The following is a 144,179-nucleotide window of genomic DNA, read 5'->3' as shown; positions in this document are numbered from 1 at the left end:
GCGCCCATGACCCACCAGAGCTCTCTTTTGTATATCTGCCAAATGAGTGAAGGGGTACCAGCCAGGGGTGATTGAGAGAGGGAGCTCATTAGGAAACCCTGTTTTCAAGCACCTCCGTTAGACTGAGGTTCAGCATCTGCGGATTTAGAGTCTCCACCCAGTTGTATCGCGGACTGTCCTGGAGAACTTTCAAATTGCTGCTGCCCAGGGTCCAGGCCACGGATCACTCCGCTTTCTGGACCTAACAATCTAGGGCCTAACGCTATACATCGATATCTCTGGATCGCCGCCACTCCCTCAGGATCACCCCAAAAACAATGACTTGGTGTTATGCCGGGAAACATGTGTTTGGTGGTCGGATTGTGGCACCAGGCTGTCTGGACAGGGTATTGTTTAGTTAATGTGATTAAGCTCCTTATCTGATAAGAGTGGTGTATATAAGGCTACTTATTCCTTCAATAAAGTCTTGTTTTACACCTTAACATTGGTTTTGTCTGATGATTGGGGTGGGCTGCTATGCTTTTCAGGACAATATAAGCTAGCCACAGCGCCAGCACAACTCCATTATATTGCTGTCCTGCTTCGTCTTGCTGGCGCTGGTCTCGTCTAGCTCTGAAGGGGTTAAAAGCTGAAGTCTCGGACCGAGGGAAGCACGTCTTGACAGACGGGACCGACATCAATGGGGGCAGTCTTGGTCGTGTCCCTTAAGGGTAGGCTCCAGATAGCTGGAGCCCACAAGTTCTCAGGTATGTAGTTTAGGATCCACCATACGGAAGCTCAATCTCTGTTATATGTCTAAAGGTCTCTTGCTCCTCATTCCTCTGGAGTTCAGGATGCCTAGCTTCAGGTGCTAAGAGCTTCAGTCTCTGTAGCCGGCTCAGCATATATGGTAAGTTCCTCAACCTTCTTCTGATCTCTGTTTTCTATTTCATTAGAATCTATTGGAGTACTTCTCTGATGGGAGCCTTTTCGGGGGGCTCTTATGATCATCTTCCTCTTCCTTTTGTCAGCAATGCTTTCTCATTTTGACGGTTCCCTTAAATTTCTGCTCAAGCAGGATGCCTGTAGCACATGGAAGAGGGGTCTTGGGAGTGGGGGGCTACAGTGGGAGAAGGAGAGCTTGGTGTCACTACAAAGGTTGAGGGGAGTTGGGGAGGGAGGAGAGTAGAGAAAAAGGGGGTTAGAGACAGCAGGAAGGAGGAGGGTTGCTGTCTTTTCCAGGGTGTTAAAAAGAGGGGCCTTGGCTTCCAAGTGAGCCAGTGTAGTCTTGGCAACATGGGTGGGGGCTGCTGCTGAGATCCCCTGCTTGGCTTATATTGCTGGGACAACAACACTTTTCTTTTGTAGGACTGGGGTTCTTGCTGCTGCTTGTGCATATGTCCTTGTTCCTTACGATCCTGCTGTTTACCTTCTTCAGCTTTAGATTTACTTACCGCATTCAGCTATAGATGCATTCCACTCTCAGACACACACATCCACCTCTCTCAGCCACATAAACACACACCACTTTCAGCCACATACATACACATTTTATATATATATATATATATATATATATATATATATATATATATATATATATATACACTAAGACTCACAATGTCTTGATCAATTTATCTGAGCACTTCTACCATTTAGAGGCAGCAAAGTCATATAACGTCATTGAACACCAGCTTCCTGGATACCGATAGGAGAGTGATCCAACACCACAGATCACTTTCCTTCATTAATCTATGCAGTACTAGCAGCTGGATCTGGCATTTTATGGATGTTGTGCTTGCCTTTATTCTATGGGAAGTATTAGAACCATAACTGCAATATTCTCACAACTATGACTACAATTTCAGGCCCTGACACTCATGCTCACCAGGATCTGCTTATTGTTGCCTTGGTCATGGAGCATTGACTGCCACGGTCTTGCGTGCTGTCATTCTATTAGTGCAGGGTTACATTAGGCGGGTCATCTGGCATTGTGTCACATGGTTTTGTGTTACCTGTGCCCACTGAGCTGCCACCTCCTGGAAATTGACAGCAGAGAGATCAGAACCTGTGGACCACTTTTCTATCGGGACTATTACTGAGTGAGGCAACGTTTAGATTTTCTATTTTGCTGCTGCAAATCAGGACATTAAAAGTGCCCCTATCACAGTAATGAGGGTCAAATTCCTTAAATTAAGCACTTTCCTATAAAAATTGCGACATCATGAAACATCCTTCTCTGTTATGTGTAGGTTTCATGATTTACGTTCTGAACATATAATGTCCAAGCTATGCCCATCTCATATGTACCGGTACTTAATTTAGGAATTAGTCAAAAGAGGCAGCATTTGGGACCTAAGTCCTACTTTTCCATGACTGTCATGATGAACTTGAGACTGTTGGCAACTATTCCCCCAACTGCTCTTACTGCAGTATGCAGATTCTACCCATACCTCCTCCTATAACATTTTCCATAACTCTGTTTTTTTCATTTGCACTGGTATTTAAGAACAATGGCTCCTTAGTTAATGAATTCTTCCTGCTTCTTTACACCACGGATGAAGCATCCTTAAAATGTTCTGGAGTACGCAGTACAGGCAGTCAGATGGTTAACATGCTTTCCATTTTGTAGGTGCATCCAGTTTAATAATCGCTCCGCTTTGGCTTCATATTGTAATGTAGGTCACTGTGCTTGGCTTATGCAACAGAAAACTCCACTCCATAAAAGAGCAGAATCAGAAGGATTCAATTCTATCTCAGGAGGAAATAAGATTTCTTTAGTACGCATTTTCCTGTGCGACTGAGCAGCTGTAATGCTGATATATTTAGCATTTGCAAAGCTTGTGGTAAGCGGGGTGTTGCCTAAATACAATTAGCCGGTCAGATGACTGGATCTCTGCTTCTGTGGCTCGGAACTGATCCTGCATTTAATAAAACTTCGACTGCAGACCTGTTAACCAAATAGGCAGCGACTGCAACTGGATACAGGGTCATGTTGTAACTCCTGACTCAAGAGGACATTTCCTATACAGAAGACAATGTTTATCTTATAGATTTTTTTCTCGCAGGATGCAATGCCACAATATCTATTCCTCCCACGACAGCCTCGGATTGGTCTTGTCAACAGCATCAGTATCTGCCAGAATTCTGTTGTATAAGATTTTTTGACCACAGAGCTATATCTTTTGTGAATTTGTGTTTTAAGCCAAGGATTTTTTTTTTGTTTTTCATATTCTGCCTCTCTTCCAACCCGGGTTAATTCCAGGTTATGGGAGCCTTGCACGTCACTTTCGCCGTAAATTCCATACTGCGTATAAGGTGAGCTTGCTGTGCTCTTCGTCCCCTGTAAATCATGCTACAGGATGTATCTCCTGCAACCGTGAAATGGCAGGAAAGATTAATGCCCTCGCCTCTGAATGCCGAGCTCTGAATCCATTATATGCTGCTGACTGTTCTTACTGTCAGTATGTAAATACTGTGTCTGACAAAACACGCTACACCTCCTCCTGCCTCGCAGTTCCATGTCTAAACATTACATCATCATTTTATAGACTGCACTTTCATCGTCATCTTAGGCAAAAGAGAGCTCAAAAAAATTACAAGAAAAAGCAGAGGCTCCAAATAAAAAACAGATGGTATTAATCTTGCAGTTAATCCTGCCTTGTGTTTACCCAGCTAAATAATGTATGCTGTATTGTTAATTAATGTGAATATCAAATTAAAGCACTTGGAAACTAATATTCTTTCCATGCAGGTAGGAGGGACTGAAAACAAATCTATTTTTAACTCTTGCGTAGCTCTGTAGTCTCTTGTGTATGCGGAAGTGGGGGAAAAGGTTGGACTTTCTGGGGATATGAGAAGTGGCCCTTTGCGGTGTTCAATTTTCCTACCATTCTACGCTGCTACAGATCTATGGAATACCAGCATGAAGAAAACCAGGAAGTGGATTACAGTTCCTTCCACAATCCGTTCCCTGATGGCAAATCCATTTCTCATGAATACCATCCGTCCGATGTGCTTTTCAGCTGATCCTACCGACAGCTCCTCAGAACCATGAAGCGAAGATCGAATTAAAAGGTTTATTTTTGTCCATGACTGCGCAATACGCAGGAAGATCGAATGTATGTTTTTTCTTAACGCGTCCTTAAATGGTTCATACAGGTAGGTTAAAAGTGCATGCTATTGTCATTGACGTTTGTATGTAGCGCCAACAACATACCGTAAGGTCTACACCAAAAGGCTAACGTATATAGCACAAGGGCATTCTTTGGCAATACAGAAATAACTATAACTGGTGCTCTAAAGATTATAAAAAAAGGCAACATTTTAATTGACTGCATGATTCACCTGTACTGGGTACAGACCTAATGAGATGCGCGTTGCCCTTTCTGTATATCGGAAACAAAAAATCTATACGTATATTCTGATTACATGAACAAAACCTAGTATCTGTTGCTTTAGTGCACAAGACTCATTTCGGTATGTAAGGTGTACTGCACAGTATGGCGGACAGCATATAGCACAATTTAACTGTTCAGTCTGGTTATTCAAGAAAAGGCGAGTATTATTTATCATTATATGTTATTTTCACTAAAATATATCATTTTACTTAAATACTAATGAAGGAAAAGCTACTTGTAATATTCCAGCATGTGAGACCAACGCAGATCTTAATTCCTGCAATGTGCAAATAAAAAAAAATAAAAAAATAAGCAAGGCCTTTTCCTGACAGTAACCCCTTCGTATCCATGTTGCTATTGTTACTGAGGGGTCTTATCCACTAATATTCGCTAAGCAACAAGCTTTACCGCCAATGGCATAACCGGATCCCAGACTGTTAATCTGTCATAAAGGGGGACCCCATTTTATGTCTTGTTTTAATTAACAGCAGCTGGAATTGCCCGTGTGAAGTATTTTCATAAACGGAAAATGCCATTTAAAAATGTCCTGAAGATGTCATTGTGTAGAGGCCTGTATACGCCACGCCAGCATAAGAGGGGTTAAATATCTAACATGACGCATCATGTTTTTATACAAGTTAAGTAATCCAGTCCGAACAGGGTGGGTTTTTTTGGGGGGATTTTTCTAAATATTCACTGTCTCGCTGGATGTCTGCATCTTAGCTGCTTTAAGATTGCGATTCTGCGTCTATGATGATCTCTCTAGGCTGGGCCCTTGCCTTGTTTCTGTGGCAACGGAATTTTTTTTTTGCTAGATGGTTTTAACACCGTGAGGAAAAAAAAAATTTCTAAAAAAAATTCCATCAGGCAAATAGCAGGCACATTTCCAAAACATGCAGTTTTTTTTATTATTTTGTTTTCCTCAAGGGGTTAGAGATGATTTAGCACATGCTGCATGTACTGTATTCTAAGCTCTCTGGAATAGTATTCAATGTACAGCTACATCTATGTATGTTTTCAGAAGGCAGAACAATCAATGGATATTAACCCATTGGGCTCCAGATAACAATTACACTGGAGAAATGCCGCCGTCAAAGTAGTTGCACGACACACAACTTAAATATTATTGCGTGTCGATAACATTCGGAATCCCTGTAAGTAGATGGGTGGTGTCCATTTACTGCGTCACGTTCACAGATGATCAGTTTTTTTAGTAAGATTTCTGTTTGGTTTCTCCAAGACAGCAGGCGACAGAGATGAACAGATATTTGTAGCAGTAAAGGCTCATTCACAGTATTTTACATATCCCTGACATTCATTCTTTTGTCGTACATGCTGAGCTAGGGGCGAGGCAATGATCTGCAGTGGCCATTTTGATTTCTCTACACTGCAAAATGGTTTCCTGAATCTTGAACGGAATGACGTAGCACTTTCTGTGCTTTGGATGGATTGAGCATCATTAGTACGGAGCTCTGAATCACTAGAAATAACAAAGATTTAGATGTTAAACTGTATTTCTACATTTTGTCAAGGGCCTTAAATTAACTCTTAAGTTCTGTTACTAATTTTTAGTTGGCGTTTTATGGTGCTTTTTAAAATACTTTTTTGACAACAGTAGAAATCTAAAAATACATATTACATGTTTTCTACAAATTACTTGCTCATTAGATAGATGTAAGAGGACATTATTTTAACGATTTAATACCGTATTATGGCATATAGACCAGAAGTGTTTCGGCCTCCGTGTTCTCGATCAGCTAAACCAGAATGTATATTTTGTATGTGAATAACCTGACGCAGCTTTATATTTTTCATGATTCATGAAGCAAAATACATAATGTATTATAAAGCTTTGTGATTTCCTGGATGGGAAAACACATTTCAGGATGTATTTATTTTTACCTAATCACAGATGCTATTCTAAAACAATCTCTTTTCTAGAACTGAAGATTTCTGAATTTTTTATGTCATAGTGGACCACGCATATTCTTACATATTACTAAGCTTGACACATGCATATCCTCCCAGGTTGGATCTATATCCAGTGCATACTATTTGCTGCCCCTTTGCAGTGGCGCTAATATAGATAGAACTTTCTTTGTGCCAAACTGACAACTCTTATCTATTTAAGCACAATTATTCTGTTGTAGTAACTTGTTATGGTAATAAAATGGCTCACAAGGACATTCTGAAGTGGATCACCTGTATAGAGGAAGAGATTTAAACTACAGAATGTCAGTAACCAAAGCACCAACTCGGATGCTACATACAGGTCTGTCAACGTTGCAGGGCTGGCTTTGGGGCCTTTTTCATGTATACACAGTAGCCGGCAGTTCCTGCTAATCATAAATCTGGGGGTAGTGTATTATTATTGCCGCTCTGTCCTAAGGTTTTAAAGTCATTCTTATCACTTCTTTTTAGTTAACTACATTTCTAAATGGAAGTATTGCATTCCCCTATTGATCTATGTATCCTGGAATACAGATATTTGCACTTTGAAAATGCCAATAAGCCAGAAGGCTGGTTCTAGAATCTTCTAAAGGCATAAATTTATAAAGCACTTCAAAGAGCCATCATGCTCCTTTTTCCCTGTGGGAGCCTTGGGGTGTTCTTCTACCTGGAAAAATTATTCAGTTGATGTTTCCATTACATTTGAAACCCCCTATCACTCAGCTTTTTTCCTTTCTGCAAAGAACCCTTGTTAATGAGTCAAAGGCCCAAAATCAGAATGTGATATTATGTAGTTGGAATTTACCAAACTTAGTTCCAAAAAGGAAATTAAAAATCCAAGACGATTAACAGTCTAAAAATATTGTGGCAGGAAGCAGACAGGAGAATTTAAGCCAAGAGATCCGAGGGAGACATGATGAGTTTAACTGGAACCTGTGTATTTATTTATATATATATAGACTGAACATCCTTTAAAGCACAAGGAGTTTGTCAGAGATCTTTAAGAACCACTTGTTTTCTAGGGTAAAATGAAAGCCAATTCCAGATCTAGTTAAAATGGAATTTTCCTCAAAACAGCAGCAAAACCAATATACGATATAAACAAAATAACTCATTGTTCCTCTGAGCACAGGGTTTTTTTCTCTTTAGGTTGGGATGGCTTCCCACTTCCCAACAAAACACTGCAACCAAACAAAATAATACCAGCAAGTTTTTTTGCTCAGCAGCTTTCTTGGCTGGAATTAGAAGGAGAGTGAATTGCACCAAGCTTGTCTTTTTAAACCCTCCTAATTAGACCAGGTGAGCTGTAGTTAGTCACCTTTAAATCCTGGTCTGGATTTTATAAGGCTGTTGGAGCACCAGCCCACCCAGCTCTTCTGGATACTCCACCCCAGGGACCCATCACACAATTTATAAGTCTCACGCTTATATTTATTTATTGTGCTTACCTTTACCTGGGGCTTCAATTTTACTTGTAAGGTAAAACAGAAGTAGCCAAAGTATATACAGCCCAGCCACTACTGTACCATGCTTTCTGTAACAAGATATATATATATATATATATATATATATATATATATATATATAGTTTCTGGTCAGAAAAACGGAGGTTTCATGTCATTATTTATAGAAGTCCATGGAGTGCCGGTAACTATCATTGGATTGTATATGATTGATTGCTACAGTTATTTGGCACCGGGCAGATAAGCAGTGGTTGGTGTGCAATTGTAACTCTTGGACTATATATATTAGGGCTGCAACTAACGATTATTTTAATAATCGATTAGTTGGCCGATTTATTTTTTCGATTAATCGGATAAAAAAAAAACAATATGCAAATTTTTCGTTTATTTAAAATAATTTAATGAACTGGATGTTAAAAAACAACTTAAAAATTTACATTCACATTCTTATTTTGTTATGATGTAATAAAAAACAATATTTTCAAAGTACAAGAACCCAAACACAATATTTATGAAACAAAATAACCCCAAACATTCTGAAAAGAGGTGGACTATTACTGTTCAAGAAACTTTGCCCCAGCCCTGGCACTTTGCACCCAGCACTTTGCCCCTGCACCCAGTCTCCAACTCTGCCCTGCCCCCACACTCTGCCCTGCACCCACACTCACACCCTGCCCTGCATCCCCACCCCCACTCTGCCCTGCACCCAGTCTCCCACTCTGCCCTGCACCCACACTCTGCATCCCCACCCCCACTCTGCCCTGCACCCAGTCTCCTGCCCTGCCCCCCCACCCCCACTCTGCCCTGCACCCACTCACACCCTGCCCTGCATCCCCACCCCCACTCTGCCCTGCACTCAATCTCCTACCCTGGCCTGCCCCCCCACCCCCACTCTGCCCTGCACCCACACTCACACCCTGCCCTGCATCCCATGAAACCCCACCCCCACCCCGCCGTGGACCCCCACCCCCGCGAATCGCTCTGTGCGAATGGAGCCACTCGCACAGAGCGAATCGCACAGAGCCACTCGCACAGAGCGAATCGCACATAGACATGAAGAATACTTACCTCCGGAACGCGTCACATCCGTCACGTAGCTGAAAGAAGGCGGAGACTGCAGAGCGTGTAGCAGAAGCGGGGAACGCTCGCGGAGGTAAGTAAAAGGAGCGAAGTGCTCCAACAACAAATCGATCACTCGATTAATCGATAACAGAAATCGTTGACAACGATTTCCGTTATCGATTATTATCGATTTTATCGATTCGTTGTTTCAGCCCTAATATATATATATATATATATATATATATATATATGAATACGCACCACTCTCAGCAGCAAAATAACAGCTTTCCCATTAAGAATCACCATCAGTGCGTCAGATGTCCTACCCTGAACCTCCCTGGTACTGTCAGTGGTTTTGTGAGGTCAGTGGTTTAGCAGTTGAGGTCTAGGTCTCAGTAAATCACTAACTGACACCCTAGGTATCTGACACCACAAGAGAGATGTGGGCCAACAGTGATGTAATATCTGTACCTATGGCAGAAGAGTATACTAACCTGGTTCTACGTGTGGTTGCTTTTCAAGTACTGACATACTACAGTGATAGGAACTATAACGCAAAAAAAAAACTACCACTTCTTACTGTCTAACTATTGCAGTTGTGCTCAACCTTACCACCTTAGACTCTAAAGATCATATGCTAAGCATATTATCTCCATGCAAATAAGTAACAATAGGCATTAAATTCTGCTGGACTGGTAACATGTTTTATCTACTGTAAGGAGGCTAGGGATACATGCCAAGCATTTTAGTAATAGTTACAAAACTGCTTTTCATTTCAACTGCACCATCCATCCAAGTTTCGAAAGGACTATGCTAATTTGCTTCCCTCTTAGCATCCAAAAAAAGTATGTGATGCCGTTAGGCCAATGTTCCTTCGAGTAAAATAGTCATATAAGGTTTGGAGAAATGTAGCACTGCATAACAGTCCATACCTGGGAGGTACCATGATGTAATGCTGGATGTTTTTCTCTTAATTTCAAGGTTCCATGGTGACTCCCACTAGGCAACCTAATTACTACTATTCTATGGGTTAAATACATATATAAACACAAGTGACACAAATAAGCATATCTTCATTTTCTAATAAAGCTCTAGAGCTTATCCAAAGGGTAATAACAGGCCTCAGAATCAGTGGACAAAGTATGTGCATTTATAAATTGGGACTTCCTTTATTACGAGCTTTACCTTACCTAAGCTTTTAGTACTGATTCAACCAACCAGAATACATCGTATAGATACACAGTATGGTAGTTACTGGATTCTTTAACTTAGATTGTTCACAATATTTTTTTAATATAAACCCCCATAATGTTATATTGCTGCACTTATCAACCACAGTAAAAACATACCGCACTGTTCTGAGAAATGTTGTGCAGGAAGCGGGCCTGCGGGATTCTGCAGAGACGATGCAAATATTTTGAACTGAAGCCAAGTCACTCGTCTCATCTAAAGCAAGCAGATAACTCATAATGGATTAAGTACAATATATTAAACAAATGAAATTTACAGTATTATCGGGCAATTATTTCAATAAAAATAGGAACCTGTGAGTTGAACCAAGAGAAAAATTGTAACTTCAATATGAAATGCACCCTTGCATACAGGCTTTAAAGGAACCACCGTCTGATTTATTTTGGGATGAGGATAGCCAAAGCTGCTCTTTTACTTTCTAAGCAGCTAACTATGCTTGTCAGTCTGGTAGCGTGTTTGGGCACCATATCCATTATTCTCTAACGGCTGGACCCAGAAGTGAAGTCGGGTATTATTAGGCAGTGCCTCTGGCACCTTAGCGTGTTTCCCAAATGCTCTGCAGCGCAGATACCCTGAGGAGTCAAAAATCATACACCTATTGCTTTAGTTTGTACATTATAATCTATATTTTACATATGATATTTGATAAAAACATAGATGTATTAGCCCATCAGAAAATTAGCCTTTAGTTAAAGTTGATGCTGTTTATCGAGCTTATACATAAATAGATGTAGCATTACATAAGTCCATTTCTCATCCAAGAAGCCACAAAAGCCCTAGTTCATTCCCTTATTATCTACCGTCTAGACCAGACCTGGGCAAAGCACGGCCCGCGGGCCACACCCGGCCCGCTGAATAGCTCGGACCGGCCCGCAAAGAGTGTCCTGGTGACTCACCAATGAGTCCGGTGTCCCCCCCCGCCCCGGTCACTTACCTTAAACTCCTGTGTTGGAAGCGTTTGTCTCGGGTGCCGGCGCTTTACGCTGGGCGCCGGCATATGACGTCAGACGCCGGCGATCAGCAGTGAAGCGCCGGCACCCGAGACAAACGCCTCACGCTTCCAACACAGGAGTTTAAGGTAAGTGACCGGGGCGGGGGGGGAGATCCTGAGAAGGGGGGGTTAGGGAGTTAGAGGGGAGATACTGAGAAGGGGGGGTTAGGGAGTTAGAGGGGAGATACTGAGAAGGGGGGTTAGGGAGGGAGGTCTTACTGTGTGTGTGTGTCTTACTGTGTTTGTGTGTGTGTGTCTTACTGTGTGTGTGTATCTTACTGTGTCTGTGTGTGTCTTACTGTGTCTGTGTGTGTCTTACTGTGTCTGTGTGTGTCTCACTGTGTCTGTGTGTGTCTTACTGTGTCTGTGTGTGTCTCACTGTGTCTGTGTGTGTCTTACTGTGTCTGTGTGTGTCTTACTGTGTCTGTGTGTGTCTCACTGTGTCTGTGTGTGTCTTTCTGTGTCTGTGTGTGTCTCACTGTGTCTGTGTGTGTCTTACTGTGTCTGTGTGTGTCTCACTGTGTCTGTCTCACTGCGTCTGTGTGTGTCTTACTGTGTCTGTGTGTGTCTCACTGTGTCTGTGTGTGTCTTACTGTGTCTGTGTGTGTCTTACTGCGTGTGTCTTACTGTGTTCATAGCTTATTCAGTTATTGTAATAAATATTTTAGCCCATTTTTTAGCTCAAAATATTTTTTCCTTTTTTTTCTCCTCTAAAATCTAGGTGCGTCTTATCAGCAGGTGCGTCTTATAGAGCGAAAAATACGGTATGCACTCCGAAGCCTTGTTCATTTTGTTCACTTCTGTGCTGTGCTAATAGTTATTCAGGCCTTACTTATTCAAGCACCTCTACCAATGACGTAGGCTTGAATAACTTTATTAAACAGCACATAAGTTAACAAAATGGACAAGGCTTCGGAGTTTGTAGTTTGTAGAGGTCTGGCCCTCTAAAACCATTCCAATTTCTCATGTGGCCCCATGGGAAAATTAATTGCCCACCCCTGGTCTAGACTATTGCAACGCTCTAACGGTTGGCATTCCTCTGTCTCGACTCTCTCCTCTGCAATGTATCCAAAATGCTGCTGCTAGCCTTCCTTACACTCTTCTTCTCCCTCCTCCGTGAAGCCCTACACGGTCTATTACCTCAAGAATTACATTTAAAATCAATCTCCTAACATAAAAAAGCATATATAACATATAATGCCCGCCATAATAATGCTCCCCCATAACAAAATACTCCCCAACTTGATCTTCATTTTCTTCAGTGGGATAAAGCTTTCCTTCTTATCACCTCTTCCTTTTCCTGCCTACAAAACTCATGAGCCTCACTCATGCTGCCCCATACCTCTGAAACTAAGTTCCACTTAACCTCCATCTTTCACTCTTTCAAACCTCAATGCCCACCTCTTCAGAGAAGAGTTACAATATTTTTAGCTAGTACTTATGTGTCACTAATGTAACCCCATTAGGGCCCTCTCTTTACCTAATGTGTTGGTTTGTAGTAGTCTGTCAAATCTAGTTTTGTCATAGGCCTTGGATATGTGTAAGCAGCAGTGCATAAATTATTGGTACTCTATAAATAAAATATTATAATAATAATTAGATTTTGGGACCTGAGGTCACCACTTCATTAGTGGTGTATTCACCCCAATAAATACTCATTTAGCATTTGCTCTGACAGCAGTTGGACGGAATTGATTTGAAATGACGTATTTTCAAATTGCAAACACTAGTGTGCACATAAACGTATATATGTATAGATATATATACACGTCATTGCGTTTCTCATGTCTTCTTATATTAAAATGTTTTTTGTTACAAAGGCAATATATTCGGTTCAATACCGTAAATTATTAAAACAATCGCGAATAGACCATTCCCGTCACAGAGCTAGCGCCTCCAGATTCCCAGAATTCCCCTCAGTCGGTGATATTAGGACATAATGAATCGGGGAGTGGTCAGTGCCTGCAGCTCCGTTAATTCTTCAATTACTTGAGCGCCACCTAGTGGGAATGGAAGAGGCTTCATGCCTGTATTCTCGTAAACACATGTTTCTGCACGGAGGTAAGATTTATATTTTTAATTAATTTTGCAAAAACGCAGTATTAGGAGCAAGAGGTTTTTTTTTTCGTAAATCACAAATTCCTGTTTCGGTTTTGTTATTTTTTAATAATGATGCAAAAGCAGAATAATTGGCTTATGGAGGTTCTGGGATAAAAATATATATATCATTTTGTATCTGTAAACAACATTATTACTAAGCATGTGCCTGTCTACCGTGTTAATGTGACGTGGGCTATTAGTCCCCTGCTTACAGCAGTGAGGAATCTCCAACAAATGGTTTGGTGAGGGTGGTTATCTTGTTCCTTATGTCACAATGCAGTGTCCATATGCTGTAAGATGTGCTACCTCAAGTTCTATCTGGGATCATCAATAAGGTTAATGTATACAAATTAACCCCTTCCTGACAGGTTTACCCCCTCCCCAGGTGTTCAATTTTACCATGTTTAATGCACCCACACAAATTATATGTTGTTAAAAAATATATACTGTTAAAAAAAAAAAATCAAAACCCCCAACATAATTATCAAAGTTTTACCTAGGTACATTTCCACTAAAATAGTTACGTTGACAAAGTGTATTTTTATAAGTATCTTGATTTTGAAAATAGCTCATGTGCATACAATGTTCACATACTTCTGGTAATTACAGGGTTAATATTAGTGAGTGTACGTTTTGTTTTGCACCTGTAGTATGCTGGGATTGTAATAATTAATAATGAGTATCTGTAACGTCCACGGAAATTAATAATTTTTGTTTGCAGACAACCCGGGATATTTCACTCAGAGCATTCGGACACGTGTTATGCAACCATTTTGCCACCAATTTCTGCCCAAATTTGACATAATATTAATTTTCTGCACTTTTTTTCACAAATGCTTGTGTGTTCCGTAGAATTTCTTGCAAAGAAATTCACCAAAACTTGGTCACCTGTGTCTCTAGGTTACGGAAGTACCCCATATGCATTTTTATGTATTATTTGGACTATACAGGCCACACATCACAGCATGCCCGTTAGAGTCTCTTAATTTGACATTTTTAGGGTTTTTTGTCGTTGTGCCTATGGCCTGTGGCTTTGCAGCCAACCACCTCAAATGTATATATTTATTGAAAGCAGACTGCCCAGGTTATGTTTACTTGCATCTCCAGATTACAGAAATACCCTGTATGCATAGTTTTTGTGGTAGTTAGACATTACATGGCACAAATCAAAACTTGCCATATATTTGTTTAGGATTTTTGCACAGCTTGTGCAAAATCCTGGCAGAGAGGGGCAGGAAGGGCAGTAGTAACTAGATTTGAGCGCTAGCGGAAAATTCATGTTCGAGAGGAAAATTTTCTTCGTATTCATCAAAATTTGTATGTCTTCATATTCGACTGCAATATTTTAGTTTTTTTGGAAATCCCATTCATTCGTCCGGTTGTCATGGAAACAAGAAATGGATGGGGAAAAGGGGCAAAATTAGCTTAGCGTTATAGGGTTAAGGATAGCAGTGGTCTGGTTAAATGATCCTAATTAATAATTACATTAAATTATCTTAATTAAAACAAAACTTTAGACACTGTGAGAAATTGCAGGCTGAGGCTCACATAGAAGAATCTCACTTTGTAAAATGGTCAGATGCAGCCCCAGCAGTGTCACATAAAGCAGCCACAGGAAAATGAACGGATCCCCTGCCTGCTCTGCTCTTATCTAGGCTCTCTTTATTACAAGTCTGCTTTTTTTTCCCTTTAAAAGATGCAGCACAGCCATTGGACAAGCCCTTAGCATGATGTGACAGGAGTGAGCTGATTGGACAAACGAAGATCAGCACACTCAATGTCCCCCCTATTAGTGCAGGCAAAATGATGATTTTCGTATTGTGGACATTCATTTTTTGTTTCATCGGCCCAATGTTACATAGTAACGTAGTTCATAAGGTTGAAAAAAGACCAAAGTCCATCAAGTTCAACCTATATACCTATTGTGTCCCTACTGTGTTGATCCAGAGGAAGGCAAAAAACCCTTATGAAGCAGATGCCAATTGCCCCATACCAGGGGGAAAATTCCTTCCCGACTCCAAATATGGCAATCAGAATAAATCCCTGGATCAACGTTCTGTCCCTATTAATCTAATATCCATAACTTGTAATATTATTGCTTTCAAGAAACACGTCCAGGCTCCTTTTGAACTCTTTTATTGAGTTTACCATCACCACTTCCTCTGGCAGAGATTTCCATAATCTCACCGCTCTTACTGTAAAGAACCCCGTCTGTGCTGGTGTAGAAAACTTCTTTCCTCCAGCCGTAGAGGATGTCCCCTTGTTATAGATACAGTCCTGGATATAAATAGGTCCTGGGAGTGATCTCTGTACTGCCCCCTTATATATTTATACATAGTTATTAAGTCCCCCCTAAACCGTCTTTTTTCCAAACTAAATAACCCTAATTCTGATAATCTTTCTGGGTACTGTAGTCCTCCCATTCCCCTTATTACTCTGGTTGCCCGTCTTTGAACCCTCTCCAGCTCCACTATATCTTTCTTGTACACTGCTGCCCAGTACTGTACACAGTATTCCATGTTGCATTTGTTCGTTCGTTGTTTGGACGAAAACTTTTCCGTGTGCCTAGTACAGCTGCCAAATTTACTCTCCCATATATTTGTTGTATTTGAGGATGCAGTGTGGTTTGCTGACTGCATCCCCTCCGTTTCTGGAAGCCACTGCCACTTTTTTTGTTGTGTATAGTGGACAGGACATACCCATCCTTTCTGTCTCTTTAATGTAGAGCTAGCGGTTCCTCATTACACAAAGCTGTAACTCCGCCATGCTTTTTTGGGGGGAAAGTAGCTTCTGGGGTAAGCCCTTTCTGTTTTTATGTAGGTTGCCAAAGGCCAAGGTCTCAAATAGGTAGAGAATGAGATTACTAAATAACTCAATGCTGGTAAAATAGTTATTATTATTGTTACACTTTATTTATAAAGCGCCGTCAGATTCCACAGAGCTGTACAGAGATGAAAATGTTACAGATAAAGACGAATACAATACAGCAATTGACATACAGATACAAGAGGAACGACGGGCCCTGTTCCCGTAGGAACTTACAATCTAGGTGGATAAGGGGTGAGAAACAGGAGGTGAGGACTGCGTGGTAGTGAATGATGTTAATGTAGGGTGGGTTAAGGGCTGTAAGTGGGTGAGAGAGAAGTTTTGATGTTTGTTTCAGGGAAGCCTACCACTGAAGAGAAAAGTTTTTAGGGAGCGTTTGAAGGAGGGTAGAGTTGGTGAGAGTCGGACAGAACGGGGAAGAGAGTTCCTGAGGGTTGGTGCTGCGCGAGAGAAGTCCTGTAGGCGGGCATGGGAAGAGGTGAAAAGTGAAGATGCGAGGAGCAGGTCATTGTTGGATCTTAGAGGGCAGGCTGGAGTATATTTGCTGATGAGGGAGGATAGCTAGAGGGGAGCGGCGTTAGTGAGAGCTTTGTAGCATAGAGTTAGTATTTTGAATTTAATTCTGCTATGGATGGGGAGCCAGTGGAGGGACTCGCAGAGAGGTGCGGCAGATGCAGAGCGTCGGGGGAGAGGGAGGCCGGTAAGTAAGTTGTTGCAGTAAAATAAAACAAAGTGATAGGTGCGCACAGTGTATAAAATGAAATTAAGTTACTAAATTGTTGAGCTGCAAGTCAACCAAAGAAACAAAACCCCACAATTGTTCCAATAAACATAAAAACATACAATTAACACCAGGTGACTGCGCTTAATTAAATCCAATCAGTGAAAAAAATATTTTTTAAATAAATGAATACTACCTAATAGGTGTGTTGAACGATGTGTGAGTCTCACATGAAAAATATAAAAACCGAAACAAAAAATAGTGCAATATATAATTATTCCAAAATAATTATTTAAAAGATCAGTGGACTCTTACATTTGATGGGGCTTCCAGAATCAAGGTGCTGCCTTTCATCCAGACTTTATCTCATCAAAATCAAGAGATAATAATGAAGGTTGGTGGCCTTAAACAAGATGTTGTGGTTCAGTTTCTTTGTAAATACAATCCGCAATGTGAGAGTCTTGTTTAAGACCACCAACCTTCATTATTATCTCTTGATTTTGATGAGATAAAGTCCGGATGAAAGGCAGCACCTTGATTCCGGAATAGGCCCATTATATTCATCTGACTTCCCTCCTGGCTTCTGTTACCTGGTATCCGTACCCTAACTTCACTGATCTACGTAGTCCTGACCCTGGCTCGTCTGATTACCCGCTTTGGTTACTGACTCCGCTTGTTTTTTGGATTAGTCTTTTGGATCACAATTTTATTACATTGCTTTTGCTTAATAAAGGGATTTTATATATTACATTTTCTGTGTCTGTCTGGTTCCTGGTCCCTTACAAATGGGCTCCAATGTGGCTCCTCCTGATTCTAACCTATACACAAATAGACTCGAGGTTGAGCACATTTACACTTTAGACTCAACAACCACCTTGGAGACCAGTATGATATGTGGTGAATTTAGAGAAATTGGTTATCTGATGACCTGTTGTCACAATACAGATATAATCAAATTGACATGAGATCATAGAGTAACAAAATCAAATAAAAAATTACACAATCCCACTTATTTTGAAATATTCTCACCTTTAAGCCTGAGAATAAGAAAGTCTTAAACTGATGTTGGAGGATTCTTCAAAGCTACTGCCACTTACCTTCCTCATTTCATTCCCCAAACTTTATTTCATACTGTGTCAGCCCCAACGATGAAATAGTTACTGTAGATGTAGGGTCTAAAAAGCCCTAAACTTGTTTCCTTTCCTCATCAAAGTTCCCACTTTACCTTGTTTTCACTGCCACACTTTCAATAATATTAGGGGTGGAGTCACAGGGATATGATATAAAATCACAGTTTCCCCTGTAATGCCATATTTTTTGGTGAAGTCATCCAATCAATGAAATCTAGGATTAGGAACATAAATATACAACCAGGGCAGTTAAATATTTAAGGTGGCTAGACATCAAGTTAATCAATAAAGATTGCAGGTTATAGACCATATACCTCCACTGGAGACAGGGAATGGTTGTTAAAGGAAAAAAACAGTTTTGATCTGTTTTAGAATATGAAGTTGGGACCCCTGGAGGACTTTAAGCAGAAGCACTTTTATTTAGACTTTCATCACATGGTTAAATTGGAGAGTTTTGCATTGTGACCCTGCTATTTAATGACAATGTCAGGACACGCCAGGCATATCACGTAAAAAAACAGTCAGTTAACGAATACCTTCTGAGCTCAAACGGTGTTGCTGAAATGCCTCCATATCGAGGCATTCAGCAACACTGAAAACCCACCTCTGGACACACTGTCAGCGCTTCGGATAGCGGCCACTAGTGCCATACCAAGAGATGTTGCCTGGCAAGATGGGCAACACTCATTAAAGAATAAACAAGTTCCCAAAAGGTTCTCTCCAGACCTTCCTCAGAACTCTGAGCCCCCCATGCATGTTGAATACAGGTTCTGCATCCAACCATAAAAGTCCAGTGAAATATATAAAAAACAAGACAAATAAAAAAAAAAAATGTGGTAACCTGTACAAACATTCTCCAATAATTTAACCCCTTCGTGACAAAGGCTGATTTTATTTTTTGTACCCTTCATGACAATGGCCGTTTTAACATCTCTGCGCTGCTCGTGTTTAGCTGTAATTTACTGAACCCACACAAGTTATATATTGTTTTTATCAGGACAAGAAGGGCTTTCTTGAGGTGACAATTGTTTTGATTGTATCATATTATTTACTATTAAAAAAAAGTATAAAATATGGTGAAAAATTTTAGTTGAAAAATCTTTTACTCATCTATAAAAGGTAATGAAAAAACCTGCTAAATAGATTCTACTATTCTTCCTGAGTTTACAACTACCCAATGTTTTTATGTTTTTGCTTTTTGCTGCACGTTATGGGGCAATTAGTACAAGTAGCGCTTTGCTATTTCAAAACCATTTTTTCCAAATCTGGTAATTCTTTCCCCCATGAGCCATCGGGTATATTTGAAGCCGGCCAATGCAATTTACCCCATCCACTCATACATTTTGGAAAACTAGACACCCCAGGGTATTTCAATTGCTAGTATTTTAACTCTTTCCATGCACTAATTCTACCACCAGTCTTTGTCAAATGGTAGTCATTTTTTTTCACACACATTTTAATTAAGGTATGAATTAACAAGTCCTGGTATATGTCACTATCATAAAACACCCCAATATGTGTTCACTAGAAGAGCCGGCCTTAATTGTTCTGGCGCCCAGTGCGGACTACTCTTCTGGCGCCCCCCCCATCCCAAAAAAAAGAAAGGAAAAAATCTCCCCCTTCTGCCCCTTATCACTATCTACCCCCCCTGCCCCTTATCACTATATCTACCCAGGGCCGGCCCGACAATGGAGCCAAGTGGGGCAACCGCTCCAGGCGGCACTTTTGAAGGGGCGGCACTTTGCTGCCCCAAGCCCTTTTTAAAAAAAAAAAAAAAGCGAAAGAGAGAAAGGGGCGCCCCTCTCTCTCTCCTCTGCGGCGAGTCTCCCTGTTCGGTCTCGGTGCCGGCTTGTAATGCTGAGTGCCGGAAGATTTCCGGCGCTCTGCATTACAAGCCGGCACCGAGACCGAACAGGGAGACTCGCCGCAGGACTGCTGAAAGGTAAGTACAAGGGGGGTGGGACGGAGGGAGAGGAAGGGTAGATAATGGGGGGGGGGCGGCAGGGACGGAGGGAGAGGAAGGGTAGATAAGGGGGGGGGCGGCATTTTAAAATTCGCCCCAGGCGGCATTTTGCCTTGGGCCGGCCCTGTATCTACCCCTATCCTTACTTACCTTGTTGCCGGAGTCCTGCGGTGGGAGCGGGAGGCGTCAGTCTTCCCGGTCTGCCGCGGTGCGCGCTTCACAGCTGAGTGCCAGAATAATTCTGGTGCTCAGCACGAAACGCCGTCACGGAGAGTGAGGGGGGCCGAGCGGTTGCTGAAAACTTCACGAGCAACCACTCGGTGCCCATGCCCGGGACTTAAATGAAAACACCGTTTGTTTTTTTTTGTTTAACTTTATTTAACATACTCCATGTTAAATAAAGTTAGAAAAAACTTTATTTAACATGGAGGATGTTAAATAAAGTTACAAAAAAAAACAAACGATGTAATAATTTAAGTCCCAGACGGCGCCCCTGTTGCCATGAAACCCCTAAGGCCGGCCCTGTTCACCAGCATCTCCTGAGTACAGTGATACCCCACATGAATGGTTTTGCCTGGCTGTTTGGGGGCAAAATGGCCACATTTGAGGCATGCGCATTTTTCAATGTTGAACTTTGGCATTTGGTGATCCACTGCCCATGCCCTATTTGGTACATCTTTGAGCCCGGCCATTTCAGTGTGCCCTATAAAACCATATATTTTTGAAAACTAGACACCCCAGGGTATTTCAAATGCTGGTATTTTAACTCTTTGCTTGCACACATTTTACCACCAGCATTTTTTCAAAGTTTGCAGTAGTATTTTTTGTGTGTATTTAAAACAGTGTATGGCGGACGTTGACACCCCGGGGAGTGGCCAGACACGGCCCCTAATGCCGATTGCGGTGTTGCTGAATGCCTCGACTTCTAGGCATTACAGCAAAATCGTTTGGGTGCAGAAAGCGAACGTAGATCGCTTTCTGCATCCATTTAAAGTCATGATGCTCCTGGTCAATTGTCGTTAACCCTTTGTTTTCAGGTGGCGTGCCCCCGGTCTATCCGTCTCCCCCCCTGCCTTTGTTCCTTCAAAAAATCCCTCTTCTTTAAGGATGCTTACAACATAGCACACTAACATCCTCCCATATTCCTTTAGCTCACCTTTCTTAGTCCCTCTCCTGCAATACTTTTACTAGTGTGGCTGGTCTATCCCTAACAACAGCACTTTTACCGTTTTCAGACTAAGACATACATACACTCTTCAACAGCATACACTAGCACACTCACTAACAAACAGGGGAGTACCTAGAGTAATTGGCACCTGGGGCGCATCCTATATTTGACCCCCCACTTAATATTAAAACATCCAGGCTATCACTCATACTCTCGCTCACTCTTATTCAAGCTCTCTCATTTTCTCATGCTCACTCTCAATGTCTCCCTTCCTTCTCCCCTGCTTCCATGTCCCTGTCTCCTTTCCCGCAGCTCCGCTTCTCCTCTTGCATCTTCCTCTGTCTTAGTACACTTCTCCCTGTGTCTTCTTTGTTCAATGGCTTCACCTCCTGACTCACTTCAGTAAAAGGGTGGAGCTGAAGACGGATTTGTGGAATAAGATTTATTCACCTTTCTTTCTCTGGGAATCTTTCTGGAATATTCTGCAATATTTGTGTACTTCCACAAAAGAGCAGAGCCACTGGGACAACCTCTACTCCATTCTCCAATTGTGTAGAGGATGTCCCTGGAGAGCAGAAGCACCCCAGGAGGCCAGGTTTATGGAGAAGCGGACGAAGACAGAAGAACATGAAAAGGCAAGAGAAGGAGCAGAGCTGCAGGAAAGGACACAGAGACACAGAAGAGGTTGACGGAGAAGGTAGAGAGACACAGAGGGAGGAAACCTCTGTGTGCCAGTATGGCACCCCCCTGATGAGTGGCTCCCTGGACTGACCCCCTCAAGTACGCCACACATGTTAACACCTAATACTAACACAAACTCTCAACAACACACACCTGCTAACGCTAAATACTATCACACACTCTGACCAACACATACATACAGTATCTCACAAAAGTGAGTACACCCCTCACATTTTTGTAAATATTTTATTATATTGTTGCATGTGACAAAACTGAAGAAATTACACCCTGCTACAATGTAAAGTAGTGTGTACAGCCTGTATAACAATGTAAATTGGCTGTCCCCTCAAAATAACTCAACACGCAGCAATTAATGTCTAAACCTTGGCAACAAAAGTGAGTACACCCCTAAGTGGAAATGTCTAAATTGGGCCCAAAGTGTCAATATTTTGTGTGACCACCGTTATTTTCCAGCACTGCCTTAACCCTCCTGGGCATGGAGTTCACCAGAGCTTCACAGGTTGCCACTGGAGTCCTCTTCCACTCCTCCATGACAACATCATGGAGCTTGTGCTCCCCCACCTTCCGTTTGAGGATGCCCCACAGATGCTCAATAGGGTTTAGGTCTGGAGACATGCTTGGCCAGTCCATCACCTTTACCCTCAGCTTTAGCAAGGTAGGAGTCGTCTTGGAGGTGTGTTTGGGGTCGTTATCATGTTGGAATACTGCCCTGCGGACCAGTCTCCGAAGGGAGGGGATCATGCTTTGTTTCAGTATGTCACAGTACATGTTGGCATTCATGGTTCCCTCAATGAACTGCTAGAACCATATACTCACACATGCTAATGCCATACACTAACACATGCACACTCTAATGCCATACAGTAACACACACTCATGCTAATTTCTTATGGTCATACACACATATGCTAATAATTTACATTCACACACACATACAATCTGCTGCAGTAACACACTCACTATAACACTGCATATGTATACATAAACGCATATTCAATCCCTCTCCTATCATCACTGCAGGTCCTACAGCTGAACCTCTCTCGCCCTCCTCCTTTATCGAAACCATTTCTTCACTGCACTTTGCACACTCTGTGCAAGTTTCCGTGCTGCTGCTAGCCTACTAACACAGGGTCACATAACACGTTAGTTGACCCTACTGGGCACCTCAGTTACTGCAGGCCCAGTTTTAGCTTGCCCCTGCTAATTACATCACTTAAATCAGCGGCTAATTCAGTGAGGGAATTTAAACTTGCATGGAATAGGCATAAGGCCATGCTGAAAATAACAAGTTTTGAAGTTACTGCTGTGAAAATGGGCTGACTAGATAAGTTGATGGGTTCTTGTGTGTTATCAATGTTTTCAGTGAGCTAAGCAATTTTGTTACTTCTTTGGAGAAATAACAGTTACAGATTCTAATGGTTTCAAAATAAGAAACAAAAAAAGATTTCTTTTTAGTATCTACAAGTAGCCTTGGCTGAGTGCATGTCTCATGTGATAATTCCTTGGATATTTTTTTTGGAAATTACTTAAAAAATATAGTTTCCTGGATGTAATGTGTCTGACCCGCACCTGGTAAAATGCTAAGTCACTGATCTGTGTTTTGCTATTGCTAAGTAGCTGAATTTGGCACTCCACCTGATTATCAGTGGTGCAATAGTAGTAATACCCTCTAGTTATTCTTTTTCCCATGAACTTAGGTTAAACTCACAAGAAAATGTATTCTGTTTAAAACGTAAAACTCTATGGCTTCATCCTTTCCACATTATGATTACATTTAAATAGTTTTCCAAACCTCACAATCTGCAGTGACAGCTATATTTATTTATTTTTGTGCAAACATTGAATCCCTCTTTCTTTTTTATCTGTTTTACCACAGGTATCTAGATCATGATGTGCAGCTCTGGAGACATAGTGGACTGTCTTCATGGGGAAGCCCTTCTTTGTAGTCTAAATGAACAGCGCATGCAAGGATCCTTGTGTGATGTCACTATTGTTGTTGAAGATACCAAGTTCAAGGCACACAGAAATATCCTTGCGGCTTCCAGTTTGTATTTCAGAAACCAGTTCCTGAGCCAGAGCATCTTAATCCAGGGACATGTGTTGGAACTTACTGATTTTAAAGCAGACACATTTACTGAAATACTAAATTACATATACAGTTCCAAGGTTGCAGTAAAGAGAAAAGAAGCGCTGAGCGATCTTGCAGATGCTGGGAAGAAACTAGGAATAACTTTTTTAGAGAATATCAAAACTTCCACCCAGAGTTGTAAGAGGTCTTCATCATCAGTTCACGCACAGTCCTCAGAAACTGAAGAAAATATGGCAGTCCCATTGTATAGAGGACAGAATACTCTAAAATCAGAAGGTGTAGAGAAGAAAGGAGATGACCCAGCTGTGGCTAGTGGGCCAAGGATCACTAATGCTTTTTCCATTCTCGAAACGGAAGTTAGTGTGTTTTCTCCACTTGATTTGAGAGCTAACTTCAAGAAATCCAGCGGGACAACAACAGATGTAAATTGTAGAGTTGACTGTGAGAATTCTGCATGTAATGATGGGGAGTCGGTGAACACCCTGGCTGAACACTCTTATGCAGTGTCTTCTGGAGATGCAGATTTAAAAAGGGATTCTGTATTTGACCATGGAAATAAAAATGATCATTCAAGGGCAGAAGAAAGCACAATATCTCATTCAGTTTCTACCATTCAAGAAACAAAGCCAGCCAGTAATCTTCCTCTTCTAGAGCCTCAATGTTTTACACCACAAACTATAATCCAGAGTGGTACCTTGGCAACAAATGTCAACAGTCCAGCAGTGGGTGAGCAGTTAGCTAAACCCACAGATTTCTGCAATAGTAGAGAAAATGAAGGCCACCTACCACAGCTTCCTCTGGGTAATTCACATGTGGCCCAGGCTTTCCCAGATCAAGCAATTTATGGTTATTCTAAAAAGCAACAAGATATTTACCATTGCAAAAACTGCAGCAAAGAATTTGCACACTTAAAAAGATTACAGCGGCATGAGCAAATCTGCTTTAAGGTGGTTCATACGGAGAAAGATATTAGGTTGTCAAGACGATTTTCTGGGGACATAACCGCAGACAATTTTTGTACGTCTTCGGACCAAAATAATCTTTCAAGTATCACCTCACCTGGAACTGATCATTTTGTAAAAATAATAGATGGCAAGATATTTTATGTGTGTATTGTTTGCAAGCGTAATTATGTAACACTGTCTAGTCTTCGGCGGCATTCAAATGTCCATTCATGGAGGAAATCATACCCTTGTCATTACTGCAACAAAGTGTTTGCCCTAGCAGAGTACCGTACTAAACATGAAATCTGGCACACAGGTGATAGGAGATATCAGTGTATATTCTGCCTAGAGACTTTTATGACTTACTACATCCTGAAAAACCATCAGAAATCATCTCATGGAATTGACCCAAGGCTGGGGGTAGGGAACAAAACTAATCGAGGGATAAAACCCAGCATTTATCCTTACAAGCTCTATAGACTTTTGCCTATGAAATGTAGAAGAGCACCACTAAGAAACTCTGCGAATGGTGCAACAGAAAACACAGGAACACATTTTCAAGGACCAGGCTCATTTAACACAACCTCTGTTGTTCAGAATACACTTAGTTGTCAGCCTTTTGCTTTGGAAACCAGGGACAGTTTTTCTTGTACACTGGATGCTCCTTCACAGAGTATTTCAAAGTCAACTACAAACCAGGATGTCTGGCCATTTGACATATTACACTCTGCTAATGACCTGCCTGCTGTGACACAAAATTTGGATATAGACTCTGCTCCTAAGGAGAATGATAATATAGTCAGCCCATCTTGCAACATGGAACAGAATATGCCTTCCATTATCAATTGTACCACCTCAGCACCTTCTGTGATCATGCACAGCAGTAGGGTCTCATCTGTGATCATGCATGGGAATTCCATCACAGGAACAACAACAAATGGTATAGGATGGTACAACGACAGAACCAATGTTTCTGTAGAAAAAGATAATACTTATCAAGATATAAACAAAGTGTTTATAGATTCACAACCTACAAGAGAGGAGGAGAAAATTGAGGAAGACAAAGCTAAAGAAACTCCTCAGGAAAAAAGGGGAGTTTCTGTTTCTTCTTCAAAGAAGAACAAAAGTGTCATCCAAAAAGGGAACAAAACAGAGACCTATATAGCCAAACCAGCATTACCTGGAACTCTAGTAAACAGTGGTATTGCTCCTCTATGCCAGATCACAGTAAAGATTGGAAGTGAAGCTCTGGTGAAAAGGCAAATCTCTGGATCATCATTGTTTTTCAGAAAAAGCGGAAGACCAAAACACTCAGAGGTCAAAGCGAAGAAAGCAACTGTGTTACATTCTGATGAGGAGAAGAAAGAAAGGAGCTCCGTTCGACTTCGGAGAACAGAAAGTCTCAAGATGGAAGAGATGTATGATGACACTAGCGATCACGATGTGTCTGACAAGCCATGGCGCCCATACTACAATTACAAGCCCAAGAAGAAGTCTAAGCACCTTAAGAAATTCAGGAAGCTAAAGAAAAGGAAAAAACACAACAGGTTACAAGCTGTTGAAGAGAAAATAAGCAAAGCAGACATTAAGTGCTCATCCAAGAATGCAGTTGAAGAAAATGAGAATAGTGTTGCAGAAAATATACAGACAGTAGACTTTAAATGTACGGAAACTACAATAGAAGAAGAAGAAATGGAAACTGCGGAGGATTGGCAACTAGCTACCAAGTCTTACTTTTGTGAATTGTGTCAAAAATCATTTCGGAATCCTTCAACCTTAAAAGTTCACATGCGCTGTCACACTGGAGAGAAACCTTATCCGTGTAAAACATGTGGAAAGTCCTTCTCCTTCCCTGGAAATTTAACCAAACATGAACGCATTCATCAGGCTGTGAGGAATTATACCTGTCAGTATTGCAGCAAGTCATTCATGTTAAATGAATCTCTTAAAAAGCATGAGAGGATACACACTGGTGAAAAAATGTACAATTGTCAATTCTGTCCTCAACAGTTCCTCTATCTCTGCACAAAAAAGAATCACGAACAAAGGCATCTAGCAGAGCGTAGTGTTAAAGGGTTTGTCTGTATCCATTGCTCCAAAGTTTGTAAGACTGCCGCAGCTCTGGGAATGCACCAAAAGAAACATTATCTCAGGAGCAAGAAGCAGAAGGAGCGGAAAGAGTTTCCAGTGATAGGAAACTGGGGTGTTTTCTCAAATCCAAACTGTAAAGATTTAGAAACTACTAAAGACAAGGAGACGAGAGAGATGTCAGAAAATTTCCCTTCTTCCTTCCATGACAATGATGCTCCGTTGTTAACATTTAACAGTAATGTTGCAGAAATAGTCCCCCAGAATGTAAGTGCCATAGGCATGGTGGAGAATGTAGACACAGGGGGGGAACTTGATCACAATTTTATGACTCCACCGCCACCCCCACTTCCTCCAGCTACACTGCATGAGAGTGTCTTGATTGAGTTCCCAAAAAGTTGGAAGCACTGGAAAACAAGGCAGTATAGTTTGGAGGAGAGTTTGAATTCTGACCATTCTTCTACAAGAGAGTGTACTAAGACTTTTACTGAATTAAAAACAATGACAAATTTTGATAATCCATTTGTTCCTTAGCGGTGAAACATTTTCAACCTGCTCATGTTTCTCAGTTTAAAGAGTATACAGTAATATATACCCATTTGCTGCCCCCTAAAGTTGCAAAGGGGTTGCGTAAAATGATTGAGAAGTCAAAATGTTCAAGCCCCCCAAGCAACACATCCATGCACTAGACTTAAACATATGTTAATGAGAGCAGTTGATGGAGCATCACCTCTGTGAAGTTCATAGTATAGACACATTTGTTACAGCAGCACTTGCCGTTTTCCTGAAAATGATGTTTTGTGAAGCTAGCCAATCCGGGTCTGTCCTGACTCAAGAAGTCTAAGTTTTTGATGGAGTGTAAACTGATCACACACACACGAGAACACTATATTGAGGCCACTTATAACAGCTTCCTATCTACCTGAATGAATTTTACATTGTTAACTATATTCTCTGTAGGAACATGCAATATTGTGTGTGTGCTGCTGCTTTAAATTGTAAACAACATTTAATATGGTCTGTATGGTATCTTATATATTGTATTTAGTGCATTATAGAAATGTCACCTTTCTGGGGCCACAGAATGATAATGATGTCATTGTTTAACAGAGGATGATCTCTCTTGATATAATGTCTTCTTTACAGGTATATAATGGGTTATGACATGTACTTCAAATAGTTTAGGAATCCAATATTAATAACATGATTAAAAAATGGCATATCTTTTAAGTCTATGCAAGCTGAGATTTTTTTATTTTATTTCTAGAATTGGGATTTGTGTTGAAGTTAAATCGGAAATTCTAAACACCGGGGGTCAACATAGCCAATGCAGAGTTATGTTTTTTTTATTTTAGAATAATTCTACCACGGGACCACTTCCCACTGTAGTATGCAATAAGAAAAGGAATAACCTAAAAAACATAATTGGTTTTGACCAATGAACAAGTAAGTCTGAAATTTGTTATAACCCACGTTAAAAAAAGTGTTAGACGTCCATCATGAAAAAGTGTGAGAGAGGCCAGTAGTATGCCGCAAATAAGTATATATTTATAAGTATAAAGCGGTTCACTTATTTGATTTCAGTATTTCTGTGTTTTTTTTATATTAAGCAAGAAAGAAACTGCCTGTAAAAACAATTGGATTCTCTAGGCAAGGTTTAAACACTAGCATCCATTGTTCTCTTTGTACTGTTAATGTTTCAACACAGTTGTTTTGAAATGTTTTGTATTGGGTCTTCATTGATGACCTTCGGTTCACCTGGTTGATACAAGATTATTTTAGAGGAGCTGTATGTTAAATGTGAAAGCTAATGCAAAAGTTGTTGTAATATTGAGAATGTTTCATAGTGAAATAGTTCCAGTCATAAACAAAATGTTCCAATCACAGGGATAATGTTTAGTAGTTACATCTTGTAATTTAATAATCATTGTGACTAATGAATGTTTCCTCTGTAGGAGTTAATTATATTTCTATATAAAATATAAAACCGGTATGTCAGACACTTTATTACATATAACAAGAGTTATAAGGTGGGTTATGGTACACAATGCATTCTATCTTGTTTTGAAGGTGTAAGGATGTTATATGGATGCCAGAATGACCGAAATGCTACTTTGTTAGGAAGAGTGGCGCAGAGGTTCAGACTTGTGACCCATAAACTCAAACAGGCCTAGTAAATATTCTGGTGTTGTATTTCATAAAGGCCACAAGTTAAAGCTAACACTTGGAGAGTTTGGTTTATAAAGTAATTTTATGAGTTTATGGTATTTGTTTTTCCTGATAAGGAAAGCTTTCTCCAGGAAAGGGTGCACTCCGGTGTCTCTTAAAGGAAAACTACAATTAGCTTTGCAGGCTCAGCAACAAAGAATGGAGATTAAAGTACTTTGTAAGCACCTCTGTGCTCCTGATTTAGGGGTCACTGATTGGCTGCTGGACGTGCTATAGCGGTCGGGAGCCGAGTACACCACAAGGCAGCAAGAGATGTGCCCAGCCAAACAGATCTCCTGCAAGGCAAGAAGCTAACAGATGAGGAAAGAGGGAAATACATAAGGAAGATTCTGCAGAATCTTTCCATACATTTGCAAGGGGGATCACATGAATATCGCTAGGGGCCACTCCGGTATCACATACATATCAGATACATATGATCCCTGGAGTGGCAGTATAGAAACAAATGTAGAATTCAATGGCACATTTGGCCCATGTAGTCTTCCTATTTTTCCTGATGTCAGACTCAGGTCTTAGTCCTTCAGCTATGTTAGATAGCCCTTTGCCTGTCCCATGCATGTTTATATTCCCTTATTGTATTAGCCTCTACCACTTCTGATGGGGTGCTGTTCCGTTTATCTACAATTTTCCCAGTAAAGGAAAACTACATCTAAACCTTTGACTCCCTAGTTTTAGACTATGACCTCCTTTCAAATAAACCTCCTGTACTTTGTTAAATCCCTTTAAGAATTAAAATGTTTCTATCACATCTCCCCTCTGACCTCGTTCCTTCAAGCTGTACATATTAAGCTCACTTAGTCTTTAATGATAATTTTTATATTGCAAACCATTTACCATTTTGGAGTATTAGGGGAGAACTTACACAGGATGAAAAAGAGTGAGGGAAACAAAGGGAGCTGGTAGCATTTAAAAGGGTCAGTTTGAATAGTTTAGGCCAGTTGTGACATAAGGGTTAAGAAAGTTCATGAGACTTAAACAATGGAGGCTAAAATGGAATGGTAGAAATGTGTTAATAGAAATGGCAAAATAGGTTTTTTTTCCAGTGGGGTACAAAAAGTAAAAAAGACGATCGCCAAAATAAAAACCAGTAACATGAGCATCACTTAAACTAGTGATTCCTTAAAAGTACGTTCAAATTAAAATTGTCTTATTCAATCACATATTCAATTTATACCTTGAGGAGTTTGGTTTGAATTTGCTTGCTTGCTGTTTGTATCTGTCATGTCTGTCATCAAAGCCTGTGTGCTTTTGTATGAACTGTTATTGTGCCACTCGGCAATTTAAATATACAGTGTTGTGTAGAAAAAGTAGCATAATAGGCAGGAACACTCCACTAGGTCAAAAACATTACTTAATTTCCCTTTATATTGTACATCTCAAAAAAAATCATGTTCAAGAAAGTGAATAAAACTTTTGTAAGACCCCTGTTAATACGCCAAGACATAGACATGCCCTTTTTCAGACTTATGAGATATTTCCCTAACCTGGGATATTTTCCTGGTCTTATTATATTAAAGTTTGCACTAAAGCAAATGTTGTTTTATTTAATGTCCAGCACCATGTAAAATAACATTTGTCTTTTATTTCTGTTTTAAAATAGCATTAGTGTTTCCAGTTGAGGCGCACATAAGCACTTTCGTGTAAATACTTTGGTGAACAGGCTTCCAGTCTTAGAGGAAATTCCAGATTTCTTTTACTAATATAGTTGTTAAGGTATTTTATCTGGTTCAGTGTCAGGGTTTTGAGGCAAGTATTGCTGACACTGAGTGAATGTGTGTTCTTTATCCTTGTCAATATATATATACACATGTTAACACCTATATTTAAAGGTGCTGTTCCACCTACTCTGCTAAACATAATACTTTTGTAACCTAATAATTACTAAAACTGTCCAAACCCATAAATAATTTTAAAACCTAACAAAATTTGTCTAATTCCCATCGGGCCACTGCCCGACAATGCCCCTTAATTTCATGATCTGTTCGAGTGGCATATCGGATGATGCCATGCGTGGCAGCTGACTGGATATGCCCCACCGTACGCTATGTACGGCTGCACTTACATGGGTACAAGGGCCACCTAGTCATCCCCATCTAATAGTTATGTTACAGAAGTAGGCTGTTGCCATAGAAATGGAAAAGGCATCTTCCTTTTTATGCAATTGAACATTCAAGGAAGTAAGTAAATTACATATTTACTTAACATGCTTAACAGAGTTTGATTAAAGCTATGTATGTGGAACAGCACCTTTACGTGCATTACCTTGTAACATAATTATTTCCAATTATTTTTATGGAAACTATGTAAATCAATATGTCTAACCAAGATGTAGCTTCATAAACACATGACTTTGTTCTTATGAGTACAGGAGGACACAGGGTCTCCAAACAGTTGACTGCAGATGTGAAATTTGAAGTCATCCTATATTATTTTAGTACTGTGTTTGAAAATATGATGCCTAATGCGAAATGTTCAACAAATGTATATTTTGTGAAATTTGTTCATTTTGACCCTGGGATTTTCTTAAATTCACTTATAGAAAAATTAGGGGTAATAAAAATTCTACATAAGTTTGATGCCAAGTGGTTTCATGCGTGTTTATTGTTCCAGTTTTGGTCGTCATAATAAGTAAGTCTGATATTAGGGATGGAGAGGAGTGTAAAAGCATAGAATGGAAAATTTCTGGCCAGATAGGAAATCTACTCAATGGATTTGAACTAGTGGTGGGCAAGAGAGGCAACCTCCCTCGGGGCCAGAGAAAGGAGGATTTGTGCAGGGTCAGATCAAGTGGTGTCCTGCTCTCCTTGAAGTTCATGCTCAGTATCACAGAGAATAGGGGAGGATAAAAACTTAGAAATCTGTTTTTCAGTGTGCATGCATTGCTCTAGATACTAGTCAGCTAAGTCTTCTCCCCCCATTATTTAAGAATGCATTGCATTTTTCTGATTGCATCGCCTCCTTTCCTGGCAGGCAATGAATCTCTTCACTGCTGTGTATAGTAAGAAGCACACACGTACCTTTTTGGTCTTTATAATAATACTTGACTGAACCTTCCGTTTACAAACAGGTGTAAAAGTGCAGAGTTGCCTACAGCTCAATAACCCTGTGGAAAAAAAACTTTTTTGTACTAAATATTATGGTGCAAATCATTGGGACAAAGTAAGGGGTGATTTTATAATCTTAGGAATGTAAAACAAAGAAATTTAAACAAAAAAATTAATCAAATACCTGTTCAAGAGCCAAGGTCTACAAAACATTTTGGAGCCGTGCCAGTTGTATTGTGTACAAAATAAGTACTGTGAAGTATTAGTCCCGTAACAGTTGAAGGACATCTTTTACTGCATCAAATTCAAAGTACATGGGCAGTACTGGAAAATTACTGGCTTCTACTTGCTTTCCCAGGGCTCCAGTTTACTGTTTCAGTTTTCAGACCACAGAGCAGTGTTTTATCATGCCGACTCCAGACCCCGATCCCACTCCACGTAAGCTATGTATCCTGATCAGGTCGGGGGGAGGGGGTTGCCGTCTTGGGCCTGTTACAAGGGAGCTCTGCGATCCGGTTTTACACCAAAGAAAAACATACAGGAGGAACTACGATGTAGGAACAACTGCTAGCCTGAATTCTGGAAATAGAACAGTGGAGACATCTACTAGAGGGAGCTATTACACCAGACTCCTCTTATCAGCACTGGCCCGCCGCCGCATCTCCCTTGATCCCTGTCGCTGATGTAGGTGCAGGGCAATTGCCAGCACTTCAGCTGGGACTAGGGGATCGGCCGACTCCGGTGTCATAGAGAGGCCACCTTTCAGCAGTTGCAAGTAGTCCGTTCCCTGTACACCAGCCCTGCCAGGCTCAGATCCTGGGAAAGTGGCAGCATTTCCTTGTGTTCTCTGTGCAGGTCAGAGAATCTATAGCTTCCGGAGCTACCAAAGTCATCTTCTTCTTCAAAAGCCTCCCAATCCAAGCCAGGGGCGCGAAGTCCTCACCTTCTGTCTAATAATGACTTTCCGATCTCGACTCCTGCTGACCTGCAGCCCAATACAATGATTTTTCAAATAAAAGGGATAGAAAGTGTATTTTTCCAAATTTACACCATATTTTATTATTTGTATTATTATTTGTGTTATATTGAATTATTTGTATACTATCAAAAAAATGGTATCTAAAGAAAACCATTCTTGTTCTGAAAAAAAACAACATATCACTTGTATGGGTCCATTAAATTAGAGAGAAGAAAATTACAGCTAAACACGAGCACTGAAAAAATGTTAAAACGGCCTTCGTCCAGAAGGGTACAAAAAGAAAAAACAGCCAGGTCCTTGGGGGGATTAATGGTAACTTTTCCCAATTTAAATGTAGTAGTGCAACTTCTGGTTTATTGTTTAGCTTGATTTTAGCTGTATCTTGTAGGAGACTGAGCACCATTTCCCATAGTTGTCTGAATCCACTACAGCTCCAAAAGTGTTGCCAATCAAGATAGAACCAGATACTATTGGTTTATAATACTAAAGTGATTTTCAATAAGATTTAAACATTGGATTGTTTTATTTATCTTTCTGTGTGAGTTAATCCAATCAGATAGTGTGATGCTGTCACAACAGGAAGACCAACAGTGCAGTAACACAGCAGGTGATCTTCTTAAACTAGTCCAGCAGTAAACAGAATAAAGTAGGTCAGGAACACAAAATGCAGAACCGCTGTGGGGGATCTGGATCCTAACCCTGCTGCTTGCCCGCAGCAGGGGTAAATGAAAAAGAAAAACAAACAAACGCCCGCCCTGCGATACTAATTGCGAATGCCATTATAGGCCGCACCTCCACTTTAAAGACTTAAAGCGGGGGGGTGCGGCCTATATTCAGGTCAATATGGTAATTCAGAGCATTTAGCCATTACCTCTTTTTTCCTTTATAACAGAAAAAAAACATTCTAATAGTTTTGTAACTTCTTAATCTCCCTTTTTCACTGAAATGGTTTTTAATACGTAGGTAAATAAAAATCTCATTGTTGGGTAATTGAAATTCTTGTGATATTTGAGCAAAAGGTCCATTTTGCGGTGGACGGGCAGTCCAGTGTGCTGCATTGGAGCACCCCCATCCAGATCCGCTGGAGGAGCAGGGCCGGTTGGGGAGATTCTTGATCTTCCTCCAACCGGCGGTATCATAGAACATCACACTGCCTGACCAGACAGTGGTAGCTTGTTCAAGGGTTTTTGGGAAGACAAATGTATTTTTATCAACTACCAATGGAGTGCAAACCTAGTCTCTTATCGTAGCTACATTGATGTTTTGTTTTTTATATGAAGAGGAGAGGAACATGAACTAAAAGATTTTTCCCCCTATCTCCAACGATTGGGGCATAGTTCTTACATACAATTTTAGCAGATCCAAGAAAAAGAAAAAGTTCTTTATTAAAAACAACTGATGTAAATAGTAACATAAAACCCACTAGTTGCCATTTGTCCCCTTGGCTTAGTGAAGCCCCAGAAGCCCAAATGCTTAGGATGCAAAGAAACTGTACTGATGTACAACAATTTGAGATCCAGGCAGATAAAATAAGAAATTATTTTTTAGAAAAAGGGTACCTACCTCTCAATCAGATGGGTGCTAGGAGATGCCTGGGGGGTATGGTGCAATTATATATTTAAATATGGTGGTCCTGCAATTAGATTTGCACATTGTGGGCTGAAGTTGCAGAGGTGACCCGGAAGACTAATAGGGCTGACTATAAACTTACCTCTGAGGTTTTTTACACTTTACGTCTCTTCCAATGGCCGAGTATAAGAAGTCACTCACACAGCTAAATCCATTATCCCTTTGTTTTGGAAATCTCAACATATACCCTCTGATTGAGAGGGAAACATTTGATGGACTCTATACTACCTGGTCAGACTCTTATAAGATGTTTTTGTAAGCAGGGTGGCCTTTAATATTGACTTCCTGTCATGCGCAGTTGGATAGGAGACACCAAAATCAGACAGGACCCATGGGTACAATATGTGGTCAACAAGCCGAGGTCAGGATGCCAGAAAGCAGGTGTGATCCTGCACCCACACAGGGTACCAAACAGCACGGTCCTCTAGGGTATTAACGCCACATCTCAGTTAGGTAATCACCATCGATTTATTTGTAGTCCACGTATGCAGATATTTACAGGATTACATAGAACACAAATTCGCTACAAACAAAAGCCTAGCTCGTCTGAGCGCTTACTAACATATAACTCCCTCACTACTAAGGGTCTAAACTAACACAAAACATAATCCCACCAACCTCTTTGATGGTCTCTTTTGGGCATAGCAAGCTCTGCTGCTTCCAAACAAAACTCTCTCTCCCCCTCTGTCCAACAGGTCAGGTTATATTGCAGTCAGTGCAGCTAATTACCTGCAGCTGACCAGTGCATTGGAGTCAGCTTAAACTCCCGGCCTGGAACCCGTGTCAGTCCAGGTGCATGTAAACCGCGGGGTGGAGCACCAGCCTGCCCTATATGTCGTATAAAACCCTGCAAAATCGAGGGGGAATGTATACCCCTTCCACGACAACACCCCACACCTTGTTACATATCCTCCCCCCCAGCTCAGACCCATCGGGGCGAGCGGCCTTGGACCACAAACAGTGAACTCGGGAGAGGCCATCCACATTACCCTGGGCAGTACCAGCCCTGTGAACCATAGTAAACTGGAATGGCTGGAGACTAAGGAACCACCTGGTAACCCTGGCATTCTTTTCCTTGTTCTGCCTCATCCAGGTTAAAGGTGCATGGTCAGTAATCAGTGTAAACCTTCGACCCAACAGATAATACCTTAAGGACTCTAGTGCCCATTTAATAGCCAGGCATTCTTTCTCAACCACCGAGTACCTCTGTTCATGAGGATTTAACTTCCGACTTAGATACATGACTGGATGTTCCTCTCCATCATGTGCTTGAGAAAGAACCGCGCCCAGGCCAACATCCGACGCATCGGTCTGTACAATGAATTGCTTAGAAAAATCCGGAGCTACCAATACGGGGTCAGAACACAAGGCCTCTTTCAAGACCTGAAAGGCATGTTCTGCTTCTGGGGTCCACTTAACCATAACCGGGCCTTTAGCTTTTGTGAGCTCAGTCAACGGGGCAGTAATGGTGGCAAAGTCAGGGATGAACCTGCGATAATAGCCAGTTAAGCCCAAGAATGCCCTTACTTGTTTCTTTGTTACAGGACGTGGCCAATTGGAGATGGCTGCTACCTTGCTCTGTTGTGGTTTAAGGAGCCCCCGCCCTATTGTATAACCCAGATATTTAGCCTCTTCTAAGCCTAAAGAGCACTTAGCGGGGTTGGCAGTCAAACCGGCAGCCCGTATACTATCCACTACCGCCTGAGCCTTCATCAGATGTGTTTCCCAGTCCGCACTGTGAATCACTACATCGTCCAGATAGGCAGCTGCATACTCTCTATGGGGCCTAAGTATCCTATCCATCATACGCTGGAAGGTGGCTGGGGCACCATGCAAACCGAACGGTAACACATTGTATTGGAACAACCCCTCAGGGGTAGAAAAAGCAGTCTTTTCCTTTGCTCTCTCTGTTAAGGGAACCTGCCAATATCCTTTGGTCAAGTCCAATGTACTCAGATACCTGGCTTTACCCAACCTCTCTATGAGCTCATCCACCCGAGGCATAGGATAGGCATCAAACTTGGAGATATTGTTTAATTTACGGAAGTCATTACAGAAGCGTATCTCTCCATTTGGTTTCGGCACCAACACAATCGGATTACTCCACTCGCTTTGTGACACTTCAATCACCCCTAGTTTTAGCATCTTTTTTACCTCTGCACTAACCGCTTCACGTCTAGCCTCGGGTATTCTGTATGGCTTCAGATTGATTTTCTTTCCGGGTTCGGTGATAATATCATGTTTGATTATGTGTGTTTTTCCTGGTACTGGGGAAAACACATCTCTATTTTTTAACACAAACTCCCTGACTTCCTGTTTCTGATGAGAAGCAAGAGTGTCAGCAATGTACACCTCAGGTTCTTTCCCACAAGCATGAGTGGGTTGCCCTTTGGTCATGGTGAAGACCTCTCGCTCTACCCATGGCTTCAATAAATTCACATGGTAGATCTGTTCTGCCTTCCTCCTACCCGGCTGTCTTACTTTATAATTAACCTCACTGACACGCTCAATAATTTCATATGGCCCTTGCCAGCTGGCTAGGAACTTGCTTTCAACTGTAGGGATAAGAAGCAATACCCGGTCCCCCGGTTTGAAGATCCGAAGCCTTGCATTCCTGTTATAACTGACTTGTTGGGCCCTCTGGGCTTTTTCCATATTCTCCTTCACTATGGGCATTATAGCTTCCATACGCTCCTGCATTTGAGCTACATGTTCTATAATACTACGGTGAGGGGTATGCTCTTGTTCCCATGTTTCCTTGGCAACATCTAAAATACCTCTGGGGTGCCTGCCATATAATAATTCGAAGGGTGAAAACCCAGTGGAAGCTTGTGCGACTTCTCTAATAGAAAACATAAGATAGGGTAAGAGATAATCCCAGTTCTTACCGTCTTTGTCTACCACTTTGCGTAGCATGGCCTTTAATGTTTTATTAAACCTCTCTACCAGTCCGTCTGTTTGAGGATGGTATACTGAGGTTTTTAGCTGTTTAATTTTGAGCAGCTTACATAGCTCGGTCATAATCCTGGACATAAAAGGAGTTCCCTGGTCTGTGAGAACCTCTTTTGGTATACCCGTCCTGCTGAACATCATCATTAACTCCCTTGCAATACTCTTAGAGGAGGCATTGCGTAAGGGAACTGCCTCAGGATAACGCGTGGCATAATCAACAACAACTAAAATATATTGATGTCCCCTAGCTGACTTAAGCAGAGGCCCTATCAGGTCCATTGCAATTCATTCGAAAGGGACCTCGATAACAGGAAGGGGTACCAGTGGGCTGCGGAAACCTTTGTGCGGTGCCTTTAATTGACATTCAGGGCATGATTTGCAATACCTCTCTATTGCAGCGTATATACCTGGCCAATAAAACCGGGTCAGAACTCTCTCTCTCTGGTCTTCTCAAATCCCAGGTGCCCACCTAGCACATGGCTATGGGCCAGCTTTAACACCGTGTGTCTATACGATTGTGGGACCAGCAACTGTTCCATCTCCTCCTCCCCTTTCTTCTCTACCCGGTAAAGCAGGTTATGTTTTACTTTGAAATAAGGAGAACTTAAGTGCTTGTCAGGGTTTACAATGGTATCCTCCATTACTTGCACATTCTCTCTAGCTGCTGCCAGGGTTGTATCCTCCCATTGGGCAGCTCGGAAATTTCCAGGGTGGACTCCCAGATCCTGAAACTCTACTTGTGCTAAGGGGGCCTCATTATGGGGAGGTTCTACTTCGTTACCCAGGCACACTACTGGTGACTCTTGTTCATCGCCTGGCTCCCAATCAATACTGGAGAAAGGAAAAACATCCATTCCTTCTACTTCATGGGTTTTCTCAGAGCCCGTTACCTGAGGAACTGAGGGTTTTCCTGTTATGTTGCAGAAATGGGGGAAGTCCCTCCCTAATACTACATCGTAGGGCAATAGGGGTACCACCCCTACCTGCCATTTGACCTTTCCTACATCCGTGACAATATCAACCTCTGCCGTGGGGTATGAGTGGGTGTCACCATGTATACACACAATATCAAGAAGCTGCCTGGTATCTACTTTCTCTGGCTGAAGCAGAGCACTTTCTATCAAGGTAACTTCACTCCCAGAATCAAGCAATGCTTGTACACTCTTCCCTTCCACCCTCACTGGTCTTAAATGAGTTGTATCAATCGCAATAGTAACCACACACATTTTTGAACAAGTCAACACAGTCTTGTGTAGGGCCCTGGCTCCTACATCACACTGCATGGGCTCTTCACCCTCTGGACAATTACGCGCAAAATGTCCCAGCTCGTGACATTTGAAGCATCTTATGTGTTCCTCAGTCTGCTCTTGTGGCCGCAATGGGAATTTTGGGTGCCTGTTACCACCATAGTCATACTGTCCCATGCGGGGTACAGGGTTTTGTCCTTTGCTTCCGGTTTTCACGCTTGTCCGGTTGTTAAGGGATCTGGACTTTGGCTGTGCAGAAGTACTATGCAGCTCCTTAACGGTCAAATACCTCTCAACCAGACACATCATCTCCTCTGGATCCTTCGGGTCCCCTTGGCTGACCCATTGTCGTAGTTCTGTAGGCAAATTCCTGAGAAAGCGATCCATGACCACCATCTCCATTATTTTAGTAGCAGAGTTGATCTCGGGTTTCAGCCATTTCTGAGCAAGCCTCAGCAACTCATACATCTGGGTCCGTGTAGGTTTACCCATGTCATAAGCCCACTTATGAAACCTTTGGGCTCTAAGGGCAGGGGTTATGCCTATACGCGTTAGAATTTCTGTTCTGAGTTGTACATAGTCCTGGGCTTGGTCATCAGGTAAATCTTCATAGGCTTTCTGGGGTTCCCCACTTAGACAAGGAGCTAGTAACCCCGCCCACTGGCTTGCTGGCCAGTTTTCTCTGGTAGCAACCCTCTCAAAAGTAGTGAGATAAGCTTCCACATCATCTGCCTCTGACATCTTATGCAGGAAATCAGTTGCTCGAATACGGGGCCCCTTATCCACAGTGGGGCTCCCTGCAGAGGGCGATAGCACTTTCTGCAAAACATTAGCAAGGACAGCTCTGTCCTCATGCTGGGCTTCTCTCAGGTTTTCAACTTGTGCAGCCAGTAAACGATTTGTCTCCTGCTGTACAGCAGTCGCCTGTACCAAATATAACACCAAGGCAGATGACTAGTATGAAGGTACTGTACTGATTGGGTATCCCACCAATTCACAAACAATCTTCAATATGCAGACTGGCAGAGACTTTGCATACCCACAGACCTTTTATGTGCTGTGCCCGCATTCTCCACCATATTGTGATCCTGCACCCACACAGGGTACCAAACAGCACGGTCCTCTAGGGTATTAACGCCACATCTCAGTTAGGTAATCACCATCGATTTATTTGTAGTCCACGTATGCAGATATTTACAGGATTACATAGAACACAAATTCGCTACAAACAAAAGCCTAGCTCGTCTGAGCGCTTACTAACATATAACTCCCTCACTACTAAGGGTCTAAACTAACACAAAACATAATCCCACCAACCTCTTTGATGGTCTCTTTTGGGCATAGCAAGCTCTGCTGCTTCCAAACAAAACTCTCTCTCTCCCTCTGTCCAACAGGTCAGGTTATATTGCAGTCAGTGCAGCTAATTACCTGCAGCTGACCAGTGCATTGGAGTCAGCTTAAACTCCCGGCCTGGAACCCGTGTCAGTCCAGGTGCATGTAAACCGCGGGGTGGAGCACCAGCCTGCCCTATATGTCGTATAAAACCCTGCAAAATCGAGGGGGAATGTATACCCCTTCCACGACAACACCCCACACCTTGTTACACAGGATAAATACATAGTCAAACACGAAGATACTAGCACTAGGCATAGATGACCATCAGAAGGCAAGGAACCTTTATACTGAGGGGTTTAAGTAGGAACCGGAAGTGTAGATCAAGCCAGTCTCCAGACCTTAATCCCATAAAAATTCTGTGGAGGGAGCTGAAGGTTCAAGTTGCCAAACATCAGCCTCGAAACCTTAATTACTTGGAGTGGATCTGCAAAGAAGAGTGGGACAAAATCAAGGTTCAGGTTCCCAGTATCGTGAAAGCGAGAGAGAAAGAGGGTCCATATGACCCGGCGTGGGTTGAGGCATTTGGCAGATTCAATATATTCAAGGTTCTTACGTTCCGTTAGGATCAAGGAAGGTATAGAGGCTCCTTCTAGCAGATGACGCCACTCCTGCAGGGCCAGAATGACTGCCAACAGTTTCTTATTAGCCTATGTCTTAGTTCCTCTCACCCGAAGAAAAATGTCTTGAGAAATACCCACAAGGATGAAGAAGACCGCTGTAAAAGGCTCGTTGTATAGTTCGTAAGTATAGCACCAACCCCAGATTCAGAGGCATCCACTTCTAGGACAAAGGCTAGGTGAGGGTCAGGATGTCACATCACAGGAGCCGTAGTAAATTTGTCATTGAGGAAAGCGAAGGCGGAGACAGCCTTGGGTGACCACTCCGAGACAGTGTACCCTTTTCTGATCAAGTCCGTAAGGGGTGCAACGATCTTAGAATAATTGCGAATGAACTGTCTATAGTAATTGGCAAAACCCAGGAATCATTGAAGAGCCTTGAGACCACCAGGTTGTGGCCAGTTCTTGATCGCTTGTACCTTAGATGGGTCCATCTCAAAACCCTCTGGGGTTATAATGTAGCCCAAAAAGGTCACCTTGCGAAGGCACACTTCTCCAGTTTGGCAAACAGTCCATGTTGTCGAAGGCGAGTTAGCACACAACGAACCTGCTTGCGATGGGTAGGTAAGTCTGCTGAATAGATAAGGATGTCATCCAGATAGACAAGGACAATTTGCTGGAGAAAGTCTCTGATAAATTCCTGGAAGACTGCGGGGGCGTTGCACAATCCAAACGGCATTACCAGGTATTCGTAGTGTCCAGAACGTGTGTTGATTGCGGTTTTCCATTTGTGACCAGCACGCATGGGCGTAGGAACCGGGGGGAACGGGGGGGACAGATCCCCCCCCAGTAACTCATGCGGGGGGGACCGATAATTAAGAAATCCCCCCCAGGGCCATAGGAACCCCCCCCAATAGGAATGCCGCAAATGCGGCCCGCGAGACCTCGAGGTGCGGCCCGCGAGACCTCGAGGTGCGGCCCGCGAGACCTCGAGGTGCGGCCCGCGAGACCTCGAGGTGCGGCCCGCGAGACCTCGAGGTGCGGCCCGCGAGACCTCGAGGTGCGGCCCGCGAGACCTCGAGGTGCGGCCCGTGTAAGATCGGCAGCCAGGGCAACCGAACTTACGAGGTCCGCACCTCGAGCCCTGCTACTTACCTCACATCCTGCTTCCTCCAGAGAACGCAGAGGGAGGCCGCGCCCCCTGCTGAAGTCTGTGAGCGGCATCTAGGAGCTGCAGTGCAGGTAAGGGGGTGGGAGGGTGTTTGAATGAGTATGCGTGATTGAGGGAATGAATCTGTGAATGAATGAGTATATGAATGAATGAGTGTGTGTGTGATAGCATGGATGTGTAAGTGCTGGAACCTAGGCATGATGGGACTGTGATTGATGTTAGCAATCACACTCCTATCATGCCAAGTCAGCCAGTACATGCTGAAACCTAGCTAGCTGCCCCTCTTGTGTATTAATGCTGCCAGCAGTATGGGGTCTGCACATCACTTACAGCCACCGTGTACCAGCATGTACTGGCTGACTTGGCATGATAGGAGTGTGATTGCTAACAACAATCACAGTCCCATCATGCCTAGGTTACAGCATTTACTGGTTGGATGTGTAAGTGCTGTAACCTAGGCATGATGGGACTGTGATTGATGTTAGCAATCACACTCCTATCATGCCAAGTCAGCCAGTACATGCTGAAACCTAGCTAGCTGCCCCCCTTGTGTATTGATGCTGCCAGCAGTATGGGGTCTGCACATCACTTACAGCCACCCTGTACCAGCATGTACTGGCTGACTTGGCATGATAGGAGTGTGATTTCTAACAGCAATCACAGTCCCATCATGCCTAGGTTACACATCCAACCAGTAAATGCTGTAAGTGCTGGAACCTAGGCATGATGGGACTGTGATTGCTCCTATCATGCCAAGTCAGCCAGTACATGCTGAAACATAGCTAGCTGCCCCCCTTGTGTATTGATGCTGCCAGCAGTATGGGGTCTGCACATCACTTACAGCCACCCTGTACCAGCATGTACTGGCTGCCTGGGTATGATAGGAGTGTGATTGCTGTTAGCAATCACACTCCTATCATGCCAAGTCATATTGCAATTTTTTTTTCCAATTGTGGTGTGTTACCTACTTTTATTAAAAATTTGAGTTTTTATTATTATTTTTAAAGGTGGGGGGTCATTTTCGGTTTTGGCTAAGTGAACGGTGAATGTTTTGGTCCAGAATTTTCATTTCAGTGCATCCCTAGAATAAATAGAACTATTTCATTATTAATTATCCTGAGTCCTGAATTTGTAGTCGCAAAACTTTCTAGGTCCAGAAATCAGTGAGAGGAAAAGTAAAGCTTTTGTGTCGTTTACTTTATTTTAATCTGCATATTTTATTACAGGCCATATTTTCTCACAGTGAAAAATTAGTGCGGCCCGCGCACGTATACAATTCTGATGAAGTGGCCCACTGCAGAAAAAACTTGGACACCCCTGGGGTAGACAGTGAGAAGGGGGGGTAGGGAGAGGGTAGCTAGTGAGAAGGGGGGGTAGGGAGAGGGTAGATAGTGTGAGAAGGGAGGGTAGGGAGGGGGGTAGATAGTGTGAGAAAGTGGGGATCTAATGGGGGAAAATGCTGTCCCCCCAGATTTTCAGGGGTTCCTACGCCCATGCCAGCACGGATACGAACTAGGTTATAGGCCCCACGAAGGTCCAGTTTGGTATAGATATAGATATCGAACAGTTCAGAAATGAGGGGAATAGGATATAGGTTGAGTCTGGTGATCCTATTCAGCCCTCTGTAATCAATACATGGACCATTCTTTTTCCGGACAAAAAAAAAATCTAGCGCCAGCAGGGGATGTTGACCTGCGGATGAACCCACGTTTGAGAATCTCCTCGATGTAGGTTTCCACAGCCTTAGTCTCAGGGATGGATAACGGATAGAGCCGACCCCTGGGTGGCATGGTACCAGGAAAAAGATTAATTAGACAGTCATATGGTTTATGGTCCTTTTCGTCAAAGACATCTGTGAAGTCCTGGTATTGTCTAGGAAGAAGCGTTGTCGGGACTTCAGAAGTCGACAAGGAGGCAAGTCTCAAGGGCTTGATGCAATGTTCCTCACAGGCTTTATTCCAGGATGTGATTTGTCTGGATGTCCAATCGATGACAGGAGTGTGCCTGTAGCCACGGAAATCCCAGAATTATAGGAGTTAAGGGGGAACAGATGACCAGGAACTGCAATTCCTCAACATGTACCAGACCCGCAGAGAGTGTTAGTGGAATCATAGTATGGGTGACCTGGGCAGGATGAAGAGGTCTGCCATACAGAAGTCTCTTTTGGAAGTGCTGGAATAAGGTACTGCTTGCAGAAGTTAGAGTCAACAAAGTTCCCTGCAGCTCCAGAATCCAGAAAAGGACTGCTGGGGTGTTTCTTTCCCAGAGGGGAGATGCCGAGCTTGTCGGCGAGGAGTGAAAAGACATAGCCAACCTTAGCCCGGTCAGTGGGGAACACATATGGAGATATTTCAAAATGGATCTCACATTGGTTGAGAAACCCACGACAAGCAACAGGATCACCTCCATAGCATTGTGGCGGAGGTACGTTCATAGGGACGTGAGCCATAGGAGCAGGAACCGGAACAGGAGCAGGAACAGAAGGCAATGCCACTGTGAAAGGAGACGTCTGCAAACTAGGATCAGTACTCCGGAAAGCTTGGGCAAACTGGTCCAGACGGTGATCTATCTCATCAAGGCAAGGTTCCAAGGCCCCTTGTTGTCCCACCGAAGGGGGTCTCATGTTGGCCTTCTGACACTTTTCAGAAGCCTCTTCTGATAGGCTTAATCCCTCCTTCACACCAAACTCAATGTAAGATGGAGCCAGCACCAGGTATGTATGTGTAACGCTGTCTATGTAACTGTGTGTGTGTGTGTATGTCTGTCTGACTGTGTAATATCTGGTAACAGCAGGGTTAATTTTTGAATCTGCTCATGTCTGTAATAGAGGGGTTAATTATCTGAAACTGCTCATGTCTGTAATGATTGTATGTATATTATAAATATATTATTAAATCTGAAATCAGCATGGTTCCCTGGGCTTCCTAATGAATTAGTAGAACAAATTATTTTATTCACAGTTTAACCCCTTAACGTGCAGTGCAATGCAATAACGGAAAAAAAAAATTGTAAAAATGCAAACATTTAAAAAAAAATTAAAAAAAATCATTTTTTAAAAAAACATGTAAAAATATTTCCCCACTGTCACCAAAAAAAGTGCATATATATATTTCCTGCATGGAAAGAGTTAAAATATTGGCATTACAAATGCCCATAGGGTGTCTAGTTTTAAAAAATGTATGATTTGATGGGATTAATTGAACTGGCCGGCTTCAAAGATGTCCCAAATATGGGACGTGGGCACAGAGTGACCAGATGTCTAAATGGCAAAAAAATACACAGCTCACAAAGGTGGTCTTTTACCTCCCAAATAACCCAACAAAGCGATGCATCTGGGGTATCACTGCGCTCAGGAGATGTTACTGAACACATATTGGGGTGTTGTTTGACACAGACATTTACCAGCGGTAAATTTATACCTGAAGTACAACGTGTATGAAAAAAATTCAAAATTGTGTTACTACCATAAAGTTTGACAAAGGCTGGTGGTAGAATTAGTGCATGGAAAGGGTTAAAATACCAGCATTTGAAATACCTTGGGGTGTCTAGTTTTCAAAAATATATGGTTTGATGGGGTAAATTTAATTGGCCGGCTTCAAAGATACCCAAAATAGCACATGGCGCAGAATGACCAGCTCTGGGGAAAAATGGTTTTGAAATAGAAAAATGCTACTGTTACTTATTGGCCCATAACGTGCAGAAAAAAGCAAAAAAACCCCATAAAAACATTGGGTATTTCTAAACTCAGGACAAATAGTAGAATCTATTTAGCAGGTTTTTTCATTAGTTTGCGCAGATGAGTAAAAGATTTTTTTTTTTTTAAAGTCATTTTTTAACAAAAAAATCACCATATTTTATCATTTTTTTTAATAGTAAATTAGATGATATGATAAAAATAATGGTATCTAAAGAAAGCCCTGTGTGTCCTGAAAAAAAGACAATATATAATGTGTGTGCACAAAATGAGAAAGAAGAAAATTACAGTTAAACAGCAACACTGAAAAATGTTAAAAGAGCCATTGTCCCAAAGTGTACAAGTAAAAAACGGTCTTGTCATTAAGGGGTTAATTAATAAACACATTTAGAAAAATTTCCTGCTGTTTCTTTTCACATTATTGTGACTTTTAGGGCTGTATAACAATCATACCAATCAAATATCCTGATCTCCAAGAAAAGATGGATATCAGGGGATGAAGGAAGGACAAAGGGATTTGTGATCCAAAGTGTCACGTTCTGCCCAGGCTGCGGAGCTGCATATCTGTCTTGTTTCAGTTTCCCTATTTTGCTTCGATCCATTCCTGGATTTCCTTTTGCTTTGTTCTGATCTTCCATTCCTTGCTTCTGTTTTCAGCTCTTTGCTTCAGCTGTTTCCTTTATAAGGTGTGCCCCACCTGTGTGTTCTATTTGTCTCAGTCTTCAGTCTAAAGGTATGTCTCAGTGCTATGTGTTTGTTTTGTTTTGTACCACTGTCAGCAGGGATTAGCGTTAGGACCCACCGTCATTGGAGTACTTTGGCGTAGTGGTGGGCTAAGCATACTATGGCCATATCATGTGACGAAATCTCCAATTGTTATCAAACAGTCTTAGGCTAGTTCTTGTATTCATGTTTGTTTGTCTCTTATGTACCTTTCCCTTCTTCCTTGTATCATCTGAGGATTCTGGTTCCTCTCTCCTCTCCCTTTGTCCTAGTTAAAATGTCCTATCCTTGCTTAAAGGAGAAGCGTCCGAGGATTCTGGCTCCTCAGTCCTTCCCCTGTGTTCCTTGTCCTTTGTTGTGCCCTGTATCATGTATATCTTGTCTAGTAATGTTTATTCCTTGTCTGGTTCACTGTAGTGCCCTGTAACATGTATGTCTTGTCTGGTTATGTTTCGTGCCTGGTCTCCCTGTCCCTTGCTTGTTATGTTTCTGCTTACCCTTTGCTTAGCTTCCATACTCCCAGCCTGCAGCATCCTGCACGTGATTCTACTGATATGCTTCATGCCTGCTCCAGGGTGCCTGCAGGATACCACTTCACTTTGTTCTGGACTACATCCGCTGCCATATCAGGGCGCTGGTGTTTGGCTGCACTACCCTAGGTGCTCAACACCTGGGTGAGTGTGGTCACCCTGCAACCAGGCCCTGTCCAAGCTCCACTACTGCACTGTGACTCCTGCATACAATCTTCAGGCGCGCTGGGTCCTTTCAGTCATCTGTTTGGACCCAGTCCGTGACACAAAAAGAGATTGCCACTCTTAAGGGAAACATATTTGGTATGGATACATATATAAATGAAATCATTGATTTAATACAATAGGCATTCAAGGGAACTTCCCAAGACAGGCTACTCAGAGTTCTCAATCATTTAGGGGAGTGGCTTAGTAAGGGGAGAAAACAAGCTGTGTAGGTGGTGCTAGCTCTCCATGGGGCAGTGCTAAGTCTGTATGGGGGCAGATTAACAGCAGAAAACCTGGAACAATTGCTCAATGGACCCGGCATTCTGGGGGGTCCTGCACCAGCGTTTTGATGGCCCATACCGCTCACATGTCCCATGAAGTGGCAATATGATGAGCTTCCGCATCATGCTGGAGTCATCCTCTCTCACTGGCACTGCACACCCAGAAATTATATCACTTCCTAGGGAGAAGTATCAGAAGGAGAATTACTGACACACAACGCTTTGCTGTTCTGTGAGGGAGCTATAAGCCACAAGGAACATACAGGAGTGAAGATGAAGTGTATATGTATATTTCTATGTGTGAATATGTATATGTATACAGGGCATAACTAGAAAAAGCAGGACCCCAGTACAAAAATTGCCCTGGGGCCCCCCAACGTCCACAAGCAACATCTTGCAGGTGCTACCTTGCCCCAAGCAACTTATCAGTGCCCCCAAACAGCCATCTTTACCCCCAGCTTGCCTGTGCCATCATTGCCCCCCAACATACACTGGCACACATATGTAAACACATAAATTTACACATGCTAACACATACTCAATAACACACACTCCCTCTCACACCACTCATGCTAACACATGTTCCATCTCCCACCACTTACACATACATGCTCCCACTTACACATCCACTAATACATAAACTTGCATGGTCACATACATTTATACAGACATCCATGCTTACACCCATACAAACATATATACTTCCTCCCTTCCGCCCATACCTCCTTACCTCTCGTGCAGCAGGGAAAGACAGGAACAAGTAGTTACAGGGGTCGTCCAGGGCCCCTAGAGGAGGGCCCTGTTGAAGTTAAGACCCATGTAGTGAAGCAACCGTATGTATATTAGACTTGGGTATATTAGACTTTATAAATGTGTCTAGTGTTTTTGCCTAGTGTTCACCACTGCTTGAAATATTTTTGATAACACAGTTTACATTGAAATTGGGTAATGTCACTTGATAAGTCTCATAATGCTCATTCGTGTTAGAGACACAACAGCCATCTCAGTTTTTGCAGGGGAGGAATTATTTTCTGGGCATTGGGGAGCATGGACCAGTTGGGGGGATGCTCTGATTTCCATTGACTGAGCCAGAGAGATGAAAAATCATTGCAGCACAGACCTCCATTGCAACACCCATGTGGTCACCTCACAAAGCCACAAGGTAACTATTCATGCCTCATAGCTGGTTGTGAGTGGTCCCTATATATGTTCATGGTATCCCACTTGCAAATTCACGGAGGTATTCTGCAGAATCCCTCCATATGCATTTACCCCTTTTCCTGCCTCCCAGCTACTTGGCTGTTTGGTAGAACAGATAATCTGCTGCCTGTTGTTATACTCATGTTAGTCAGTCAGTTCTAACAATGGCTCAGCAGGGGTCTAGGGGGACCTAATAAGACCCCACATGGGCAGAAGGCAGTGCCATCGATTTCAATAGGATTCCTTTTCTTACATTTATTGGCTACTTTAAGCTCCCAATCAGTGGCTCAAAAAGGGAACCTGGGGGATGCATTGCAGCTTCTAAAAGTATTTTTGTTCTTTTACAGGTTTAATTAAAGTACCAAATAACTTTAAAAAAGCATTCTTAGTTGAGGAGGCTGCTTGGTTCTGAATATAAAACTCATGCAGGTCATGAACCCGTGCATTACCCCAGGGAAACCCTCCAGCAGCTCTTTTTTACCATGCATACATCACACCACATGTGTAGGTCATACAGAATTCATTTTGTCTTGATGGCATGTTTACCAACTCCAGTATTCCATAACTTCATCATCTGACTGAATATCTAATACAGACAGCCTATTTATACAAGTACATAGCATGCTTAGTAAAGAAAACCCCGGGCAAAACCCCATAAACCTAAAAGAGATAGTTTCCTATTTGTGTAGGCAGAACAAATATCAAAATGTGGTAGCTTCAGCTATTCTCACCACTTCCCATAGCTGACATTAAAAAAGAGCACTTACCATGCAGGACCACAATTAATGCAAAATGTTTTTCTTTCTATATTTTAAAGTGATCACATATCCAGATATTTCTACAATACCATAATTTCTTTTTTTACACCTTACGCACAAAATATTTTTTTCACTTCAGGACGACAGCATAATCAAATTTCTGTTATATCTTTTTAAACCTTAACTTCCTTTTGTTTAATTTAGATTACCCACACACATTATTTGTAGTTTTTTTTCACAGCAAATTGGGCTTAAGAATTATATATATATATATATATATATATATATATATATATATATATATAATCTCTATATATCAAGTTTTACATGTTATAACTTGTACACACCTAGAGCAAATGAGAGATAAAACCACAGCATATAATTTTTATATCTTTAGTTTAAATACACCTCAAGATTTTAATTTATTTTTGCATTTAAATGGCAAATATTAAAAAGTATGCATAATTTTTCCAAATTGGTATTCTGTGTCTCTAACTTTAAATGCGCTCACTGATCTCAAAAAACTACCTATAAGCTGATGAAAAGTAGACAACCCAAGCTATTGCATTTTGACATACTGTATTTGCTCGATTATAAGATGACCCCCAAAAATGTGAATACTAATTTTGGGAAAAAAGAAAAAGCCTGAATATAAGAATACCCTATAGGAAAAAAGTTTTACTAGTAAATATTAATCCACACAATAATCAATAAAAATGTAAACTATTTTTTTTTATATTTTATAAAAACTATGATTGAGTTTTTTATTTGCCAACCTGACCCCCAGTTATGCACATCTTACCCCAGACTTACCAATGCATCCCCAGACTTGACCCCTGTGCTCCAGACTCCCTGGTGTCTAGTGGGGGCAGCCGGTGGATGTCTGGTATGCACATAGACAACCCCTGCTGCTGCCCGGCATTGCACAGGCGTCCACCGGCTGCCAGAGAGGAGGATCCAGGTCCCCTGCAGCGCTGCAGTGGATCTGGATCTTAGTCTTATAGTCTGACCTCTATTTCCTCTGAAAAAAAATTCTGCAAATACAGTATTTAATGCATCAATTTCCCCACCTATTTCATCCAAAGTTGGTGGCACAAAATACTTTTCAAACACATTTTGCAATGCTGCTTTGGTCAACTGTCAGAGGGGAGACAAGTCAATCTTGTGTGCACCGGCAAGGATTTAGCTCTGCCAATGATTCAAGCCCCAGGACATAGTACTATGTCCTCCAGTGTTACAGAATATGTGTATATTACTGCAATGGGGATCTGTGTTGATACTGAAGTGGGACAGCTAGGACAGTATCTGAAAATTGTGACTGTCCCACGAAAACCAGGACACTTGCGAGGTACGCAGGTGACTGATTTTGAGCCTGACAGTTTATGACGCAGATGCTTAAAAATGCGCTGCTTTCATTTCACAACTATGCAGCCATAAGTGTCCTATGGAACACACATACCACTAGGTGCCTGCTGTTTATCCCTTACAGGAAAGGGAAGGCAAGGAAGACCCCTTTCCCCTGGGTTACTGTGATTTGGGCAACTTGAGTCCCCAAAGACAGACCATCCAAAATTTCAAATGGCCAAATATGATATTTGCAGAACAGTTAAATTTGTGTTGGTTTGGGGGGCTTTAAGAACAAATCAGTAACTTTACAAACTGTTCTTTTTGTAATTTTGAACAAGAAACTATATTTAAATTAAACCAGTTTTTAGAATTCACACATGCTACAGCGATTGTATTATTGTGGATAGATAGTCCAAACTTCAAGAATGCTATTTAAATGTATCCATGTTTAATGGACACCTATGCATAACATAAATCATTGCTGCTTTTTATCATGCATTTTTGTCTGAAAAATCCCTGGACTTATTACACAAGTGGAACGTAGGGTAGGAAAGAGGGAAAGGGAGGCTTGGGTCCTAGATGGGAACTGCCCTTTCAAAAAATAAAAATGTGCAGTTGGGAGGTAAGCAGATATTTGCTCTGCTTCTATAAGGAACTCCAACCATGATTTTACAGTCTCATTATTGTCCTGTAATATTTGTCCCAAAAACTGTCCTAAATAGTAACATGATCCTTTGCTTCTGTGAAGCTACTTCTCATGACCTAAGAGATTGGAACACAGCGAGGGTGACCACATTAAACATACGGCTCATCAGCACAGTTAAAGTGTTGCTCTGCAGTATGTATATAAGTAATCAGTTATGCATCACTTAACGTTTGCTGATCAGCATTATGTGTGTCCTGGAGCACCTGGCTGACATAGTCTCTCTAAACACAGCACCCACCGCATCACACATGCCCATACCTGGGAACTCTATGGCTTTCGCTCAGACGCTCACACGGATGAAATGACTTTTCTCTGGGTCATGGTGTGAAATCTCCGGGTTGGGAATGGGCATTAAAGCACGCTCCCTGCCCCGCCCACCCCATACAATTTTAGAGCTAGCCCCACCCACTAGCATCTAGGGCTCTAGGTAGCGGCAGCCTGGAAGTTCCCAGGTGTGCATATAATGCAGCATTCTACATTTACGCTGCAAATGGTGCCAAACTTGCCTACTCAAACCACATATTTCCAAAATACTGGCTTTTTGTACACCATGTGCGATGCCAGCTCGGTCTGGTAGCACCCAATGCCCTAGGCGCCTGTAGGAACGTTAACACTCAAATCACAGTGATACCCCAGTAACGATCAGTGCCTCAGTAAGCAATATGGCCATGAGAAGTTACAGAGGACTCCCCGAACTTTGACAAAGCGATGGGCGAAGCAATACATGACTATATAGTGTGACAGAATCCTCAATACAATTATATTTTAATTTATAGGCTGTGCACCGATTTCTTGCTTTGTTGTGCATACATATTGGTTATTTCTGCAACACTGCAATTTTTTTTACTTTGGGCTTCCATTCTTTATTTTGGAGGGAAAAGGAACTAAAGGACACCCCATGCAGAAGTTCAGGCAAGTTTCTCAGCTCTTCGAAAGCTGCTTGCCGCACAATGCTGCGCACAGACAAAGCACCACATGAAGGGGAAAAGCCGAGGGGGTTTCCTCTTTAATACCCTAAACTTAATAACAACAAAAAAGTGATAAAACAAACCAGTACCCTACGTCCCAGGAGCCATTGAGCCCACCTTATACAATTGTGTCAGCTGGCTGGGCTCGTACGGCCAGGAAGCGCAACGGACCGTCCAGGGTTTAGTTCGTATATCATGAAGTATTAAGCAGGTCGTGCTCCAAGCAGCGGAGACGGCGCACTCACACCGGAGCGGCCCTCTGCGCCATTACCTGCCCCTCTACGGGGTACGCCAGTGACTGAATACCCCGCGCGCTTTTCTGCGCCTTTAACACAAGGACCCCGCCTGTACAGTGACGCATCTGTGGTCTGGAGGCGTTCATAATATACTGTATCACTCCGCAGCGGATTTCCTATCTTGTCGCACAGAGCAGCAAAGTAGTCCTGTGGTGGCGGAAGAGCTTTGGCAGGGAGGCTGCCGCCGGAGATGGCAGGAGAGCAGCGGACAGGAGGTGGAGGAGAGGCCGGGGATCCGACTGCGGCCCCCGTGCGAGTTCTGCAAAGCTTGCGGGGAAAAATATGTGAGTTTCGGGGGACAGTCGCTATTTGCTTGGGGTGTCTAATCAAGCAGCTTTATTTACTGGTCCATTGAGTTAATTATTACACAGGGGTGTATGTTGTGTATGGTACGTACAGTGTGTATTTTACCTATAGGCTAATTGTTGGCTTATGTAGTGTTCATTGATCGCATTTGTCTCTATATCCTCCTAGAAACTCGGCTAATGTAATGCTGAGCTGCTCCGGCATACTTTTTAAATCGAGTAGCATTTCTTTTTCTCAGTACCTATATGTTATTTACATTGTTTTATAGCTTTTATCTTATTTCTTTCCTCGGACACACGGCTTCCTATTGCATGTATGTTTATAGCAGATTGGAAGCTCTTCAGGGCAGAGCCTCTTTGCCAGTGACCTTATTTGCCCCCTCGCCAAATGATCTGCCCCATGTAAATAGAAAAAAACAAACGTGTGAGACTTAATACATTTCATCGGGCCATTCGATAATTACCGGTTTCTCTACACTTTTAAGGTTTAAATGGGCATGCCAGCCATCATATGCCCCTTAGTGCCCCATATTGATTTGCCCCTCTGCCTGCCCCTGGGTATTATCGGCTGGACATATCGCTCTTACCTCCCCTTCAGCGCTGGCTCGGTGAACACTTGGCTCCTCATTGACTGGAGTGTCCCTTTAATAAGTGCTGAATATTACATATGGTTTATACATGTTTCCATAACCGTTTCTACTCTATAATACCCCTCACAGTGTGCCGCATCATTTTGACAGGCATTTCAATTCTGGACATACATTATCGTTTATTTTTAGTATGGATGGTTATTTAGTATTCACATAGAAAGTGAGCCCCTGTTAGTAAATTACAGCCTCATGGAATTCGTATTAGGAGTTTTGTGTACTTATTGCTTTTCTATATGTTAACCTGGTTGAATTTTGTTTTAAGTGTGTTATATATATATATATTGTTTTAGCAGCATTATCAATGCGTGTCTTGGGGCTTATTCACTAAAGTAGGAGTTGGCAGGAGAGCTATGGTCGCCAACTTTGCTATACGTTACAAAGGAGCAACCCCAATAAAAGCCACCGTTTTAGTGTCCCTGACAGACCCATGAATACTTCCTAAATGGGGGAAAAGGGCTTACCTGAGGTAGAAGCTACAGCTCTGCTGCAGCCTTCCTCCTTGAAGTAGCCAATCAGTGACATAGAACAAGCACCCCACGCATGCAGTGTTCAACCAGCCAGCGCTGGAGGTCATTTATATCGCAAGTATGGGGGCAGGATTCTGCAGGATTCCCGAATGCAATTGCAAGGGAGACACCCCAAAAATTAGTCCCTTAAGCTTATTCTGCTAGAAGACTTTGGGCTGGCCCTGTATAGTGAGATTTCATGAAAAGCACCTTTCCTAATGCTGGGCCATCTCAGACTTAATTTTAGGAGAACCTTGCTTGGCTGGCCCTTCATAATGCATAGTGAGTTATGTGAGTTGAAACCATTTCTCTGTAGGCTCCCAACTCCTATATTCTTGAATGGACCTTTTTATAACCATCTTGTGTATGGGGTTGGTTTCACCAAATCCCAAATGCCTGGTACAGGCAAAACAGCTGATCTTTATTAAATTACTGCCTAAAGGCCTGGATTCAGGTAGTAATGCATCTGGTAAAAGCAGCGTTTTTGAAGAGCCTTCTTACCTGTACACGCTGCCATGACTAGTTCTAACTATGTTTTATATATTTGTGTATGTATGTTGAGTCTGCTGTAAAGTACAAGTGGATAACAGGCTGGACTGAGTTTAGTTTGGGTTTAAGAACTAGAGCAGAGACCAATAAAATCAAAACCCAAATTCCCTCCCCTCTACAACTTTGTTGAGTTCATTCATGGCCAATGGCTGGTGTACTAATTCATCGACTCGACCAGGGCCAGTAAGAGCCACTATTATAGGAGCTGCGTTGGCCACGATGAAACATTATCCTCCTAATACGTTTTGCTCTGATTTCACAAGCGCTAAGAATGATGCTGGTTTTGAGGAATCTGGGCATTGTTTCACACAGAGAGAGAGAGAGAGAGGTTGCTTGCTGACATTTGCCTGGGTATTGCTAGTCACCAGTGCCTTTCTCCATTGTGACTATTGGGTGATGCCATAATACATAATAACCAGATATATATAATTGCTAATATCCTGCCCTAGACATGCTCATCACACACAACAGCAATGTGGTGTCGGCTCATGCGCCTCTTTGGAGCTACTCTTTGGAGCTCTTCGCTCCCGTCTGCTTTGCCCATCTCAGACCAAAGCCGATGTACTGCATAGTGGCTCGAACATGTCAGATCACTACTTAGGAGAACTAACAGGACATATGATAACTGGAGTGTCCCTTTTAAATAACCCTTAATTTAATCACTGTGTTTAAAGTTCAGATACACCATCCTATAAACTGATTAATAGATTGTTTGGTTAGTTCGTGTGATTGGTTTTATGAATAATTGGTTACATAATCGATGGTCACTTTGACAATTTTATGATGAAGGAAAATATAATAAAATGAATGCTGTTCATGATCACAGTTTGTAATACAGCCTTTTGTGGTATTGTAACTTTCTGTATATATTTGCATAAAAGCCTGTTTTTTTTTTTTTTAAGCTGTATTCTTGTAATTAGAATCCGGAATGTCACCCTAAGCCAACTACAAAACCTCTTTTACCACCATTATTGCAAAATACGAAACAATCGTGATAAGTAATAAAGAACATAATAAACACTGACGTTCTCTTAAATAGAACACACCTTCATCTACGTATTGTACTAGCTACATTCTAAGCAAATATCTAGATGTTTCATTAGATGAAATATCTTTTGATCTGTGGATTTCCTATAAATATCGCATGGTTATAACGAAACATTATTCTGTGTAAACACGATAATGTCATTTGACAGCCTGCTTCTGCTGATCTTCTCTGTCAGTGGCCACTTTTACAAGGATTATCGTTGGTCACCCTTTGCAGAGGTTGCTCGTTCCGAGATCCAATGGGTAGACTTAACTACCTAGAGTGTTGCTTTAAATTGCAAAAAAAAAAATCTGTTGTAGTTTAGGAGAGAATTGCCATATATAATGTTATGGTAAGAAAGTAAATGTAACCTAACCTACCATCTACAAGCAGAATCTTCACCTTTTTGGGGACTATTCACAAAAAGGAGAGTTTTCTGGAGTTTGCACTCCACTTTTCATTATGAAGGGCCAACACTGTGTCTTCAGCTTGAAGGCCTGAGCTGGCCCCTGTACTTAAGTAGGTGAGGAGACTTTGCAGTAGAAGCTCATTGGAGTTAGACCTTAATATTGTATAGTCGGCGAGATGAAACACAACTTCCTGCAAACTCTCTTCTCAACTTTCCCTTTAGCGAATCAGGTCCCTTTCAGCGTTTGGCGTTATTGACACATTACAGAGTAAAAATCCCCTTCCGCTTTTGAAAGGGTTAAAATGAATGCAAGGTACCAAGCATAATTGCTGTAATACTTGCGTACTTCCTACCACACAGTTTACGCAATTGCATGACAAAGTTTGAGATCAATATATTTACACTTTACAGAACCCCCTTGTTTCAAGGGCAGTTTGAAACAAAATGTGTACACAGCGTTCACCTATCCAGAAAGGCTGTACTACAGTAAGGGAGCAGTGTCATTCAGCTAGTAATTTAACATGGTATGTGATATATATATATATATAATTTTTTTTTATTTTTTTTTTACTTTTTTTTCTTTCCAAAGGCAAGTCAAAAATATTATTAGTTGAGGTTATCACCTGGGATAAGTAGCTGCTAGCCTAGAGAGGAAAAGCATCTACTTCACTCAATATTTAATTTTTGATATGCACGCACATTTTATGTACTTGCCAGCGTACCATGTTTTCGAGATGGTTCGCCTGTTTTTTTGGTTTTTTTGTACCATGTGATAATCTACATATAGCTCAAATAACCAAGGCTTTCTAAATGACAAAATTGAGGACATATCCTCTTAAAATTATGCAGGATTGGGGATTGTCACAAATGCCTGCTTTAAATGTTTGATCTTGTCTTTGATCATGTTCGTTGTTTGATGTCACATTGGTGTTCCTCCAGTTCATTGGTACCTGAGGTCCCGGAGATTATATCTCATGTGGTCCATTACATTTTGTATCATCAGGTGTGTTCAATTGCTTCTGAAGTTTTTGTGTTGGCCAAGACTGGCGTAACGGCCAATTGTTTGCAATATTGAGATTCTTGACCCCTGATCAGCTTGTCTTCTCTGTGACTTCTCTCTGTTATGACGAAGCCGAGTCTGTGAAAGACAACAGAGAGAAAAAGGAAAACTTTGTGTAATAGATTGTGAAATTAGAAAGATTACTATGGTAAATGTATGAACAGTAATTATATTTTGGCAAGGATGACCTTTCCTTCAGTAGATTAAGGATCATCTAATTGGGTGCTTCAGATACTGATTTAATGGTTGATGTAAGCAAGACAGACATCTTCATTGACAAAAAAGCATGCCCCAGTTTGCAAACCACAAGGTCTATCTGCTCATTGAAACTTATGAAATGCGTTTCCCCTGACAGGAAGTTGGTGGATGAAGCCGCTCTTAATAAACTTACTTTGCGCTGCAATAAGTGTCATCTAGTTTGTCATTGAGGTGGAGCATTGAGCTCAAAACAGAGACTGTGTATGTAAGAAGACCACGAAGGAGGAAAAGATTGTGGTTTCCTTTTGAGACTGAAATTACACAGATGCAGAATGAAACGCATCACATAGTTTCCTATATTTTTTTTTTTTTATCATGAAGCTTGTCCTCTGTTCTTGCTGTGTGCATGCGTTGATGTTGGCTATTCCATTCTAATGTACACTGACACACAATGCGAATGCGTGCCTCAATGTATTTTTTGTTTTATTAAACAATCTTAACCACTTTTGTATTTTACTCTCTATCGCAAAAAATCCTTCTATTTTGGCCACAGTTAGAAAAAGAGGTTTGTGTATGTTGATGTCGTGTAGGGTGCTTTTCATAAGTTTCAAATTGAAATTGTGGTTGAATAGCACATGGTTGTGTCACTTTAATTCTTTGTTAGAATGACATAATCCATTCTTCATCCTTAGGACAAGTACAGGTGAGTCATCATCGTTATTTTGCTAACCTCTGGTGGAACACTTGTTAATATGCAAAAGATATTAAAACAAAACAAATACCATAAAATGATCGCTGAGATGAACATTCATCTCCATCCCACTTCATTAACAATGAAATACACAGGGCCCGCTCGACAGAGTTGCCCTTTGTTATGCATGGAAAGTGCATTACAAATGCACTACAACATGCTGTTTAGTGAATACACCCAAACTTAATCAGGCTCGTACTGGAGTGGATTCAGGAGAGCTGAAGATATGAATCTGCATATGTGTCTATATGCATATCAGTTGTTGGACTAGTTCATCTTAATGCTAAGAAAGAAGACAAATTAAGGATGCTGGATTGCGCTTGCTTGTCTGGTATATTTTATATCAGAATACACAACTTTGATACCATCAGTATAATTTTAGAGAATGTGGCTACTTGATGCATGTGGCTTATTTAGAGATATATATTGCTGCTGGTGTGTGTGTCAGATTATGGCATCAAATTACTGCCCTCTCGCTCCCTAGGCACTTGCCCCATGTAACCTTTACCTGCACCTACATGTCCTACTCTTGCCCAGCTACATGTGGTTTCCCATCCTCCCTATGCCACATAGCCAGTGATTGCTTCAAGCCTGTATCCTTATATGTTTCACAAACCTTTGCTGCCCCATATCCAGGGCCGGCCCGACAACGGACGGAAGGGTAGATGGGGGGGGGGGGGGGCCTCATTTTAAAATCTGCCCCAGGCGGCATTTTGCCTTGGGCCGGCCCTGCCCATATCCAACACATAATTGTATGTATATTGTGTGTTTGTTTCATTCATAATTCAGTCACTTAACACGTGAAATAAGAATTATACAAAAGTATACATTTCTTTTATTGTATTTATACCGCAAGTTTTATTGACCTAATGCATTCGTTTTTTCCAGGTCTAAAAATGTTACAGCACCCATAGTGTTTTATGTCCAGTTACTGGTAAATATATACGTAGATATATTATTAAACTGTGCATTTTGACTCATTCTTATTCATTTCAACTGACAGGTGCAGCAAAGAATTTACTTCCATACCCGGGACCAAACAAAATGAGAGACTGCTTCTGTACGGTGAATCTGGACCAGGAAGAAATCTTTCGAACAAAAGTTGTGGAAAAGTCATTAAAGTAAGTGTTATGTGTAGGGACACTCCAGACATTGTATTCACTTTAATGCAAATGATAGTTGAGTGGTTGTACAGTGAGGGAACTTAAACATGCATGCAAAAGGTCTATACTAAAGATAAGAAACAATAAGGTTTTACATTTTTTCTGTAGGAAAAAATGGACAGGTCACATGGGCCAAATTTTTCTTATGTGCACCTAAAAGATGAATAAAATTGTGATTTGGCCTTGTGCACTTCTTATCTGCATCCTCTTGCCTGCCACGTAGTTCTCTCTGGCGGCCGAAGGACACAGACCTGCTTTCTCGATCACACTAATGTTATCAGTTGTAGGGGACTCCGCACAGCAATTAGCAGGATCTTTACACATGTCATGGAACTCTTCCTACTTTAAGGAATCCTGGTTATTCAGGATAATGTTTGAAAGTTAGAGGGAACTTTTTTATCATTAAATAAAATGCAGTAATACCCATGACAGTTCATTTAATGTGGCAACTAATAAAACTATGTTCCTGTACATTGTATTTAACACTTTTGGGTGGCATAAAGGTCCTATTCCATCTCCTCACCTGAATTTAACCATTTTTTCTCATAGAAATTGAATACCTAAATCTCGCTCATAAATAAATCTGTAGGTATGTCCAGTTTAGCCTTTAGTCACTTGAGATGTACTGATAAGTTGAAAGGCTTTGGTGACAGCCTGTTAACCCTTTTATCATTATTCATCCCTTTTTGTGGTTAAATGTATGTATTGGGTATTTAGTGGTAGAGTTTATTCATGGATTCAGGATGGGCATGTGAATATTTCAACTTAGTGTCTGCACTGTTAATGTTATTACTATTGTACATTTTTAATGTTACTAATGTTCATTCCCCTCTATTGTAATATCGCTATTAGTAAAAATCTAAATAATCAGCAATGTAATGTATTTCCTTATGATAAACATTATGCATGGCCTGGTTAGCCCTTATAAGAGAAGCTGCCTGGTTTGGCCCTGCGTTATGCATAATTGCACCTTTAAATTAAGCTATATCTCTGCTTTAGTGAGATCACCAAAGATTTGCTCCAGAAACAATCTTTATGGGTGAAAAATATGTAGGATGCCGACCTTGGGCTTTGGGATGTAACGCCTTCTCTCAATGAACATCTATGAGGAAAAACTTGCCTTGCATAATGGATGGAATGCTTTTCTTCATCTTTTTTAACTAATTTTTAACCTGTTGCTAATTGTTCCTTTTCTTCACGACAGCCCGTTTTATGGTGAAGACTTTTACTTTGAAATCCCACGAACGTTCCACAGCCTCTCCTTTTATATCTATGATAAGAGTTTGTTACAGAGGGATCTACGGATAGGTAAGCAGCAGCTATCATTTTATTCCAAAACAATTTACATAGTGTTGCCCCAAGAGTATGCCAGCTGGAATCTCCACAAGGCAATGCAAAAAGGGTAGTAGTGTCTTTCTCCAGAGATCATTGGGTTCCTAACTATTCCGTTGCATTATGCATGAGAGACAGAGGATAAATAGGTTTCGTTGTCTGCTAATTTTATTTTCAAAACTATTGATAATTTTGTTAAATACAAAATGTAAAATAACACGGTTATATCCTATTTACTTTTTTTTAAAAAATTTTTAATTGTTACCTGGCACATCTCTCCCAGTGAACCCCCTTACAAAAACAATGCACTTGAAAGTACATTTTAAATACTCTTATACATTGTTCAAATTGGGGAAAGAGAGGAAAGCAAAAAGGTGCTTAACCTGAAGCCGAATCTGCAGCTCTACATCTTCCCATCTCTTTCTTAGTCCAAGCATTCTTCACTTACTGGGTGCCTTTTTAACCCCTTCGCGACCTTTGCCGGTTCAGGACCGTCATGACAAGAAGGTCACTAAATGACCTTTGACGGTCCTGAACCGTCAAAAAATTAAATAAGCTTAGAAAGTGATCAACGCTTTTTTAGGTGAGTAAAAGATTTTTCAAATAAAAGTCATAAAATGTGTTTTTTTTTTTTCAATTTTTCACCATGTTTTTTAATTTTTTTTATAGTAAATAAGATGATACGATCAAAATAATGGTATCTGAAGAAAGCCCATCTTTTCCTGAAAAAAACAATATATAACTTATGTGGGTACACTAAATGGGAGAAAATTACAGCTGAACACAAGCACCACAAAAGTATTAAAACAGCCTCGGTCCCACAGGGTACAAAACGAAAAATGAGCCCGGTCCTTAAGGGGTTAATGGCTTTTGAAACAAAAACGCACCCACTCGTTATTCATTGAGCTGCTGTAGGCTACGGTTTATTATCTGTGGTATTCACGTACACAGAGAATATAGATGCAATTAGTTTCTCTCTCGTTACTTATTTTTGTAAGCCCTGTATACAGTATTTCCACACTGGTGCTAAAATCCCATCATAATATTGGCTTACAAACGTAACTGCATCCTCTGGAATCTTCTCCATGGGTATGGCCTGTAAGATTTGACAGTTCCCTTTAACAGCTGGAGAATATATGTATATTTTTTATAGGACATCATATGAAGCACTGTGATTGGGGCTTCATACAACGTTTAAATGTGACGTTCAACTACACACTTTTCTCTCCATGCTAATGCGTGGAGAGATTCATCCCTATCTGTCTTTTCTCTTCTGTTTCCACTCCCTCGGCTCCTTGTCTTGTATGAGATGCATTCAGCAGAACACATCTCCTATCAGTCAGCGCTGGCTCCAATGAAATTTCCAATGGCTCTTATGAGAAACGCTACATACACGCATGCGCATTCATTTCAATGGGAGCGCTTTTCTGCCAGTGACTTGGGTGGGTTTGGTGCCGCCACTGGGCAGGCAACGTACATCTTAACAAGGTGTGTATGACACACACACACACACACACACACACACACACACACGTCATTGCAAAGTATTCTAATAGGCGTTCTTTGTTCATGGAGCTGTATGGCACGTGTCCCTTTAAGGGGTGTGAGATACAAGACGTGACGTCTTGTGAATGTAGTGAGGAAGGTGGGCATAATGAGTAATACAATTTTATAATTTTGTTAAGCAATGCAATCTAAAATATGTTTTCAGGTTTTGTAATTCTCTTCCTGGCAAGTGTAATTGTGAAACAGATTCACCAGTTGAGTAATCCTGGTATAGTGCTAAGCATGGTAGTTTCCCCCCATTTTTATTTAATGTTTTTAATAGGTCACTGATAGCATGTATAATATATTGAGATCCCTATCCACGTTACCATTTATAGACTTTTTTTCTGGACAAGTAGGGCCTTCTTACCACTAATCAGCCAGCAAGGGGTGAGATCAGTGGTCGGGGCAGACCCTCCGGGGTCTTCACACCTCTTCCTAGTCGGGAGTGGCTAGTCACATGATCAGGCACTCGGGCAGTAATTGTATATCTGTACTTGCACTGAGTGCTTTTGCACTGGAAGTCGGCACGTTTTTTTTGTTATTTACCGCTTTATATCCTGTGCAGCGGCAGGGAGATCTCCCTGCTGCAAGAATCTCTGGACGTACTAGTACATCCTAAACACCTTTTCATGGAGACATCAATAGCTTAAAGTCGCTTAATCAGCTGCCAGTTTTTGAGCATGTGCAAGAAACACATTGTTTTATGCACCCTCCTTTCAATAGAGGCAGCAGGTATTGAATGAGGCAAAACTCATTTTCTAATAAGTAACCAAAGCCTGTACTGATCTCCATGCGGTATAATCCACCAGAGTCCATGCAAAAAGGAGTCAGGTTTACATTTTAAAGAAACGTTCCAGCCATCGTATGCACGTTGATCCATACAGTAGCTGCATGGTCCTACATTTTTATGTGGTCTGTTTTGCAAATGCATGGATGTATTCTGCACAATCCACGCATGTTCATATGTCCCTTTCCACACCCCCTAGCTTAAATGCCCTGCAGGAAATGCATTCGGCCAAACGCATCTACCTGCACACAATGATACTCTCCTCCAGCCTGCTGCGGGCAGGGTCTGTTCAGACCCCAGTGTACATGTGTGCAAAGTGCTGCCGTAGATTTTAATGTGAGCGCGTTTCTGTCACTGATTGACTACTTCAAGCAGCTAGTCAGTAACAAGAGTAGTAAGAGGAGGAGAGGGGCCGCTGCTGCAGGGCAGCCTCCTCTGTGTCGGGAAAGTGCTTTATTTTTTTGTTTTGTTTTAGAAGAATTAATATTAAAGTACTGACAGAGTATTTTAAAGTGCATTTTTATTTAAATGTGGTATCAGCAACTTTCGACTGTCACTTTAATTGGGCCATGAAAATTGGGCATGCTCCCGTTAGCATTGAGAAATAGGGATTTGTCTTTACTTATTGTTCACTTGGCTACTTTTGTTTGGCCTGCCCATTCCATGTTTGCATGCAATCTTCCAGTTTTCATGCATTGGCGTTCCACGTGGCTTTATAAATACCACATTGGTTCATAATTTTGGCATTTATCACTGGGGTCTTAATTGTCACAGTGATGGAAGTTGGGCTTATTTTAATCTCTATACTTTAAATCCATAAGCATTAACTGCAGATTCAGTTTCTTTATGAGTGAATAAGAGCTTTATATTTTTTGTTCACAGGAAAAGTTGCCATCAAAAAAGATGATTTGTACAGGTATAATGGAAAGGAGCCCTGGTTCCCGCTTCAGCCCATTGATTCAAACTCGGAAGTGCAGGTAAGCTTAGTTGTGGCATTTTAACTTTTTGATTGGAGATGTTTACGCTGTTATAAGTATTTATTAAATCATTGTCCTAATGTGTGTATCAGTGTGGTATGAAAATGCAAAAGTTAACTAAAAGTACATATACCATAGAATGTAAAAATCTCATAATTTGGTGTTTGTGTGTATGTATAATATATGTGTGTGTAATATATAATATACAGTGCCCTTGGTAATTATAAGCAAAAAAGGCTGTGAAAAGTGGTCTTTATTATTTAACCTTTTGATCTTTTCTTTGAAAAAAACAAAACTCTGCTCTCATGGATATGAAGCAATTGCAAAAACAACACAGGTTTATCCAGAAAAAAAATTTGTGAAATATATGTATGACACAGTTTTTGGCACTATTTTAGCTCTGAGTCTTATCCTATAATGCCTCCCTTGGAGAATACATGGCAAGGGATCTGAGACCATTCCTCCATACAGAATCGCTCTAGGTCCTTCAAGTTTTGAGGTCGATGCTGGTGGACTCTCCTCTTCCGTTCATCCCACAGGTTTTCTATGGGGTGTCGTCAAAGGACTGGGATGGCCATGGTAGGGCCTTGATTTTATGGTCATTAAACCATTATTTTGATGTATGTTTTGGATCAGTGTCGAGCTGGAAGATCCAACCACAGCTCAGGTGTTCATTTAATATCTGTTGATATTTGAGTCCATGATGCTGTGTATCCTAACAAAATGTCCAGGTCCTCTGGCAGAAAAACAGCCCCAAAACATTAAAGAGCCACCACCATAGTTAAGCGTGGGCATGAGGTACTTTTCCATATGGCTACCTCCCTGTGTGTCCCAAACCCACCTCTGGTGTTTTATTGCCAAAAAGCTCCATTTTGGCTTTGTATGACCATAGAACTCGATCACATTTGAAGTTCCAGTAGTGTCTGGCAAACTGAAGACAGTTGAGTTTGTTTTTGGATGAGAATAGAGACTTGTTTCTTGAAACCCTTCCAAGCAACTTGTGGTGACGTAGGTGACATTGGATTGTTTTTGGAGACTTTCTGACCCCAAGACGCAACTAACTACTGCAATTCTCCTTCTGTGATCCTTGGAGATTTTTTGGCCACTCAAACCATCCTGTTCGTTGCGTTGAGACAATATAGACGCCGGTCCTCTTCCAGGTCGAATCGCAACATTTCCAGTTGACTGGAACTTATTACATAACTCTTACATATTGCCCTGATGGTGAAAATGAGCGTTTTCAATTCTTTTGCTATTTTCTCATAAGCCACTTCCTATTTTGTGAATCTCAACAACTTTTTGCCCCTCATCACAGCTATATTCCTTGCTCTCTTACCCATTGTGATGAATAACTAAGGTAATTTGGCCTATGTGTTACCTAATATTTATACCCCTATGAAACAGGAAGTCATGGTTGAACACTTTCCTGTCATCCAGATGTACTAAAAAATGTAAAACATCACTGGGAATATACGTCAACTATAGTTTTATGAATTCATAAGGGTACCAATAATTGTGCCACACATATATTTAACTTTTTTGGGATAAACCTGTGTTGCGTTTGCAATAGTTTGATATCCGTCAGAGCTGAGTATTTCTTAAAGAGGGATAAACAATAGGCATTTTTTCACAGTCTTTGCTCATATTTGGTTGCCAATATTTGTGGGGGGGGCACACTGTATATATTATACAATGCCGTTTTTAAAGTTCAGGAAAGGGAAACGTGTGTATGAAATAAAACAAATGATTATGTAAATGGTGACTGTAGTAGATGGAGGTGAGTGAAGAGCGCATTTAGTAAAAAGTGAAAAGGACTTGTAGTTCAGTGCTTTCGATATTGTAATTGCAGTGATCCATAGGCAACAAAAGCCATTTTTACTTTAACTGGAATAACATGTGTTCAAGACTAGAGTTTGCTACAATTCACTTTTTATAACGGTAGATTGTGCTTGAAATAAAACTGCGTAAGCAGGCGGAATTCTCAATGAAAAGAGTTTGTTCGGGTTTCTCTTGTGCGCTCGGAATCCTATCCTTCCCTTGCCACTCCCTGTACCCAACGCCCTGGCACCCGGAACTGGTTAGTGCTGAAATTCTAGGTGTGACTGTTTGGCACGCTGAGCATTCTCTAGAACGTAAACTGGACAGGCAGCATTATTACACGGGATACATCAACACGTAATAATTCTCATAGCTGACATAAATATGCGATAATCGCCTGAGCGATGTGGGGAAGCATCGATTTAGGCGGAAGCCAAAACCCAAGCCATCAGGAAGAGGCTGTGTACACTGTGTATTGTACATATTACTTCTTTTTTGTTTATTTATTACTTTAAAATTGAGGAAGAGCCTAACATTGGAAATAAAGCTTCCCAAGTATTCCATAATAAGAAAAGTATTTTCCATCACCTTTACTCACCATAACTTTGGTTATTGGTATTTCTTGTGCTAGCCTCAACTATTAAGCCAGTATCACAACCTCATGCTGACGAGTCCCATTAAGGACGAAACAGCTGTCCATGAGTGGTGATCTGGCTACTGCACCTCTTCCCGAGTTTTGTCTAAAGGCTGTCTTGTACAGCGGGCAATTACTTTCAAGGGATCCATGTATAAAGTGGATATAGAGGCAAAATGTGATTGTTGACTGTATTTGCATGTGCCTACCCAGAATCCCTTGTGGTTGTGGCTGCATCATGAGATTTCGGAGGGTAAACCAAGCCTTCTGCCTTGTCTGGTGTCTGTAGATGAGTCTTCAATAATTCTTCTACTACCCCCCTTAATTTTAAGTGGAAGAATTTTCTATCACCTTTACCCGCCATAACTTTGGTTGTTGTTTATAGTAAAGCTTATTTGTTGCTCTCTAGCAGCGTGGATGACGTTAGGCCTGTGCAGGCTATTGGCTCTTCACTATGTCCTATCTTTTCAGGGAAAAGTCCATTTGGAATTGAAGCTGAATGAGCTCATTACAGACAATGGATCAGTACAGCAGCTTATGGTACAGTAAGTATGACTGCGAGGGCTCAAGCCACGTGCACACATCACGCAATAGATCAGCAGTGTGGATGGTGGTCAGGTCTGTCAATGTCAGACTTTAAAAAACCAACAGGACGCTTCCTTTTTTCCCCCGTTGCTAGCGGAGAGAGAGGAAACGTAGGCGGCTGCAGAACATTTGAATACCATACAAATTAATATTAACTACTAGTCTGCCATGGCAGGGTATACGTTGGTTAAAACTGTTGAGCATGCTGTATTCTTCACAATACACCCCATATTATGTTATATTAATCATCGTATGTAGATTTTACATTTCTAGAAGTTTTTGTCTAAGTTTACTGATGGATTGTGCTGGGTTGGGGCTTGTAGTTTAGATGGATCTGTCCTTTGGCTCCCTCAAATACAAGAGTCTATCATGTGACAAATGGTTGAGTCTCACAATGTCTTTTTGTATATTGGCTCCATGTTAGGCTGTACCTGCTGGTCGACTGGTATTGTTTGGTATTTTGTTCACTGACATGTTTTATAGTATACCTTATGGTCCCTTGTAGCACTCATTTCATTTCCTCATTGAGGGTTTTTCAATAAAAATATCTCCAGTGTATTGTGTCTGGCTTTATCGTAATATGCTAGATACCACATTTAATATGAAAACACATGTCCCACTAATACTCTAGAGATCTCTCGTGTGGCATGTTCATAGCCCGTAAGGCCGCCACAAAGTAAATTAAAAACCAAGTTTGTTTACTGATTCACTAGGTAAGTTGATATGACAACAAAGATCCGATGTTGAAATGCTTTCTAATTGCTTATAATTGACTGTGTATGCAAATGTTTTGTTTTCTCTACCACTGCCGCATCATCAGACAAAAATTATTCGTATTTTCTTGCGTGGCTTGTTGCAGTATAAAAAATGCGATTATGAGGGTTATAAATATTGAGCTTATTACTTTATTTTCTGTAAAAAAAAATAATTCTGTAATAAGGTTGTTTATTTTGTTCTGCCTTAGAGCAGAGAAGATGTTGAAAAGGACACAGTAGTGTCCCAGGGTGCCCCAGAACAATACTTTGAAAGTACTTTGTAACTACTTTCCTATGCATTCATTCAACCAAAAATAATTTACTTACTAGGAGAAAGCCTCCTCCATGGTCCAATGATTCTCTCCGCATATTGGCTCGTGTGTGCCTTTAAGACATAAACTCTTATATAATGTATAAAATTGCTTTACAATAAATTGTAATAAACCTTAAACACTAACATTATTGTCTACATAGTTTGAGACTCCTTACATGAGATTGTCTAATTTTAGTATACTGGAATGTGAAGGGTTACCCCTTGTCAACGGGCAGAGCTGTGATTCATATGCCACAGTATCTTTTGTTGGCCCCTCTCGGTATGTATAACAGATCTGTTCATTTCTTTCATTATTTCTTATAAGTGGTTTCTGCTTCCAACATGTGATATCATCTGGCTTCTTCCTTCACTCTGTTAAAACAGTGTAAATGCTCAGTATTTCTATGCTGTGGGACCAAAAGTATGTGAACACCTGACCATCACACCTATATAAGCTTGTTGAACATCCCATTACAAAACCATGGTCATTAATATGGAGTAAGTCTGTCCTTTCCCGTTATAACAGCCTCCTGTGTCTTTGGGAAAGTGGGCCCATTCCTCCAGTAGAGCATTTGTGAGGTCAGGTATTGATGGTGGACGAGAAGGCCTTCCCTAAATGCACTACAAAGTTGTCTAAAAGCATTGTTTAAAATGTCTTGGTATGCTGAAGCATTAACATTACCCTTCACTGGTACTAAGTGGTCTTACTCAAACCCTGGAAAGCAGCCTCAGACCATTACCCTTCATCCACCAATCTTTGTAGTAGGCCCAATGCAGTCTAGTAGGTAGCATTCTCTTGGCATCCACCAATCCCAGATTTGTCCATCAGTGAAGATAGTGAAGCCTATTTGATCACTCCAGAGAACACGTTTCCACGGTTCCAGAGTCCAGTGGCGCTGTGCTTTACCCCGCTCCAGCCGGAACGTGGCATTTCGCATAGTGATCTTTGACTTCTAGGCTACTGCTCAGCCATGAAAACCCGTTTCATGAAGCTCTGAACGCACAGTGTGTGTGCCGATGTTAGGATGTTACTTCCAGAGGCAGTTTGGATCTCTGTATTGAGAACTGCGACAGGACAGGTGATTTTTATGCTCTCGGGAGCCCCTCTCTGTGAGGGTGTTTTTGTCTACTGCTTCTCGGCTGAGCTGCTGTGGTAAAGTTGGTATCCTGTGCCCATGCCACATTTAACTTCACTTGGATGGAGGGATGTCCACATACTTTTGGTCATATAATGTAGGCTCTCTTGATATCAGGACTTTGTCAGCGCTTGTATCTCTTACTAATCATTTGCAAGAACATTTCAAAAGATGCAACTTGCTAATTGGACACTAAGCAATGTGAATGCTCAGTAAACTCGCCAATTAGGAGGGGCGTCCACATACCTTTTGGTCACATAGTGTACTTACTGTATAAAAAAACTTCATTCATGCACAATTAAGATTATTGTTATTTAATACTTTAACTTCAGAGAAACCAAATCTATTGGTTTGGTTACATTACTACTTTTTTTGCTTTCTATGAATATTACATATGTTTTACACCCTTAATTTCCTTTCAGAAATGATCAAAAGAAAACCAAGGTAAAGAAGAAAACCAGCAACCCACAGTTCAATGAGAAATTCTACTTTGAGGTAACTCATAATTTCCTTGTATGTAAGCTTGTTTTGCTTCTGTGGAAGAGACACTTAAAGCATTTTTTGTGGCCAGAACATGAAGGTCATTAGTTATCAGCTATAGCACAGGTGCTATTGAACGTCGCAGGCAGCAGATGAAGTCACGTTGCAGTTTGAAGTGGGTTGCTAAAGCTTGAATCATAAGCAGCGCAGTAGGTACCTGAAAGTCGGGTGCCCTTGAGTAGCTCTGCGATGGGCATTTCTTAAAAGAAGTGTAAGTACCCTGCTTACATAAAGAGTTTACTGAAATGACTCTTGCATAGTTCAGTATGCATTCTCCAAAAAAGAACTTATCTGAGGTAGATGCTGCATGTCCTTTCCTGTGATTCTTGCTGCCGACTGGCAGCTTGAAGCCATCTCCATGGGACAAAGCGGGGACCGGGCAGTTCTGCTCAATGCATTTCCATAAACGGACACACGAAAAATCTAATGTGACCATTAAAGTGCATATGATGGCTGGAGTGTCCATTTAATTTGCACATTCTGTTTTAGTTGTGATTTGCCTTTGCACGTCTAGTGCTCGGATTTACTTTGTCTCAAGAGGCTTAAGCTTTCAGGACTATAGGACACGTTTATCTTTCTTAATAGCTGGAGCCTAGTAAATGGAAAAGTTATTGCAGCTCCAGTCAGGCCAGTATTCATACTCTGCCTGGACCTGGTTAGTGGTTTCCACTTGTCCCATCAGCCGCACTAGCGCTGCTATGTTCAAATGGCCTGAAACTCCCTGTTCAGTGAATATGTCGGGATGGCCTTCCTATGTTAATTACGTTATGTTTCTAATGTTTCAGGTGACGCGGTCCAGCAGCTACACAAAGAAGTCTCAGTTTCAGGTGGAAGAAGAGGATATCGAGAAGCTTGAAGTGAGGTTTGTATATGTTATGTTTCGGTATACACACGAACACAATAGCATACATTGTGTCGTTCTTGTCCCCTACCTCCTCTGTCATCTCGTCACTCCTAATAATCCTTTATTGTAGCCTGCACAGCCCTCCCTACAGCATAAGAATCATGTCGTGTTAGCACATTGTATATTTGAATAACTAAGATTCCAGATTATTGAATCTGGATTTTTGGGTGGGTGTTAAAACCTTTTTAATGAATTCATTCTGTAAACTTGAATCACACAACCACAATGGCCTTCATACTGCGCTAAATATGCTTCACCTAGACTAAATTAACATCAACCTTTGCATAAAGCCTTATATTCTAAGATTTTATTAATATTTCAGCTTGACATATCATTTTTAGCCTGTTACAAATTTTACTTAAAAGGGAGACAAAGTTGATGGCTGTCTCTGTATTGGCACTTACTGTAAATATATTTTTTAAAATATTTTACCAGTAATAACCTCTTTTTTTCATCGTGCTGTAAAAGCTGTTATGTGCACAAGATTTCATCTGCTCCCACACAGAGGTTTGATTTTTTTTATTTTCTTCTTGCCCCCTTCACCTGCTGTTTTCACAGACATGCCTTGGATGGTAAGCAGAGGGGCAGGTGCATGTGTCTGCAGTTTGTGTGTTGAGTGCAATTCTTGTCACTGCTGGGGGGCGCTGTGTAGTCAGTAAAACAGCACTTGGCACCTTCAGCTCTCTGGCTGCCATCATACTCTCAGCCTTGGTAAGAGTAGATGGGAATCGTAGTAAGACGACTGCTGAAGGGCCACAGGTGCCCAGCTCTGTTCTGTGCACAGCCTTTTGATTTATGCCCTTCTGACAGTTACGCACAATAATACCCCCCTGCAACGCTCTCTTAACATTGTAGTGCTGGGCAGGGTAACAGCATGCATTTTTTTTTTTATTGCCAACTGTTTCTAGGAGATTTCATGCATAACGGTTCGTTGTGCCCCTTCTAATGGAAAACAAAACTTTTTGATCTTCAGGATGTTTTTGTAAAGCTACTGGCCAAACATAGTTGCTTTTTCATCCAAACTGTCTTTTTGTTGTTTTTTAATCTTGGTGTGATTAGCAAAACGCTGCTTTGTAGATTGGTACATAGGAGATTAGCGCTTAGAAGCTGAGAGATTCTTCTGTGCGATTTAACTACCACAGACAATATCTACCACATCCATTATAATCTTTCTGCCTTCTTCGTCTGGAAGAAACAGACTCGGATGAATGGGTTTTGTCCAACAATCTATTTCCCGTACCGCATTAGGCATTCAGAAGCTGTTGGAGAAATTTTTGCAGAACACTTTGTCCCTCGGCTATATATAGGAGGTGAAACGTATAATACTTTTAAGAGCAAGACAAATATAGACTGTTTTGGTTAATGTGTGTACATGAGCTAGTTTTAATAGGTTATTCTTCTGCCACAGAATGAGAAAAGCCATTTGTTTTTAGTTTTATGAATTGGGATCCTGGATACCCCATTATCGTTTGTTTTAGAAAATACTTTTTCATATTCTAAAACCAGCCTGGGAGCCACAGGGTAGCCATTGTCTTATTAGGATCTGTCCAGGTAGTGTGTGAATTGTTACCTAGATTATTTTATTAATCATTTGGCTGCCTGTACAACCCAACAATTTAGTATTGGGGGGGGTTCTCCACTTTATCCAACCCTTGGATTCCCCACTAAATAACCGTGCGTGGAAGGTTTGACTGCATTGTTTCATTTCTACTTGCAGGGTTGATCTATGGAACTATGGAAATCTCGCACAGGCGTTTCTTGGAGAAATTAGGATTTCAGTGAAGGTTCTGAGGAATGACTCGTCGCACAAGGCGTGGTAAGAAACATTGCCATCAGAATCTACACAAAGATATGTACGTGCTACATGACCTGAGATAAGGGAGCCCTTCAGTGTCCATTACATATTTTACCAGAAAATGTTTGGCTTTCTTCTAGAAACAAAAATATCATGTTCATGGTATATATCACAGTCAGGTACCCCAAATGATGCATGTTTTCAGCGTTTCCTCAAAGGGGCACAGGTGGATCAAACTATGCCTTCCTTTCAGGGCTCTGCTAGTTTAATAACCACTTGAGTGCACCCTAGCCTGTTAGGAGTATTGGACTATAGTAACTGACAATCTTTGTGTCAATGAGAAGGTGATAAGCTCTAGAGATCAACCTACTGATATAGGATGGAGTAAGGTGGGTGCTACTGTCTTGTTCATCAAAGGTACTCACTAGTCCTCACGTGTCTCACGGTTATGCTTTTTTGTGTGCAAATGGATGGAAGGAGTCATCTAGGCATGTGATTCACACAACTTTTCCAGAGGGGCTAAGGAGACCCTGGTTTCACAGCTTCACTTGCACTATTTGAACTTAAGTCTCCTTAGTGAGTACTTTAATATCTGTACTAATGTGTATATATGTGTATTTATACATAGAAAATGTGTGTAGGGGTGTAGACTTTCCTTTAAAAATGTTTCTAAATGTATTTTTTCTTAACATTGTGGCCAAACTTTTTTTTTTATTGATATATTTTTTCCCCCCGTTTGTGATTGTACACAAGGCCATTCTGGGCCAAGACAAATAGTTCTATAGTTGAAACCACAGTTCCATCTCATCTTGTAATTTAAGAGTTTTAATGCTACTGTAAACGTCTGCCATACACTGATGAACGCACCGAATGCTGTGCTGAATGTGTACCGATATTGAAAGTAATATTTTCATTTTAATGCTTTCAGGTATCTTCTGCAGCCAAAGGACAATGGGAACAAACCTTCTAAATGTGACGATTTGGGGTCACTGAGACTGAGTATCGGTTACACTGAGGATTATGTCCTGTCTTCGGAGCATTACACCTCTCTTAGAAACTTGATGGTAAAATCCCCAGATGTCAAGGTAAATATATGTTAGCGGAGATGGCGTTCTCGTCTCTTGGAAATGCCTAATCTCATGGATTATTTAGCTTCAGTGGTTTTCTCATTTTGTGTCCTTTTTGTAGCCCATTTCTGCTTCAGCTGCCTTTATTCTGGGAGAAGTTTGCCGAGATAAGTATGACGCTGTCCTTCCTCTTGTCCGGCTCCTCCTTCACCACCAGAAACTGGTTCCTTTTGTATCGGCCATTGCCCAGCTGGATCTGAATGATACGCAGTATGTACCATACTTTAGCCCTGCTTACAAAACCATCCTATGTCATGGTGAGAATCACCTAGGACCATGTTATTTCACAGTGGTCATCAGTTTGTTTATCTGTTTAACAGGGAAGCAAACACCATTTTCAGAGGTAACTCTTTAGCTACGCGGTGTTTGGATGAGACCATGAAGCTTGTTGGGGACCACTACCTGAAAGTGACTCTGAAGCATGTTCTAGATGAGGTAAGAAAATAATCTCTGTGATTTTTTGAAGATTGAGCCGCAACAGTATGTAGAGTCTAATATGACCAATAGTTTCTAAATAAACCGACAGACAAGAGTTCTTTTGATTTTGCCCCTAAAAGCTAAAATACAATCTGGTACAAACTGGAATGAAGCATATGTAATATCTGATGTGCTTTAAAAACTGTGAATCCTGAACCTTTTTTTTTTTTTTTTTTATTTAACATTGATGTCTAACTTTTGTCTTTAAAAATATTATAAAATCTAACAAATATACCCCAAAAAGTCCAACACAGTCTCGCATAAATACCAGGGCATCAGATTTAGGTGGTGTTCCGTTTCTCTCCCGTGTCTCCCATTGTATGGAATATTTTCTAGTAACTTGTGTAAATGACATTCAGAATTAAATACACCAAAATAATAAACTAACAGGTCTTATGCTACATGTCCTGAGGCCTTATTTGGACTGCGTTTGTAATAAAGTATTGTAAATGTTCTCCGTATTTCAGATATGTGAATCTCCGAAAGCTTGTGAACTAGATCCTATTCGGCTCAAAGAAGGAGACAATGTGGACAATCATAAAGTGAGTGTTAAAAGCCGCCTCGATCCCAAAATAAACATGACAATCGTGAATAGAATGTAAACACTGCCTATATGGTACATTTTAAATTCCGAACATGCTTTTGTGGCTTTGCAGTGTTAGTCTGCTCTAAACCACCTGGTTCGCACCAACTAAAAGAAAGTCACAAAGCTTTAAAGTGTTAGTAAATGAGCAGGCAGTCGGGGAGGGAGTTCATCAATTGCATGCTGGGATGTGTACGTGTAAATCTTTTGTTGTCATAGGATGTGTTACAAAATGTTAACGCAAATTTTCCTGCATTTTCCTGTGTTCTGCCGATAAATGCCCAGTTACATAAGAGAAAACAAAGTATTCAGTAAATGCTTTTTAAGAGCCACACCAGTATTTCATGAGAATTCTATGGTTTGAAAATGGATTCCTTGTTGTGATGTATTGAAGCTTTTATATACATTATAAGTACCTAGGGGCAATCTTCAGAGCACAGAATACCTTTTAGTTAATGACATCTTACCGGGTCAAACAACTTGGCCGCACATTGGGGGTCTATTCACTAAAGAGGGAGTTTAAAGGAGATTTGTGTTTCAGCTCCTCGACTTTACTGTACATTATGAAAAGCCAACCCCAGTGAGCTTCTGCTGCAAGAAGACCTTGGTTGGCCCTGTGTTATGTATAATGTATTATGTGGAGGTTCTTGAAAATCTCTTAATATGTTAAATTATGCAATATTCACAGTTATCTTAGAACTAGTGAAGGCCCTTTATAATAAGTAGTGAAGTGAAAGGGTTGAAACCACAAGTCTCCCTTTAGTGAATTACCCCAAGCTATTTGCATTTTCACAGCCTTTGGGGCCGGAAGTGGGTGGAGCCAAATGCCGCTCCCCTGCGAAGATATTGAAGGAGGTAACTTGGTGGCCCAGTGAAGTATTTTCCCGGAGATTCTGGCTGAAGGCTGGTTCGGTTCTGTTTAGAATGTTCTGCCGCTCTGGGAGCGGATGTCCTAATGCTTTCTTCTGTCTCCTCTGCAGGAAAATCTGCGCTACTATGTTGACAAGGTCTTCTCGTGCATAGTAAATTCCAGCATGAGCTGCCCCACTGTGATGTGCGACTTGTTTTCCGCCCTCCGACACATGGCTGTCAAGCATTTCCCTAGTAAGAACTAATTCATTGATTTATGAGCGCTAACAAATTACTCTTTAGTGAACAGCACAAATTAGAAAAAAATGTCCTTGTCATTTAGAGAGAGATTCTGGTTTGTTTTTTTTTTGTGGTTTTTTTTAATCAGTGCTCTCTAATAACCGTAACCAACCATCCTTTTTCTGTAATGTCATCGTAGTAGTATGTTTATGATCTGTGGGACACAAGTACATGTGGTATCATTGCCAAGTTACATTAATTTGTAAATAAGCTTGCGTATGGCAAAACCCACTTTGACCATTATTTACTGTTCTGCTAAAATGCTAACTGGTCGGAAGTCCTTCAGTTTCCATTGTGATCGCATCCATTTAACACATTTTAATGGTAGTTGGTGATGACCGATTCTGTAAGAAGTAGAAGGGAGGTGCATATAGGGTAGGGATTACATATGCGGGCCGTGCCATACATGACACGAAACTTGTATTGCTGAGGTTAAGTATACTCAGCGCTGAATATCTCTAAATTAACTACACTGGGTTACAAGAATAATCGGTTATTGGTAAGTGTTCTTTTTATTGGCTGCGTAAGATACATAGTTGATAGATCTGCTATAAAATGTTATCCCTCGTTTCTCACCCTAATAAAGCTGGCAACAAATATATAAACATAATATAAATGAGAGGTTTTGGTTATATGAATTGGCCAAAGCATAATTAAGCTCACCCGCCACGTCAAGGCACACTCTCAATAGGGTGAGATCCTACTCTCACCTCCTACATAGTGGGCACACAAAGCAGAATATTATACATTTGTATAATTTGAGCCTGAGACTAGTTTAGCGCACCAACATTTTTTCTTTTCCCTGTAAAATGTTATCCCTAAAGAATTTGTTTTAAAGGCTAAATCCCTGAAAGTAAATACATTATATCCAAGCGCTCTTTCCAGGGGGTCATTTAGGTCTGGAATAAAATCGAGCGAGGTATGGCAGTCTTGAGGTTGTCCCCTGTTTGTAGATTGCTTGTGGATTAGTAATTTGCTACTGTTAGGAATAAGATGGTGCAGCTGCATTGCACTGCATTGTCTCCTGTAGTTGCCGTGTTAGGTTTCTAAAACCTTTTGTGTGCTGGGGTGCTTGTCCATAGTGTTGGAGGTTGGTTGTGGCATGATTGGCATGTGTCGCTGCATTGGGATCTCTTAACTTAGCCAAGGGTTTTGGGGTGGTTGTCTATGGTTGGGTGACTCTTCTCATCACTTGCAGTTGCTCAGAGTCTTCGCTTTGTCTTGTTTAGCTGCTTCTTGCTACTGAGCTATTAGGACAGAGGAGGCAGCTGAATGAAGAAGTTTTGAGCAGTCACATTCAGTTTGTATTCCAGCATTTGTCTCTGTCTCTGCACTGCCGTCATCCTACTGCCCATCAGCTGGACGCTCTTGTGGCTCCCCATCCTTTTCATTTTGTATTTTTTGTAATCTTCTCTACTATGTTAAAAAAAAAAAAACACATTCTATTCCATTCCAGCCTTGTATTGCTGTCATTTCACGCTGTGTGTGCAGGTACAGGTGTCTGCTGCCGCTGCCAGCTGTATGCTTCGTAAGCATATGAGTTTGGGTGGTAAGATATATCCATGCACAACCTGCCTAGACACATTGTTTTTTTAATGCATAGATTTGTGTGTCTGTACATGTTTTTGTTTTTAATTTGCCATGTTTAAAGAACTTATTACATGACTACATTTATTAGTTTGTGTCTTGGTGTGTTACTTTTCTGTAGAAGGTGGGACACTATCAAAGGGGCATGGACTTCACAAGGAGTTCACATTGTGCGTTTAGTTATCTATTTTAAATGTTTTTCCTTTCTAATGTTTACCCTTTGATTCCACTAGGGAAAAAAACATCTCTGTTATGGACCATTTAACCTTGACTGTTCACACGCGGTGTTTAAAATAGTTTCTTTGGTTCAGTGATATGCCAGCCAGCGGTGCAGGAGACACCTGTATGTGCTGGACATTGAGTTCTGTAGCCGAAATGTGTTCTTTTCGTTGTATTTAATCCTTTCAGTGTTGGAGCAGTGCATTGATTTGAGTATAAACCTAATTTCCAAATATTCATTGGTGCAATGTATGTTGGCTCCCCTTAGTCTGAAAGGGTTGGAATCCTTGAGCCCGCATCCTCATTGCTGTATTTTCCTTGTGTTCTGTAGAGGACCCTCATGTGCAGTATTCGGCGGTCAGTAGTTTTGTGTTCCTGCGATTCTTTGCTGTGGCTATCGTATCTCCTCACAGCTTCCACCTCCGTCCACACCATCCGGTGAGTTACTTTTTGTTGGCGCAAAACCCACAAAAATAGAGTCCACAAGCGTTATTTTTTGCCTTGAGGAAACAGCTGGTCATAGAATGCAGCTGTCAGAATTTCAGTTACAGTGACGCTCTTCTTGAGGCTCGTGACGTAGTTTTCATGAAGTTTTTTAATCCATATGGGGAACAAAATATGGCATTTTAGACCACGGAGAGTGAAAACTGCATTGGTAGCTCCTCTGAAAATGCATTTTCCCTGAACTGAGCTTCTGATTTGAGTTCCCTGTCACAGCCGAAGGACCCCAAATGTCAGTTTCTCAATGCTGTGTAACTATAATAAAAGTGTTTGTTTTATCTACAATTCGCTTTTTTGTATTCTGTATCAGGATGCGCAGACATCTCGGATTCTGACTCTAGTGTCAAAAACCATCCAGACCTTAGGAAGTGTTGGCAGTTTGTTAAAAAGCAAGTCCGTAAGTTCACGTAAGACCTCGCTGTACCGAATGCCTATATGTGAAAACAAAACCTCTTCAATGCATTATTTCCCCTTTTTATAGTCTAGTTTCAAGGAACCATACATGTGCGACTTTTTCAAGATGTTTGATGAGGAAACGTATACAGTTGCCGTAAAAAAGGTACCGTCGTGTTACTCCGTTGATCAGTTCCTAGAAACCTGTAGCACGCATAAATGGTGTCTAATCCTGGCATTGGCTTGAACAAGGAGAAACTTTTCTTCTGGACATAGTCCTTTTTGAGTGTACCATTTGAGTTGGTGGTGCCAGAACTCTTGTTTGCAGTGGAAGGATCGGGATTAATGCTATTAACAGCTCAAGTGCTGCTAGCGGCCCACGATCTATACATAACTGTAATATTACCTGTGCTGTAATCTGCAACCCCTTCATAGCAGCAAAAGTGTAATGCACCCCAACCTATGTTTTTCCCGTTTGCTGACTAATGTACTTGTGTGCGTCCCATTGTGCCCAAACAGTGCTTTGTTATGGTCCTACCTCATGTCTTCTCTTTTACAGTTTCTGGAGGAAATCTCATCTACTGAAAGCAAAGAGCCAAGTAGTGTTAGCGAGTCAGTCATACTGAAAGAAGGGTGAGAAGTTTCTGTAGTTTTAGTCCTCTGGTACTTTCAGAATTTCTTATACACCCGCCTGAACTTCAAGATAATCTGCTATAGTCAACATATATTCTTAAATTCACCAAAATGTTATAGTGCTTTGGAATAACATATAGTAAAATGGATATGGTAGTATTAGTCTAAACGATGATGGATTCTTAAGTCAAAGTGGATTTTATTGGATCAACAGAAAAGAAAATACACAGTCGCACTTAGCTTTGGGGACCACTAGGGTCCATGCTGCTCAAGCCTTGAAAGCTTCCTAACAACAGAAACGATACATCTGATGCAAACATATTTAGAGATAAAAGGGCTTTATAGATCATAACGGGCTAAGTCTGGGCTAATTTCAGACCATTGCAGTTCTACCCACTCTGCCACTTACACTGTTCCTGAAGATGTGCATGATTGGCTGGGGGTAGGTAGCAGAATTGGGCTATAAAATACATCATTCACACTAATACAAAGTCTACAAATCGCATAGGGGAATGTTGTGGAAAGCTGTTAACTATTCTTTTGCTCAAATTTGAGTGCAGCCATTCAAGGAACTGTTCTTTCTGAACCGGAATAGATTGTTTACGTCTCAACTTCTCCATGCATAGATCCACCCTATAAAACATACAACTATTCTTCATCGGTTTGTTCACCTTCTCTCCCGGCAGTGAGATGTATAAACGCACACAGGGACGCAACCGTATTCGCAAAAAGAATTTCAAAAAGCGCTGGTTTTCGTTAACCAATAGAGAGTTCAGTTACCACAAGCAAAAAGGTAACGTAACATGTTGTTCCAGTAATGTTTATCTAGCTATGTTTTTTTATTGGACTATGGAAGGGTTAACGGGAGCATGAGTTTGTACCTATGTATAGTGGGGAAAAAAGATCCCAGCAAGAACGATGGCGTGTCCCCCCCCCCAACATGAATGGATCAACTTTACAGAAAACAGAGCAACAGAAAAATCTGTGTTTATAGATGTTGACTCAAGATTATTTTAAGAGACAAGTAAAAGTACTGTGCCTGCTTAAACCCTAAAAGTCAAGGAAATGTGGTAGCCGATTCACAAAAAAAAGCATCACAAGTGACATAAAACCTCTGACAGGCTTTCTTTGAATATAAGGAAAACAGATGAATTGAAAGGATAACTGGCACTTTCCGGATTATTATTATTTGTTATCGCATCTTAATCTACAGTATGATGTGAGGTTAACAGCAGTTCTGCGTAAGAAGTGGGCTAGATTTTTCCATGCGTCATAGGAGACTGGTTAATAAGCACAGGGCATGCCCTGACGGCTTCTATTGCTGTTGGTGGACTTATCTGGTCTTAAGTCCAAAGGCGTGATCACTAGGAACACTAGGTGTTTCATCAGTCTCTCTAATGAATCAAAATGACATGGCGGTCCTTCATCTAAGTTTACTTAACTTACAAACTGTTGCGTTGCTTCCACACCAATCCAAATGGCCATGCGGGGGGGATTGATCCCAGGGGCAAAATCCCAAGAGCGGTAAAATACCCCCTCCTTTCTGCAGCCTGTGGGTGCCCATACTTATTGGCATCTCTTTTTTTTTTTCCCTTGCAGATAAAGATCCTGCATTCAGTATTCCTATAAGAAACATCCTGGCTGTTGAGAAGCTGGATGAAAGTGCCTTCAATAAAAACAATGTAAGGGTGACAATCCTGGCGTGACCGCGCGGTATAAACTGTAACGCCGGGATCTACCTGCGTTCGCTAAAGTGATGGCAATAACCATGGCTGTCGCACAGAAACATGTTGTTTAACAGCCGATAACAATCCATATAGTTTGCCTGTTTTTTTGCGGTTAACCCTTGGACCTGTCCCATGCCTGTTTCAATTCTCTAATAACCTCCGCCACTTCTGCTGTCACACAATAAATGCTGCTTACAGGGTCCTGTATACTTATCTTTTGTGTGTTTGTCCTGCGCCCTTTCCCTGTCCTTTGCGGGTGATCATCCTTTCATGGCTGCTTCTTACAGATGTTCCAGGTCATTTATGGAGAGAAACCTCTGTACATCCAGGCCAGCAACTGCGTGGAAGCCAGCGAGTGGATCGAGATACTGAGCAGGGTGAGCCTTCGCAATCAGAGGAGGCTCAGCAAGTTCCATCCCTCTGCTTTTGTGAATGGGAGCTGGCTCTGCTGCAAAGCCCCCCATGAGACATCAGCTGGCTGCCGCCCCTGCACCATGTGAGTATACACGGGTAAAAGGGATGACACCCCACTACGTCTGCTAGTTGTCTACTTAAGACAATTACTCATCTTTACGTAGCTTCATTGTACACATGGAGATTAAAATATCTTTTAGGTTAAATATTTAAAAATGTGTTAAATTCCATGTTGCGTGGAAGAGACAGAAAAACTGCTATTTTTATACAAATCACAGCTAATATTTTCATATTCAAAGGTATACAGAGGTTTATATGGAAAAGTTTGTGATAAAACTAGTACATTTCCCACGTGTAAAGCCTGCAGATAAATTTACCCCTTAGATAGATAGGTATACACACACATATAAAGCTTTCCAAATAATCGCTCCATGTTTCCCTCACCATTGCTTCACCCCACCTCTCCCTTTTAAATCCATGCGTCTTTCTGCATACATCTTTGCGTATAACCTCTCCCCGTAACTCTTCTTGATTCCAAATTGCCCATTTTGCTACCTAGATTTTCACTTTGGGAATTTGTTTTGATTCCTTCAAGACCAAAACCCTTTTTTTCCCTACACTTGTACAAAGTCGTCCATATTGCACGCATAAGACCAAACTGAACACTTCAGCAGTTTGCATTCGGGGATCATAAACTTGGATCTGTCACTGTATGACCTTCTGCCTCGTATCACAGTCCTGACACAGGAACGTTGAATAAAGTCCCAGCAGCTGCGTGTCAGGCTGTTCTGTGCTTGGTACAGTATGTAACGAACTCGTCAATACCTTCTAATAAAAAACACAAGCTGCTTTACACTGCGTGTCACGTCTTCACTCTGTAGAGATGTTCCAGCTGACGTTGCGTTGGACATAGATGGAGACCGTGAGTGCGAGAGGATCTATTCCTTGTTCAGTATGAGCATGCCAAAGCTGCAAAAGATGGAAGGTAACGTTTCCTGCAGAATCTGTAGTGGTGAAGCGTGTGTGTAAATACCTCTCGCCGCGCAGGCAGATTGTGTACTCTGCGGATCTGCATTCCGCATAGAACAGCAATATTAAAAATGTCGTTCTGTCTTCTGTAACGCCAAGTACACTGCTAGAAAAATCATTCCTGTTAGTGTTTGTCCAGATCTTTCGCAGAATCGTTTTGCCTTGTTTGTATTTTTTTAAGAGACATAATTGTTACGTGACACAAAAGCACCACTGATAGGCTGTTGCCATAGACATTGGTGTTTCCCATTACTATCGGGGATGTTTTTTTTTTTTTTGTTTTTTTTTATGTTCATGTATAATAAAAATATTTAATTGTATTATGATTGATATTCTTAATACTAAACTTTGTCAGTTACTAAGTTCTAACAGCTTCTTAGTACAGTTGAGCTGGGAACATCCCGCGGGACATCATCATGTAAACATAATTGTGTAAGATGTGTTCTTCAAGCTTTATGTTGCTGTGCGAAGTAGTGATTTGTGGTGAAGACATGGCAGACATGTATGAATATTGGCTCACGTCCGTCTCTCCTCCCTGGCATGAAAACTTTCTGTGAAATAATACCAAAAATCAGTTTGTCGTGGTCAGCCCAAGCAGGCTTAGGTATCCTGTTTTTATTGTAATTTTTTTTATTTCTTGGTAATTAATAATGCATACTCCTAACCCAGTAACTCTGTTCTCATCCCTTTATTTAGAAGCCAGTATATTGGATTACTGGAATTTATGTACCTGATAATGATACTTCACAAAGTGTCGTCGTATAAAAACATGTCTGTATATTTACAGAGGCTTGTGGCGCTATAGCAGTGTACCAGGGTCCACCGATGGAACACAATGATTACCATTTCACTATAGAAGACTCTGTAGAAACCTTCAAAACGATCCAGCAGATAAAGTCCATCATTGAAAAGCTGAATGAACCGCATGATAAATATAAGAAAAGATCAACCAGTGCAAAATATGGCAGCCAGTGAGTATATGCTGGCATAGGTGTATAGTCTCCAATAATAGAATACTTCCACTCTGTTATAGAAAAAGTATCTAAGATATGTAAAAAAAAAACAACTAGGTTTTCCCCCTTAACTGGACTTCTTCCTGAACGTGAAATGTAGGTTTGATTGCACCAATACTTAGTGATAATTAGAAGCCCGGCGTGATGTGCCCGTTTGTAGTACACAGGGGTGTCGTGAACCCCTGGAGCTTGTGCTTTTTATGAAGAAGAGTAAATGTCTCTGTGGAGCGGGCAGGAAGACAGGGCAGCTGGTTTGGTTTATCATGGCGGAGGTTTGGAAAAAAAACATTTTAACCACAAGTTTTCTGATGTCAGACCCTTAACTCATTGGAGGGCTGAGCCTTTCGTGGCAAAAGTAGATCTTTCAGGGCTCGGTTACCAAGTAATTTATAGGAGAAAAGTATAGTTAAAATGATACCATTTATTGGCTAACAGGTCCCTTGGGACCTAACAACTTGGTCTTGAAAGCTTGCGATTAAACTCTGTTAGCCAATAAATGGTATCATTTTAACTATTTTCTCTTGTTTTTCCACGGCTAACACGGTACAAACCTTTTGATCAAGTCATTTATAGAAATGCACGATTTTAATTATTATAAACTATTATGAGCGCTTCTGTACGTATTCTACATTAATTTGTTTCTTTCATTCCAGCGAAAACCCCATTGTAGGTAAAGGATCTTAGCACCCACCCAGGTCTGTGACGTTATAACTGGAACAAAGTGATGTCTCAAGCAGAAGGCAGACTCTCAGCCAGAATCGCACCACTCTGTGTGACCACTCTGTAGAAAACTCTTGAAGCCTGCATTGCAGGAGCACTTAATGAAGGCCTTTCAGACGCAGAGACTATGGTGTCTATTTAGAAGTAGCCGAAAACCAATGGAAAACGGCACCTCTGTCGTACAGCGGCCGCAAGAGATGCTGTGTCCTGGCCAAACAATGTCTTAACATTCCCGCTGCGCGCATCGCTTCTAGGACTGCATGTTGGAGCAGAGAGAAACTGCTTCCCCGGGTTAAAAGCAAGATGGGACCTTCGCAAGCCTTAGACGTACTCCACGCGGTTGCACCATTGGTGTTTTATCTTAAACGATGTATGGACGTGCTGCTCACAGCTCTTTGCGAATCTGAGAACCCGTTATGTTTAGTGCTGTTTCTAACATACAGGGTCCTGAAATACATCATTTTAATAATATCTGGAGACAACAAGTAGGGTATGTATTGGAACGCAAGAAGAGTCTCGTGTTACTGCGGCAGCCTGGGCAAGCCAAGCATTACCACCTCAACCACAACTAGGTAAATCAGGGAATCTGGGTTCATTCTCACGGTACTAATTAGTCTCCTCCTACATATTTCTATTTTATTTTTTTTTCCCAAAAAAGTGTTCTTTACCCGTAGTGTTTTTTCCGCCTATTTTAAACAAATATATATCTGCATGAGCTCAGTGTAAACGCACAAGCCTACCAGTAGATGAGCTCCTAAGATATATACAGGAGATTAAAAATTACTTTTCTGTCCAAGAGACAGAAGCATGTAAGCCTGCAGCATTTGGCAGAGAACAATTCCTGCCAAATACAAAATGTGTCGGTTTAATATAGGATCATTAAATATAATCTCTGTTCTTAATAGGATTTTTTCATAAAAAGATATGCCTGCATGTAAATAAGAGCAGACTAAATGACTGTGCTGGGAACCTACATCCCCCAGCCCCTGTTTCTCTTATGTATAGTCGCGTGCGTTTTGGGATCTACTCCCAGTATCCAAACCTTGTGGTACCTGTGTGAGGTGATGCCACTTAGTCTGTGTTCAATTTAGTGAATATATGCCATGAAATTGTAACCTGACTCTTCCGGTTCAGTTGTGCTTTGCCAAGAAGATCTTAACACCTGTTGCCCGAATATTTGCAGTTCACGAGCGACGGTGCTTAAGCCAGATAATTTGTCAGAATGACATGGCCACCAATTTGATGCTTTCTTGAGGAGACCCTCAAACTTCTGGACCACTTTATAATGCTTGGTTTTGTTCTGTGGATGCCCCCATCCCAATCTCAGAAAGCAACCTAATTCCAAATGGAAGTTCTATGGGGGCAAAAGACTGCTTCCCGATGTATGAACCACTGTGAACAGAAACAATCAGACAGTGAACATCTGCTACAGTCTTTACTACGGTACTGGGACTTGCTTTTATCTGAGAGTCTACTGGATTATGGTAGAGTACAGAAAAAAGTTAGAGGGGCCACCACTTTTTTGTTTTTGCAGTAGTTGTAAATGAGCAACATGAATGCAGAGTAGGTGGCATCTTTATGGCGGTTCTCCTGCGCTAGGCATATGTAATAAGGGGAACACTTAAAGTACGGGGGGGGGGGACTAATGCCTGTTGCTCAGTAATGGATGTTACTTGCGTTTAGGCATTTAGAGTGTAAAAGCCTGGGTAATTTGGCCTCATTCATGACCACTGAGCACTTTAATAATCTGGATTGTATCAGATTATGTATTTTTTTCCTTCAGATACATAGTGTATCTAGTTAATCTGTTCGTTACGATCAGTTCCATGATCAGTGCTGTATTTTTTTTTTATTTTTTTTTTGAGGGGGAAAAAAAAATACATTGGCTAAAGTATGGTGACCAAAGATTTCTTATCTTTCTGTTTTAAGGCTTGCGTTTAGTGTACAAAAGGCAAGAAATGCTTTAGTCAGTATTAATACACAGGTACTGCCTTATTCACATTACATGCTATTGTAGGAATAGATTTTCAACCTAGGAAGACTCTTCCTACATCTAATTTTTAGTTAATTTGCTGCAAGGGGGCTGTGTGTCACTTTTCAGGATAATGTATTGCAACCCAGGTAAATGTGTGTATGCGTGTGTTATTTTATCAATAAGTTTACAAATGTTATATCTGGTTTAAGAAAGTAGACATACTGTTTAATGTTCCCCTCGATCTTCTACAATTCATTAATCTGTGCTGTTTCATATCTCATGGGAACAGCGCTAATGTACAGGGTATGTCTCATATTTTATTCTCCTTATGAGTTGTTTTTTATGTATATGTAACCTTTGTCGTTTTCAACAGTGTTTGACTGGAGAGTTGCAATTTCATCTCTCTGGCTTCACATTATGAAGGGCCAAGTGAGTTTATGCTGCAAGAGCTTGGGTAACCCTGTACAAAGCATATTTAAAGCAATGTGGTATATGTATGTATGTATATATATATCACATTACTTTAAATATGCTTTACTTTTAATATATATAATATGTCATCTTCCTGGTTGAAGTGCTTGTTGCAGAGGAATTGGCTAGGGATAGCCCTTTATAATGCACGTCGAATTCGGAGAGCTGAAACCACAACTATCCACGAAACTCTACTTAACGTGTTAATGAAAGTCATCGTCAAGCAATCAGAAGTTTATCTGCTTTAATCCTTTGAATGCGGGAAGAATAAACACAGCATGTATTCCCGCCAACTTCAAATTCAGTGTGCCATTCTACTGCTCTGTTTACTCCGTGCTTCCATAGCAAACGACTGCGGGTAATTTCATACTGCACATAAGGTAACCTCTGTGGGACTTACAGATGTTGTGCCTATGGTTCAGGGACGGTCCAAGACAGTATGCTGCCTGTGTACCTCCCCCCACCAAATCCATGCCCACATCCATTGTTCCAACATGATTAATACATTTTCTCTCTCATGCTCCCACACACGCACTCATACTCTCTCTCAATGTCTTCCTACCTTTGCTGCCGCCTGCTTCTGTGTCCCTGTCTCCTTTCTTGCAGCTCCACTTCTTCTCTTTCCTCTTATTGTTCCTGTGTCTTCTTTCTTCGTTCACTTCTCTCGTGAACCCGTCCTCCTGGTGCACTTCCACAAAAGGGTGGAGTTTTCGGCCACATTCTCTTCTCCAGTTGGAAGAACGGGACAGGCTGTCACCGTGGCAGGGGATTGCATGAGAGACCAGAATAATGCAGATTGATTCAGGGAGAAAGACAGGCGCGGAAACTATTCTCTGAAATCTATGCCAACGTAACATGCCCTGTCAAAGTGCTGCCTGGGTCCCATGGGCAGGCCAGCTCTGCTATGGTTGCACCAAGGATGAGCAGTAAAATTATCTCACTGAAATGAGCTGGAGTTCCAGCAGAGGCAATATTTTCGATTGTTTTTCCTTGGATATACTGAGCTGTAGTATAGAGGGGAGGTCACTGATTATATCTTCTGTTGCAGATCTATGCATCACTTCTTTCCAGCATATAGTTAATTTTACAAAGACATTTGCAAAGTGATTGTAACCCTATAACCATTAAGGGAGGAGTATAAAGCAAACTCCATCATGATGGATGAACGCTTCAGACTGCTGCCAACAGCTGGGAGAGGGTCAGACAAGTTCCATTCTTTATATGTGACTGACCTTATTTTCCATTCTTTATATTAGAGATTTAACCTATTGAAAATGAATTGCACTTTTAGACAAAAAAAATTCAGAGTAATCGATCATTTAGATCAGGACTTTTTTACGTTTGTGATTAGACTAGTTCCTAACAAACCACAAAGTAATCCGTCTGTTTTGTTGCATTGAGTTGTTGCTGTCAATCACCATATTAAGGCAGAGCAGAGGCCTGGCAGCCCAATAACCTCCGCGGAGGCCCCTAGCCGTGGATGTATTATGTCTTATGTGGATTGTGCAGGCGGGCACTGCCAGTTCCCTGGACTGCCCTGTGTTTGGTGGTCACAGGCTTTCGCACATCGTCCTCTTGTAAAGCTGTACTGTATCATCTCGCTGTGAAGTCTAAGGCTGTCTTATTAACCTTGAGGAATCACAGATTTTTTTTTTTTTTATTGTTATTTAAATTGGTTTTATTTAGAGAATGTTTCATTTATTTTGTAAACTACTGCTAGGATTTAATAAACACAAAAACAACAAAAAAAAAAGCTTCAAAATAAAATGACAGAATACAAAGTGTTTTAATGTGTGTGATTTTATGAGATTAAAAATGTCATGTTAGTGTTCTATAGAGATGCAGCTTTGATACTAGCAATACGTTATTCAACATTGAGACAAATCAGTTCCTTATCTCTTTGTTTGATCATTATGTGAAATTGCCGTTTATGTGACTATCCTCCACACGCACTTTGCTTATACATATTTGGATAAACATTTTCAAAACTGTGTTACCATATATTTCATTCATAGGGTAACATCTTAGCACATATGTGAGTTGTATTTGTCATTTATAGATTTAACACCTGATATTATGTTAGGACCTTTTAAAGGACCACAGTTGAAATACCCTGGGTAATATTGTGAAAGGACATTAGTGAAACAATTCAATTACCAGTCGCTCTTCTTAGTGCTGGAAAACTTTAACCATGGCCAAATTGCAGCCAAGTTGAATATTTCTAAGGCGGCAATACAATGCACACCCGGGAGATTTTCTGTAACCAAAACATTTTAATCCGAAGCAAGACCAGGCAGTCCAAAAGTGACCATCAGAAGAACAGAGTTCCTGGATTGGTCAAAGTCTCAGTTTGAACTATCTCCTAATTCTCAGGATCATATAGTTTAGGGCTGGATCTGTTCCTGCTACTATTGCTCCTACATTATAGATTACCGTATATACATAGATTACACATATGTACGTATATACATACATACGGCATCATGAAAAACTTTTTGAATGCAGTCCTGTGTACAGAAATGTAGGTTAGCGTATACAGAAACGTGTATCACCAATACTCTGAACTACATTTAGAGCCAATAAATGGATGTAGTAGTCAAGCTACAAAGGTGAGATGTTCCCTTTCAGCTCTGATGCACAGCTTGGACCTTTCCCTCTTCTCCCATCTGACCTGAAGAGTTTGATGACTTGTTTCTAATGGACCAAAAAGTATCACTTATTTGCTGTTTATTATTAACAATCCTTTCCCATGTCATAATAGTTTGATGTTCCGTAATGCTCAGTGCTTGGTGATTTTCCCCTCCTTAAACACCACACTGAGCTGATTTTCTTTTATGCCAATGCTAGTGAAGTTTTTGCCTCCAAAGAATTTTATTAATCAGGCTGACTGTGATTAAGACTGGGTCATTCTATTTTTTACCATAAGGCGGTATGATAATGAATTAACTTTTAAAATAACTTTTTTTTTTGTGTAATCGTTGTGTAGATATTTAGTTTAAGCTTTCACTTCGTGGAAGCTGATATGGGTGGCAGTCTGCAGTAGAGCCTCCATTGTCAAAAACATTTCCCTTTTTCTTTTCCCCATCTTTGCAAAGGCTGTCTGAGACAATTAAAAACTATTGGGATCAATGGGGGAGATACGAGCATGTCCCCTGAAAAAGCTAATCGATTTGTGTCAATGGACCCAAAAATGTTTTTGGTCCATTTATTTTTCGGACAACGAATTCCCAGTTCGGTTGGAATTCAGTGGACTTTTCCTTTCGGAAACTAAATCTGTTGTCACTCATCCTTATTCGTGCTCTCCCACACTCTTATGCACTCTCTCATTCTCTTGTGCTCCTTCAAACTCTCACGCACTCTCACATTCTCATTCATTCTCTCACGCTTGCTCTCAATGTCAAAATTGCAGATGATTTGCTGAGAAAGAGAGGCCCAGAACCACTTCTCTTACTCCATGGCTTTGCCTGCAATATTCTTGGCCTCTTGTAGTACTGCTGCCAAAGGGCGGAACCCCGGCATGCGCCACAGAGGCAGCCTTTCCCCTGTTCTTCCGAATGGGAAGAGAGTGTGCCTGGAGGCTCCACCCTTTAGCGGAAGTACTTGAATAATGGAGCTGATACTGGGGATAAGTGGACGAAGAAAGAAGACAGAAAAGCAAGATGAGCCAAGGGAAGAAGCGATCAACGGAAAAGAGGGATACTTTTAGAGAGAGTGATTTAATAAGAGCGTGAGAGCAACAAACTGCAAATGAAAAGTCGAGCTCATTTTCTGACATTTGTATGAATTAACAAAATTGGCAAATGTACTTAAAATTTGTACAAATCTAATTGACACACAAACACCCAACTGTAACAGCCTTACACTTTTTTTGTCCAGTCAGAGCTTTTCTGCTCCCTCACAGTCTTGACGCGCTGTCTGCATCTGAGGCCGGGGAAATTACATTATCCTTTTCCTGTGGTCAGACTCAACACGCTCAGCAAGTGGTAGGCGTGGCCCTGGTAATGGAGGATTTTGGCTGGGCCGGGCTTGTCTTGAGGCCACGTAGGACGGTGGGGGGGTTAGGCCTCCATTACCCCAGGGCAAGGACTGATAAAGTTTGAAGTCTTTACATCAAAAAGAAACCTGGGCAGACTGGATGTGTTCCATCAAATGTTAACATTGCAAACCAAATTACAGAGATTGAGAAGCTGCAGAAGAACCACACAACTTCCTGTGCAGCTGAAGCTGGAGAGTGAGTCACCAGATCCAGCCAAAGCCAAATTACTAAAAACAGTACCGGGAAATGTTTTAACCCCTATAGCTGGTCAAAGCCATATGCTTTATATGACAGCTGCATGGTCCCTTTAAATTTTAGTGGTCAACCAAATAGCACCCCAGATAAGAAGCCTCTTTGTTGCCCCGATTTATACACTTGCCATGTTGCCACTTGTCACTTTATACATTTAGAATCTAATAGAGCTCTTTTACTGACACACACACACACACACACACACACACACACACACACCTACCTACCTACCTACCTACCTACCTTCTATTGTGCACCTTTCAGGTACCAGACTGAATTCTACATACTGTGGAAATGTCCTGGACCAGGGGCATTCACTCGACTGCTTGACTTGCCTGGCACTAAAACCAGCACCTCGAGTAGATGTAGTTTCTATCGAATTCCAAATTAGAACCCCCGATATTTACTGTATTTCTTTGATGGGTGTTTTTGCTGTGCATTATTTGCAGGTTCTGACCAAACCTTAGGGTTGAGCAGCCACACCTGCCACATGGATGCCTCATTAATGGTGTCCAGAGAAGGCTTTAAATTGCTTGAGAGTCTCTTTTGGGTTCAGCTACTTGGTAAGCAATATATATAGGACTCGCTAAACTTGGGGTACTTTGACGTAGTGAAGGGCAAAGCTATATATATCCATATAGTGTGATATAATCCCCAATACCTCTAAGGTGAGTGCTTTCATTTAATTTGTTTATAGTAATTTTTAAGGGATTTCAGGGACAGTAAACAATCCCTTTAAAGATTTATTTTTTTATTTTATAGTTCTTACCAATATCTATTCATCAAATGCCAGTTAACAGGAAAAAGGTGGTTCTGCCTGGGGGTGAAACCCAGGCCCCTTGTTGCAGGGGAATCTCCAGGTCATGGGGGCTCCCAAGGCTTGTTTGTGCTGAACCATTAAATCTGTCCCGCAGTGAAACCGAGGCTGCGAGCAGCTGGACAGAAAGCTGCTGGAATGTGTGTTTGTATATACAGTATCTCACAAAAGTGAGTACACCCCTCACATTTTTGTAAATATTTTATTATATCTTTTCATGTGACAACACTGAAGAAATGACACTCTGTTACAATGTGAAGTAGAGTATACAGCCTGTATAACAGTGTAAATGTGCTGTCTCCTCAAAATAACTCAACACACATCCATTAATGTCTAAACCTTGGCAACAAAAGTGAGTACACCCCTAAGTGGAAATGTCCAAATTCGGCCAAATTAGCCATTTTCCCTCCCCGTTGTCATGTGACTCGGTGTTACAGGGTCTCAGGTGTGATTGGGGAGCAGGTGTGTTATCGCTCTCACACTCTCTCTTACTGGTCACTGGAATTTCAACATGGCACCTCATGGCAAATAACTCTCTGAGGATCTGAAAAAAAAGAATTGTTGCTCTACATAAAGATGGCCTAGGCTATAAGAAGATTGCCAAGACCCTGAAACTGAGCTGCAGCACGGTGGGCAATACCATACAGCAGTTTCACAGGACAGGTTCCACTCTGAACAGGCTTGGCCATGGTCAACTAAAGAAGTTGAGTGCACGTGCTCATCGTCATAACTAGAGGTTGTCTTTGGGAAATAGATGTATGAGTGCTGCCAGCATCGCTGCAGAGGTTGAAGGGGTGGGGGGGGGTCAGCCTGTCAGTGCTCAGACCATACGCCGCACGCTGCATTAAACTGGTCTGCATGGCTGTCGGCCCAGAAGGAAGCCTCTTCTAAAGATGATGCACAAGAAAGCCCACAAATAGTTTGCTGAAGACAAGCAGACTAAGGACATGGATCACTGGAATCATGTCCTGTGGTCGGATGAGACCAAGATAAACTTATTTGGTTCAGATGGTGTCAAGCGTGTGTAGTGGCATCCAGGTGAGGAGCACAAAGAGAAGTGTGTCTTTCCTACAGTCAAGCATGGTGGTGGGAATGTCATGGTCTGGGCCTGCATGAGTTCTGCCGGCACTGGGGAGCTAAAGTTCATTGAGGGAACCATGAATGCCAACATATACTGTGACATACTGAAGCAGAGCTTGATCCCCTCCCTTCGGAGACTGGGCCGCAGGGCAGTATTCCAACATGATAATGACCCCAAACACACCTCCAAGACGACCACTGCCTTGCTAAAGAAGCTGAAGGTAAAGGTGATGGACTGGCCAATCATGTCTCCAGACCCTAAACCCTATTGAGCATCTGTGGGGCATCCTCAAACGGAAGGTGGGGGAGCGCAAGGTCTTTATCATCCATCAGCTCTGTGATGTCGTCATGGAGGAATGGAAGAGGACTCCAGTGGCAACCTGTGAAGCTCTGCTGAACTCCATGCCCAAGAGGGTTAAGGCCGTGCTGGAAAATAATGGTGGCTGTGCAAAATATTGACAGTTTGGGCCCAATTTACACTTAGGGGTGTACTCACTTTTGTTGCCAAGGCTTAGACATTAATGGCTGTGTGTTGAGTTATACAGGCTTTACACTCACTACTTTACAGTAGTAGAGTATCATTTCTTCAGTGTCACATGAAAAGATATAATCAAATATTGACAAAAATGTGAGGGGTGTACTCACTTTTGTGAGATACTGTATATAGGGGGACATATATACAATAATATATGTGTATGAGCATGGATGTGTAATTGCTAGTGTGTGAGCATGGATGTGTAATTGGGGTGAGATTGAGTGTGTGTTAGAATTAATGTGTGTGTGTTTACATATGTGTGCCAGAGTTCATGTTGGAAGGGGGGCAAGGGGCAAAGAAGACACAAACAACTGTTTTTTTATCAGAGAATAGCTGCCCAGAACACAACCACCACGGTGTCAGCTGCACATAGGATGGAAGATTTGGCTGGAGTAGCGGTCCAGCATCCGATAAGTCCTTGTTGAATTAGTTATAGTCTTGTTTAAGGAGATGTGTTTTAATGAAGTAGTAGAGCTGTAGGTAATGTAAGTTCTACCAACACGGGACAGCAGAAAAAAAGTCCTGTGCATGCAAAAAGGAAGATGTGATAAGTCAGGAGGGTAACAGGCCACAGGGAGGACACGAGGGCCGTGTATTTCATGCTATGAGCAGGAAGTACTTTGGCAATATATTTTTCTCTTTAAGACAGGTGCAGCTTTTAGTTTACAAGAGATTGTTTTGCACTCTAGAATTAAAAATATATCTGATATCCTGATATATAGCAGTGCTACTCTGGGTATGTAGGATGTCAGTATTATTAAACAAATTATATCGGAGTTATTGTTTTGTTTATAGGTGGCAATTGCCGCTTCTAGCAGACAGCTGGGTATGTGCTGTGCATGCGTGCACACAAGCACCTGGAAAGTACTTCCCTAATGGAAAGGTCCAGAATCAATCCAGAAAAATGGCACTTTACCATGCTGAACAAGCCAAAACAACAAGGGGACACAGAAACATAGTGCAGGTCACAGGGGGTCAGAGATCAGTTCAAAGAATAGTCTTGTCAAGACTTGACATGTCTACTCCTTTAATGATTCTTTACCTGCCTACAACACTGGAAATAACTTGAAGATGCCAAGAGCAGGTGAACCACAAGATGACCTTCCTAGTAAAGGTGACCAGATTGAACCGCTAAAATTCATGCAAAACATCTGCAGGAAACAGAGAGACCAAATACAAGAATGTGTTATGTTTGAAGCCAAGGCTGGGGTGTGAAAAACATGGGATGTCCACGCCAGTCCCCTCCTCTCCCTATATAAAGGACTGTTAGCACTTGGTGTCTATTCACAGCATCTGAGACCTGTGAAAATGAGCTGGATATCACTGTCTGTCATTCTTTTCCTTTTTACCCATGGGAAGATCACGGCCGGAACCCCTCTCTCCATCCCCAGTCAGGACACCTCTCTTCCAGAAAAGGTGGGGACCTTTAAATGATAAATATACAGTTAGGAATTAGAGAATTTGAACTAAGTATTTCATTTGGCTTTGTCAAAAAAGCAAAAAAGTGTTAGTTTTAAGGATAAATAAGGCACACTACTATCTATGCAAAACCAGGCTTTTTCTGTTTTTGCAATATTTTGACTTTTTACTGAGAAGTCCAACAAACAGGAGCATATCAGTAAAGCTTCTTTAAATAAAAAGAAAGCGGTGGCCTTACTTACATATGCATTGTTATATATTAGAAAATGTATATATATCCTTATGTTACTAAGGGGGAAGCTGCAGAGCTGCAGCTTCCCATCTCATCTGTTAAGGATTGAAATTAATTGGATCGCTTTCCATGTATGCATAAGGGGGTCGCAATAGACCCCTGTCTGCAGCATTCACAAAGTCTGACTAGCGGTGGGGGAAAAAGGGGCAAATGCATCTGCAGAATGCCTCCAAGGTATTTGCAACTGGGATACCACTTACCGTTCTATTGATTGATGACATCTGTTTCTGCTGCCATCACTTCTGCATGTTAAGGCTGTTAGCTCTATTCGTTATTGTTAATAAATTGTACCCTGTTCATAGCTCATGACCTCCCTTTCATCCATAAACTAGTCTAGTAACTGGTAAAAGTTTTATACACGTTCTACTACTTATATTTATATTACTTAGATGTTTTATACTGATGTTTTATACTGGTGCACTGCACAGTACGATCCTGGCTCCCCTGCCACTTAAAGGTATAATAAATCCTTTGCAGTTAAGATTTAGCAGATCATGTTATTTTTAGGTCTCCTGTTTTTCTGGAAAGCCCATAAGGTCTTCAGACAGCCTGTACCTGGGGAATGGAGATGGAAAGAACGTTCTGCGCTTGGAATTCCAGCTCTCGGATTTAACAAGGTATCAAACATCCCACTATCATCACTGTCATGTCTTCGTTGCCTCAACAGAGGGGGCGGACGATGAGGAAAACAATTATTTTATATGGGAGGCTCATACTGTGTTCAGGAATGCTATGGAGAATAGTACAGCTATCATATGTAGAAAGAAACAAAGGCCAAGGGATAAGTTGTTGCCTTGGAGTCCAAGCATGAAAATGGTCGACATTTCCATGACTATTTCATTCTATAGGCCACAATTATCAATGGAAGGCGGTTACTTCATTTTTACAGTAAACAGATGCATGGGTCTGATCTTTGTGTCTTTGCATCCTCATAGAAAAACAAGTCTTTACAAAATACTAAATGCCGTGCTGCAGCATTATAAACATAGGAGAGCGATTTGGTCCATCTCTTAATAAAGTTATGCACCTACTGTGGACTGAGTCTCATAACACATGCTATGTCCACTATTGTAGAAATGCTAGGCTGTGATGTGCCCAATAATACAAATGTAACTGCCTGTGTGTGTTTTATGCCCACAGTAACCTGTCCTCCTTTGATCTGCGAACTTATGACTCAGAAGGTGTAATTTTCTATGGGGATGTTGGGAAGGGTAACTGGTTTGTGCTTGGAATACGAGAAAAGAAGCTGGAGGTTCAGATGAGCAACAATCATGGACAGATGGTTTTGTCCAAGTGGGGTCCTGATGTGAGTGATGGCAAATGGAGAAAGGTGAGATGACACAAGTTCTTACAGGCAATCACAATGCTTCCAGAACAGAGCTGGGACACCTTCCTTCTGGTGAACAATAACTCCATTCACTCTAAATCTACACCCTCCCCAATAGTAACAGAAGCTAAAGGCACCGTTTACTGGACACTATACATATATAGTGAAATATGACACTCTTAAAAACAAGGCACGGGTGTTTTTTCTGAAATGCTAACTGTTGAGGTATCTTTACCATCCTCCAAGGTAGGCCTTCCCCAAGAACCTCAATCATGGGTTCTCTTGCCTGTCTCTCTGCCTTTGGGTAGGATCAATAAACTAAACATTTTTATGACCTTTTTATAATAGTATACACAGATGAATTGTCCGGGTGAGTGTATCTTGGTTAAACACACATTGACCCCTGACACCTTGGTTAACATATTCAGCAAACCTTCTTAATAACCTGACCCCAAGATTCATAGAATACTAACCCATAAACTCTATCACAAATGTTTAAAGTGAAAATGTGTCATGCATTACCCCAATAAAAAGTCCAAAGTGAAACCCTAAAATATCAGAACTTAAAGATATACCGATAAATGGTATTCCTAAATATGTACAGGCTATCAAAACCTTCAGCTGTGAGAAGTGGACTCTCCACCATGGGACTCACCGAATGTCAGTGTATGAAGTCAGTGCGCTCTATGTTTCTAGGTGACCGTGGACAGCAGTATCAACACTATAGAAGTGAGAGTGGATGGAGAGGTGGTGGTACAGCTAACGCATCACGTGAACACCCAGTTATCATCTCCCGATCACTCCACACTTGCCATAATCCTGGGTGATCTACCAACTGGGAGCAACCTTCAACTTTTCAGGCCGGTATGAAATCAAATAATGTTCTGGTTCTCATTGCACACACCTATACTGTATCTCAACCGCCTAGTAACAAAATAAGAATGATTGGAGGCACACAGTATAAAATCCAGCTCCTCCTGTGTTTTTTCTTTTAGCTGCAGCCTACTTTGGATGGGTGCATGCGTAACTGGGCCTGGGTGAAGAAGCACACGCAGGCCCTGGATGCTGCCATGGTAGAAAACGAAAACCGGCGGTGTTTTGACAAGGAAGAGCCTGGCTCATTTTTCCCAGGCCATGCATATGCCATCTTTAAACCAGACAGTAAGTGTTCCTATAGGGTGAGATATATCACTTATTTACTCATAGCTCAATCATTTACATAGGGCCTTTAAACTTTAAGTCAAATAAATGTCTATTCTCATTTTCATTGGGAGGAGCTTCAAAAGATACATGTTTATTAGGAAATATTTTGGTGTAGCTGAGGATCCATGAATTCCAACGCATTGGGCATCTCACTTCTAAAAAAAACTTGGAAAACAAGCACAATTTTATAATTTTCATACTAATTCCCGTGTTAGGAATTTTCTTTAATATAAGAAATCCTTTATTTACTACATGGTGTCTACAATTATAGCATTTCAGTCGATGGACAATGAAACATGGGGGCTGTCTGTCAAGGTCTCGTTCCGAGTCATAGACCATGGTGGAGTTCTGTTGGCATTATTTGGATCTGGAAATGCCAAAGCATTAACAATAACCCTGGACTGGGAGAAGCAGGTAAGTAATGATTTGGTGATTTTATATATGCTTCACGTCCCTCCTGATTCTTCTTTCTTAGCATGTCTTTAGGTTGCCCCTAGGATATTCCCATATTCCAACCCAATCAAGATCGCTTGCCTTTTTCATGCTGTTGTCCAAATAAATGTCCACCATTTTCCTCTGTTGTATTATATTATTGCATACATATATTACATTTGTACTGCCCAACTCTTTCCTATTCTGGAAAGTGGTTTGATTGGATGAAAGCTTTTGACACTAGCTACATTGATATGCCTGAAAAAGAGACCTGGAAAGCTTGCAATTTTTTTAAGCTTTTGTTAGCCAATAAAGGTACCACCTTTACCAAATTTACTTACAGAGCTGTGCCAACAACGTTATTTAAACTAGAAATGCAATTAAAAGGACATTCTGATGCAGAAGAAGTAGAGGACACTGCTGTGGAAATCTTACACCCTATTAGAATGTTAATATACGGTATATTTAGTAAGAACACCTTTCATGTGCTGATAATATTCATTCAACTTGTTGAAGCTGTGTGGTGTGTTGAATATATATAATTGTATATATTTGTAAATATTTATATGTGTTACATAGTTACTGAGCGGTGTAAAATAAGAAAATATATAAACTCATGATATTGTATCATCTCTCCTCAGGTTCTGTTTGTTGCCGTCTTTGAGAAACTCACGGGTTCTGTGATGTTTCCAGTGGATTTGTGTCCAGGACACTGGCATTCTGCTGATATCCTAATCCAGTCAAATGAGATGGTTCTCAAAACAGCAGAGGCAACATCATCGTGGAATATTGACCCTATAGATTTTAAGGCCTTGGAAGATAAATGGTTTGATCCTACTACAGAGATTAGTGTTGGAGGCTTTCCAGGTAAATACCTGTAGGTTTTTTTGCATTCTTCCTATTCTTGGCTTTGTGTCAGTTAAGGTCAAGGGATTAAAGTCAGAATCTGAAGTTTGATCTCCAAAGTAAAAATGCACTAAAACAAACCAAATTTGACCATAGAAGAACATTTATTTTGCCCATTAAATCTAATCTGGTGTCCAGCAGGGGGTCTCCGTCACTGCTTAGCCTCATACGCATGAATGTCATTAAAGCTTTCATAACTTGGAAACAGATGGGTATATGATTGGGATAATAATTCTAAACAGTGGAAAAATACTGTGCTTTATTTAATATATATATATATATATATATATATATATTCACTAAAATAGGAGTTTGTAGGAGAATTGCTCAATTTATTATTCATAATGAAAGACTACCCCACTTCTCCTAAATAATATGTGCTTGGTTGGTCCTCCATACCCCCCGATAACAATAAGATCACATTTTGTGATTTGACATCTTTTTCTATGTTGGCCCATTTTAATTAATCGTTTGTAAGATTGCAAAAGCAGGACCCTCTTTTTCTGTACCAGTATAGTGTGAATTTATTGTAAATTTGTTTTTTTTAATTTTGTAAATTTTATTGTTATTGTTATTTTAATTGCTCCTCTATCATACGATGGCACTCTATAAACAAATATAATAATGAAAGATTTTGCCACAAAAATGAACATACAATTTTGTACAATGATTGTCCTCCTCCTCCCCTCCTACAGACCAATGCGCGTTAAATCTATCCTGAAACAGAAATCTGCAAAGTACAGATTAAGTCCTGGATTGATGTCAAACCAGGGATTAACCTTTTAGCCAGGTTCACCAAAGTACAGATTAACCCTTTGGGATTAATATTTGCTTTGTTGGCCCTCTGTTACAGAATCAGGCTTCCACCGAGTTGTCTTGCGTATTATAATGATTGCCCATTTTAAACATGTTACCCAGGGGGGATTGGCACACAGAGAATCAGACAAGTCCAAACTAATATAAAAATAGTAAATGGACCATATAATGGTCATTCTGTGATATTATTATTTATATTCTTTATTATTTAATTTTGGATGTAACAGACTCAGCCCATCGTATACTGTTTTACAAACAGTGATCTTCTAGTCCATATACCAGTTTGTCACTCTGTAAACAATAGTCTATAGTTTTAATAGATTCACTATAGGAACAGAATTGTACATCCCTCAAAAACCTAAATTTTTCCAATATATAATCAAGATGCAAGGCATCAGTCCTGAGAATGGGCAGAGTGATTCTGAGTGTTCTGTTTCCATTCCCTGGAGAAGCAGTACTAGCTGGCATATTCCATAGGCCTCCCAAGGCTACACATTTGTTTCCTACTTGGTCTTAGACCTGAAGGACGTATGTAGGCGCTCGTATTTTCTGTGGTGAGTATTGCACTGACTGTATTTTTCTTTTCGTAGAACATTCAGTTAAACAAGAGCCACGTTTCTCCGGATGTCTGAAGATATCTCTTCAAGGCAAAGACTTAGACCTGGACACAGCTCATTACAAACACCCTCATGTCCGCAGCCACAGCTGTCCCCTATGGTTATAGAAAAGAAATAAACATAGAAAGAATAGAAATGAACCTTCTAGCAGATAAATGTTTAATCACAGTAAAGGGAGCCCATGATTATTATTGCACTGGGTTCTACCCTCTTTAAATTTGGCCATAAAAGTAATGTTAATATAACAAAAGTATTTCTAGTGGATGACCATGACTGCCATCTTGGTACACCCAGGGAATACACCAACCACAAAATGTAGTTATTTCAGGGCCTAGAGAAGTGACCTTCTTTAAACTACTGTACATTCAAACATGCAAAGAGGATCAGGAGGCCTAAAAAAATAAATGGTGGAAGAAGTGTTAATTCTTATACTGGAACTGATAGCCTTACTCCTTGTTCTATGTGTGACAGTGTGTATAATGATGTTTAAATGGGATTCATATATGTGACTACTCCTTTAGCGTACGTGTAGCCAAAAGGAAGTTCTCTCAACGTTGCTCAACTACAAATCCCAAGTTCCTTGGCTTTTAGGCTGCTTCTTTCTAACCCTTTGCCAATTCAACAAAAGTCACCTACTATGGTTTTATACTTACACATGCTAGCAATAGTGTAATGTATATGGAGCCACGCCACTAAGCCTGATTCCTCCAAAAAACACACCCCATGATGTCACAGTCCCCTTCACCTCTGTTCGTTCATCGCTTTTCTTTATCTCTATTTGCATAATGGGCAGCTGCCCCAGTGACATTATTGGGCCCTATTTAACTACCCCTTTTGTCCTATCTTCAGGGTATTCATTCACTATTTCTTATAATATAATCTAGTATACAGTTCAGGAAAGTTAGTAATTGAGAGCGGCTTAATATCTTCCTTTTCAGAGCTGGGCTTTTTTGGAATATGCACCTGTAACAAATAAATACATGTTAAATTGTGCTCTGTACCTTGTATTGTTTTAGTAATTTGATTGCCACTGTTTAAATAATTTCAATACCAGAATTGCTTATGTACAAAAGGGTTCTCATAAAATACAGACTAAAATGGCAGCAAAGCTTTACATACTGTATAGACGGCATGTTATTTTTATATTATGTACCACCTGCTACCCCTGCAAATCCTTGTGCTTTAGTAACTTCTGAAGTTCCTTATGATATTGTTAAAGCCATGGGACTGGGAAGCAGAGGGGATACATTCACCTACCTTTTCTTCTGCACATGGCACTATTACATATACAATACATATAATGAATGAATATCATTTTCTAACGCATAGTTGGCCCGCTTTGGGCCGTGCTACAAATCCTTTTTAGGATTAGGCTTAGTTTTTAGACTCCAGTGGGACATTTTCTAGGCTGTTATTTCTGAACATTTTAAGGATTCCTTTTTAAAGTAACCTAAAGAGGTAGAAGGGACATCATGAAAATGTAAAGGAACCACACAACTATTGTATGCATTAAAGTGACCCTTAATATTGTGTTGAGTTGTGACTGGCTATCTGGCACATCATCAAATACAAAAAAAACGTGGAGTGTACCCAGCATATCCAGCCACCACACCATCGCCAGTCCAGCCCTGTACTGGAGTGTATGCTCTGGCTATTGTGGCAACTGGAATACTATGCTGGGGCTTTCTCCCGTTGTTTAAACAGGGAGAAGAATATGCTAGAATACACTACGCTGGAGGAACTTTCCAAGCTAGGGCAGCCGGAACGCTATATTGGAAGATTCTTCTGCTGGTCCGAACGTTGGATCCTTTGGTCATTCTGGCAGCCAGGATACTATGCTGGAGCTTCCTATATCTGTTCTAGAACACTATGTTGGCAATTCTGTAAGCCAAATTCTATGTTGCAGTGTCCTGCAGCCTTCCTGGAGACTGCTATGGCAATTCTGTCAACTGGAATATAATGCTGGAGCATCCTCAAGACTTTCTGGTAGCTGGAAAACCATGCTGGAGCCTGCTGTGACAATGCCGGCAGCTGGAATATTAGGAATACTAGCCTTTTCTGTGAAATGCCGGAATACTATGCATCTGGAAACCTGCTGTAACAGCTGAAACACTATGCTTGATCATCCTCCTAATCTTCAGGGAGCCTGAATATTTTGCTGGTATCTGCTCTGAAATTTCTGGTAGCCGGAACCCTATGCTTCAGAATTGCCGTTAAAGCTGCAAGAATTGCCAGAGCAAGCTGCAGCATAGTATTCTTGTAGCCGGAGCAGCTGGAGGAAGCTTCAGCATAGCTTAAACATTCAGCAATACCAAGCTACATGTTATATAACCACAATTAAACAATATTTAACACTTTCCTTGCCGCCTAAGGCCTATTTCTTTAGTTGGGAAATTGTTAATTGAAGGACCAACGGCGTGGTTTATGGGTCATAGAGATCTCTAGCACTAAATGAATTAAGCTAAAAAAAAAACTAAAAAAAACCCCTGACACTTAAAAAAACCTGGTTTATTATCGAAAGACGACATTGTAAATTTACAGCACCCAGACCAGCAGCTTTAGTGCACATAACTAGTTGCTAAAATGTATAATCTCCTATGACCAAGTAACATGTATATGTAGCTGTATGCAATATGTTTACACCACATCAATGGCAATAAAACTGATTTCCATCACCACTTAGAGGGGACATAGCGAGTGTTTAAAAAAAGAATAAAAATACACAGAAAATACCAATGTTTCAGTGATATAAAATATCCCATTATATCAGTATGTATACAGTACATAGATTTATTTTGTAGTTTCTTTATGGCTCCGTGCTCAGTGTACATGGCCCGCCCCCGCTGAACCCCTCCTGCCTGAGGAGCCATGCTTGGATAGCACAGACACTTCCTGTTTTGGGCTTGTTTTGAGCTATTTAGAATTAGTTTAAATTACAAAATTGATCGTGTCCTTCACTGAGTCAAATGACTTTGACAAAGTCAACCGTGAGCCCATCCAAGTTTCCAACTGCCGTTATGGCCAGTGGATACGCTCTAGTCGCAGTCACGGCACTAACACTTTTCAGATTGTTAGCGGTGTTACGTTTGTGTCACATAAGGTTATGGTGGTTGTGTTATCTGTTTTAAAGGGACACTCCAGCCATCCTATGTATTAGTTAAGCAGTCGCTTTAAATTTTCACAGGGTCCTCCTTTCATTATTCAGGGGGCACTGGGGTGTTGACTAAAGTACTTTTTTCATGAAATCAGTGTCTTTGGTTTACTTAAATCCTTTAATCATCCTCAAACACCAGCCTAGAAAATATGTTTAACTAAGCCCCTCCCCCAAAGGAGGCGCCATGTAGCCCCGCCCCCACCATGGACCAACTCCTCCTTCTTTTTGCAGCGTTTTAAAGCCGCTTTTTCATGCTCTAGAGGGCAGGTGGCGCTGTTTCCCTGTCAACATACCCCATATAGATGTCGACGTATTTGATGTCCTCACAATACATTCCTGATGATTAACCCCTCAATACTCTCTATATTACCGTATAGAACCAACCAATCTCTAATAGGCGTGGCTTTACTTCGCGGGGAGGGGCTGGCTTGACGTCCTGCCCCGTACTTGGCAGACGAAGTTTGTGCTGTATGGAAGTTTCCATAGAAACAGCGTTTTAGTGTTAGAGCTTCCTCCGTGTCTGTGGGCTGACGATCCGTCTGCCTTTTAGAGCTCCCTCGGGTAGTGGGGCACTCGCACTAGATATCGGGTAACTAGTTGGGGGTTACTTTCATTATGAGGTTTATATATTTAGAGCAAGTTGCTGTGCTGGTTTTAAGTGATGTCAGAAAGTCAAAACAGCAAACTCTGTAGCTGCTGTGGATTACAACCCCTATTACCCTCGGAAAGCCATAGTTTGACAGTAGTGCCCCAGCTCGAGGTATAAGTTATATGCCCCCATTCTGCTTTTGGGAACAAATTTAGATTTTTTTTTTTTAAGTTATTGTTATTTTTGGTGCAAGTATCTGAAAATAGACATTATTTTTAAACATTATTCTAAAGGTTTGAAATATGTGTCTTTTTCCTAAGAGGAAAGGGATTTGGGGTCAGTGTTTTAAGACTTATCACTCCCTGTGAAGTTGAAATGTTCCAGGCGATATTATGTTATTCTCCTTTCTATAGCAGACAGATATAAAGAAGGGATCCTGATAAAGCCGTGTAATGTAAGTATTCCCAGTTAAACATAAGCATATTAAGCAATCATTATTATTATTATTGTCATTATTTTTATTATTGTTATTATTACTTTTATTTATTTACGCAGGACTCTCTCCACCAAATGTATCGGTTTGTCTTAGTCTGTCAATTCTTGTCTTGTCATATCCCTTGAATTTATGTATTGTATTAAGCGCTGCGTAAACTGTTGGCGCTATATAAATAAAGGATAATAAATAATTTAGAGTGTGCTGATCATAGTTGCTAAGTGGCCTAATTGATATTTTTATATATTATATCAGATTTAAAGACAAAGAACACCAATATGACGACATGGAATTTAGTGGCGTGTAAAATTCCAAAGAGTTGCACTACTTGGTGAAGCGTGATCGCCAAAGCCCATAGGATGGGTGTAATTCGTGACAAGAAGAGCCAAAAAAAGGGCAAGCCAGGAGAACGGAAATTAGCAGACGCTGCCATCCTGAAGACGCTTTTGAAGAGATATGAGAGTCACTGCTCACAGACCCAGTCCCTGGCCAGTTCAACGATCACACGGGCCCTTAAAAAATGCATCCAGAATGGGAGCCGTTATGTAAAGGTGTTTTTTTTATTATTATTGGTAACCTGCCGCTATATACAGTGCTTCTAGACCCTACGTGTAATACATGAAGATGCTGTTCCATCTAGTCTATTGAGAGTAACACTTTTGTAAGTAAATGCAGCATTTATTCCTCACCCAGTTCTGCTCAATGGCCTAACCCTCCTCATAATTAATTCTAACAGATATTCTGTTGCCACAGAAGCTGAAAAAACTTCTTGAGCGTCTTTGTGTAATGAAACCATAATGTGAGGACATCAAATGGCAGATCTGCTGTGGGTTATTTGCTGACTATACTAGAGAGTGCATTTTTTTCAAATTGAGCAGCACCTTTATCCGATGCAGCTTGAGGGTATTAAGAGGGGGCATTGAATACTTATCTGTAGAAGTAAAGAGTGTTTAAGGTTAGAATAAGTAGAGGGATGCTTGACAGGATGGGGCAGAGAATTGTAGAAAAGAGGCACAGCATGGGTATTGGGTAATGTCCTCTTTTAACAGCTGGAAAGGGTTATTTCAGTTAAAGAGTGAAGAGGGCAGTCAGGAGAACATTTGGATAGAAGAACAGAGGTATGGGGAGTGCAGAGTTGTTAAAGGCTCTGTGGGTGAGGGTGAGGAGTTTACATTTTGGAGGGTATAGAGAGTCAGTGGAGGGACTGGCACTGTGGGGCAATAGATGAAAATTGATGGGATAAGGAAACGAGTCTGGTAGAGGTTTTCAAGAATGGTTTGGAGCCGTGAAAGGTCGGAGATTGGGAGGCCCATTAGTAGGGAGTTGAAATAATCCAGAAGGAGTATTACAAGGGGATGCATAAGTATTTTAGCAGTTTCTTGTGCGAGGAAAGGACATATATTGAGCAGGATTTGGTGAACAGGGCGATAACAGGTGTGACACCAAGGCTGTTGGATCGATTGAGGTACTGTCAACAGTGATGGAGATACCAGCAACTGGGACAGAGGAGACAAGGGAACAACCAGAAGCTCAGGCATGGAGATGTTCATGATAGTTAATCTTGTATTCAGTGGCAAAGAGTACGGGCCATGTGTTGGCTGGGGACTGATCAAGCAGTGATCCATGTTTCTGCAGATCGTACTGTCACGTCCAGAAAATCTCCCAGAAGATTCCCCTCCTGTCCTCTTGCAGCCGTTGCTGATGTCAATAAGGGATGAGCGTTATATGCTGGGAACGGACCTCTGTGTGTGGGGGATCCCCATCACTAATCAGGATGCCGCTAGCCTTGTAAGTGTGCTTGTCTATAATGTAACAATGAATATACGTGTTTTTTGAAAAGGAAAAAAAAAATATGAAAACCTTCAATATTTAGTAGTGTTGGGAGGAACATTAAAAAAGCCAATTCGTTGTTTTTTTGGAATTGACATTTCATCCAATTGCAGGCGATATTACTGGAGTTGAGTGGCAGAACTTCTTATCCGTTTTGCAAACTGGAAGCCATAGACTGCAGAATGGATGCGTGGTCAGTGGAACGGCTGGGGAAAGCCATCAGACTCAGCCAGTTGACTTCTATTTGTTTGGATTACAATGAGTAAGAGATATTGGTAAATTCATATTTCTAGATAATCTGTTAAATGTTGGTACTGCACTGAAAGGTTTCCAAACATCACACAAAGTTCTGCTGGCAATTCCACTTGCATATTACTGGATTTATGTGAGCACCTGATGTCATTAAATTAAAACCCTAAGACCATTATCATGTCATAGTTTCAAGGTTTCTTTAACATAATGTCAGTATAGGCATTATATCCCAGGGGTAGCGTAGCAAACATCAGCTCTGCACCTGCGTATTAGGATGATGCAGCAGCGATGGTCCAAATCTCTGTTCTACACTCTTGCCAATCCTCTCTTTCTCTTTCGCTGTGCATTAGATTGCCGAGTATGACATCATGACCCGCAGTCTCTGAGGCAGGCAGTGAAAAACAAATTGATAGCACCCCTTAATCCAAAGCTAAATGAGGAAGCAGACTCAACTGCATGGGTATGGGTTGGTGAAGGAAAATATGGAGTGGTTTTGACATGAAGCTTTTTGCTAACTTTTTGCAAAAGCTCAAAAACGGCAGTGACAGGTGATGGATCGAGGATAATATGAGTTTATTTATCCCATGCACATTGATAGAATACTGCTAAAAATTTATAAATATTGCCAGGTTTATAGCAAGTGCATGCTTATTCTATGTAACATGTAACAATTGCAATGTCTTTTAATTAAACAATACATCGCAGTATTGATTACAGTCAATTTGAACAGCATTTTCTTCTTGTTTATCAGCTTGAAAGACAGAGGGATCCAAGGACTTGTTCAGGGTCTTCAAGGAAACAAGAGGCTTACGTGTCTGAGTCTCTGTTACTGTAACCTGGGACCCGACAGCGGCAGGTTGCTGGGGAAAGTATTAGAGGGGACCGCTGTCAGGTAACACAGTTCTCTCTTGTTACTTTATTATAGGTACATTCTAAACGTATCCTTGCTTTTTGCTTGTCCTTCACTCCTGATGCAACAGGAAGGTATGAGGTCACAGGAGAGAAAACAGAACCAGAATAAAGAATCAAATAACAAGTGAACCAATATGTCAGCTTCTTACTTTAGAAATATGTTTCCTGGTTCATTTTTAGGCTGGGATATCGTATTTAGTTGGCTTGTAAATTTGGACCATGCCTTCAGGTCTCTGAACAAACTGGGAATCTCAAATATTTTTACTACATTGCACTGTCCTTGTCTGTGGTTGGGATGTAATATCTAATGTGCAGTGCCTTATGGTAAATTACACTATATGACCAAATGTATTGGGACAACCCTCCTAATTAATGAGTTTAGGTCTTTCAGCCACAACCATTGCTAACAAGTGTATAAAACAGACCGGGGACACTGAGTGCTGAAGAATATCGCCTGTCCTCTGTAGCATCTCTCACTACAAACTACCTCTGGAGGCAACATCAGCACAAAAGTACCTTCTCATCCGACATCAGTGCCTAACCTTACAATTGTTTTTGTGAGCTCTCTTTATTGTACTGGCAGAAATTTCCACCGAAGCGCTCCAACATCTTGTGCAAAGCCTTCCCAGAATAGTGGAGGCTGTTATAGGCAGAGAGGGGGGACCAACTACATATTAATGTCTATGGTTTGGGAATAGGATGACCAGCAAGCTCATATAGGTTTGATGGTCAGATATCCATATACGTTTGGTCATATAGTGTAGCGATGACTTTTATGATCCTCTTGGAGGTTTTGCCTCTGTGGCAGCAAAATTAAATATGACTTTGCATGAGAGCAGTGCAAATGATAAATGTCTGGGTTTCAGATAGACAGATGCTGTTTTTGTTTGCCCCACAACATTTGAAGTACATGATGCTGGCCATTCCTAATGAATAGATAGAATGCTATTGTGTCCAACACATGTGTCATGTGACTACTCATGATGTCACAACAAATGCAACTTTTCAGCCCACTTTGGCCCTTGTCAATGTTTAGCTGTCATGGAATAATTTGCCCTGCTCTGACTATATGTTCGGAGTATGTTCTCTTGCTATGACCTACCAGGCAGATCATGTCTGTCTTGCAGCGAGTTGTACCTGGATGGAAACGACTTGCAATGCTCTGGGGCTGTGGATCTCATTACCGCCATTGCAGAACATGCCCAGAGCTTGTCTTCAGAGGAGGCCAACGTGATGGGAACTAAACTGGCGCATCAGATACTAGAAGGTAATTTTTATTTGAACATTTATTTTTAAACAATTAAAATGTAATAATGTATATGAAATAAGCCATGAACTTGTTATGAGGCACAACGCCCATGCAGAATAATCAGATGCAACACTTTCTCAAGGCATCTTTATGAATGCAAAATGAGATTACCTAGCCTAGGTAGAGGCTGCAAAATAAGGCAGATCTTCCAGTTGGATGATCGGCCCCCTGGTGTGCCGGCGACGAGGGAGATCTCTCCTAACCAGACCATTAGAGGACTGCACCCAACTGGCATAATACATCGTGCTTCAGGGTATTAAGATACAGAGTGCTGGGATATGTGAGGATGGCGGCGAGGGCAGTGCCCTGACTGAGGCATAGGACAGCACCCAAGGTGAACACATCCTGACCAAAGGGCATTACTGCTTACCAGAAAGCAAACATACATTAAAAACAAAGACACAAAAAACAAAGCAGCTTTTAGGGTTGTCTTGTACATTGGTGTTGTTATGCTTGCCTTTTAGTTGACTGCCTCCTCTCAATAAAATTATTAATATTATTAATAATCGATGCACTGAAGAGCGGCAGACATCAGCATCTGTCACTTCTCACCAACACAAAACGATATATCTGGAAGAAGAAAATGTAATTGTGCTTTTCACATTAATTTTAACATAGAAACATGGAACGTGACGGCAGATCATAACCCCATCTAGTCTTCCTATTTCTCCTGTAAAACCCTCAAACCCTTATTCAGCCTTCTCGTACATTCAGGATAGCGTTGCATATCCCATACAGATTAGTAGCACTTCTAACTTTCCTGATGGGAACTGATTTTGTGTGGACACTGACGCTATCTTTTTGAGCAGCAGATCAAAGTGTCGGAATTTACACGGTGGTCTCTGGACAACAAGCAAATACTGAAAATACAACCAAAAAAATCACCACGAAAAAGAAACCGAAAAGGAAAGGTGCTAATTGTACCATTATTTTCACTTTAGTCTCTTTATTCAAAAGGTGTATGTCTATTATGTTCTACCAGATCAGATTCTTCAAAAAAGTATATTTTACCTTATATAAGTATATGATGTTTTATTCATAAAACTAAAAAAGGGGTCAGGGCAGATAAGATGTGGAATGTGCTGCCAAGTGAAGTGGCATTTCGTGGAATCAGTCAGTGCTTTAAAAAAAATACAGATGCGTGTCTTGTGAACACAGACTTTTATGGTTAGAGTGATTAACGTGTACCATAGGTAGTATTGATCCAGGGAAAAATCCAATTGCCTTTGAAGTCAAGAAGGACAAGAAAAGTCTAATTTGATTTTTTTTCCTTCTTGAGGTCAACAGATATGTAACTTAGAATGGTTGATCTTAATGGACCGTAAAGGGACACTCCAGCCATCATATGCACTTATACATAATGCATATGATAGCTACATGGTCTCTTTACATTTTCATCTGGTCCATTTGGAGATGCAGAAAATGTTGCAGAATCCCCTTAAATGCGTTTGCTCCTTTCCCCAGCTCCAAGCTAAATGCTCTGCAGGTCCTGTACTCATCTCCAGTCCGCTTCAGCGCTGGCTCTGGTGTGGATCTGTGTAGCCCCCAGTGCGCATGTGTAAAGTCTTCCCATTCATTTTAATGGGTGCACTTTTCTGCCAGTGACAGCGTCAAGCAGCCAATCAGTGGCAAGAAATGTCAGATCATGGCTGCAAATTCTATTCCATCATTTTGGAAAAATGCATATTAAAGTACTTACAGAGGATTAGGGTTACTCACAGAGTACTTTAACATGTATTCTTCTATAGGAGGGGTGTTAGAGTTTGTTTGTTGGGATTTATAACCACCATGTTTCTTAGGGTCAAAGAAGAAACGGACATCTGTTCCAGAGCCAGGGCCGTGGGTGAGCAAGTTACACCTAGCAGATAATGGGATTGATTCAAGGGGAACAGAAGGAGAAATTGGGGTGCTGGAATTTGTCCAATTACTGGGCTGGTGAGTACTTCATAGATCATGTAACCTAGTGTTACTTGCAACAAGGTCCTTTACCAAAGACTTTTACCCAGGACTAGAAAATCATTGCCATTAATGAAAATAAATCCTTTTCTTGCAACTACAATGTATTTGGTCTATTTGTTAAGATCAGTTCTGGTGTAGATACAGGAACACTGTCTGTTTTATCTGGTTGCTTCAGATGTAGAAACTAGTCTCACAATGGCTCTTTGTTAATAAATCCCATAAAGTCTAAATCATGATAAACTGCTTCATAACGTTAAGCCCTATATACCGTTCCCCTCATAAGTAATAAATTATGAACGTGCCAAAGTGTGTGATTAGTATGTACTATCCTGAAAACCCTGTGACTCTGCCTCTTTAATACTTTGCCTTGAGTTACCTTGAAGTGATGGAATTACGTTGTATTACAAAGTCAGGGTGTCCTACAGCCAGTACTAGAGCATACATGGACTAAGTTCAGGAAGGAAATGGGGCTGATTTAAACTCATGTTTGAGCATCAAAATGTCAGAGGTTTGGTATAAACTGCCTGTTGCTGGTGGTTATTATTCCAGTCTTATCCGCTATTCCAAGCAGCTCTCTGAACTCAACCTAGATGACAACTGCCTGGGAGAGCTTCCAGCCAGCGATCTCCTGGAAGCATTGACTGAAAGAAATAAAGGTAGGATGAGAAGATACAGATGTGATCGTACAACGCCATACACAGGCTTGGCAACATACATAGCCCCGCTGTGTACAACCTGTGAACGTTCAACTAATTTTACGTACATGGAGTCAGAAAATTCCTTTTGATCCTATCCCCTCTCTTGCTCTAAAACAGCATATTTTGACTCACATAAAAGTTGTTCCATATTTCCATTTTATTTGTTTCGAATTTCCATATTATAAAGAGAAAAGAGATAACAAAACAAAGGGAGTTTGATTGGGATATTTGCAGGTTGAGATGACCTGTGCTTCTGCACGTGGCAGCATACTTAAGTACACTGTTTTAACAAAAGTCTCTTATTCTAATTCAAATAAAAAATTTACTTTTGCACAAAATTGCATGCTGTAGAGTGCACCAGAGTCACTTCAATGTGCATTAAATATACATAGGTAAGGGCTACGGTGATTATTTAATGGATAAATTACAGAAGCTTTTTTTTATTGTGGGAAACATAACAACATGATAGTATGTTTGGATTTATTTCTGTTCTATCCGCAGGTAAACTTCCCCGCTTGAAAATTAAAATCACAACCCAGCTTCCTTCAGCTACATTTAAAGCCATCCTAAAACAGAGCGGAAAACTGAAAGTCTCCAAAAAGAAAAGAAAAAAGAAGGTACTTTTATATTCTTTTCTAAACAGATCAAACTCAGATAGTTGTAGGCAAGTTACACAGCCTTCCAGTAGAAGTGGTAGAGCATGGGATACACATAAAACTATTGTGAATCTAAAACAAGATCAAGGATGAAAGTAAGAGTTTAGGGGTTTTTTATAGCAAGATAAAAATCGGGCAATTCTTTTATCTGCCGTCATATTCTTGTGTAACCCACGGCACAGTAATGCCCAGCATCAAGCGTGAGGAGCCAGTGGGATCTCGCTTCCCCAAGCTCTTTTCTTGTCTCTGAATTAAGTGGTATTTTCCACCAGACATGGACAGCACTAGATAGCCACAGGTCCAGGGCACACTTTGGTAGGAGAACTACAGGGCTGTCTGGCATTGAGAGCTCTGTCACTCCTGCTTCCACGTGAGACCCGGGCTCTCACATTCACATTTTATTTGGCTGATTAATTCATTTTATTTTACAGAAACATTAAGGAATGGTTAACGAGCAAGACATGGATTGGTAAACAAAGAAGCATGATCTCCCTGAATGACCTCACATATCGAGACCTTCTGATATCTGTCCAGACAGTATTGATTTTACTAAGAAGCATGGTTTCCTGTCATCAGCTCTCCCAATGACTCTTTTTTTTTTAAGGCTGCCAGAACCAGCTTTTTCCAAAGACAATAAAAGTAAATCCTGCAGCATGTATTTAAGATGATTACTTTTAGTGTCATACAGGAATAAAAGGTTTCTAATGCATGTAAATGACTTATCCAAATCTCTGAATGTCATGCTGGTTGTACTAAAGGGACACGCCAGCCATGAGAGAATTATTCACCGCTGAACAACACTTCCCCATCTTATAGACATCATGTTCCTGACCATGGGCCGCGGCACACTAAACAGTATAGAATCGTACTTTTCAACATTCCAAAAGGTCAAAGATGCACACTCTTGTCTGGGTGCAAGACTTTTTGTGCTTCACTTCATATGTAATCAAAAAATACATTAAGATGTTTTATGTGCCCATTTTAATTTTAAAACTATTTTTAGATGGGGGTGATCCATGGTCTAACTAAAGAGAAATAGTTAGGAGTCATGACATGTAGTATAAAGTGCTCTGCTGGAAATAAGACATACCGGTATATATATATATATCTGCTGTCGTGATGTAACCGGAGTTCTGAAATAGATGGATGCTGTTAAGCATGAATCAGTATATATATTAGGTTGATGTAAATTAAGAGGCCAGTCAATTGGATAAATCTGCATCCTCAATGGTGGCTGGCTTTAGCCATCATCATCATTATCAACGTACTCGGTACTCAACATGCTTAAATGTGAAATTATTTAAAAATGTCCTATTTAAACTATTTTAATTTGTCCAATAAATGAACGTGTGATGTGTACTGAGAGAGAAAGCTGTGTGGCAGACAGACACGGTGCATCTACAAACGAATCCTGCATTAAATGGTTTTATCATTATCACAGAAATGAAAAATCATTCACACAACATGCAGTAACAGAAAAGGCCAGCAGGGGGCACTACATGATTCGCACATAATGGAAAGCGCTCCACCTGCTGGACATTCCTGGTCACTGTTCCTCTTCTCCGTGACTATTAGACTCCTCCGCCGCTATTGGCGTCCTCCGTAGTCCCGCCCAAAGCACCCTGTCTAATTGGCTGTTACTTCGCGATTCGTTTGGCTGATTGGTGATACTTATAGCACAGACGTTGGGATTGGCTGTTGGAAGGATCCGCCCTTGACTGATATGGCTGTTTTGTAGTAGAACTACGGACCGGCACAAAGATGTTCTCCCTGAAGAAATGGAACGCGGTGGCGATGTGGAGCTGGGACGTGGAGTGCGATACATGCGCGATATGTCGCGTCCAGGTTATGGGTGAGCGAGACAGGGCGTTGGGGCTTCTGGGAGGAGAAGATAAAAGTCATGTCAGGGATTTTACGCCTATTATACAATATGTAATTATGTAACTATATATATATATATAAAACATATATGTTATAATACAGTAAACAATCTGCGTGGACATGTTTGGTACATGTGCACAGACCTGTATAAACTCACTATTTGATTGCAGCTAGTAGTAGGCCTACACTGTAAGGATGCTGACCCTGAAGCTCTGGGTCGCAGAGCACAATGGGAAACGTAGTCCGCAGGTCCTCGGGTTTGGGATGTGCCTTGTGCAGGTCAGAAGATGATCATTGAGCCGCTCATGTCCCTCTTAAAGGAGAACTCACCTTTTTTTACCCCGGTGTGGGCAGTAACACTTCCACAGCCTCGTCACTAGTGTCACTGGGAGAGGAAACGGTGATTTGTGTCCCGAAAAGGAACTTCTGGATTAAAGAGGGGTGAGTGGGAGTATTTCTATAAAACAGAACAGAGAATGTTTGAGGAATCTCCCCTTGTCCGACCCGCACCCCTACAGCGGCAGCCCAAGCTGCTGGTACCAGAGAGGGCCGTAGCTTAATGAGAGAGAACGTAACCATGTTACGGAATATCGTTATATGGACACAATTACACTTAAGATTTGTATCTTAAATAAAAACGATAAAGCCGTAATCCGAGATAGAAACTCTACCTGTGGTCCGGTGATTCTTGCCACTGATTGGCTGCTGGAGTTGAGTATATCGCATGCAGAGAAACTTGTTCAGCCAATCGGAATAGAAAATAGCTGGGGAGGTAGAAAGGGACAAAAGTTTATGGGGGGATTCTGTAGTACCCCCATGCATTTGGAAGGACACCACAGAAATGTAAAGGTACTGCGCACTGTGGTGCATTAAAGTGCACATGGTGGCCCTTTAAGTTTTAAATGCTCTATCATAACACACCGGCGGTATTACTGTACCCGGTCTGGACAGAGGAGGTAATCACACAGAAACATTTAAAAGATCGCTTATGTAAGACCGATTGTACCTCTGATTTATTGACAGAAATCTGGTTTGGGCTCCCTTCTACAGTTTGGAAGCAGAATTTTACTGTTGTCATCCCTGCCTGTTATTGGCCAAAAAGTGTTACTGTTCCCTCATTTTGTTGACGATGTTGATATTACGGGAAGGTATTAAATGGTATTTGTGTGTTTATTTTCAGATGCCTGTCTGCGTTGCCAAGCTGAGAACAAGCAGGAGGATTGTGTAGGTAAGTTAAACACAGGCAATGTCTAGCTAATTGCCGTATCGGTTGCGTATGAACTAACACAGGCTTTTACAAACTTTTTGTTGTTGGCAGGGAGCCAAAACATGTAAAGGGCATTTTTGGGGGTTTGAAGATCACATACACACGGTAAACCTCAATGTCTGTGTGGCCAGGTGGCATTCCCTCTTGGGCTACCATGCTGTACGTGCGCGGTTATGTGACATCGCGTTATGCGACCCCTTTTTAAACCTGCAACTCCAATGTAACATCTCCTGCCTTCTGGGTACAATGTATCCTGCCTCCTGCCGTCATACTGATTTCATTTATTTAGACGTCTAGAAATACCTCAATGATTTTGTTTTTGTTTTAATTAGTATTATATGGACGTATATGTTGCTTTGCAGTTAAATTAACCCCTTAAGGACAATAGGGGTTATTACTCGTAGTATATTGTGGGACAATGGCTATTTTAAAATTTTTCGGTGTTGCTGTTTAGCTGTGATTTTCTTCTTTCTCATTTTGTGCTCCCACACATATTATTTATTGTTTTTTTTCAGGACAAACAGGGCTTTCTTTAGATACCATTAATTTTATCATATCATCTAATTTACTATTAAAAAAATGATAAAATATGGGGATTTTTTTGTTAAATTACTTTTTCTCACTTTTTAAACAAAAACCTGCTAAATAGATTCTACTATTTGTCCTGAGTTTAGAAATACCCAATGTTTTTATGTTTTTTTTTTTTTTTTCTGCACGTTATGGGGCAATAAGTACAGGTAGCGTTTTGCCATTTCAAAACCTTTTGTTCCAAATCTGGTAATTCTTCCCCCCATGTGCTATTTCGGGTATCTTTGAAGCCGGCCAATGCAATTTACCCCATCAACTCATATATTTTTAAAAACTAGACACCCCGAGGTATTTCAAATGCTGGTATCTTAACCCTTTCCATGCACTAATTTTACCACCAGCCTTTGTGAAACTTTATGGTAGTACATTTTTTTGTATTTTTTTCACATGTTGTACTTCAGGTATAAATTTACCGCTCCTGGTGTATGTCCGTGTCAAACACCCCAATATGTGTTCAGTAACATCTCCTGAGCGCAGTGATACCCCCATGCATGGGTTTGTATGGTTATTTGGAAGGTAAAAGGCCACCTTTGTGAGGTGTGTATTTTTAGGCCATTTAGACATCTGATCCTACTGTCCCCATGTCCCACATTTGGGACATCTTTGAACCCGGCCAATTCATTTTACCCCATCCACTCATGCATTTTTTAATACGAGACATCCTATGGGCATTTGTAATGCCAATATTTTAACTCTTTCCATGCTGGAATTTTTGTAAAGAATTTTAGGACTTGCTTTTTTTTTTTTTTGGTGACAGTGGGGATTTTTACATACCCTATTATTTTTATATTTTTTAAACATTTTTTAACAATTTTTTTTTTTTTTTTTTTTTTTTTTTTTTTTTTTTACTAATCACTCATTAGTGAGCTGGGCTCCATTGACCTTGCATGGTTGGATGCAGTACCTGCATTCAACCTGCAGGAGGAGCTCGAGAGTTCTCAAGAGGGTCTGGATAGACCCTCTATGAACTCAGATCTATTGTTGATGCCATCCTGTGAATGACGGCAATGTCATTTACAGGATGGCACTTGTGGTTGCCCCTCGGAGCAATCACAAGGCTATCAGGGTAGGGGGGTAGTGTTACTGACATGCCTCGATATCGAGGCATGTCAGCAACACCGTTTATGCTTAGGAAGCGATTCCGATCGCTTCTTAAGCTGTTTTAGCCGGGCGGCCATTTTTTTATTTTTTTTACATGTACGTGGATTGTCGTTAAGGGGTTAAAATCAATGGCCTGACGCTGTACGGAAAGTATAGATTGACTACGTTAAGAGTTTTGGCTTTAAACCATGTGCCACCAATTCCTAATCCCTATCGTGACCTGGGGTTTGTGGAGTCCTTGACTAACACTCTAGGCTTATATCACAGTATTTTGTGTTTGTCTTTTCATTAATGGTCCATCACTATAAATTACACTTATTTATATAGCGCCAGCAGATTCCATAGTGTTTTGCAATCAGAGTCAGTGGAATCATTTAAAATCACACACAATAAACAAACTGGTACCCAAAGAAGACGACCCTGCTCTTATGAGGTTACAATCTAGTTGGTGGTTGAGGGGGAAGTGAAACAGTAGGAGAGAACTTCTTGGATGAGGATGAGCTGTATGCTCATGTAGACTTATAAAGTAAGTAAGTAATGCGGACAATGACCTTTAGAATATGACTTCTATGACGGAGCGCCGGCGTGACATGACCTTCCAGTGCTTCCGTGGCAGCGGCCCCATGCGCATTTGCATGTGTAAATCTCCTGCATGGCAAATAGAGTGGGATTTTTCACAATCTCCCAATGTATTTGCAAGGGGGACGCCATCAATGGTTTAAAGGGGCTACTCAAGTACATATGGAGTGTAAACAAAAGCCTCTATAGAATTTTTTATTTAGGTGCACCAGCAGACGTATATCTCACAGGTTTGGGGTTTAGTTGGATTACAGAAAGAATCCTTGCTGATATTGTGAGAAAATGCTGCATAACAGAAAGGTTAGTACAGTAAATATCTGGAATGGCTGTCAAGTGGATGACTTAAAACTTAAGCAGTTGGTCATTTTCTGACATCACTTTCCATCTATCTATGGGGTATAAACCGCAGTAGTCTCATTATGCAGTAAACGTGGACAGTGTGTTTCCCGAATGCAGCTGAGTTCAGGAATGATGACCCATGTCTGCAATTTAATTACAGAAACTTGCTAGACACGTTAGGCTTATGGTTTCGCACACAAATACTAGTCTGGAAGCAGTGGTGATGTATTTCAAATTATAATGCAGGTGCAACAAATGGTCAATTGCATCCTTATTTCAGTCCCTCTCTGTTTTGTTACAGTCGTATGGGGAGAATGCAACCACTCTTTCCACAACTGCTGCATGTCCCTGTGGGTGAAGCAGAACAACCGATGTCCATTGTGCCAACAGGACTGGGTGGTACAAAGAATAGGCAAATAATCAATGGTGGATCCTCTGGATGTCTTTGCTGCCCCTGCGGAAGGTCTTCTTCACTCAGGAGGTCAACCTTGTGAATTGCTGAAGACCTGTTTGTGGAGATGCCATTTATTGTTCAGTCCTAGCTGCTTGCGTGTATGACATTTGTGTTCATGTGATCCCGAGTTAACATCTGTAAAGTTCACAACAGTGGAGTTCAACTATAAACCATGGGGAGAATTATAGTGACTGTCCTATAGCTTCCCAGCTACTGGAGCATGTTCCGGTGGGAATATGTTATTACTTTTCATTATATAGATAACAAGCGTTTCCCTGGTGTACCTGCCTCTAAATGCAGAGTAATCCTAAGGAATTTATTTGCTTGAATAAAGTTAATTGACAAAATTGGAGGTCTGCACTTATTTATTACGCGTAGTATGTATACTGAAAATGTAGTAGAATGTACAAATTAGTGATAACTAAAGTCCTGAAAATGGCAGAACTATAGGCTACGTAGCCAGTCTGTTCGTGTAAGTGGGGTATAGCGGGGACAAGTTGTTGCTGTATAATACATAATGAAATGTATGTGCGTTTTTCAGGGCTAAGTGACCCTTCTTGGACGAGAAACTTGCCATGGTGGATCCTTCATAACCTTAAATTGGTTAGAATGTTTTATCAAATTAATGTTTTAAGATAAACCCTCGTATCTTAATTTGTAAGCCAAATTCTTGACTAAAATAGTTAGGGATTCCTCTTGAGAGAAAACCCCAGATCATGTTTAATGCTATGAACCGTATGCATGAGGATCAGGAACTCTAGTTATTACCTCTCCTATTGTATTGCAGGCATTTTTTTTTTTGGTAGTAATAGTGGTAAAAATGTCATTCATGACAGCACTGTTTATGCAAATTATGAAGTTTGCTCCAAATGGAAAGCTTACGGTAGAATGTTGAGTATAATGCATGTACAGTAGAGGTCATGCCAGCCTGTACTTTGCATAGTAAAAGCCAGTATTACATGTTCACAGTACATATGTATAATTTACCGAGGTGCTATGCTGCAACAAACTGTTTGATGCTTTCATATTAAGCTCTAAAGGTTAGTCTTGCTTTTGTTCCCCTCTCTGCTTTATTGTATCTACTTAATATAAAATAGAATCAGAATTTGGTGGCAGATAAGAACCTTCCAATTCTCATCTCTTCTGAACTTCGCTCGATCCTTGAATGTTACAGTGGATATGGAGTGAGTTGGCTATATCAGTACATTGTGATATCCAAGAAAATATCTACACCTGTGTATGTATTGTATACAATATGTGTACTGCTAGTGTGTATTGTTTGGACTCTTAAGTATTTAGATGTGCCTTAAGCTGGATGAATTTGCTTATAAACAAGACTATCTATGTATATGTTTATATTGCTAGCCTGCGGTACCCTGTACATTTGTTGGCCATTCCCTGCTGTTAAACCTTCTGCTTCCTCCACCATTTCTTGGTCTATGTAATCGGCGGCTATACATAGCATTACAAAAGCTCCTTACAGCAGAGAAACCTCTTACCAATCACTTTCCACAAGTGGTACATGGAAAGGGTCTTAATGAAAATCCCTCAGTGGTATTTAATGCTGAAGCAGGGGCTGGTGTCTGTCACTGTGTTTGCAGAGGGAAGAGGCAGCCTCAAGGAGACTGGAGAGAAGTCACTAGTGCAGTGACCTCTGCCCTAGCAGGGCGCACTTCTCTTGCTGCTGCCTGTTAAGTCCCGGAGACAGCCATGTGTGACATGGGAGGACTAGATAATCTGATAGCCAACACGGCTTACTTGCAGGCTAGGAAGAGCAGCGAAGGTGATCTACGAGAGCTGCAGAAGAGGCGCAGGAGCCTGTCTCTACCCCCACCAGATCACTGCCGCAAGGAAATCAAAGAGCATGTTACCCCAGACTATGACAGCATATGCGTACAGCAGCCAATTGGTCGTCGCTTATTTAGAGACTTTTTGGCCTCTGTGCCTGAGTACCAGGAGGCACAAAGTTTCCTGGATGAGGTGAATGAATGGGAGCTTGAGGTAGAGTGCACAAAAGAACAGGTATTCAAGAAGCTGGTGAGCAAAAGGTTCAAGGAGGAATCTGAGGGCCGGTTGCCTTTCTTGAGTTTAGATGTGTCCAGTCGCCTCCAGTGTGCCGAGGGCAAAGAGATGGAGCTTATTCAGCTTGCAAAGGAAGAAACAAATGCCTTCCTCATGGGTGAACCATTCCAGGACTTCCAGAACGGCGCCTTCTATGATCGTTTCCTCCAGTGGAAAGCGTTTGAGAGGCAGCCTATCACCCATAAATACTTCTACGAGTTTAGGGTTTTGGGGAAAGGCGGCTTTGGAGAGGTAAAAAAATCATTTCTTTGCATCTTGGTTCATTATAACATACAATCAGTGTACAGAAACAAGTCAAGAAGGTTAATCATTTAAAAGAAAAGTTAGATGTTTATTCCCATAAACCATGGGTTATTTTACAGTCTGCTATGTATATTGTACTATGGAGAGGTTTGTTAGTTCTCTGGTGCTTCTCTCTGATGTCTAGTATCGCTAGTGTCTCTTTTTGTTCTCTTGTTTTGTCCGAAGCTATTCCTGCCCCTATTTCTCAGTTCCCTGACTCACGTGGTCATGTTGGGGGTATTTTAATGCCCCTAAATATTACAAAATGGCCGCTAAAAGCCATGTGAATAAAATCTTATATTTTAGCAAAATGGCCATATACAGTGCCAAAAAAGTAAGTAAACCTTTTGGAATTACCTGGTTTTCTGCATTAATTGCTGCTAAAATGTGATCTGATCTACATCTAAGTCATAAGTAAAGACAAAAACAATATGCTTAAGCTAATAACACACAAACAATGATAAGATTTTAGGTCTTTATTGAACACACAGTACTGGTGGAAAAAGTAAGTAAACCCTTGGATTTAGTAAGTGGTTGAGCATTTCCGACAGTTGCAGAATTTTAGATCATTCTTCCATACAGAACTGTGTAGCTCAGCCATATTCTTATGATGTCTGATGTCAGCGGCTCTTTTGAGATCATTCCAAAGCATGTCTAATGGGTTATAGTCTGGGCTCTGACTGGGCCACTCCAAAAGGCTGAGTTTGTTATTTGAAACCATTCTTTGGTAGATTTACTTTGATGTTTAGGATCAATATCCTGCTGCATCACCCAATTTCTACTGGGTGGAGAGCCACCCTAACATTATCCTGTATGATGCTTTGATAAACTTGGTGTGACGGGCCGCCCATACTCCAGCTGGGTACACCCAAGGGTTCTCCGATGCTTCCTCCCAGGTCGACAAGGGTTAACCGCTTCCAGCGTTAGCCGACATTAGTGAGGAAGGGCTCAAGAACAGGTCCGTAGCCACATGCAGTGCAGTAATTGTCCTGACAAGGACAATAGGTGATATAGCGGATCCCTGAAGCATTAGACGAGACAAATTTCCAGGGAAAGAACACACTTTATTGAGGAAACACACAAGCTTATATACAGGTTAGGTGATAAAGACTATAAATCATGTCCACATCTTCCTGCCCTGCCCAGGCTGGCACCACGCTTCGGCCACCGAGCCCCCCAATGTCCGTATAACTTTAGCCATCATTCTCGGGGTTATCCAGAAGGAGCGGTGGTGATCCCGGGGTGCCGATGGATAGTTGGGGACCTGAGGGTATCCTGTCCAAAAAGCGACGCGATTGGCCGAAGTGACCCCGAGTGACAACAGTTCAAGATCTGTAGGAGGCTCCCTCTCCGAGGCACCCCTTGTCTGTACCCCGCCATGCGTGGGTTATCTTCCATGAAAAAGCGCTGTGTCTGGGTAGGACGTGAGGGAGAACAAAGCAAAAACAATAATCACCACATATACTGGGACATACAGAAATCAAGCAATAATTACTACAGGTGGTGCCTATTAAACCCTGGGCCGTCACACTTGGGAATTCATTGTCGCTTGATCAGTCCGCAAAGCATTTTCCCAGTAGCGTTGTGCAGTGTCAAGGTGCTCTTTGGCAAACTTCAGGTGGACAGAACTTTTTCTGTGGTGTGCTGCCATGGACTCCATGTCTGTTCAATGTTTTGCATATGGTAGACTTATGAACAGAGATATTAACCGGTTCCAATATTTCCTTCAAGTCTTTAACTGTTACTCTAGGGTTCTTCTTTACCTCATTGAACATTCTGCCTTGTGCTCTTGGAGTCATATTGGCTGGGCGCCTACTAGAGGACTGCATTGGAATGCGGGTCCTGCGGAACCAGCCAAAAAACTTGCGGGCACGAACGCTGTTCCTGTTGTTGCGAGCGGGAGCGGCCGGTCAGACACTGTACCTGTCGGTCCCAGTAATCCTGCGCAGTCCATCACAGCGTCTCTTCTCTTGCTCTGCCCAGGAACAAAACGGAGTCACGTGATGTGATGTCACTTCCTATGACTCCGCTGTGTTCCTGGGCGGAAAAAGAGAAGAGACGCTGTGAGAGAGCAACACGTAGGCATCCTTGCGGGACTGCGCGGGAAATCTGCAGTTCAGGTAAGGAGGTGGGTGTGATTGACCACATAGGTGGCGGGAGCGGGCGGGATTGGACACAAATGTTGCGGGAGCTGGATTAAAAAAGCAGTCCCGCGCAGGGCTCTAGCGCCTACTTCTAGAGAAAGTAAACTCTTTGAGATTCATTTGTAATCATTTCCATCTTTATGTAAATAAACATTTCCTGATTGTATGTCTTCTGACATGTATTTTTTGTAAGGCATGTTTCACCTGTGCAAGTGCTTCTTGAGAATAGCAAACTTAAAATGTTTGAGTGTTTTTTTTAAATGTCAAAATAGCTCTAAAACACACCTCCCATCCAGTTTCAGTGGCTGATCTCCAGGTTTGCCATTAAGCTTTTGTTGAAGTGATCAGCCTAGGGGTTCCCATACTTTTTCCAACCCACACTGTGAATGTTTGAATGATGTATTCAATATGGTCAAGATCAATACAATAATTATCAGGAATAAAAAAAAAAAAAAATACATTATAAAACCAGAACCAGTCCTTGAAATAATTTTCATTGTTTGGAGGTTCTTTAGTGTATTGGAAGCGGAAGCAAGATGTTAATGAGCTCTATCACTTTATTATCGGTGTCAGAGTATATGAGAGTCATACAGGATGGACCCGTTCTACCTATTATTAGAATTTCTCTCCATAAAACCCCCTAAACTTTAATGTCAGGTGTGAATTATTTTTAATCTATCAATAGGGCATTCCATACATATATGGAAAATATTTATACCTCCCAACATTTCAAATCTAGGGGTACTTTAATTCATATAATACCAGCATGGTCCCTTTAAATTTTTGTGGCGTCTCTTTTGCAAATGCATGGAGGTATTCTGAAAATGTCCTGCATTTCCCTCTGTTCCCACCCCCAGCTAGTTTACGTGCAAGCACTATATATTAACCAAACACATTTCTCTGCACATTCTACTTACCTCCAACCAGCTCCAGCGTTCTGTTCAGATCCCTGTGCACGTACACAGAAACCTTGCAAATCTCCGGTTACACCAAATCCCAAAGGTGCTCTATTGGATTGAGATCTGGTGACTGCGGAGGTGTCAGGGACTGGGTCCATACAGACTACTGTAATGACCCAGAGCACGCTCCCGGGTGGGCATCTAGGGTTGTGCGGCCACATACCAGCGCCCTGACATAGCAGCTGATGTAGTCCAGAACAAAGCAGAACTTGGAGAGATCCTGCAGGCACCCTGGAGCAGGCATGAGACATAGCACTAGAATCATGTGCTGGATGCTGCAGGCTGGGAGTATGGAAGCTAAGCAGAATAAAAGCAGAAACAAAGGAAGCAAGGGGAACAGAGCGAGCAAGAGACAGTGAGACCAAGCAAGAAACATAGCCAGACAATATATACATGGACACAACAAAGGACAGGGAACAAGGCAAGGAACACAGGGGATGGAGTAAGGAGCCGAGATCCTCAGACGCTTCTCCTTTAATGCAAGGATAGGAAATCTTAACAGGGAAATAGAGGGCAAAGGTACCAGACAGACAAACATGAATACAGGAACTAGCCTAGGACTATGTGATAACAATTGGAGATTCTGTCACATCATATGGCCATAGTATGCTTAGCCCACCACTTTGCCAAAGTACTCCAATATTCGGTGGGTCCTAGCACTAAACCCTGTCTACTGAAGTACTAAACAAACTAGACATTGAAACTAAAGACATATCAGAAAGACATACCTGTAGACTGCAGACAAACATAACAGGTGGGGCACACCTTATAAAGGGAGCAGAGCTGAAGCAAAGAGCAGAACTGGAATCAAGGAATCGGACGCACAGAACAGAGCATAAGGAAATCCAGGAATGGATTACAGTGAAGGGGGAACAGTAGCAAGACAAGTGAAACTAAAGGCATGCAGCTATGCAGCCTGGATGGGGCCTGACAGGAGGCCATTGGAGAACAGTGAACTCATTGTCATGTTCAAGAAACCAGTTTGAGATGATGTGAGCTTTGTGACATGGTGGATTATCCTGCTGGAGGTAGCCATCAGAAGATGGGTACACTGTGGTCATAAAGGGATGGACATGGTCAGCAACAAAACTCAGGTAGGCTGTTGTGTTTAAACAATGCTCAATTGGTACTAAGGGGGCCAAAGTGTGCCAAGAAAATGTCCCCCACACCATTACACCACCACCAGCCTGAACCATTGATACAAGGCAGGATGGATCCACGCTTTCATGTTGTTTACGCCAAAGTCTGACCCTGCCATCTGAATGTCACAGCTGGATTCGAGACTCATCAGACCAGGCAACATTCTTCCAGTCTTCCATTGTCCAATTTTGGTGAGCCTGTGCGAATTGTAGCCTCAATTTCCAGTTCTTAGCTGACAGGAGTGGCACCTGGTGTGGTCTTCTGCTGCTTTAGCCCATCTGCTTCAAGGTTCGACGTGTTGTGCGTTCAGAGATGGTATTCTGCATACCTTGGTTGTAACGAGTATTTTTTTGAGTTACTGTTGCCTCGAACCAGTCTCCCCATTCTCCTCTGACCTCCGACATCCACAAGGTATTTTCACCCACCCAACTGCCGCTCACTGAATATTTTTTCTTTTTCGGACCGTTCTCTGTAAACCCGAGAGATGGTTGTTCGTGAAAATCCCAGTAGATCAGCAGTTTCTGAATTTTTCTCAGACCAGCCCGTCTGGCACCAACAAGCATGGACATTCAACTAGACATTGAAACTAAAGACATATCAGAAAGACATACCTGTAGACTGCAGACAAACATAACAGGTGGGGCACACCTTATAAAGGGAGCAGAGCTGAAGCAAAGAGCAGAACTGGAATCAAGGAATCGGAAGCACAGAACAGAGCATAAGGAAATCCAGGAATGGATTACAGTGAAGGGGGAACAGTAGCAAGACAAGTGAAACTAAAGACATGCAGCTATGCAGCCTGGATGGGGCCTGACAGGAGGCCATTGGAGAACAGTGAACTCATTGTCATGTTCAAGAAACCAGTTTGAGATGATGTGAGCTTTGTGACATGGTGCATTATCCTGCTGGAAGTAGCCATCAGAAGATGGGTACACTGTGGTCATAAAGGGATGGACATGGTCAGCAACAATACTCAGGTAGGCTGTTGTGTTTAAACAATGCTCAATTGGTACTAAGGGGGCCAAAGTTTGCCAAGAAAATGTCCCCCACACCATTACACCACCACCAGCCTGAACCATTGATACAAGGCAGGATGGATCCACGCTTTCATGTTGTTTACGCCAAAGTCTGACCCTGCCATCTGAATGTCACAGCTGGATTCGAGACTCATCAGACCAGGCAACATTCTTCCAGTCTTCCATTGTCCAATTTTGGTGAGCCTGTGCGAATTGTAGCCTCAATTTCCAGTTCTTAGCTGACAGGAGTGGCACCTGGTGTGGTCTTCTGCTGCTTTAGCCCATCTGCTTCAAGGTTCGACGTGTTGTGCGTTCAGAGATGGTATTCTGCATACCTTGGTTGTAACGAGTATTTTTTTGAGTTACTGTTGCCTCGAACCAGTTTCCCCATTCTCCTCTGACCTCCGACATCCACAAGGTATTTTCACCCACCCAACTGCGCTCACTGAATATTTTTTCTTTTTTGGACCGTTCTCTGTAAACCCGAGAGATGGTTGTTCGTGAAAATCCCAGTAGATCAGCAGTTTCTGAATTTTTCTCAGACCAGCCCGTCTGGCACCAACAAGCATGCCACGTTCAAAATCACTTAATTCCCCTTTATTTCCCCATTCTGATGCTCCGTTTGAACTTCAGCAAGTTGTCTTGACCACGTCTACATTCCTTAGTGCATTGAATTGCTGCCATGTGATTGGCTGATTAGCTATTTGTGTTAACAAGTAATTGAACAGGTGTACCTAATAAAGCCGCCAGTGAGTGTATATGTATATAGATATATACAGTATATATATAATTTTTACCCTGTCAGGATCAAATCAGAAATGTCAGCCCATGGGACACACCATGACCCTCATTCCACAAAGTATGCAGCGGGAACACAAACACTGAAAGAATACACTGAAACCAAGCGCAACATCAGCCAAGGCTCTAGGTCCCCATTCAACACCTGGGAATCCAGCCAGTGTCCTACCATTGTAGTCCTGCAAAAAGGTCTTTCATGAACAGATTACGTAAGGGAAACCAAATGTCTTGAACTATTAGCACGAGATAGAGCAACCCATGGACAGGCAATTTTCTACTTTCCACTGGCAACCTAGCAGGTGAAATAACTCCGGGTAGAACAGTACCAAAAAGAAAGCCACCTCAATGTCAGACTTCAACAGACGTGAACTCTGTAAAGGTTATTTTTTTAGGCACTAAAGGAGATACACAAATAGGGTACAGTGTAAAAACTAAAGGGGCTCAACATCCTCCCTAAGCATCCTCCTTGACCAGCTTTTCCATGACCAGGGCTGATGCCACATGATGGTACATGAAAGGCACCATCAGGCACTGGCCCACCGAGCACTTCCTGGTTTGCTCAATGGCCAGACTGGCCCTGCTGTGTAAAGCTTTGCATACGCTGTTGGCACTATATAATTAATAAAGCCAATGTAATTTTAATGTATAGAAATGCATGCACATTTGATTATGATCTTGCAAAACAGTAATTTTTCACCAACTTGCTAGACTGGTCACCTTGAATATATACAAAACTAACTGGTGCTGGTTATTAATGAATGAACCCATGATAAATGGCAAATCATTAGTCCTCTAAACTCTAGATTGTCTGTGTCAGGATGCTACAGCCTGTGTACGAAATTAATAGGTTTCCTCTCCTATGGAGTATACACAAATGACCCAAGGTGAAATGGTTTTTTAAATTACCGTACATCATTGCAACAAAGGGAGGCCAGAAAACCAGCCTTACTGCTCCACTAAATCCCTCTAATCCTCTGCCCACAGATTCCCCACTGTGAAAAAGAGCCTTTCTGTTTATAATTACTATGGGTTGATGGTAGCTGAGTCCACAGTCAAGCAGAATTATTTATAACTGTCAAGGTCCAGATGAGCTGGCTGAGAAAAAGCAGATTAATGGAATTTTCGGCACAAGATTCCAATAACGTCTGTGAGGCCAGTGACACTGAGAGTGCATCTGGCTGTTACTATCACTAATAATGGTTTGTAATGTGCCAGGATATTTTGTTTTGTTGTGAAACTGTGAAATGGAAATAAGTCTGCAAAGCTTACATTAAGAACAGACTGTATTATTTTTGTTTTATAATGTGCCAACATATTTTGCTGACACATTATAATAATGACGAATAGACAAATTAATCACTAGGTAGTCTACTACCTGGGATGTCTTACCATGTGGGCTGTGCTGTGTGGGACACACATTCTGACATTCTGAATTGAATCTTCATGATACAAGTATGGCGGTGCTTATTTGGTTAAGTCTTTATAATCACTGGCACAGTCGAATAGCAATGAAGACCATAAATATGTCAAATATGGAAGCTCCCACAGTCTTTTCTGTTCTTTATATAGACCTTTTGAAATCATAATTGTTTATAATGTATTTAAAAAAATATAAATTAACCTTTTGCTTTTGTTTTTTAATCTAACAAATGCCATTGATGCCCCCAGGTGTGTGCCATTCAAGTGAAGAATACAGGTCAGATGTATGCTTGTAAAAAGCTGGACAAGAAACGTCTCAAGAAGAAGAATGGTGAAAAAATGGCCCTTCTGGAAAAAGAAATACTAGAGAAGGTTCATAGCCCCTTTGTGGTCTCCTTGGCCTATGCATATGAGACCAAAAGCCACCTGTGCCTGGTGATGACCCTCATGAACGGAGGAGACCTCAAGTATCACATCTACAACATTGGAGAAAAAGGACTGGAAATGAAACGGGTTATCTTCTACTCCGCTCAGGTCTGCTGTGGGATTCTTCACCTCCACTCCCTTAACATTCTGTACAGGGACATGAAGCCAGAAAATGTCCTTCTTGATGACAATGGCAACTGCCGTTTGTCAGACTTGGGACTAGCAGTCAAAGTCAAGGAAGGCAAACCCATCAACCACAGGGTAGGTACCATCGAGGCTGAGCACCCTGGGAGCAGGGAAAGAGAAGAAACTGTACTATCTTTCATTGTATAATAAGAACAAGTCTTAATTCCTTGGGATTTGGCCTCCGCTAAGGAACTTATGAGGCTATTTAGTTTAAAGGCAGATGGTAAGCAGATTTCCCAATTAACCATTTGTTAGCTACTTAGCTGTCTGTTTACATAATCTACCTATTATGTCCGTGTATTTGTAGATACAAGATGCGGTATGCACTTCTGGAAAAAACACTTCAAGGGTTTTGTAAACAGACTGAATGGTGCCGATAATTACCCTGCCGTAAATTAATATGACAAAAAGATGAAATATGGTGAAATCTCTCAGATAGACAATACATAGAGTATGATCTCACTTAATGAGAGGTTGAGAAGTATGTGCGAGCTCAGTGGAAGCAGTGCTGGACTGGCTATTGCAATTCCCCCCCCACAAAAAAAACACCTTACCCCCCTAGCTCTACTCCACTTTGCATGCGGTGGAAGCTGCCATGCTCTGGGGAACAGGGTCATATGATGTTACATTACCTCGATCCTGCTAAGAATCCTTCTCCAGATACTGCTGCTATGTGGCCTCTGCTGATATGGTGTCTGGTTTTTCCAGTGTAGGACTGTCCATCTCAGTCTTGTAGGCAGGTGGCATCTAAGCATAAAACTAAGACTGTAGCAGACAGCTGTCTACAAGCGAGAAAGTTACATGACAGGAAGTAGGAAGCCCACTATGCCACCACTGATCATACTCCAGAAAGGCAGTCTGTCTGTTTCTCTGTTAATATTCATGCTGCAGGAAGGAGCCCCCCATCATGGCACCCACATCACTCACAACAACAAACTCAGTGTTCCCACTGTGCAGTGCTCCAAAATACATATACGACACAACAAACAAGCAGCTAATTGGGCCCCTTGCTATCAAGGGCCCTGGGGCAAATGCTCTTTTTGCTCCGTTGTTATTCTTAAATATAATTGAATAATAAATGCCAATGTTGGTCAATAATCTGTTTTAAATCCTCATGTTTCTTATTTCTTATTTATTTTTTTAAAGTTATATTTCCTGCTCCCTGTGTGATTTACTATCCTCTATATTATTTACTAATAGTGATTTTTGGTTCTAAATCGATGTATGTTTTATTAATAATCTCTCTAGGGTATCACTCTACGTATCATTTTAGTAAATTGTCCCTTCTGAATATCTGTAAGCCATGGACTATAATGTCCACTGCTGAAATGAGTTTATGCTTTTAAGGTACATTTTGTTACATATACATAATTGATCCAGAAAGCCAATATCCTTAGAACTATGCTTGGAACTTAATCCCCCCCCCGGTCATTATTGTTAAAGTAAGTAAAAAATTCTAAAAAAACCCCATATATTATCTATAAAGCTTTTATAGGACACCAGGTTCTGCCCCCGCCAGTGGTGTATTAAGGTTTTGCCCTAGTCCTGACTAAACTCAGGCATCCACTAATCTTAATATGCTCCACCCATTTATTCCAGGTCACACCTCTCCCCTTTCTCTGTAAACTCCACCCTTCATCAGTTGTTCCCACCTCCTCCTCTTTAGGCTCCACCTTTCCTCTTTGAGATCCTCCTCTGTATATTAAGCATGGACATCAAGTTCCTACTTGTATATTTTCTTGCTTTGTGTACCATTTCACATTGTTATATATCATTTTAAGAGATATTAATAATAACTAAAATAATAAAAAAGGTGTAAATTTAACCGTTTTCACCAAGATCAGTCATCCATGTCAACAATACTGGAAAGATCACAGATGTTTAAAATTGATTGAATTAGCATGTGGTCCATGATGTGAGCATGATGTGTGTAACAGCAATCATTTGCACCATACATGCAGTGCCATATTTGTCCCCAAACAGCTTAACAGTATCAACGTTGTCCCCAAACAGCTCAACAGTGTCATCTTTCTTCCCAAACAGCTTTCTCTGACATGTTTGTTCCCAAACAGTTAACAGTGCCATCTTTGGCCCAAACAACTTTCCAGTGCCATATTTGTCCTCAAACAGCTTCCCAGTGCCCTCTTTATCCCCAAATAGATTCTTTCTGCCATGCTCATCCCCAGACTGTTTAACAGTGCCAGCCTTATACATGCTCACACACTTATCCATACACATTCATGATGACACACACATACATACATACATACATACATGCTCACAGAAAAAAATGGAAAAAGAACGTTTATGAACAACCAAAATGCACATAAGCAAAACGTAACCATATCACCTAATCACACTACAACGTGTGCCATGACAATGGCCCAACCAATTAGATCAAAGAAAAAAATACAAAACATTGTTGGAGCGTCCAGATTGCCACAACAAATGCTGATATAGCTAGTTGGAATGGAAAAATTATAACAACCTGTTCCTATAACCTATAAAAACTTCTGCAAACAAAAAAAGAGCAGTCAAATATCAGTAATGTTTCTCTGTGCTGGACAGCCTTCTTAAAACGTGTTTGGAGATTCCATATGGTATCTGGACTTTGTATAGATCCTGGCATACATTTGACCATTGGATCACTGTAAGGAGTCACAGAACAAAAGAAAAATTAGGTTTTTAAGCCCAACATAATCATGAACATTACTGATTCGCGACATTTAGGCCAGTGTTCTGCAAAGTTGGAAGCATAGCATAGTCCAAAATGTCTTGGTATGTCACCTTCAGCAAAGTAAGGTTTGAGCATGTAATGTGTAAGTAGTGCAAGGGAGGCAATATGGCTGATGGCATGGAAAGGGTTAAATGTCCTTTATAAGGTTTATTTTTGCTTAACTGCTTATGTGCAGTGTGTTTAATCTGGTCTTGTACAGCTCGTACATTTACTTTAGTCAGGTCTAGTGAGGATTAGACGAAAGTTTTTATGGTCTGAAATGAACATATACAAATGTATGTATTTTATCTGCTCAGACACACTGTGCACCTCAGTAAATCTCTATAAGGGCAGAGCTTTCAATGGCTTCAATGTTGCATTTTCTGTTCGTTCATTTGTCGAATGTGCACTCGTTCTATGTGGTTTAGCTAGGCTGTTGAATTGGTAACTGTGTTTTTTTGTTACACTGTTGAGGCCAATTAAGGTTTATTCAGGTGATCAAATCGGCCACAATAGCTACACATCTTAAATTATTACATTTTATTCAGGATTTCCAGAAGCTCAAAACCTTAGATAGTCTAAACATATACAGAGGCGGTTTAAACCTGTAAACCTTTCAATGCCAGATGAAATAAATCACATATGTACCAGGGGTTAAGGTTAAAAATTGAACAAAAAAAAACTTTTTTTACTGTTAGAATAGTGTAATTATTTCTGAAATTAGTGCTAGAAGAACAACAAGACCCGATTGAACTAACCCCTTCAAAGTTATTTAATTATAATGCGTGCTACAAATGTAACAATTTTAAGTAACAATGTTTACACCAATTATTTAAATTAATTTGTCTTCTCCTTCTGCACCGGCAAATCTTACATTTCACCATGTTGTTAATATTGTGTATTGTTAATTTTACTGCTATTGGTAATTTTGTATTCTCCCCACACTGTTATAATGATATGGAATCAGATGGCGCTCCTTAAATAACATATAATAATAATTTACCTAGAATCCTATCACTGCTTCTGTTTCGAGTATAAACTAAACCTTGATGGGTTAAACACTCAAAATGGACATAATCTGAGTGTGTAAATAGATACTGTAATTGTTTATGTCTAATCTTGGGTTTCTTTGGTTTGTCACAGGCTGGGACCAACGGTTACATGGCTCCTGAGATTTTAAGGGAGGAAAATTATTCGTACCCTGTTGACTGGTTTGCCATGGGGTGTAGTGTGTATGAGATGATTGCAGGACAAACTCCATTTAAAGATTCAAAGGAAAAAGTCAGCAAGGAAGAAGTGAGAAGGAGAACACTGGATGATGAAGTTGTATTCCATCACCCTAACTTCACCCCTGAAGCAAAAAGCGTCTGCAACCTCTTCCTAGCTAAAAATCCCCAAGAGCGACTGGGGAGCAGGTGAGAATCCCTTCTTCAGGTTATCATGTTATATACAGAAGCATGATGTAGGAAACCCTGTGTATACAGTATGTATATTGTTCAGTGACTTCTCCCTATGATGTAGTGTTATAGCACCATACAAAATTCTGTTTAAAGGTTTCTGTCACTTCTAAATGCTACACCTTACTGTGATGGTAATAAGTTAACGAAAACATACATGCACGAAACGCGTGACATATACTGGCCCCCAGCTCATGGCTCAAATTAAGGTTGGGTCAAAAAAGTGCAGCAAATGGTGAAAATGCAAAAGGCATGCTTACCAACATTACTTGTGAAGTGCAATTGTGCCCCCGCACACAGCGTGCCCTAGCGGACCAAACTAGGGGACAACTAATGCTGTACCTTGGGCATCCTGTACTTAACTCGCCTCAAGGCCAGAGGATCAAGCATGTCCCTCTCTCACTTGATCGTACCCAAAAGGCAGAGAAACTATGAAATTCTAATGTAGTGTATTAAGACCAGGCAATAGACTATGGCAAGGAATAATCCTCCCAGCAGAGGGTGCTGTAGTCACCTGTCTACAATGTGTCCTTCATACTTGTGGAGACCAAATTGCTTTTGTTTGAAGTTAAAACCGGTTCTAGAATTACTCTATTTTCTTTATTCTCTACTCTATTTGCTGTGCCTGTGGTAACAGTAATAGTATATAAACTATAAAACAACTTCACTATACTACATAATGTACCCAATTCACTAGTTCATGTTCACCTCTTTTAGTTTTGAATGTTATTAAACCAAAAGTTGCTTATGTAACATATTTGAAGGAGCATCTTGTGTTTTTTTGTCAATAACCAGCATTATCTTATCAATTTGCTGAAGTTCTTTTCCTTATCCTCAACCGCCCTTACAACGGCTGCCTGAACAAATCAAGAGCAATCAATGACTTAATAGTTGTGGGGTATTGATGCAGTTGCTGAGGATGTTAAGATATATACGTTTTTCCTTGTTATACACATTAGGTGGAATTTTAATATGTATATATTATTTAAGTACTTTTATGTGGATTTATTTATAATATATACAACTATAAAATACAATTTAAGAAAAGTAACAGATCTTCTTAACAAATTCCAAAAACCACTAACAGACATAACACCAATTTTTTTTTTTTTATTCTATTTTATTCTTCCCAGAGGAAGTTAAATTTAACATTGGATAGTAGGCTAATCCTTTGGTGTTGATATCACAAACAGATTGGAGAAAGCTCTCTGTATGTACACTTAAAAGAAATTGGTTTCCTGGATCCAATGAGTACAAGATGGAAAAATGCAAACTAGGTGAGGACAAAGTGGCCATGAATATAAAAATACAACAGAGGATGGGCATTTATAATAAAGAATAAGACACTATGTTTTTTATTTTAGGTTGAAATCTATTGATTCAGGGATGCTAACTTTTAAAAAATTTTCCACAAACTGCTCTTTCTGGCACATTACAAACAATAGAAATATTCTGGTGTAAGTACTTTGAGCAAAAGGATGCTGAAGTTATAACAACAATACATACACTCGTGTAAAAAAGAATGTACACTCTCTTCTATCGTTTTACATATCAGGACATAATAACAATCATCCGTTCCTTAGCAGGTCTAAAAATTAGGTAAATACAACCTCAGATGAACAACAACACATGACATATTACACCATGGCATGACTTATTTAACTAAAATAAAGCCAAACTGGAGAAGTCATGTGTGAAAATCTAAGTAATACCATTACTGCTTCCATATGAATTAGGAGGCTAACTAGCAGACAGGTGCTGCTGATTAAATGCCCTTGATTAATTGATCATCAGCAAGTTTGACCATCTCTATAAAAGCTTTAGCAGTTTGCTGGTCTGGAACATTCAAGTCCATCATTCTACAGTGAGAAAGAATATTTAAAAGTGGAAAACATTCAAGACAGTTCACAATCTTCCCAGGAGTGGATGTCCCGGCAAATTCACCCCAGGTCAGAACATGCAATGCTCAGAGAAATTGCAAAAAAAAAAAACCATTCTCAGACACTACAGGCCTCAGCATGTTAAATGTTAAAGTTCAGTACAATTAGAAAAAGGCTGAACAAGTATGGACGGTTTGGAAGGGTTGCCAGGAGAAAGCCTCTTCTCTCTAAAAAGTACATGGCAGCACAGCTTACGTTTGCAAAGTTGCATCTGAGCAAACCACAAGACTTCTGGAACAATGTTCTTTGCACAGACGAGACCAAAGTGGAGATTGGAGATGTTTGGCCATCATGCACAGTGCCACTTTTGGCGAAAACCAAACACAGCATATCCACACAAACACCTCATACCAACTGTCAAGCATGATGGAGGAGTGATAATTTGGGCTTGTTTTGCAGCCACGGAATCTGGGAACTGTGCAGTCATTGAGTTGACCATGAACTCCTCTGTATACCAAAGTATTCTAGAGTCAAATGTGAGGCCATCTGTCCAACAGCTAAAGCTTGGACGGAATTGGATCTTACCACAGGACAATGAGCCCAAGCACACCAGCAAATCTACAACAGAATGGCTGAAAAATAAAATAATTAAGGTGTTGCAATGGCCCAGTCAAAGTCCTTAAGAGAGCTGTGCATAAACAAATGCCCGGAAACCTCAGTGAACTGAAGCAAGGTTGTAAAGAAGAGTGGACCAAAATTCCCCCACCACGATGTGAGAGACTCATAAAGTCATACAGAAAATGATTACATCAAGTTATTGCTGCTAAAGGTAGTTCTGCAAGCTATTGAATCATAATGTGTACTTAGTTTTTCACGCATGGCTTCTCCATTTTGGCTTTGTTTTTGTTTAATAAATCATGACACGGTGTAATTGTTGTTTATCTGAGATTGTATTTACCTAATTTTTAGACCTGCTAAGGAACAGATGATTGTTATTATGCCCTGATATATAAACCATAGAATTCAATGAGGGTGTACTTTCTTTTTCACACTGTATAAATGTACATGATATTCCTTAAAAGTGATTGAATGGTCTTCTTGGAATAACATGTTTGCAGCATAAAAGCAGCCTGTCTCATATGTAAAACATACTGGAATGTAGCTAAAGGTCTGATAAATTAACATAGCGACAAGCTATAAGTATCTCTGTGTGACTGACAGTGACAGATTGTGTTGTTTTTTTTTGTTTTTTTGTAAGGTCAAATGATGATGACCCAAGGAAACATCCTTTTTTCAAATCAATCAACTTCCATAGGCTGGAGGCCGGGATTATCGATCCCCCATTTGTACCAGACCCTTCTGTGGTTTATGCCAAAGACATTGCAGATATTGCTGATTTTTCCGAGATCAGAGGAATTGATTTTGATGAGAAAGACACAAAGTTTTTCAAGAAGTTTGCCACAGGTGCTGTACCCATCAGCTGGCAAAAAGAAATCATTGACACGGGATTGTTTGATGAGTTAAATGACCCTACTAGGCAGTCCACTGGAGGATATATGGGTGGCAGTGGTGAGAGGAAGTCGGGTGTCTGTTCAATTATATAGATGGCACACAATATGGAAAGGCATTCCTCTAAGCCAAGGCCAATTCAAACACGGAAAAAATCTCAAAGCAGACTGCCTACAGGTTTTGATTCAATTGCTTAAAAGGGAACTAAATGTCATGTTCAATGTTATTCAATGCAAAATCCTCATCCTTGTATGCAAAAATTGAAATTATAAGCTAACATTTCTATATTTGAAAGCTAGAGGAAACAGTTTACTGTTTCTGTAAAAACACTTCCTGCTGTATAATTCAACAGGAAGTGATGAAAATGGCTCCCCTGGCCAGATTTCCATTTGGATTGTGGGCTTTCAGGTTGTGGCACCTGATTCCCTCTAGATATAAATAAATTGAGCTTGCGGAACTTGTCCAAAGAGCTAGCCAAACTACTTGCTACTCAATGGAGGTCATCAGGAATGTGAGTACATTAGAGTATTTACCAAGTTAGCACGGAATGACTGGTCACTGAAGGACAACATAATACTGTATCTATCGCAAAACAACCAATACTCATACAGTATATCCCTTTGGCTGTTCATACAAGTTCATTATCTCATCAGATGTTTCACAAACCTACCCATTGGACTTGAGCAAATAACTATATTGAAATAAGTGATTAAAATACATAGATGATGTACATTCTGAATGAAAACTGGTTGATATATAGATGATTTTGAAATTTTGACGTTAAAGCCTACCTTTACTATTAGTGAAATATAAAATGTTACCTCTAAACCACATGAAAAGATGACTGGATCATTATTAAATGTTAAATTTAACAAAATATTCTTTTATACAGAAAACCATTGTGTATTTTATCTAGGGTTGCCGCCTTAATGCTTTGAATGACCAGGTTGGGAGTAAGCTTACCTCACCAAGACACAAAAGCTCATGACCATGCATGCACCAGGTTTCTTAGCAATAAACGCTAATGCGCCATGCTTAACTTGCCTGAAGAATAGGATGACTGTCAACATGTGTGTTTTGGGAAAGAAAAAGAAGTCTCAAAGCTTTGTTAATATTTGAAAAATGTAACTAAAGAACAACAGTTTCAAATTGCAGCGTCTCTTTTGTAAAATATCAAAGGAAGGAAGTGTGTATTCCATCCGCCATATGATTGTTGGAATATTACTGGTAAGGCAAAATGATTAATTCCAGAGCCCAGACCTCTGATGAAGCTCTGAGGAGCGAAACATGTCAGGGGGGCTATTTGTTTGAGTTTTTAATAAGCCCGTGTCACTGGTCATAATTCTATTTTTCTTGTTGTTAGGACTGCAGCCATCAAAAATAAATATGATGTGATACTATTAGTGTTATACGACTGTATATGCCCTCATGTCACAGTGACGTATAGCTTTTATGGTAGGACTGGTGACACTGGTGTTTTTAAACATCTTTTTTGGTTATACCTTTTAACAAACACGTTAATAAAAGTGATGTTTTAGGGTGGGGTAATAATAAGGGTATTTTTGATCCCGGGAACGGGATTGGTTGGTTGTAGTTGTAACTTACCCTTGTCCCCGCTGGGGCATTATTTTGGAGTTGAATTTTTAGTATGATCACACCAGGTTGATGGATGACCTCAGCATGGGTATCAATGACATCACCCATCTTCTTTTAGAACACTAAAGACAAAAGTGACCCTCCCTGTACCTTTTCAGCTACAAACTCACCATTGGGTAAATAAGTTAAAGAGTGTGAAAATCTGGAGGTCCCCATTTTAATATAAAGTAATAGTTTATACTCTCGCTTTTCAAAGCTTAATCTGCCATATCAATTGTCCTACTAAAACCATGGAAAACCTGAAGATTTACCCTAAGCTTAAATCATACACCTTGTCATTTTGATTATTATTTCATTTTTGAATGCTAAGAAGGCATAATAATGCTTAGTCCTTTTAAATTAAAGCTTTATCCAGATAAAAATAAGGAAATATAAATGTCAGTGGGTTTATGGCAAATGCCACAGAGTCACTCAACTCCAGTACAGGAACATGTACAGCTAACCAAAGAAAACCGTGTTGCACTGAAGGAATGACTCGACTTCAAGGTAAAATCATAAAGTGCAAGAAGACTAAATACTTATTCCAACTTCTTATTCCAACTCCTGCAATGGAGAGCTGAAGTATTTGTTTAATTAGTTGAGATTTGCAGCGGTCTTGTCACTTTACCACATATTACATTTTGTAGTTTGGTGCTCTTAATAAAGCTATCTGTGAAATGGTGTTCGTAAATTAAAGAAAAAAAAATCAAAATGTATTTGCGTTAGAAACCCATTGTGCATCACTGGTTTCTAATATCTGTATGAATATTTGTTTGTGTTCTTTTTTTTACTCTATATTGGATGGACCGCATGCACACCAGTTGCGCTGTAGCTCTCCTACTGAAATCTATGGGAGTATAGGTTGCCAGTAGGATCATTCACCTGGTATACAAAGTCAATGGGTGGTTCTTGAATATGCTTCCTGCTTTCATGAAAGGAAGCCATAGGATGGAAAAAAGGAGTCAGAAGTATCATATTCTAGCTCTATTTCACTAAAGATGTATGCAATAATTCCTTTAAGCAAAATGCTTTAAAATCAAAAAGTGTTCTAGAATGCATTTTATATGAAAATGGTGCTACAGTGTTCCTTTAAGTTATTAGACTTTGATGGTAAGTCATGTGGCTCTGCATGCGGAGCAGAGAGGATAACCAGATGTTTATAGATGTTTATAGTAAGTTTGTGTTAGCTTAAAATATTATATATATCGTGTTAGCTTATTCGATTTATTTTGTGGTGGAACTGAAGTCTGAGACTGCCTGAACATATCCCCAGATTGTTTGTGCCATCTTTGCTGCAGACAGCTTTTCTGTGCCATTTTTTCAGAAAACAGCCAGTCTGTGCCATTTTGTCCCTAAAAAGCTTGTAATTGCCCCCAAACAGTTTGTCTGTGCCACATTTGTCCCCTAACAGCTTGTCTCCACCGCAAACGTCCTGTCTGTGCCATCTTTGCCTTAAACATCCTGTCTGTGCCATTTTTTGCCCCCAAACAGCTTGCCTGTTCCATACCAGTACCACTTACCTGTAGGAGTGGTGCATCTCCATTCCCTTTTGCTGTGTGCAAACTGATCTTAATGAAAAGGCCTAATGTTAAGCTGGTGAACGATCAGACCTTACTCTAAGGGCAAACCTGAAGAGGACAAAAAGAAACTAAAGACATTGACTTAATGGCATACATTTGGTTGAGTGGTAGACCGTGCATGCATTATGTATATTTCTATAATTACGGCAAGGAAAGGTGCCATTAGTAAGCATCTCTGGATCTGCCCACATTTCCACTGGGAGGCTGTTTCACTAAACTATCACTCTGAATAAAGTAAAATTTCCTCTATGCCTCGGTGGGCTTCCATAAGGTAAAAGAGTAATCTGCATTTAAATCAAATATCTCCAAACCGTTACACCAATTGACAAGCAATAAATAGAAACTATAGTTAGTTATGATTAAAAAAAACCTCAAGTGCAACTAAGTTCTTCCTAGATTTAAAACCATTTCAAATACTTTTCATCCAAGTTAGAAGTTGTTGTAAGTTTGTTTCTCAGTCTTTAGCCGTGTGTAGAACACATCACAATACAGATTTGGAATAATAATAGTAACTGGGACATTTTGAAAGGTTTTCCTGGAAAACATGTATTGTTCTGAGATCACTTTGCAATGAATGGTACATCTGAAGACTCTTACGGCTTACAGAACAGAAGCTGGACAATCAACTGATACAAACAGAGTTCCGAGTTTGTGGAGTGACTAGTGAGAAATAGAGACTTTTCCTAGACTTAGGCTACTGTTGGACATTTATAGTCTGAGCTGATGTCACAAACACTGTACATGAGTATTAGTTGGTGTAATGGTCAGGTGTCTCACTACTTTTGTCCATATAATGTACATAAAAGAAATGCTACTGTTTAGGCACAAGGTAATCAAATATGAAATACCAAAAGGGGGGGAAATGCATGCAAATATCTTCCTTTTAGCAATACATTGGTGAAATGCAGTAGTGCAGTGAATTCCTATTGTTACATTAAGTCTATATTCTCTGGTGACCTGTATTTTACTATTACGCTTTATAATGTCAGATTTGAATCATTTTCTACAGACCTTTATTAGTTTAGCGGCTCCCATAGTGGGGTTAATACTCAGCAGATGCCCAGTGGGCCAGTGGCTGATAGGGCTACAAAGATACCAATACTCAAGTGGCAGATTGGGTCCTGCGGTGTGTAAAAAAACGTAATGTGCGTCCACAGGTTTTCAGCTGGGAGGTAAGGGTACATCATTTGGAGGACTCTGGGTCAGGGCTGCTTAGTCAACCACAATATGGCCCTGCTACACAAATAATTTACATGTGTTGTTGAATTTTGTCCAAAAATCAGTCTATGTAAAGGAACATTCCAGCCCGTTAACATTTTGCAGCAAGCAAATCAGTGCATAGATTTTTTGTATAGCGGAGTCAGTAGAAGAAAAGACGTCCACTGAAGTAGGCATTATACTTGTGCTACCCACGCAGGTCAGCTCGATACACAGCTGGCAGTTGCGTGGCAGCCACTCAATTGCATACAAGTTGAACTTCCATTGAAGTGGGGACGTAAGTATAATGCATGCTTCAGAAGAAGATGAAAAACATGGGACAAACGTCTCCATTTCTCACTCCTCTATAAAACTAAAGCATGCAAGACAGAGACTAATGTGCGATTTACATGAGCCGAGGACTGGAGTGTCTATTTTAGAATCTGTCCTGAACTATTTATTTATGGGAAACATAATACACTTAAAAAAACAAAATAAACTGCCTTTTTTCTTTTCTTGTGAAACACATGGACACAGTAAACTTTATTCTTTGTATACTCCAGCGGAGATTATGTAGCACTCAAACATTGTTTATTTCAATTACAATCTAATGAGAGGCCTCTCTAAATGGGTTTTCTGGTCGGCGGCAGTGAAAGGGTTTGGCTCAGTTCTGTTCTTTGGGCACAGTTGCATTTCACTCTACTGGATAGTTTAGTTCCGGTCCCAGAGAGGATGAATGCTGTCCCTGGGTAGAAGCCCAAAGCTTTCTGTTTGTTTTACATGCAGCTCAGGGACACATAAAAGGAACATGAAACAATGAGAGGGAAGAAACAGCGAGTACAGGCTGAGAAGGCCAGGCCAGAGCTGGCTTTCTGCAAGTCACCCGCTTGAGTCCGCCCTGTAGAGATTCATTTGTCTAGGTGGTAATTTCACTACCTTCTCCAATAACCAGCTGGACGGAGGTTATAATAACAGGCACAGGTCCAATCTATTCTTATCCACACTTTAAAAAAATACTATTTAAGAAGAGTATAACATTAACTTATGAGTAAAATAACAAAAACAGCCACGGTTTCTGATAAAACCTTAATTCCGCCCTTGAGTACAGTAGGGGGACACTCTTTAAGGGTGAGCTTTGGCCAAATTACCACATTTCCTGTTGGATGCAGTGCCGCGACCAATGGTACAGATCACCTGCCACGGTCTAAATTCATGTGCAGCAATATTTATCAACTGTAGCCTGCCACGTTCTATTTAATGCACGGAGACAGCAATTAAAATGAACAGTCTGGGAGATTAAAATCATTATCTTAATACTCAGACAATATCATTTACATGTGTCCACCACAAACATAGTTGCCTGCCTCCCATTGAACCCCCATGTATGAACCCCACTTTGGAAGTACAGACTTGTATCTTGGAATATGTCACTCGACATGCGTGACATTGGTACATACTTGTGTGTGGAGTTACCATGTATCAAATCAATGCAAGATGACAAATTCGCACATAACAACCATTCCTGGTAATAAATAATTACAGACGTTATTGGCAGCAGATGCCATTAATACCAAATCCAAATGGCAGCAGGGTCCTAGTTACATCCTTGTTTATATTGTGGCAACTCATGACCGTGATTAAGGGCAATGGGAGAATACGATTTTTAGAATAATATATATCATGTTCCAGTTCTTTGTTTCAGACACAAGCAGTACTTAAAGATAACCAACACTTGCTGTTACACAATAAAACATAGCTGATTAAGCGATGGAAATGGCTTCCGTTTCCTTGAACGTGCTAATGAAATTCTTCACACAGGAGATTTCTTGGAGGAGGCAAAACAACTTTCTTTGCCGTTAGCAAGAACAAAATAGCTTTGCAGCAAGATCTGAAGCAAGAGGTAAACAGCTCAGCATGCGCCACACAGAATACACACTGTTCTGTTTTTGACCGGTCCCATGCAGATCATGTCCCAGAGAGAGGTCTGATTCCATGGAACAGATCCATCCTGTAAACAATGCAACTCTACAAGCCAGAGTTCTAAGCCGTACTTTTGGATACACCACTGCCTCAAGTGTATACATAAGAACGTATATACATATGTACCTTCCATATATACCTAGCCACATCTTAGTCCTAATATCAATTCATACTCTTACATATAAGATACATCAAATCGAGGGGTAGTGGATTTCTGAGGGTTCTGAGGCACCTACCAAAATATGTCAAAATAATTTCACTGTTCCTGGGTTGGCATTAAGGATTCTGGGGTAATTCTTATGTAACAAAAGTTTCTATTGTATTGTATGTTTGTATATTGCTTTAAAATTATTAAACACATTAAATGTCAGGCTCCACTAGGGGGCAGGATTTTCTGACTACTCTAATCTCTGCCAGTAGGTGGCAGCACAGATTATGCTTGTGTTACACATATTGTGTTATCATAGGGAACCCAGGTATGTAAAGGTTAGTAACAAACAAAAAAACCCAATGTTTTCATTTATGTCCCGGGCAGGAGCGCCGAGCGGTCGCTTGTGAAGTTTTCAGCAACCACTCGGCACCCCTCACTCTCCGTGACTCCATCGCGGTGCCGCGTTTTATGCTGAGCACCAGAATATTCCGGCGCTCAGCTGTGAAGCGCGCACCACGAGAAGACAGACGCCTCCCGCTCCCACCGCTGGACTCAAAAAGGTAAGTAAGGGGAAGGGGCAGAGGGGGGATCAGTGAGAAGAGGGGGGGTCAGTGAGAAGGGGCAGAGGTGGTAGATAGTGATACAGGGGGATAGATAGTGAGAAAGGGGAGTTTTGTTACAAGTTTTTTATTCCTTTCTTTTTTTGGGATGGGGGGGCGCCAGAGGAGTAGTCCACACAGGGCGCCAGAACACCTAAGGCCGGCTCTGCTTAGGTCCATATATGTTGGAAAGGATATATGTGTATATATATGCATAGCCTTCTGAGGAGAATCTGAGACTTGTATTCCTCTCCAGTACTGACCAGGACTCTCAAACTATTTCCTTCAATGCAGATCTAGTGGGAACAGGTATTGTCTGGACATTTACAAGATTCTTATCTTTTGTAAAACTTAACCTGAGGTCCCAAATTCTTTAGTATTGATGTTCTTTCATCTCATCCCCATTGTACGCATATCTTTCAAAGTAAATGAGTGTTTTTAACAAATATTTGGTCATTTTCTCTTACGTCCCCCTTATCTTGTGTACAATGATCTAGGTGGACGCACAGTCTGTCTCGCGATGGCCTGGCTGTGAATGGACAGACACCCTCTACGCAACACAGGAGCCATGTAGATAACTTCCATGTACCTCGGAAGATGAGGAGATCTTCACACCAAAGGAACAAGACACCTTACTGTTGTTATTTGATGGAGCTCCTTCTTCATATATTGACAGATATTATTAGAAGCAAGGCATTATTTAATGAATTTTACCAGATAAAATTAACAG

The 144,179-nt window shown here is 41.0% G+C and overlaps 2 protein-coding genes and 1 pseudogene across 2 annotated transcripts; all 3 read left to right on the top strand.

Annotated features, from left to right (window-relative positions):
- The first annotated feature begins 23,596 nt into the window (after positions 1-23,596).
- Positions 23,597-36,217, top strand: LOC149288195 (zinc finger and BTB domain-containing protein 38 pseudogene; annotated as a pseudogene).
- Positions 36,218-52,930: 16,713 nt separating this feature from the next.
- Positions 52,931-84,018, top strand: LOC149288194 (ras GTPase-activating protein 2-like). The gene is made up of 24 exons (XM_089491941.1): positions 52,931-53,024; positions 59,199-59,316; positions 60,563-60,666; positions 63,908-64,002; positions 66,926-66,999; positions 68,304-68,387; positions 69,666-69,738; positions 70,569-70,645; positions 72,405-72,503; positions 73,411-73,567; positions 73,671-73,819; positions 73,930-74,044; positions 74,554-74,628; positions 75,650-75,773; positions 77,956-78,062; positions 78,436-78,522; positions 78,607-78,684; positions 79,078-79,151; positions 79,838-79,944; positions 80,751-80,833; positions 81,166-81,374; positions 82,174-82,277; positions 83,109-83,292; positions 83,988-84,018. The coding sequence occupies exons 1-24, from the start codon at positions 52,931-52,933 to the stop codon at positions 84,016-84,018; spliced, it is 2,502 nt and encodes an 833-aa protein (XP_089348067.1).
- A 35,985-nt stretch (positions 84,019-120,003) lies between these two features.
- LOC149288193 (rhodopsin kinase grk7-a-like) lies at positions 120,004-136,402 on the top strand. Its single transcript, XM_089491940.1, has 4 exons — positions 120,004-120,606; positions 128,383-128,820; positions 132,605-132,876; positions 136,057-136,402. Exons 1-4 carry the CDS (start codon positions 120,004-120,006, stop codon positions 136,400-136,402), a joined length of 1,659 nt encoding a protein of 552 aa, XP_089348066.1.
- Positions 136,403-144,179: the final 7,777 nt, after the last annotated feature.

Source organism: Sceloporus occidentalis, unplaced genomic scaffold (assembly GCF_023333645.1).
Source record: "Sceloporus occidentalis isolate IW3139 unplaced genomic scaffold, rSceOcc1.0.p SCAF_53, whole genome shotgun sequence".
NCBI classification, from domain to species: domain Eukaryota; kingdom Metazoa; phylum Chordata; class Lepidosauria; order Squamata; family Phrynosomatidae; genus Sceloporus; species Sceloporus occidentalis.
The sequence above is the reverse complement of the archived record's forward strand: the minus strand, read 5'-3'. Positions and strand labels throughout refer to the sequence as shown.

Bases quoted from the DNA above. Each gene is read 5' to 3' on its own strand.
- LOC149288194 (XM_089491941.1), top strand. From the start codon at position 52,931: ATGGCAGGAGAGCAGCGGACAGGAGGTGGAGGAGAGGCCGGGGATCCG. The intron at 72,504-73,410 runs GTAAGAAACATT...TAATGCTTTCAG, and splicing joins GACTCGTCGCACAAGGCGTG to GTATCTTCTGCAGCCAAAGG. The intron at 83,293-83,987 runs GTGAGTATATGC...CTTTCATTCCAG, and splicing joins AGTGCAAAATATGGCAGCCA to CGAAAACCCCATTGTAGGTA.
- LOC149288193 (XM_089491940.1), top strand. From the start codon at position 120,004: ATGTGTGACATGGGAGGACTAGATAATCTGATAGCCAACACGGCTTAC. The intron at 120,607-128,382 runs GTAAAAAAATCA...TGATGCCCCCAG, and splicing joins GGAAAGGCGGCTTTGGAGAG to GTGTGTGCCATTCAAGTGAA. The intron at 132,877-136,056 runs GTGAGAATCCCT...TTTTTTTGTAAG, and splicing joins CAAGAGCGACTGGGGAGCAG to GTCAAATGATGATGACCCAA.